The sequence below is a fragment of the Ctenopharyngodon idella genome, chromosome 5 (genome assembly GCF_019924925.1).
Source record: "Ctenopharyngodon idella isolate HZGC_01 chromosome 5, HZGC01, whole genome shotgun sequence".
NCBI classification, from domain to species: domain Eukaryota; kingdom Metazoa; phylum Chordata; class Actinopteri; order Cypriniformes; family Xenocyprididae; genus Ctenopharyngodon; species Ctenopharyngodon idella.
The window spans coordinates 16,906,617-17,050,795 of record NC_067224.1 but is presented as its reverse complement, the minus strand read 5'-3'; the positions used below and the strand labels follow the sequence as shown (position 1 = coordinate 17,050,795).

Below are 144,179 nucleotides of genomic sequence, written 5' to 3'. Positions count from 1 at the left end.
TTTTTGAAGGTCTTCATTTGTGTTCCGAAGACATGAGGGTGAGTAATTAATGACAGAATTTTTATTTTTGGGTGAATTAACCCTTTAAAGGGATAGTTCACCCAAAAATGAAAATTCTGTCATCATTTACTCACCCTCAAGTAGTTCCAAACCTGTAAAAATTTCTTTGTTCTGCTGAACACAAAGGAAGATATATTGAAGAAAGTTTGTAACCAGGCCACTTTGGGGCACCATTGACTTCCATAGTAGGAAAAAAAAAATACTATGGAAGTCAATGGTGCCCCAAAACTGTTCAGTTCCCCACATTCTTCAAAATATCTTCCTTTGTGTTTAACAGAACAAAGAAATTCATACAGGTTTGGATCAACCTGAGGGTGAGTAAATGATGACAGAATTTTCATTTTTGGGTGAACTATCCCTTTAACTTTTGCGTTTAAAAATATGGTGGATTGAAAAGACTGGATTTCGCCCACAAAAAATTGCTGAACAGCAGTAAATCTGAACGCACCTTGAGGTATCCTATCTTCTTATTTGGTAATTTCACTTACAGGAAATATACATTTTTCAAGAATTACAATTACAATTCTGGATTCTGAAAGTTTGTGTAATACAGCCCCAGATCTTAAAATGCAATACATGCATTGATGCTGTACCACAGAGAAAAGCACGCACAAAAAAATTTGTAATAAAATTACTGCATTGGACCTTGTTCATGAAACACAAGTTGAATGAATTTCTGTGTAAACGCACTTTAAAAACATTTTCACCTAAATCAGCATGCTTATTTGATGTCACAACGTTTCACAGGCAGTTTATGCAGAAATCGGAGGCCCGTTGTGTTCAGACTTCATACGTGATGCCAGGCTAAAAAAAAAAAAAAAAAAACATGAACTAAATCCTGCTACAGTTTTAGTGTGGCCCAAAACTTGTCGTTCTCAATTTGAAGTAAGAGAGAAAAACCTCACAGGCCACTGCAACCCATCTGTGAAAATCAGTGCGGCATGTGTTCTGTCACAGGGGCCTCTTGCACAGGTAGATCTGTGCTTTGGAGGACATCACCTAGCATGCTTGGGAATTCTGACTGGCAGACAGACACTCTGGGAATATGTCACAGTTCTCTCTTTAAAAGTTCTCTTTGTGCTATTCAGCCCGGCTCTGCGCGAGTACATATGCTGCTGCGCGAGGTGTATGCACGCCTGCGCGTGTGCGTTTGCGTATATGCTCGGCTTTTCAGATGTATCCCTCTATTTGTCTGTAGAGAAATCCAAAAGAAGCTCCTTTTACAATGCAACTGGCTCTCATCTCCTTTAGCATGAAAGTGTGGAAAGTTTGGAAAGGAAGTGTTTGGTATCTCACCATCCGTGGGGAGTGCGTGGTGTATCGCGCCTTGGAGGCTTTTCCCCTCCTTTTCGTTTCTCCCTTCTTTCCAATAAGAATAAGATAACACAAAGACCTGCTATCGGGAGATAAAGGTGAAATACTGCACAGTACTTTCCTCTTTCTTAAAGCAAGAAGAGAGAGAGAGAGAGAGAGAGTCCTGGAGTAGGTAATGGAGTTTTTAAAGTTAGATACCTCTCTCTGGCCTCACCAAGGTCACTTTCTTTGGCCTTAAAAGCACTCTCACTTTATTTTCTTTTCTCTAAATTTCAAATGTCAACAAAAAGTATATTGAGTTTCATTGTTTGCGTCTGATTTCGGATTATTCGTAAGTGATTCAAAAGCAAAGCTAACGGGAGCCTTTTGTGGTTCTATGTGCTTACAGACAATTCAATTGTGCTGGAGAGTTGAGGCGGCCGGTGCCATTGTTCTGGGAAGATCTACTCTAAAACTGTGTTTCATAACTGAAGATGGAACATCAGTCATCATAGATTTACAATGGACATCAGTCAGTCAATATGCCTAATCAGATTCTGCCTCTGCCCGTCATTTGTAATTCTTCATTATTTTCAATCTCTGTGTTATAGATTACGAGTCTGGGACCATCAATCTGAAGGTTTGGACTAAAACAACTGAGATGGTGAATTCATGTGTTTGTCAGATGAACTAAATGCTGGTCTATGGAAGTAGAACAACTGCAGGAGGGTTTGTGTATTGTTTCAGTCAGACGCTCAGTTAAAAATGTTCAGAAAAATGCTTTATCTGTGGTTTCATGTGGGCTTGACGTCAAAGACACACCACACACACACACACACACACACACACACACACACACACACACTTTGAACATACAGTGGGGTCTAAAATTCTGAGACCACTAGTGAAAATGCTTCAGTTTGCGTTTGTTTAATTGAATACATATGCTTTTTTGTAATATCAGCAAAACAAATTAAATGAAAGTTTGAATTGAATTTTTTTTTTTTTTTTTGCTTAAATGGCAGCAGTACTCAAGCTGCAAGAACTCTACAACAATGTGTAAAACCAGATGATCATGTTCTCCAGCCTGATTTGAGATAATCATCTTGAGCTTCAATGGTTCAAGAACATTTGAGAATATTATATGCTCATGTCACAAATTTGATTGGTTCTTTATTGGCATTGATGGTTCTATGAAGAACCTTTAACATTCATGGAACCTTTCTATTGCACAAAAGGTTCTTTCTAGTGGAAAGAGGTTCCTAAGAATTTTAAAATGGGGGAAATGGTTCTTTTAAGAACTGCTCACTTCTTTGGGGAACCAAAAATCACATCTCTGCAAAAAAAAAACTAAACAAAACATAGTAACCTTTAGTAACCATTATTTTTAAATGCCCCTATTATGCTCTTTTGAATATTACCTTTCATGCAATGTGTAATGTAGCTGTCTGTGAATGTAAATGATCTGCAAAGTTGTGAAGCCGAAAGTGCACAATAAATAAAGTTATTTGTCTCTCAAAAGAAAGAATAGACTCTGAACAGCCTAAACGAGTCGTCGTCAGTAATTCGAATCCCAATTCCGTGACAGTTACACGTCACTGGGTGACACATTTGCCTGATGCCCACCTATATTCTATGTTGTATGTCTGCGAATAACTTGACTCGACCTCAAGCACTGTAGCTTTTTCGTGCCGAGAAGACGCTGTGTCCTACGCTGTGAAAGTACATTTGTTTTATTTTAACTTCGAATGATGAGGCTGCGAAGAATCAGTGGTTAAAATTAATTTCTTCAACGATACCACAGCAGTACAATCCCAATCTTTCCCATCATTTTACTGACGACTGCTTCTCAAATCTTGAGTAGTTCAACATGGGATTCGCAAAACGCTTGCTCATGAAAGATGGGTCAGTACCCAGTTTATTTGGACCAGCTTGCTCCTCTGAATCAGAACCTGTAAGTATGATTAATAATTGGTGTTTTTGTCTTCTATCAATTGTTCAAAATACGTAGTTATGTACACCCAGTGCAGCTGTAGGTCTCTCGCTAACAGGCTAACTCACGTTGTAGTTCTGCTAATCAGCTGCAGGCCCACTATTGTCTAAAAATATGTATATTAATGCAGATTGTCTGTCTTTCTTATTACTTGGAGTAATGATAAAGGATGGGGCAAGACTTTGGTTTATAAACATTAACAGTCATTCACGTTTGTGCTCGGCTCTGTAAGTTATGGCAATGGGCGTTTTGTTTCAACGTGCTGTACGCACAGTAGACAAATCACAACAGACTGGGCCATCTGACCAATCAGAGCAGAGTAGGCTCACAGAAAGGAGGGGTTTAGAGAGACTGAATCTTTGAACTGCTTCAAACGAATCATGAATCTTTGAGAAATGAGGTGATATTAAATGTATATTATGAGAAAACGTTTTTTTTTTTTTTTTACCTTGCACACATGTAAACCTGTTGTAGAAGACTCCCAAAACAATATTAGGGACCTTAAAAATGGCATAATATAAGCACTTTAAGAGTGCAGTATTCCTGTAATTCACACTCTCAATGCATTTTATTTCATTGTAGATATGTTTTTCCAGAATATTTCCTACCCTCGCTGTTGCTTTAGTTTGTTTTTGGTTTGGTTTTAAGAGCAAAACACCTTTTCTGCTCCAGATACAGGCAACACCTGGCCATAACAGAGTCACATGACACTGAGGTCAGAGCGACACACAATGCCTGGCTTTGTGTTCAGGTGTTCTGGTAGACTCCCATGTGATCAACTCTTTGTGACACATGCAGAAAGAGCAGAATATATGAACTTTCATTTCCAGACCAAAGTAGCTTTATTTGTGCATCTTGACCACTTCCTGATGCAATTCAGAGAAAACAGCAAACCAGCTTTTCTGGGACATTAAACAAGAAATTCGTCTTGCTCATTTTAGCTCAGTCACATTATGTAGGACTTTTTCAAGAGCAAAAAGTAGAGTGTGAGAGCTACTTTGCATTATGCATGTGAAATACTTGTGTATAAATCAAATCTAAGCAATAGCATTGAGACTAGACATTATTGTTCTTTCATATTGTGTGCGTGAAATTTTCAAACAATGACAAGCCGGAGAAAACTTAGATCCGAGAACGGAAAGAAAGGATAATTGTACATTATAATCATAGAAATATTGTAGAGGTGACATGTTCAGACTGAAGCAATAATTCCTTGTGCGGCAGTCCTTTAGTGTGGTACTGATTCAACCATGTCAACCCTCTCAATGGATCCGAGACTGATCATTTTAATACCCAGGATATTAAATATTTCATCACCCACAGTTCAGCAAATAAATCACAAGACCTGTTCCTTTTTTTAGAAAAATGCACAATTTATTGAATGAATAAAATCTACAAGCATGTTGAAAAGTTGGAGCCTATAGCAATTTCATCATAAAAAATAATGCACTCCACACAAGGTTCAAAGGTTCTTCAAGCTACTTTGTATGTTTCTTATAATGTGCTGTCAGACTGTACTGCAACATTAGGTCACAGTGGTCATCCTTCCATGTCGGCAAAGCTGAATGAAATGGGCAGTTCATTCGGTTTGTGACCTCGTGACTTCAGGTGCTGGACACTAATGAGGATGGCATGTGCTGGAGAGCTCTCGCAACCTGCAGAGAGAAGAACACTTTAGATCGGATTTTCATTTATAGTAGACCTACATTACACACAGAAATATGACATTAAACATTATTAAACATGAGAAGTTAAAACTGCATTAAATTCCCTAAAAATGACACACTGAATCACAGTGTTCTTAATCAGCTGTGAGTTTTTCTCAGCATTCATGTTACCAGAACTAATGTTACTGTTGCTGCACTTGTCATATTTTTGTACTTTTATACATTTCTAAGTTTGTACAATGATATTTTATTAAAACCTTGAAAGACCAGGTGCTAATAGTGTTTTTAACTGAACTAATGTTCAATAAGGAGTTAAAGGGTTAGTTCACCCAAAAATCTAAATTCTGTCATTTATTACTCACCCTCATGCCGTTCCACAACCGTAAGACCTTCATTTATCTTCAGAACACAAATTAAGATATTTTTGTTGAAATCCGATGGCTCAGTGAGGCCTCCATAGCCAGCAATGACATTTCCTCTCTCAAGATCCATTAATGTATTAAAAACATATTTAAATCAGTTCATGTGAGTACAGTGGTTCAATATTAATATTATAAAGCGACGAGAATATTTTTGGTGCGCCAAAAAAACAAAATAACGACTTATATAGTGATGGCCGATTTCAAAACACTGCTTTCTGAAGCTTCGGAGCGTTATGAATCAGCGTGTCGAATCATGATTCGGATCGCACGCCAAACTGCTGAAATCACGTGACTTTGGCGCTCCGAACTGCTAATTCGACACGCTGATTCATAACGCTCCGAAGCTTCAGAAAGCAGTGTTTTGAAATCGGCCATCACTATATAAGTCGTTATTTTGTTTTTTTGGCGCACCAAAAATATTTTCGTCACTTTATAATATTAATATTGAACCACTGTACTCACATGAACTGATTTAAATATGTTTTTAATACATTAATGGATCTTGGGAGAGTAAGTATCATTGCTGGCTATGCAGGCCTCACTGAGCCATCGGATTTCAACAAAAATATCTTAATTTGTGTTCATTTAATTTATTACAAATTACAGTAATTTGTAATAAAGATTAACGAAGGTCTTACGGGTGTGGAACGACATGAGGGTGAGTAATAAATGACATAATTTTCATTTTTGGGTGAACTAACCCTTTAAATTCATTGTTAATAATGTTCAGAATAAACAAAAATCATTGACCCTCATGTTGTGTACAGGTCATTTTGACCCGGAGAGGATTTTCTTGTACCCGAAAATGCTAGTCAATGTGATCGCATTGGATTAAAATTTACTGATTTTACTTACCCAGAGTCTAACAACTTCCCAACAATTTTTTGATAATTTTTGTAAATTTTTGTGGGTTTTTTTCCACATTGTAACACTTGTGGTGTTCCCAGTCAAAAATTACCGGCCTACACAAAATTGCTTATAAATCTCTCATTATGCTACATTATCACTAAATATTGGATTCAATCTTTTTGTCAACTTGTTTTCTTTCAATTGGGACAGGTTTTATATTTCTTTTTGGAAATGATCGATCATAGGCCTTATTTATCTGAGCTTATGTACCTCAGTTTTTGAGTGAAAAAAGCATTCTTTGTGGCAGCATGTCAACTTGGCACACTTAGTCACTGGACAGTTGACGGTAGCCATTGACTTCCAGAGTAGGAAAATACATACTATGGAAGTCAATGGCTACTGTCAACTGTCTGGTTACCAACATTTAAAAAAAAAAAAAATCTTTTGTGTTCAACAGAAGAAAGAAATTCATACAGGTTTAGAACAACTTCAGGGTGAGTAAGTGATGACAATTTTAATTTTTGGGTGAACTATCCTTTTAAAGTAAAAAAAAAAAAAAAAAAAAAAAAAAAAAAAAGCAAAAGGTGAATCTCAAAAGTATTTCTTTCATAAAAGCTTTGCTATTCGTCAGTCTGGTTTGTAAGTGATTCGACACAAAGCACTAATTCTGACATTAAGCCCTTGCAAATCCCTTGCTGCTCATTTAGTCCAGCTCAAGCTATCATTTCATTTATCAAGAAATTGAAAAGAACCTCTCTCTCTCTCTCTCTCTTTCTCTCTCTCTACAGTACTAGAGAAGCATCCTCATAAGCATCACAAAGTTTTCCATACAGCTTGCCAGTTTTATTAAAAGTTGTCTAGAACTAAGAGGGATTCTGACATTCCCAATATTCCGGGCTGTCTGTCGGCAGGCTTACAATGTATTATTATACTTCTTTAATATAGATACACACTTAATCCAAGTGTACAGTTTAAGGAGAACAGATCAATGAGAAATAAAAAAAATAGAGGATTGTATCAAAATGAACTGTCTCTATTGCCCTGTCAGACTTTAAGTGCACATTCATAAGCTGAATTCTGAAATGGTTTGGCTCTAATAGACCCGGAATGGCCCTCTGACTGCTGCTCTCAAGATCTTTCTTCTGAAATAAAACCTCATCGTAGGCACTACTTCATGTACGCGCCATTTTGGAACCATTGTTTTCCTATTTTCTGTGTTTCAAGTTTGCAATGAAAACAAAACAACACAATGCACGCACATGATGAAATTTTGCTTTGAATTTCACTGGCTTTGAGATCTGACTCACATCCTGAAACATTATCTTCAATAAAAATTGAAGGTATCACTATGACATTCTCATTTCCACGACTACTTGCACTGACCTGGCGTTTAACTTCTCAACAGGCCTTCGATTCTTGAACAAAAGGAAACTAAACCCTGCCTCATTATGAAACATCAGATGAATCACTTCGAGTCTAAACCATTATCACAGTATGTGAATGACAAAAATCTTCACGTTCTGTTCGCTAACAAAGAGGAAAACAATAATAAAGTGTCTGACACGTTCTTGTCTTCACCTTTGTTCCTCCTTGTCTTCTCACATGGTTTTTGCTTACACTTCTCCTTATAACCTGATAAGAGTGTTTTTTTTTTTTATTGTTGTGAAGAACACAGGCCTGGGAGGGTCTGCGTTTCTGCCTCCCCTCATTATTTCTTGTTTGCTGTCGGGCAAGAGAATAACTTATCCGATTCCGCTTACCGCCTTATAGCTTTCTCTCTCTTTGGGTATTATAGTATTATATTTCTTGAAGACTTTAGAAAACGATAACAAGCATGAGATTTTACACAGGAGAGCACCCTTATGTTAGTACATATATATTGTTAGCCATATCTTAATGTTTTTTTCCAGCCTTCCTTTGAAGTTTTAAAGAGTTACTGCAGGTAGGATATTGTGGACGTCGCTAATGGTCATGTTTCCAGCATTTTCTTCAGTGGTTTGTTAGATTTGTCTCATCCAGCTATCTCCATTCTCTTGTCCCGGAAAGTAAATAATTAAATACCAAAATCAAGACAACAACAAAAAGTACTTCAGCCCAGAGGAATAAATTAAAAGTGCTTGCTACATACAGCATGCTGCCTCGGGAGAAGCATGTACCTTTGAAGTGTGGTCCAAGATCGGCACAGATGTGTTTTTCAGCATCACTTTGCTTTTACTGACTCTGCAGAATTCATCATCCTATCTGTGTCAGATTCCTCTCCAACCACACATTATTTCTCTGAGAAATGAAAGAGGTGCTTGAGCCACTCTTTCCCGAACTGAACCCTGCGACTCAATAAGGCCTAACCACTCCTGCTTGATCCAACCACACTGCTACCCTGAATGAAAAGGGCAACACCATCTCAAAAACTATGGCCTAGACATCAAATTAAGTGTCCATGTGCACTAAATACGGTTAATAACAGTGTAACTAAAAAGTATGTTTGCTGTTTGGGCCAATAAACCAGCTATTCAATCAAGGATGCTGTTGGATACTCAAAAAAGTCTAAAAAAAAACCAAACTTTTTTTTGTTAATAATTTACAAAATTTATATAATGAGAGAGTACATCATGAATCCATCTTCTAAACTGTGTTTTTTTCATCCTGAATCACTACGGCATGCCTATAATAAGTGTTTATATTCTGACTATTTTAGCCCTCTACTGCACACATGTTGATGGCACATGAAAAAACTTTTTTTTGGTTCATTTAGGAACATTTTATTGATACAATTTTTTTTGAGCCCCACCCTCCCCCCACCCCAAAATATTTTTTCATTGCCTCAGGGAAACGTTGTGCAACAATGGTACAGAATCATAGAGAAAATTATCATCAAAATCACAATTCTTTTTTAAAAATGTCAAGAAATCATTAAGTAAAAAGGGAAAAACACTTGAAAGACATTGATATATTGAATTTGATACATGCATAGGTTTGTATCATGTAGTGTGTCATGCCATATAATGTACTACATGTAATAAGATTCCACTTTGTACAAAACTTCAAAAAGCAGTTCTTCTCTGCTGTAAAATAGAGGTGTATGTTAAAACTTTTGCACATCACTTTGGGTGTTCCTGCACACCCAGGAACCCTGCATCTTCCCTTCATATAACACATTATGGCCAATGTGAGCTATTGTCCAAAACATCCTTGAAAAGTAGGCCTACCCCTTATCGCACAACGTTGCCCTGAGGCAACGAAAAGAAAAACTGAATTTCTGAACATGCAAAATAAAAAAAACTTCATAAAACCTGACAAAAGGCTTCTCTACACCTTCATACACACACATATTTTTATGTACAGTTCATGGCATTTTAAATAAGATTACTAAAGCAAATAATCTTGCCATCTTCTCACACCATGTGCTCCTGTGACCATGTGTCAGAACAGGACGTCCCACCTTTAAATGGTGCTTGATAGTGACTCCCACACCTTACTGGACTGTTCTTTGGTACTTTCTCAAACTTTCTAATTGGTTGTAATCATTTAAAGACAAATTTACTAAACATAGGGCTTAAGAAAACTTTCCGTTGCCTGAGGGCAACGCTGTGCTGTAGAGGGTTAGACCAAGCTGGACGACAACCACTGCGGAGTAGCCCAGTACCTGCGTGACTCGTCATGTATACACAGAGAGAAGTAGCTCTGGCTACATTGTTCTTCTGCAAGAAGTGGGCAGTTTTGTTTACTATCAAGCCAAAAGTTACATAAAAAAAAAAAAAAAAAATGTAACAACACATTTGCATATGGTTCTTCACGGATCACGGAGCTACTTCTCTCTGTGTATGTATATGACAAATCGCGCAGCTACTGGGCTACTCTGCAGTGGATGTCATCCAGCTCGGTCTTAAATAGTCCGAACATGACATGCAGGTAAACAAATAAAATATTTAATCTTTTTTGGTATGTTTTTTTTAATTGTTTTTATTTTAAAAATTTTACATTTTTATTATTTAATTCATTATTAGCTTTTCATCAACTCGTGAACCCCCTGCAGTTCCCTCATGAACGCCAGTTTGAGAAACACCAGCTTGGCCACGCTGAGAGACCAGCTTAAAGGGCACCTATTATACCCCTTTTTACAAGATGTAAAATAAGTCTCTGATGTCTCCAGATTGTGTGAAGTTTTAGCTCAAAATACGCCACAGATAATAGCATGTTAAAATAGCCAGTTTTGGGGGGTGAGCAGAAACAAGCCGTTTTTGTGTGTGTCCTTTTAATTGCAAATGAGCTGCTGCTCCCGGCTAGCTTTCAAGAAGAGGGCGGAGCTTCAAGAGCTCATGCAACAAACAAACAGCACAATCTCAAGTGCTGCAAATGTCAGAAAGAGATGTTGGGAGAAAATGAAGACTCCTATGTTCACTCTAACATCCAACAACAGAACACTGGGATTGCTTACGAGACATTGTTGTCGGTACAGCCAAAGAAGAACGTTCCATTGCAACAACAGCGTCCAGCAACAGCCCTACGCTTCCACCATTTTGGGGTGAAAGTGACTCGGCAGTCCACTAGTTTCTATAGCAATATCAGCTGCTTTGTTAAAAAAAAAAAAAAAGTACATTAAAGCTAAAATTCAACCTGAATGATGACAACACAGAATAAAATACTATCACTAGTGATCATCAAATCCTTGTAACAGTTTTACGGACTTTGTGTTTAAGTCTTCCACTTTTTTCACAAAACCTTTGCTCTCTAGAAACACAGTCAGTTTGGGTTATAATTCTTTGAAGTTCAAGTATTAGCATTATAAACACTGAATTAATACCAACATATGAAATTAAATTAAGGACATGCATCAGAAAAATTGGGAATGTTGGATAATAGATAAATATATAACAGAATATTTAACAGCTTGACAGTAAACTGTTTTTGCAGTGTTGTCTTATATTAATGTCCATTAAAGCAAGACTATGTAAACCAAAAAAAACAACAAAAAAAACAACAAAAAAAACACAGCCACTGTGTCCAAAAGTGGGAATTATGGGATAACAGACACAGCAATGCATCATGTTCTATAAGATCATTATGTTTGTAGTGTGATTGAGGGGATTAAAACGTATATATTTCAGACCTAGTGCAGTAATTTACTACTATTTACTACATTTTCACCCCAAAATGGCTGCCACGCTATTGAAACAACACCTAGTGGCTGTTACCCAAAAAGCATCAGAGTTTCACCTCTTGGGTTCTATACTCTTTTGTACAGCTGTTCGAGCGCAGAGAAAATGGTGGACAGTGTACAACTGACTGAGGGTGGAAATTATGGTAATGCAGGACTGTCAGTCAGCGGCTGTGGGCTGGGCCTGTGCAGTGTGACGTCAATCAAAACAGCATGTCTAATGAGACTGCGTTTAATGGGGATTTAAAAAATGTGTGGATTTTTCTCAGTATAGGGTGGTTGTGTTCACACACTACCAACACACATTTATGTCCAAACACCATGTAAAAGAGGATTTTGCATAATAGTAAACCTCAGAGAAGTAAACTTGGGGCATCTGCGTAATGCGATGGTCTGTGTGGTATAATTTTCATCATCAGGAGGTTCCGCGGACATCAACGCACACCACATGTGTGAATGACTTGAGCGTTTGAAAACAAAGTCCACTAGAACGTGTCTTTCCAAAGGAGTATACTTTGAAAGACTTGCTTACTCAACTGTGCGCAAGACGCAGAACCTGATTTCACCGAGTGCAACATGTTCCTGGATCAACATCTTTGTTAATCTTGGAACAACATCCCAATCAAACAATCAGATTTGATAGACACGTTTACAGTTTATGTCAAGTTTAGGCTTACAACCAGGGTTAGGTGCTTCTACATCAGTGTTATTCACTTATCATTTCCCTCTAATTTTAGGGAGAAGTTATGGGTAGGGATATGGATATGATTAAATTTTTAGACAGTAAATGTTGTTCCAGGATCAACAAAATATTTCTAAATCTATAGCGTCCGAGTAAAGCATAAGGAGTTTGCAATGGTTTGTCATGCCTTTGCCTCCTATGAGGCAACTTTGTTTCTTTATTACTTTATTTCTTTGATTCACCTCAACCAACTCTAACTGTTGAGTTGTTTTTGTCCCTCATTGATCGCCTCTTAACCCCAAATACGACCCCTCATTTTATGTGACACACATAACAGTACAGTCTACTAACCTTTCTTCCTCACAGCAAAGAGCAAAGCACGTCCTCAGACGCATCACTAGAAGGAAAGAAAAAAAAAAACACAATAATTAGTGTCATGTGCGAATGAACTGCTTCTATACGTCTAGTTAAACCCGTCAAAATCTCTCTGCTCCTTTCTGACCTGAAGTAAATGACGTGACCTACTTCTTCCTCCACCTACAGCTCTTTTGTTGGTGTAGATAAAAGCACCTCCTCACCACATATCTGACAATGTATAAGTAAAGCACATTCCAGTGCACAGTCTCACTCCCAACCCAACAGAGGAACACTAAAAGAGTTTCAGCTATTATAAATAATTTACAGAATTTTTCATTCGCCCTTTTAACCTCTCTGCAAAAAGCACATTTGGCTCAGGTTAAAAATATATGCTCCATATCCGCTCGGTGTATAAAGGCGAATCATAACCTGGAGAAGCCTGTGGTTTAGTCAAGTCCCACGTTGTTCGTGCTTTCTTGTGCCGATGTGAGAATGAATGAATGTGTGACTGTGGGTCGGAGGAATATAAAAACCCTAAACAAATATCGGTCCCTGACCAGGACATCTTAAGGACAAACTCAACTGATTCTCCATTCAACTGTGAAATGATTATCCTACTGTTTAATGTAACTAATGCACATAATTGCTTTCCTTCCTTGTCCCACTGGATCAAGTGCTTTGCCCTGGGTACCCCCGCTTTGGTACAGCCCTGGCATGCTGCAGTGTTGCCATGGAGACCAAGATAAACCCTTGACGGGTGAGGCTAAGCATCCATGTACATACAAACACACCCCCATCTTGGTATCTGAAACCAGACAGCACAAATATCTTGGTCTTCGCCAGAGGCTCCTCTCCTTTCATATGTGTGCAAATGAATTCATGGCCATCTAAGAGCGGGCGAGATCAACCACGTCTTCCAACGGCTAACCCAATGGAGCAGGGGCAGCCCCGTCACAGGGCCTTTCAGAAACTGCAAAATCAGAGATAAATGCATTTAGCACTGTGTAAAAACGCATTCACAAAAGGGGTGCAATATTTTCCAATTTTTATAATTTTCATAAATCTTTTCAGTTTTGACACTGTAATTAGATATTTGGTAGTTCATATTCATCCATTAAATATTGTGTGTGTGTGTGTGTGTGTGTGTGTGTGTATAGATCTCTGTGTGCTTTTGTGGGTATCCAGGGACATGTACAGTTTATCCCTCTGTTCATCCTGAAACGATTCTTTTCATTAGCTGTTATCAATAATGTAACAGTGTACTTGTTCAGTTCTCTTCTCTCTCCACTACAACATTACATATGCACTACCACATACACTTACCAAGTAGGTATATGTGAGTCCACAAACACACACTAACACACACACATGACCTACAAACGGTGTCTGATGTTTAGATATTAAATTTGTCAGTCTGCTCATCACATCATTGGAACTGGTTTTCAATCATTACACTACAGCACTTGAATTGGCAAGATTATTATCAGATGAAGTGGAATGTTATTGTATTAACAATATTTTTAAACAATTATTATTATGTATTTTATTTTTATTTTTATTGGTATTTTTTTATTTATTTTTATGTATTTATTTATGTATTATTTAAAAAAAAAATCAGCATTTAATAATAAACATTATATATGGGCCTATATAATATCAAAAATGTATTTATTATCTAACAATTCAGTATATAATAATAATAATAATAATAATAATAATAATAATAACGTTGCAGGTTTAATATCTTAGCTAACATAATTTCTCTCCCCAGGATGGAGGAGCCTCTACTTACTTACCCATACACTAGAAATAATCCTTTGTGATTGGAGGGCTAATTTGAAGTGTCAATTATTCTTATGCAAATGCATATGTTCTTTCTCACATTTCAAAAGAGGCTGAGCACAGATGGCTTCCCACAAATCATGCCACGCAAGGCAAAGGCCAGACAATAAGACCTTGTATAATGTGATGATGGTGTCTGCATGTCTGTCCTCCCTTACACTGGTGGGTGCTCTTGATGAAAGCAAGGGATATGCAAACTAGCTCTTGTTTACCACCAATGGAGTGATAAACAAATTGCCTGGTATGGATATATTAATGACCATTTATCAGTGTAATTAAAAAAAAAAAAAAAAAAAAAGTAATATAGTAATTAATATAGTTTAAAATAGCATTGTACTGCATGTACTGTATGTTGCATTTTATGGACGGCAATTTTAAACTGTATTGCCCATATGTATTATTTTAAAATAAGCTGGCAAACATGGGCAGCAAAAAGGAGAAGAAAGAAAGAGAAAGGATAGTCAAACAGAGAGAAAGAGACAGTAAGGAACAAGAAGCTGCTCTCTCAGCGTGACCTGAACAAGCCACTAAAACGTGATTTCTGACAGTTTGCTAGCACTCAGGCTGAGAGACAGCGGCTTCTCTGCTTTCACGCTAAAGACCATGATTTTGCCTCAGAGAAGTTGGCTGACAGACACACCTGCTGCGAAACCAAGCAACTCCCAGACAAATATGTGGATAGGCTTCAACAAACTAGCATGGTAATGGCACTTTAAGAGCTGCAGAGGAAAGACAACTTAGTCATGTGGAAAAATTAGCTAACATTTTAATGCAATTTATACCAAACCCAACCGCAATTTATACCAACTTTTTTTATATACAGGAAGAAGATCCAGGAAGAGACTGCACAACAAAAGACAATGTTCCTTGACCTTCTCAGCTGATCTATCGGTTAACAAAAAGGAAGTGAAAAGAAGACCCCAAAGAAAACTTTTCAGAAGAGTGGATCAAACAACCAGCTCTGGCGTCTTGTTACAACACAACAATGGAGCCATTGAAACCAAGACTGAACATGGCAACCGGGTCCACAGGTTTTGATTGTCTCACAAAGGGTCAAGAGGGAGAAGAGAAGCTGAGTGTTGAGATATTTTAGACGATAATGGTGCTCCAGAAATGAGACGGTTTCAGTTCGCCAAGTTTGTTTTGACTTATCTACCTCAGAGGCTAAAGTTGTTAAACCTGGATGGCTAAAGAAATAAGGGAATTGTCCAGACCTTAATGCCTCATGTCCATGTGGATAATGGATCAGCTAACAAGATACAGGAGTGTGTAGATGTGAATAAAGTGATACTTTACTGTTCCTGAATAATGTTAATTGGGGAATAAAAGCTGAACCCTTTCAACTCCACACCCTAATGTGCAAACCGAGATGTTTGCTTACATACAGTAGACACAGGGCTTTAGTTCTAATTGTACTGTAAAATGATTCACACATACTGTAAGTGAAGGGAGAATGAGATCTTATTATAGCCTCCTTAGCATTCACCCTTCACCTCTACCAGCAAAAACTCAACTGGAAGATGTTGTTCCCAAATCAACTAAGTCCACTGCACTCCCCTCAGGGGAGAACCTTGTCTACTGGTTACCCAAATCCCATTGATTAGCCTACATAAGAACAGCCTGACAATTATGATTAGAAGAAAGGCTCAGTCAGACTTTCTATCAAAAATAACTAGCAAATTTCGGCCTGCACAGTCCCTGTAATTAACAAAGTACTGAGTATCACTAAGTGTTTAATCATAATTGTATCTTAAAGTGGTCATGAATGGAGAAAGCATTTTTTTCTTTGATCTTTTGACTTATAAGAGGTCACTGTACTATATATATATATATATATATATATATATATATATATATATATATAAAAAAACAAAAATCCTGTATTTTGCCACATTGCTACATCATAGTGCGATGAAAGACCTCCTCTGCAGAAGATTAACGTCTACTTCTACATCATTGCCTCTTTAAAAAAAAAAAGCAGTTCATGACCCCTTTAATTTGAACCTGTTGCTGCAAAACTGGACACTACACATTAGTAGTCAACTCATCCACTTGTCTCCTCCATGTAGACCAGTTAATGTCTAGACCATGTAATGAACAGATGCAATGGAAAAATGGTTTCTTAATGTCTCTGAGAGATTGTTTGCTAGAATAATGGTTCCCCAAATGACTACCTACAATGAAAGAAACTCTAAAACTAATCTTATAGCAGCAGTAAAGGTTTACTTCCAGCAGAATTCTGAAATCCTCCAGTACAAAATGGTGGCTCACTTCACACCAAAAGCTAAGTCCAGACAAGCAACCATGATACTGTCACAAACACTGTCACTGTGAGGGCGGACATGCCTATTCACACAGCTCACACTAGTCTTTCCATGTGCCAGTGTTTTTCCTTTTCACCTATCTCCCCCCAAAAAGTGTGTGTGTGTGTCATACACATCAAAACGGTAAGGTGAATCCTTTTGAGCTGGCAGTGCAGTTGGCCACAGAATGAATAAACATCCATGTCAGGAGAAACTGATACACTCCCCTTTTCAAGCAGACGGGCCTCTCGTGGGAAATCCAGCACTAACACAATGGATAGAGACTGCCTTTTGTTGAGTCTCTCAGCTATGGGCTACTTCTTCTCGAGTCTGTAGCCTGAACAGACCACTCCCCTCGGTTCCTATTCCCCCTCTCGCACACAATTAACTTTTACCTTTTTCACACTTATCCATACTAGAATGCGTTTCTATATCACTTCATAGGGTTGGAAATCAGAAATGATGTATGCTGGCTCTCAAGCTGTTATGCTGGTGTGTAGCAGTTATGAAAACAACTATGTTAAACTACCAACCCGAAACAGCTCGTTAAAGTACCTGTACTGTAATTCATACTAGTCTAAGCTCCTTCCTCAACCCATAGTTAATGACCTCATGATAAGGATTTTTAATTCTGGCTCTAAATCCTCTAAATAGTAACACCATGATGTTCATCCAAAACAAACTCTCAAGGAAGAGCTCCTGATAGGTCAAACTGAGGGGATTTACATGAAGTTTATCTGTATAACTACCTAGACTCTGTTGGCTGGTTGAGTTGGGTGATTTTCCCTTTTGTCAGGGAGGTTCAACATCTACAATAATTTTGAAAGTAGACTTGAACTTGACATATTACCTATACTTTACATGTACCCATATCACATACAATAACTGTGGCCACCGACAGGTCACCACTATATGTCAAATGGGAAGCAATTTCCATAAAACAAAACCCAATTAAACAAAGCTGCAATATTCCATACAATTACATGTCAACCACACTGATGTGACAATGTGTTAGTCCACACTGAAATGTAGATTTGTAAATCCTGAGCTCTGATCTGCCCTTTTCCAGTTGCGCTTTCAGAGAAGATTTCTCTCACTCCCCCTCATCTTTCATTCCCTTGCCCTATTCTTTGCTTTCAGCTCCAGTTTGGGTCACAATAAAGTTGTTATGCATGACAGTTTGGGAAGCAGAATAGGTACTGCCCAAGCCTGCTGTGTGGCTACAAAGTGGACCCATTCTCTTTGGCCGGGCTCAGTTACAGGGCCCTGGGCAGTGGGACAAGGACAACATTGCTGGGACATTCCCAGACTGACGGAAACAATTAGACTCAAACCACAGTGAATCTTGGATTCCCTTGTCCTTAAAGCGGGGACATCTTGATGAACAGGCCAACTCTCAGTGAACCAAGTATCTCTTCTTACAGTTGAATGGGGATTGAAGTAAAGACACATGTGTGCACAAATTGAAGGTATATTTCACTTGCTGGGTTGGGTTCACCCAAAAATTAAATTTTGAAATCATTTACTCACCCTCATTCCAAACCAGTATACCTTTCTTTCTTGTGCAGAAGACAAAAGAAGAATGCTAACCAAACAGTTTTGGTGACCAGTGACTTCCAGTGTACAGACAAAACCAGTGGATTATTCTGATATTCTTGATATTGCATATATAGACTCTTCACATCAGCTTATCTGTTAGAAGAGGTTAGAAGCCATTTTAGGTTCTCTGAAGTGTGCACAGATGGATCTCTAAAGAACAATAGATGTTCTCCACTTTCATCAGGCTGCAAAATATTTTTGCAATCTTTGCTTTTAAAAGAGTGCCTTTTCTGATGGTTATGAATAACATAAAGCGGGGCATGTATCGTACTCTGTTTTACTCTGTAAGAGAGAGGAGAGTGTTGCTTTGCAGGGATGGAGGCTTATTGTCAAATTGAAAGAGGGCAGGGACAAGGCAACGCAAATCCAAAAGGCCTACAATGCACAAGGACTCGCACAGCAACCATGGGAATGAAGGCTACTGGGGTTCAAGGTCAATGCTAGAATAGAGGCCTGCAGATGCATTGTGTGTTTTGCCCTCACACGTATTACTCACACACATATGCAAACATACATTAGCACACCACTACCAACAGAAGTCATCGGCACCCCCACTAGCGCGGGTCTGTTTGTGTGTGACACAAAACCAACAAAAGCAGCAGTTCTGCCTGTGTATGTATGTGTGTGTGTGTGTGGGCGCATTCACATGTGAACACTCACTCATCCTATAGAAACAACAGCTGTACATATACACAGAGGATAAATATCCCACAGCTTTGTTTGTCCGTCCAGACAAGCTTGGAGCTAGCTGGCCAGCTAGCTGTGAGAAATGATCTAAGACCTAGTGAAAAGAAAGACTCTGGCCAAAGCTGAGGAGAGAGTCTGTGATTAGCTCCTTTGTTGGAGGTCTTTTGAGCTTCATTGGCTCCAAAGAAAGGCCGTCTAATGAATCCATCCAAGCTTGGCCCAAACTTTGTATGGACGACAAACTAAGTTATGGTGGTCTCCCTGTGCACCGCCGCACAGCATAATGATACAGAACATTTGCACATATGGTCCCCTGATTTCAGGACCCCATGTAAGCACTTTCTCATATGCCTGGTTATCCGTTCGCTCCAAGACACCAGGGGGGTTTACAGAGCCAGGGGGACGAGTTTCCTGGGCCTGGTGTGATTGAAATGTGTTTTAAAAAAAGTTGTTACCTCTGTACATCTGTATGAAAATGCTTTCATTTCACAATTGTTTGTATGTTCATCCATTCATTACAAAATATACTGTTAAACTTACAGTATTTTTCGAGTTTGAGAACATCTTAGGGCAGTGGTCTCAAACTCACAGCCCTGCAGAGTTTAGCTCCAACTCACCTGCTTGGAAGTTTCTAGTAATCCTGAAGACCTTGATTAGCTGGTTCAAGGGTGTTTAATTAGAGTTGGAGCTAAACTGTAGGGCAGTGGCCCCTCCATGAACTGAGTTTAAAACCACTGTCTTAGGGGCATTCACACAGGATGTAATGTTGCATTTAAAAAAGCGAGATGTATGGTAGTGAAATGAAAAGTAAACTATAGAGATGCACTGTTTTAAGAGTTGAACTGCTTTTAACTTGAGCGCTGTGTTTTTAGAAAGCAGCTGATGATCATGTTTTCCAGCATGATTTGAGAATGATCCAAAGAGCTTCATGAGCTTCAATGGAAGCAAGAACATTTGACAATTGTGAATAAGTTTGTAAAATTAATTGATTAGTGACCTAGAAATAGGGCAGAATATTAAAGCTGTTTCTGTTCATACAGTTTGTTTTACTTTCTGTTCATTTCCAGGTTTAAATTAGATTTTGACTCCCAGCTTTTTGACCCCCACTGAATGTTCAATGAAACTTTATTCTTTTAACATTTTGGTGGGTCAGTATTGAAATTCATTAAAAGGATAGTTCACCCAAAAACTGTATCCTTCATTTTGTGAAATGTCTCAATGTTTTGTTTCTTGATAATAAAAGTGCTCTTTGATGAACCTATAAGCTACTACAAAGAACATGAGAGTAAGACTAGACAGAAACAATACATTCCAGGGTTCAAGTGTAAGGTTATGCAAACTTCATTTTGCAGCATTTTTATTAAATGAATCTATTACATACCGTTGAAAGTTTGGGGTCAGTAAGCTTTTTTAATGTTTTTGTAAGAAGTCTTATGCTGAATTTATTTGATCAAAAAATACAGTAAAAACAAGAACGGTAAACAAAATATATTACAATTTAAACATTTTAAAATTTTTAAAATGTAATGTATTCCTGTGATGCAAAGCGGAATTTTCAGCAGTCTTCACATGCATGATCCTTTAGAAATCAATCGACCTAACTTATTATTATTATTATCATCATCATCATGTTGAAAACAGTTAATATATTAATATTTCACAGAAGATGCTTAATATTTTGGAAGAAACAGTGATACATTTCTTAAGATTCTCTGATAAAGAACAGCATTTATTTGATATAAAAAATCTTTTGTAACAATGTAGGCCTAAAATCTTTACCGGTCACTTTTGATCAATTTAAAGGGTTAGTTCACCCAAAAATGAAAATTCTGTGATTAATTTCTCACCCTCATGTCGTTCCACAATCGTAAGACCTTCGTTCATCTTCGGAACACAAATTAAGATATTTTTGATGAAATCCGAGAGGTATATGACTCGTCCATAGACAGCAAGAGGATATTGTTGAATAAAGTCGTTATTTTTGTTTTGTTACAATAAGTATTCTTGTTGCTTCATAATATTAAGTTTGAACCACTGCAGTCATGTCGACTGTTTTAACAATGTCTTCTTTAGTACCTTTCTTGACCTTGAAAGTGTTGATTATATTGCTGTCTATGGACGAGTCACATACCTCTTAGATTTCATCAAAAATATCTTAATTTGTGTTCCGAAGATGAACGAACATCTTACGGGTGTGGAACGACATGAGGTAATTAATGACAGAATTTTCATTTTTGGGTGCTAAAGTCAATTTTTACTTGTATTTGGCGAGTCTTAATATTGGACCCTGCAAATGATTGGATTTAGACTATTAGAAGTTTTCACTGCAACATATGGGAATGAGAAGGGATAGTTCACCCAAAAATTAAAATTTTGTAATTACTTGCTTACCCTCAAGTGGTTCCAAATCTGCATGAGTTTCTTTCTTCGGTTGAACACAAAAGTTGATATTTTAAAGAATGTGGGTAACCAGACAGTTGATGGCACCCAGTGCCATCAGTAGTAGGAAAAATATATTATGGAAGTCAATGGGTGCCATCAACTGTCAGGTTACCCACATTTTTTAACATATCTTCTTTTGTGTTCAACCGAAGAAAGAAACTCATACAGGTTTGGAACAACATGAGGTTGAGTAAATGATGACAATTTTTTTTATTTTTGGGTGAACTATCTATTTGACTAATTTTTACGTAAAAACACTTTTGATTGTTGCACTGAAGCAGTGCAAGAGATCTCATATTTTATTACATGTAGCACATGCCATTTTCTCAAATAACAGCCACCGTAAAATGAGGGAAAAGTGCACTGACACGGGGTATTCCTCAGTTGCATTGAGGGGCTGCACGCACCCCCGCCCTTTCACTTCTCAGCAGCACCCACAGAAAGCAGAAAGGCTTTCTGACATTGCCCTACATTCAGCTGACTGATCCCACACACACAGTCTTCTGTCACAAATAATCATTACAGCCGCACCCGTGCCCGCACACACGCGCACGCACACCCTCTTTCTTTCCCACTGTATTAAATATTGAAGATTTCAACTTTCAACTGGGAGCATGTTCAAGCACCCTCCCATCAAAACACAGAGAGACATGCGTGCACACACACACACACACACACACACACACACACACACACACACACACACACACACACACACAGCATGTGCATTGCCCTAGCTGCAATACAAACCACCTCTATTAGAGTGTCAATCGTATTCAGATCTTTCTTTTCTTGCCAGCGCTGACTTTCAGATTATACGGAAGCCCTACATCCTCAGACGTGACTGTGCCCACGCCCATCCATCCATCCCCACACATTTATCTGCTTTTTTCCTTTCCATTTCCCCCTTTGTTCCTCTCTACACATCAAGGTGCCTTGCATTTCTTCCTAATGTTGGCTAATGCTTTCTAAAGAATACCACCCGAGTGCTGCTGCCCGCCTCTGTTGCGAGTACCCATGTCACCGGGTCGTCATTAATTATTCCCTTGCTTACAACATGCTGTTGCCACGGTAATGTGCCATTAAGGGAGAACCAAGCGAATGACAGTCTCTATGCAAATGAGGCTGCCACAAAGACCCTGGGCGCGGATTTTCAGATCGGAGGACGCTATGATGGACACACTCTGTATTAGAATTGAATAAAGGGACGATAATGTACCTGGGCTTCCTTTTTAAACACAACGGTTCTACAAACGAGTGCAGAAAGGAGCAGGTTTGGAAGAATCACCTGGCATTAAAAAAAAAACAGGGGTGTGTGTGTGGTTTTTGACAGACATTTGAGGGACGAGTTGGCAGGGACCATCAGCTTAACAGTAGATGCCTCTGCGGCAAATCCGCAAGTCTTCGATTTGAAAATAACCTGTATGTGATGATGTGGAGAAAATAAAGAGGTTTGAAATGAAGGCCTTAAATTTACAATATGTCCTTGTCATCCTGACGAGTTTTACGCAAAGCTTTAGATAAAAATCAGTAAATAATATTTGCCTGTGATGTCTCAAAACGAGAAGAGGAGAAGTCTGTGAGAAGGGGAAAATGAGAAATGCAAAGATGAAGATTTGTGCCCTGCTGAACATTATGCTGTTTTGGCATGTAAACCCTGAGCCAATCAAAAATGATGTTCTTGAAGCATTTAGGGATGGCAGACCAAATCAGCAATAAATCACAAGGCTGCATTACTCACACACTACATTATAAATAAACCATATTCAAGTTTAAAAAAAAAATAGTAAAAAGCGCTGACAAATTTTTGTTATTCATTTGTTCAATGTGTGCAATATTTGATTGACATCCAAATAGTCTCTGCACTATTAATGAGAGCAATATTAAGAATCTTATAGTAACACTTTAAGCTCTCATTTCTTTACATTAGTTAATGTATTAAATTACATGAACTAACAATGAGCAATACATTTGTTACAGTATTTATTAATCTTTGTTAATGTTAGTTATTAAAAATCCAGCTGTTCATTGTTTGTTCATGTTAATTCAGTGCATTAATTAATGTTAACAAACACAACTTTTGATTTCCATAATGTATTAGTAAATGTTGAAATTAACATTAACTAAGATTAATAAATGCTGTACACTGTAAACATTTTTTTTTCACAACATTGTTTCATTAGCTAAATCAACTTAGATAATTAATGTGATTCAGATAACATAATATTTTGAGTTTCTGTTGATTAAACCAATAGCCTTCATTGTAATAACTCAAATTTTTAATTTCACTGAACTCAAAATTTTAAGGCAACCAGGTAGCTTACTTTTATAAGTTAAACCAACAAATCTTTTTTTACAGTCATATTAATAACACATTTTAGTATCAAAATTTCAAAAATTACAATGCAACCATAAAAACAGTACATTTCAATTTTTGTTTTCACTTACTGAAATGCATTTACTACACAATTCTTATCTTTAAGGGAAGCCAGTTCACTGTGGAACAAGTATTATTTAAGGTTTTTACAAATATTATATAAGCTTTACAATTTAAAGTAAAGTCATCATTTTTACAAATAAGTTCACATCAAATTGATGGATTGACTGATGCCGCTCAATTAGGGATTCCAGACGGAAGTCATCGCAGGTTGCCAGAGAGGGAACTGTCCCCTGCCTTTTGGATACAGATTGCAGCCATTATCAGGACAATTTCCCAGGTGGAGAAAAGCATCAGAGGAGTCTGGGATAACGTTGAATAAGAATCACAGATGGGGTTGTGTTTGTTGGGGTGGGGTGGTGGGATCTTCAATTTTATATGCAATTGTCATTGTCTGCTGCAGACTTTCCCTTTCTGCAACTTTTATTTTGTAAAAGCCATCACTGCCAGGAGCCGGAACAGGGCATTGGGTGCCTGCACAATTTCAAGGGCATTCTTGTGTGCTACGTCTAATATGTGACATATGATTTAACAAATCCACAGATGGAGAGGAAATTCCAGGTATCAGATATATTTGATATAAAGTAAATAGAGTACAGAGGAAAAAAGAGAAAATAACCACAAAACAAGCTCCGAGGGCGTTTGATGACACATACAAATCTGTCGTTGTGTTTCTATACACATCCTTTACACCAAGCTATATTTTCCTAAGGTATATTTTGTGACAATCATGTATGGACTTTCTAGCTCTCTCTATCACACGCTCACACACATAGACACAATGGGCAAACACTGTCACTTGCTGCTGAGAGTCCAATCAAGCATTTGAATGCACTGACACATTCAGGTTTTTTTTTTGGAAATGACAACATTTATTCATCAGGGAAAGAGAAATTTCATTCAAAGAGCCCACAATGCTCTGCCAGGGTCGGTCTGGCCCTGTTAATTGATTGCTTCTCACTAACAAGGCTGTAAAGTCCTCCATTGTGTACCTCTTCCTCTATGCTAATGAAGTCCAAACACAACACGCTCTTTCTTTCGTTTCCTTTCCGCATCCCCCTTCCTCTCTCCAATAGGAGGTTTTGATGTGAAGATGCTATGACAGGCTTGCTCTCTTTCTCTCTCTGCAGCTGGCACGAAAGATGTGATAGGAGCCAGGACCAGGAAGCAGTAATGGGATCATGGGAGAGTGATTGCAAACACACACATACACACCTCCAAGTTTCCCCTCACACTCCCCCTAATGAGGGGTAAAGGGACAATATCATCATTGTTCCCCCCATGTTTGGGAACCTTGGGCCAAGAACAATTGCTGTTTACCCAAGCAGTAGCGAAAGTCCTCGCTGTATCCGTTAATTAATCGGAGGGATCCTGATTAAGTCTGCTCTAAATACCCAACTCGAACTACCTTTTACATCCAGCCATTAGAGATGAGGGACTCTCGATTGCGCTTCCTGCCTCTTTCATTTGGTTTTTACAGCATCCACGGTTTTCTATTCCTATCTGTAGCATGATCACACACACACACACACACACACACACACACACACCCCTCACATATCTGTACTCTCATTGTCTATGTAAGAGCACTCATTCCCTTGATTTGCACATGTTCTATCAGCAAAATGCAAAGGCTGTAGAGGCAAAGATACAAAAAAGGCGCAAATAAATTATTAAATTAAAAAATTGTTGTTATTATCATTACTATTACTGCTACTTATACTACTACTAATAATAATATAATAACTATTATTAATGTCAATTTTATTATGAAATACAATTTTGTGTATTTGTAAGGTCATAAAAAACAATAATTCTCAAAAAGTAATTGTGTTTTTATTGAAATTGCATTCAGAGCAATTAAATGCCTTTACAAAAGATGTAGAGGTCCCACCTTAACATTGTCGCTGTGCACATTTGCATTGGTGAAATCACCCTCTCGTTTACCATCATATATCTCTCTCACGCCGCTACCCAATCCACTACAATCGATATGCAAAGCACCATCATGAATATGTGCAATTAGGCAGGACTGGTGAGATTTTTCCGACGTATGGGATGTGACATTTGTAGGGCAGAAGCACAGATCAGCATAAGCGAGAGTGACAAATGCCTAATCCCTTCCTCCACGTTTCAACATTTTTCAGGTCTATCAGAATACGTTCTTACATACACACTCCTACACCGCACATTCACACATTTGAATTCCCAGATCAACACGGCTCGGCTGTGGTCATACGTTATCATGGATATGAACAACACCACTAGAACAAGAACAAGAGGAGACTTCTTAATGGATCGTGAAGATATGTCAGAGTGCTTGTGCTCTGTACACCAAGGCCGTTCTGTATGGAAATCGCACAATTTTGAAACCATTTGTGTGACAGAGTGAGTCTCAAGGATAATCAATTTGTGAGTTATTTAGAGGGAAAAACATATACAATGCATATACAGTTATATTCACACACCACACAGGGAAAAAAAAAAAAATAAATCAAAATGATAGACAAATTCCACACTAATAACCATCCTTGGAGCCTTTTACCTAAAACCATGTGAATCCGTTGAAAATGGATTGTGTGTTCACTATACTTTTAGTTGTCAAATCACTGGCATTCCTCACCTATTCATCACACACCTACTTCAGTTCAAGTCTACAAGCAGGCATTTTACATGAAAACGTGTAAAAAAAATAAAAAAATCTATTTTATTTCTCAAAGTAAGCAATATAATATTGCCAGGAAATTACTGTTCGCTGCAGTGCACTTAAATAAATATATATTAGGAAATGGCCACATATGACTACACAAATATGCGCTATATACACATATATCTCAATCACACACACTCTCAGACAGACTGGTTTTATTCAGGTGTGGGAGTTTAATTTTGCTGAGAGACGTCTGTGAACCCTATAATACGGTTCAGGTCTGAATCCTCTTGGAAAATCATCAACCCATAATCCTTCACATTGTGTCGCATTCAAATGAGGTGCTGGAACTCCCACTAACGCAGTGTAGCAGCGACGGCTAATTTACACACGCACACACACTGAAACAGAAATTGTTACCCCCCACCCCCACACACATACTGTATATAGTAACAAAATTTGAGCAAAACACACACACACACACCTGCATGTAATGTGGCACATTGCACGAGCTCCTCCTTACAAACCTCTTCCCCCACAAGCTACCACACACACATCATGTCACACACACGACGCATGGCGAGGCGTCGCTCACACCACCCAGGAAATTAACTTGACATTTTATGGCGACCACAGAGGAAAAAAATATGGAAGGAAAGAAAAAAAAAAAACAAAGCGTACCAAAGGCACAGATAACATAAACCCTCTCCCGAGCCTCGCCATCATATTCGCCAGGATTTTCACCGATCTGCAATGCAGACGGCACGGGGTGGCCACAGAAAATGAGCTTTTCCGTCCTCGCCCGCCTTCCTCCGGAGACGACGGCTGTCTCTCTCTCTCACTCTTTCTCTCCCTCGACAAATGCTTCCTGTCTATTTTCATATCCAATTCAGTTGGTCCCATTGGCACGGTTCTGCCTGATGTGAGGTTAACAAAATGAAATAAATAGAAACGGGACAATCTCACCTCAGTCTAAGCTCCCAATTAAAATGATACAGCCGCCCATGTCAGAGAAAGAGAGCGTATTGAAATGGGGAAGGAGAGTTGCTTTGTGGCCGCTTGGATTTATTTTTTCGTATATGCGTGTGCATGCTGGACGGAGCCATACTGTCATTGCGACTCTTCCTGCACGCATACACACACACACACTTTCTTTTCCATTTTTTAGACACAATCTAGCACAATAAATCTCCGCTAAAGCATAGCTATAGTACAACATAGCAAAGCATTTTGAGTGTGTTAAAAAAAATCTGCATCTATTTGCATCCTCACACATGACGTACATGTGAAAGTGTGTTTTTAAGAGGTGCAACGGCTTGAAGCCGTTGGGCCGGCGTTCGCTGTCATAACCTCAAAGAAAAGATTCAAACACACCCGTGCATAAAGAGTCCAAATTAATGTATCTCAGGATGCTGAGTGCGTGGACACACACATCCGCGCTCACACACACACATGTGCTTGTCTGACTTGGTGCATCTCTCTGTGGCTGGGTCCTGCTCTATTAGACATGCAGGAATGTTAACATCATTATGCATTATTCTGAGTGTCTGTCTGTGCCTTCACACCCCCCCTCCTCTCTCTCTCTCTCTCTTTCTCTCTCTCCATTCGCCATATTGTGTCTGAGGAGAGGCCCAGACGTGTGTGTGCCACAGACTAACGCAGTATTGTGTCTCCTGTCTGGGGATGGGCATTATTTTAACGGCCTTTCATGTGCTGGTGCACACAAATCACTGATCTTTTCGGAAATGGAAGAAGTGGCAAACACATGCATACGGACAACCACACCCACTCACACACATTTAGAAATTGTATTAATGCTCCACAGATGCCTTGCAAATAATGCCCAGTTTAGGCTGCCGCACATCTGAACAAAAGCACACGCAAAAGTGTGCATGTACGCGATATCCTCCAAAAACAGTGTAGAAAGAAAGAAAATATATTGAATTATATCATTTTGAATGCTATATTTGCTATTGGCGATGAGCAGCTAAAGTGTTATTACCGTCACGTGAGTGTTTACTTATTATGCAGCTTCATACAAAATGTAATCAGCTGTGACTATCATCAAGTCCCATTTTCAGACTGTTAATGGGGAGGGGCTGTTATATTTGCAATATATCTCTTTGGGAATAATGAAAAGCCATTGAGACACTTATAAAATGTCATAAATTCTGATCAAGCTGAAGCACAGACCTCATTATTTTTCTTTTTAACCCAATATTTTATTATGCTGAAAAAAAAAAAAAAAAAAAGCATTTTGAAATTCCACTACCTAGATTTTAAGGGGGAGAAATAATTTATTTATTAATAATTTCTTCAATGAAATCTCTGTACCTCTATTTTCAATAATGAGGGTTACGTTATTTAACAACTCTATGGATTACACTAACTGGATATATTTTATATTTAAATTGTCTAAAAATGATACATTATATCATAATTTCCAAAGCATTGTGGTGAACAAAAGGACAATACAGTCAGAAATGCTGAAGGAGGTGAAAAAGAAGGTAGCAATGAGCAAAACTTATAGCTAAGAACAACTCTCAGGTGATAAAGCTGATCCTCTCGTGGGTGTGGGTGCAGTAGAATATATGTAGACTGAATAAAAAGAGGTTGGAGTGTTTATGCAAAGGATTTAAATTAATATGCATGATTTTTTAGTGTCTTTTAACCTCAAATCTGGCATTCCGGAGACATTCTTAAAACAACGTGCCCTGAGAATATATATATGTAAACATTCAGTGTATTTGCAGTGAAACTAGACTACAGCTTTTCTCTGCCTCCCTTCTCAACTCCTCCCCCTTGCTGCTTGAAATCTGCATACATTTGCATGGCATTACCATGCGCATATTCTTTGTTCTGAGAGGGAAAGGAGGATGCGGTTTACAACCACATTGCACGTCGCTGTTATGTGCTCCGCTTGTATATTTAATGAATGCAAAAATGCTTCATCATCTATTGTCACGAAAGGCTAACTAGCTTTTTTTAAAATGAGACAAAAAAAAAAAAAAAGTATCAAAAAAAATAATTATATAAGGAATTGAGTGCTGTAAATTGTGGAAGGTGGTGATTGTTGAATACAATATTAAATTACTTTTCAAATGTAAAATATTTCTGTTATTAATAAGACCTAAATCATTCAATGACATGCATGAATGTATATTTTCAGTTCACATACTATATCCGGTTATAGTGAAATGCACTTGAATAGCGTCCAAAGCAGATTTAATTTTACGACACCATATGCATTCAAACATGTCACATAAAACACAGCGATACAGGACGTTTGATACACAGCTGAAGCATGGGCTGGCATGCTGTAAACTGACATCTATTGTCCTTGTGGGCTCTTCGCTTTGTGCCGCAGCCAACTGTAATCATGCAAACGCAGGCGCCAGACTTCATTAGCTCCTCAGGGCCAATGCTAATCACACCACAGCAAGGCACAAGAGAGGAGGCGCCACAGAGTATGCATAAAACAGCCGGGCATTGCCTGTGTGCTGCTGATATACAGGTATAGAGTACTGATAGCATGCATGCTAGCACTGACTGCTTTTTTTTCCCTAGCGTCTTTCTTATATCTGCAAACTTTGCAAGTCAGCTTTCCATGTATGCAAATTCAGAGTTTATAAAGTTAAATGTTAAAATATATAGTGGCTGGCTGTGAACACTGCTAAAAAAATCCAGCATTGCTGGTCACCATAAGGTATGTTTTGAATGCTGGTACCAGCATGGGATGCTGGTTTCTGGTTTGCTAGTCATCACCAGCATGGGAAGCTATACCAGCTCAGTTTTGCTTGAGAACGGCATGACTACGCTGGTCCACCAGCTAGACCAGCACTATACCGGCTCTAACTAACATAAACCAGCTTGGACTAACATGGAATTTATGTTGGTTTATGCTGGATTTTTCAGCAGGGAGACATATTATAATGTAATGAAAAAGACTGGAAAGAAAAAAGTGTATCTTAATGTTTATGTGCTTATTAAGCACTGTTTGTTCTGACAGAAATGATGAGAATCATGACTTCTTGAGGCCAGCATGCTGTGTTGCAACTACATAAATCTGTCAGATAAAATAACACTAAGAATTGTACAAATATATTTATGGGCTATGATACAGCCAGATTTGTATTGGTTTTTACATTTAGATTAATCTGAGAACTCACCTCATGTTGGTTTAACATTTCATAACATTGATGCCAGTTCCCTCCTGCTCACTTCCAGTGGGTAAGTAATGGTCACATTTTTCTTCAACCCTGCAACACAAAGGAAAAAAGGAAATCTTGACTAAACATGTTCAATTAGATTTACACTCTGATTCTAGCAAATATCCACCTGTTTTGATGACATATATGAAGTAAGAATGATATATGCATAAATGACTTCATACTTTTTAATAAATCACCAAGTGGTTAATGCATGTTGGGCAGGTATATTTAATGGTTTTATTTGCAAACTGCCTGTCTTTAACTTTTATTTATCCCAAACGGTTCACTGATAAAAAAACAAACAAAAAAAACAAAACAAAAAAACAAACAATGAATGTCAAATTGGACGCACAAAAGAGCATTATACAACTTGGAAATGTGTTGTGGAGTCTGTGTGAGAGAATTGCTACAGCATAGTTAAGTAAGCCGAATGTGAGTGTGTGTGTATGGTCCTCGTAAGGAGACTAAATGTCCCTGCAAGGAGAGTAATAGGAGTAATTTTTTGACCTTGTGGGGACATTTTTATTTTGTCCCCATGAGGAAAAGCTTATAAATACTAAGTGATGTTTTTTTGAAAATGTAAAAATGCAGGAAGTTTTCTGTGAGGGTTGTGTTTAGGGTTAGGGGATAGAATATACAGTTTGTACAGTATAAAAACATTGTCTATGGAACGTCCCCATAAAACAATGTGACCAATGTGTGTGTGTGTGTGTGTGTATGTCAGTGCAGTACTGTGATGTTGCTGTCTATGGCATATGCGAATATGTGTTCATTTAAATATTTAAATGATGGAGGAGGACAGAGTTAAAGTCAGGATGAAATCAAGTTTACTGCCCTCCACAGCTGTATAGGATATGATCTCCGGATGTCCAGAAAGACACTCTGCTCATGAGTTACTGCAGCTGGTGTAACCAGCATTGCAGCTACCTAGAGGGGGTTCACCACTGGTGACTTTTCAGATGAAATGACTCTTTTTCTGTTTCAAACCATCCCTGTGTATGGGAGAATACTGGCAGAGGCTGCATGACTGTCACCTCAAAGTATGTCTCTGGCCAGCAGAGCCCGAGATCTCTGCAGCTATGCATTCCCTAGAGTCACACACACACACTGCTCTGCTCTACTGTCGCACTGATCCAGAGCATAAAATCATATTTATCTTTGCACATATTTAAGCATATATACATTTTTGTGTGTAAACAACTGTTGAAAGCTTAACGTTAAGCTTTTGAATGGTTTCTTGATATGTGCAGCAATAAATAAATATGCAAAATAACACCGGCTACAGATACTGCTGGAGGGCTGCATCTTTTCAAGCCAAATGTGTGTATTTTTACATCATTAGCTGTAGATTTAATGAAATTGTATTATGAAATGTGCATGTTTTTTCCACAGATTCCTTAACCTGAGAGATTATAGTTCAACTCAGTTAAAAGATTGTTTTTTGCTTATACTACAGCACATTAAGGAAGACTCCCCTGAACCATATAGGTTTCAAAATTTTTTTTTTTTTTTTTTGTAAACCTGTGCAGTGTGTTATCTCCAGAAACTCTCAAAGAGTGGTGTAGGGCCATGTCCATATAAAGGTAGTCCTCTCCTGACACATGTCAGAGGCAGAGTGACAGCTGTCAGCTTTTATTAAGCCTCTGTGTTCGTATGGCTTGAGCTTTTGACTTAGTCACTGCTGCTACACAATCCAGCAATGCATTTGTTTTCACATGGGCTAATAATATTTTATTACATTTTCTGAGGTTTTTGAGACTTTTTAATCCCATCTCATCATAAGCCATTACAAGACTTAAAATATTAAATATAATATATATGTTTTTAATTAAAAAGTCTTTATTACTTATGTGATAATAAACATATTAAATTTATTATCACATAAGTAATAAAGACTTTTTGCACCCTTCTCATGTCATAAACCCTTTGAGGACTTACAAGATTTTAATTATAGAATTACAAAAAATATAAATAAATAAAAATATGAGCAAATACAATATCTCATGGTTCAATCACATGATTAATAGCTGACTGTTTGGATATTATATTCTATGAGTCAGTCTTGACAGCTTCTGTGCTGAAAGCAAATGTAAAAAAGGCAGAAACAAAAAGCAAATTCCAATTAGAAAATAGAAATTTATTTAAAAAAAAAAAAAAGCACATCAATCTTTGCTTTCGCAAAAGACAATACAATAAAAGATATGACAGCATTTTGTTTCATGTTATCTGTTGGATCCCCAAATTAAAGTTATAATTTAAGGTTTCCATATACAATAACAAAATACAAGCTTCAAAATGATCACATAATAGCACATTCTATGCAAAGGTAAGTTACTGTAATATATATTATATATATATATATATATATTGAATAACACAAACTGATGCTATTCAAAGCATTTTGAAAACGAACACCTTCTGCTTCTAGAAAGCAGATAGCAATAATTAATCGGAGCAGCTATGCTAAAAAGCTAAGAGTCTCTATGTGCTTGTATTGCCTGCAGTACGGCGAAACCAAGGTCCATTTTAGCGCTTGATGTTGGCAGTGTTTGAGTCGTCCCCATCCCCCACCCCCTCTCTCCACACCCTCAGCGTCTGCACTCACTGGATCCCTCTGCCAACACCTCAGTCCTGACAATCAGTGGCTACTGGACTATATATGAAGGCCGACTGCTCTAGCATGGAGCCAGGTATGATTCCCCAGCTGACAGTCTGCATCACATCTGATGGCTGAGAAGCAAGAGCTCTCTCTCTCTCAAAAACACACGCGCACACTCATTGCCGTATACCTTACGGATCATGACCAGCTACAAACAAAAACACTTAGGAACGATCATGCACACGAGCGTTCACAAACACAGTCCTCGCCACAGTCCACAACCACTCTCGTGTTTGGTTAAAAATACGTCTATGGGGAATAACTCAGGATATTTTTGTGATTTTACAATGACAATCTAGATGTTTTAGGCACTGTTTACACCTGCCATTAAGATGTGTTTTAGTCAATCCAATCACAAGTGGAAGATGTTAAATATAGGTGTAAACAGGGTCTAAAACGTTCTAAGCTTGTACACTTTCAACCACGTCCGATGTTATTTCAATGAAATCACATTCAACCGGACTGCTTTCATAGTGTACATGTTAATGTGATCGAATGCGTTCGAACAGCTTTAAAAAAAAAAGAAAAGAGCATTGTGGGACTTGTTGTGAGAAATAACACCAAAACAAGTCATTCAAACTTTACTTCATTGTACCAAAACACGCAGGTTATGGTCGAAATCGTAGCTGCTTTCTTTATCCTTTTCAGTCATTTTCCCCCCATCACTCGTAATCTGTGTAACAAGAACAAGTCAATGCTATTCGTGCGGCGCACTCGGCACTCCTGCAAAAATGATGTAGAGTGTGACGAAATAAGAGGGGAGTGTCTCGAGGAAATCCGAACAGAAGTAGTCACAGGAGATGAATTTGAAACGCATCTTAATACCAGGTGGAAACAGGGCCTTAGAGTCTCAAATAACATTTCAATTGAACCAAAACCTAAAAAAAAAAAAACATCAGTCCAGCTGTGGATAATGCTTTGTTTAGCCATGTGGCACAAAACGGTTGAGACTTTGTGAATGATTGTAGCCTATTGTCTATATTGTTGTCCTTTCCGTCTACGCCGCCAACCTTTACGCTTTCTTATCTCATTTCTCAACACGTTTAGTGCAGGAGATACTTTCGTTTCCTCCCATTAACCACTGACAGGCTGAGTCTAAAACATGCAGGAATTTAATTACATTCGGCCGGCTCTCATAACGGCGGTCTGGTAGCGGGGGGGGTTGAGGTGGAGGTAGGTTGCACACATCAGGTATAAGTGTGTGTGGGTGGGTGGGTGTGAGAGGGAGGGAGTTTTGGTGACACCTCTGTTGCCCACTTTCACGCTAATTAACACTTCTCAGATATACCAGGTGACGGTAGTCTACATGACAGGCTCAAGAGGACATTTGCACAGACCTTTCGTCTCTGTGCAGATAAAAGTGCACGCGATACTTGCAACAAACGTGTGTGCGGGAGTATAATATATACACATGCACAAATATCTAACTGACAGCAACAAATGCACATGAAACGGATCTTCACCGATGCCATCTCATTATAACATCCCTGCTGGTCACCATCTGTAGAAGTCATGCAGTAACTCCATCCGAACCAGGATAACACAGGACCAAGGTGGTGTGATTCATGTAACTGTCCGTTCTCAATGAGAATGCCTCACTGCCACTCTGCACTATAATATCATGTCTTTTTGATGCTTTCCTCCACACTGAATTCAAAGGACTCTAAAGAAGCCCATCACTCTATGACAACCGATGTCAGTCCTGCTGATGGACGCACGTAGCACATTTCAACATGAGAATGAGCGCACAACTACTTCTTAGCTTGGCCTTCTATTATTAGTATTTATTTTACCTCGGTGGCTGGTTGATTCTCTGAGAAAACCTATATCTAATTTCAGTTTGAATATATTTGCAGGTGTAACACGCATGCGGCATCATGCGAGGCTCCTATGCCAGCGTTCTATATGTTTTTGTGCGTCTGTATGGGGGTGATATACAAAGAGGTAAGCATTAAGAGTCATTTCTAGCACTCCTGCCTCGGCAGTGCCAAGAGGACGCGCGGAGATGAAAGGTAATGCAAATGGAAGTGTCATATAGCGAGTTCCATTCCAGACAGCCACCTTTGAAATAATTAAGACAGTGGAATGGAGTAGAGCTCGAGTGAGGAATAGCTATTCCTCTGAGTGACTCCTTTTAAAGACAGCAAGCGACCAGGCACAACACTGCTGCGTAAATGTTACCACAGCATCTCTACTGAAATGTTTGTTAAAATTGCCAAAAGGGCATTTTAATGTTAATTTGATGATTAAAAACTGTAATCTCATGTAATGTCAAAGGGATGCAATTTTATATGATGACCTTTTTACAATAACCGAGATGGTTATTAAATGTAATCACATTCAACACAATCATATTGAAACATGTCAAAATGTGTTAAATGCACATGAAATGGCCTTCTTTTTTACCTTAGCCAAGGGCCACAATTCCACGTAGAGTAGCAAATAAATATTAATCCAGAATTTTCTAATCGCACACGGCTAAAGATGAATAAATGCAAAGGATTCCATGCTGTGTTGGAATATGGCGCATGTGTTGTGCCGGATAAGTACAAGGCTTGCCACAAGCAATTCGCATGTAGCTGACAATAATGGGGCGGGTTTATGCATGCAAATGGGTTTCTTGAGATGCGTGTTGCCAGCGACGCTAGCTAATTTCATAATTGGCGAGCGTGATTATGCGAACGCGGTGACACCTTATTGGAACATGCGAGGTGGGCTTGTAATCAAGCGCGTGCCAGCGGACATTTTAGGTCTATCCTTTTCGCATGCTCACCACTGCTAAATTCTTTAAGATGGTGGCACCTTGAAGGAAATGCTACTGCGCTGACGGAGCCCAGCCCACCTCCTCCCTACCCAGAGTCTGCAATGCGATTCTGGGAAGATTGTGGGGCACCCTTCGCCTAGCCCAACTGCATGATAAATTTTTAATTCCCACGTCACTAATAAGGATATTAAGCAGAGATTCTAGAGCTTCCGCATATATGCATGAGTCCGCATGCATAAAATTTGCATAGAATCAAGGGATTCAAATGTAAGTATGCTAACGTGCAGCACTTCACTGTGCAACATTACTGGCACGTATGACAAATGCTGTTTTTGGATTGTAACCTATGTTTTTAGCCACACACACAAAATATCTCTGCTCAGATTTTCTAAGAAATGAGACGGTACAACCCTAATTATACTGATTTAATCTAAACTGATTAATACGGTCAAAGTCCTAATGGTTTTTCTGCACATAAACCAGCTATAAGCTGTATTTTAATGGCATTATTTACTCCTGAAAGATTCCTAACATCACAATACATTCCTTTCAATATATTATTTTAAAATGAAAGCTTAAAAATGTACTGTATAGTAAAAATGATTATTATAGAGCAATGTAAGCTTTAAATTATATATTTTTTTTTTGTAAATAATATTGTCAAACTTGTCACATGCATCATTTAAGCTCTTTCATCTGATAGTTTTGACGGCTATTTGAGATGCAGTTATTGACTTATTTATAGCTCTAAGAATTTGCATAATCTAAATTCAGCAGACAACAGACATGCTCAGTCAAACCGCAAACGCATACAGTGTCACAGCGCTGTTATTGCACAGAATGCTTCTGGCTTAGAGTAAAAATAATATTACCCAATCTTGTACCATTTTATAACGGTCATTATCATGTAATGGAATATTTACAATTACAAACATTATGAGAAAATATACTCCATGAAATATAATACATAATGACAGATTTTGGACAAAAACATCAGATCCAATCAATAATTCAGCCATTTAAAAAAAAACTTATACTGAACTGGTTTTGAAGTTGATGTCAAGATTAAACTACTAAATGTGGCGCTGAATAGTGAAACTTTAACCTATACAATTACTCATGTTACTAAGGGTTATATAACATATTAAAAGAAAACATTTTGACTTTTTTTTTCCAATCACTGTACTGCTTCTAAATCTTGACATTGAGGTAAATTTGCTCCATGAATCATGCTGCGGGGTTGTTCTATTTTAATTAACATTTTGGCACTAGATCTGGCTTTGAGATGTCAATGAGCTGTGCATTAACTCTGATAAATCAAGATTTGTTCCTGAGATACCAGATTGCTGCTGCAACCTTGAAAGAGTGATAGACACAATTACACACAAATACCATAGCAAATCTGGTTGCAAACAAACATGCACACATGCATTCGAGTGGCTTCTTAATACCACCACAGTTCCACAAACACACACACACACACACACACACACACAAGTACATTAAAGTGGAAGAATCCTCCACTTACTAATACACACAAAACACACACATATATGGAACCTGTCCTGCTTTTGCACATTGCCATCATACGCATGTGAGATCACTGCTTGTTGCCACAGCGACTCCAACCAGCGGGAACAACATTGTACATGTGACCTGGTCGAGAAGGGGCGGGTCTACAGGATGCTCTGTGCCAACATGTATCTGCTTGTTTAACATCTCAGCACATTTTAAGGCACATTATTCATTTAGTTTGTAGGAAGTAAACTTACACTTGAACACGAAAGCTTAGTGAATCTAGAATCGCTAAATCAGTGGGATGTAGGTGAGAAAGCATAGCGAGGCTTCACTTGTCCCATTACAACACTAAAAAGTATCAATATGCTGCATTTGCATAACTAAATGTCACTTTATGTATCAAACAAGAATATTATTTGTGGGACTGAGGAGTAAACTTGAATGCTGTCTAAAAATTGTGTGACTTAATTGTCTCATCTGAACCCAGGAGCTTAAAAATAAACTTTCTCATCAAATGAGATCTATCTATCTATCTATCTATCTATCTATCTATCTATCTATCTATCTATCTATCTATCTATCTATCTATCTATCCATCCATCCATCCATCCATCCATCATCTCACACTATTACAAAATAAATCAAATTCAGTTTCTTCTTAAATGTTGTGCCCCACTGTGGTTGAATATGGCTAGTTAAAGATGCTGTTTACATTTGCATATACAATTACTTTCCCTCAAAATGCTTTTTCATCAAAGTGAAGAAAGAGCGTAGGCTATATGATGCTTGTAACAATCAACTAAGCATGGAACTGAAAACACAAGTCAAAGACTAAACAGGCTAAGCATCCAATGATTAAGTATATTTTAAATTAGAGGACAACAAAATGTCCTCAAGGAAATAAACAGAAATGACAAACCATGTCAATTCACCAAATGCTAACAGTTCAGTGAGCACAGTATTAAAGACAACTGTGCAGAAGCGCTGCAGTTTGTGACTGAGAACAGGCGGAGGATGTGGAGTAGCCAAAAATATGAAGATTGCTTGCCCAATGAATACTGATAAGCTGCCATGGTCGCCATGGTTATAGTATTCAGCCAATTACAAGACAGCAATATGCCTCCACTGTCTAAGACACACACACACAATAGCAAACGGCTCATTCATAGAGCTGCAGGCAGCCAGCCTACTACATAAAAATTAATATTCAAAAGGAACCTTGGAGTTCACCTCAGTCTAGGTCCTAAATCATGTAAACATGCTGAATATTTAGTTGAAGCTCTGAGCGAGTATACTTCTGTGTTTTTGCTCATTTCCATAAAAAAAAAAGATTATATTTTATATCTAGCAGGAGTAAATCCTCACAAAAAATTAAAAATAATAATAAATAAAATATCAAAAATGTATTTTATATGTTACAAGTTAAAGCGCTGGCTTATAGCATGTAGCGCTGTCTTCTCTTTAGTATCACTAATATTCTTGAAAAAAAAAAGCATGGCCCATTTCTATCACTCAAAGCATGTATAGCTGTAATGAAAGAAGTGATCTCAAAAATGATTTGCAAACATTCAGCACGACATTCAACCTTTCAACACCACACATTAAATTGCAATGCGGACATTTTGAATAGATTGACTGTCAAGTCCTGGCGCATACAAAGCAAGCGCTGGATATGTAAAACGAGAGGACACATACCATTATCATAAGAGGGATTATGATGAGTTTGACTGGTGTGCTAAAAACAAAGTCTATGGATTTGTGTGATGCTAAAATGACTTAAACTTCAAACAAACCCAAAATAAACAGGAGAATATGTCAAATTAATTTAGCATGACAAGTGGATAGAAAAAGCAGGCTTTTGTTTTTAACACACCATTGTTGCCTTTTGTGGAAATTTGAGAACTCAAAAGGCAAGGTGACGATGCATTTTCACAGTAGATTCTAGTAATTGCCTGTCAATATCATGTTCTCTCTCTTTTTTTTTTTTTTTTTTTTTGCTAACACATAAGGCCCTGTTATTATAGGTATTCACAGACAAGAGCCTATGATAAAAACTACTTTAGTTTGTCAGGCATTTAAACAAAGATATATTTCCCCCCTTCCAATAGGCCTATATATTTTTTGCACATTTATATCTTATCCAATATTTTTATCTGTAACATCATACTTTTGAAAAACTAAACTACAAATATAATAATTATAATAATAATAAAAGCAATATATTTTAATGCACGTATTTCTTTATTTTATAATTGTTGTTGGCTAAATATTAAAACAATGACTTTGATTAAAATGTGTTTAAAGCTATAGGCTATTTCTTAGATCAACCATTTTAATAACTACAATTCCACTGTGTAAAGTGTTTAACAATGTTACTGAAAAGATCATAAGAAAGAATATGTGTTAAGGTTCACTAATTTAGTCAGTGTTAGGCCTATAAAAATGTCTAATTTAATCTTCAACTAACTTGCATTAGGCCTCTAAAAATAGGCTTTGTTTTTATACCCTGGATAAATTCATAATAGAGTAGACCTATATTAAAAATCTGCTGCAAAGAATAAATACAGTATAATGAAAGGGCGTTAAGCCAGACGGGAAAAAAAATCTCACACTTGCCAAGTTCAAATACAAGCGCTTTGAGGACAATGGTGGTGATGTCATGTTTTAACGCGGTCTAAAAGACAGAGCTGCAGCAAAGCTATGCTTCAAAACTTCAAGCTCAATACGCCACTTCTTTTACATACACACGCCTTATTCCCACACTTATTCACCTCAGCAGAAGCAGCGTATTGCTATCATTGCCTGTGAGATATTCACAGCCGTTAGGCTACTGTTCCTGCTTTGGGGCCCGCGTCTGCTGAGGCTGGGAACGGTCGCCACTTTCTAAAGGGATGCAGATGAGTCGGGTGCACTTGACATCTTTTCATGACCCATGTCGCCCCCAGCCCCCCCAGCCCGCCGGCGCTGTCTGTCATATTCTGGATAGGGCCGTGGCATTGCCACTTGCCCTCGAGCGTGGGAATGGGAGCGTCCAGTCGTTCACATCTACTGCGCTCCGTTTAACGGAATCAATTAAGGAGGACCGACCCCCTCGCTCCCCATGTGCCCACCCCTTTTCATTTTTGTCAGCTCTCTCTATATGTCCTAATTATTTCTGTTTGGGATGCCAGCGCCGTTTCCTGGCCAAAGGCGACCGAGCTGAAATAAATAGTGAGCACGTGGGTTCCTCTCTCTTCACGTGTCAGTTTTCAGTAAATTGGTGAGATCATATAAACTCGAATATTATTAATTTAATCTCTGCACGTCTATTAATTTATTCAGTTTCGTAAAACAGTACTCCCTTAGGGGAAAAATGAAGCTGAATTTTTTGGTTTGCATCTTTGCGCGCGAGCGCTATGAGCAGAAAATAGCCTACTTTTCAAAGCAACATAATATTAAATGAAGCCTAAAAAATAAAATAAAACACCCAAATTCTTGTATGACATTGTGTGAAGCTATCAGCTCTCCAAAGGTACTGACACATATAATATAATACAATTTCTTTTTGTAAATGTATCTTCGTGTCATTAGGCATCCAGAGTTTTCGATGAGCCAGGAGGCAGTTTTTACTTTCGGTTATCTAGCTTTATGAAGTGCAACATACTCATACAGCTAGATAACCAAAGATAACAACTCGCTTCCAATTCCACAACAGTAATCCCCGGATACCTCCGTGTCTTGTGTAAGAATAAATCCAAGTGGAGAAGTTGCTAAAACACAACAAAAATAGGCACGGGACTTCACAATTGTCATTTGTAGTTCTTAAAAGTAGGTATGCTCGCAACAAAAATAAATGACAGTTTCTTCACAGGGTAATGAGGATGAAAACGGAAGCTATAATCCATTTGACATCGGAGCAGTTAACGTTAAAACAATATGAGAGTTGGAGTGAGGGAGCCTGTCGAATAAGAAGCAGTCATCCTCGCACAGGCCATCATTTGCATTGCAAATTACCTCCCAATCTCACAAAAGGCTCCTTTGGCTCTATTAAATCGTGGCAGCAGCGATAGATATCCCACGGAACCAGCAGCGAGATTATACAAAGGAAAAATCCGATTCCAGAGGAAAAAAAAGTGCACTCGGAAATAACATCGCGTTTGTTTCGGCACTGAATGGAGAGATCTCTCTCTTATTTTTGACCGAGTGGTGGCAGGTTGTCCGTGCACGGAGGAGATCGGTAATGCCACAGATCCCTGAGAGCTGCTATGAGAGAGACGAGAGGAGGATTGTGTTGCTGCTGCCAGCGGTCTGAGAGAGGGAACAGGGCCACATCTCGAGGAGTGGGGGGGCGGAGGGGGTAAGCGGGGGGACGGGCTTCCAGTACCAAAATATGGACCAGCCAGAGAAGGTCAAAGGTCTCGGACCACGGGAGTGCAAGGCGATGATGATGATAATGATGATGATGATGATGTCATTAGAAATCTCCAGAGTGCGTTTGCTTCCCTCGTGCAGGTTGAAGCTGCGATCCCGCACGCACTATTTCTGTACGCATAATGTATTTTCAACGACGAGCATAGGCTACTTGATGGAAATATTTCAGAGGCAATGCCAATCACCCTCGATCACGAGGATTTTAGATTGTACGACTGAATACATGGAAAATGCTCGCCAGCGACAGGAGGAATCTTGCGATCAAGGTATGTTTAGCAGTATAGCAGATCGCTCTCTAGACAGAGTAAGGTGATTTCCATCGCTATGTTGAAGCCCTCATTTTCTGACCACCGATATCAGTATCTTTATTTATAAATTGATTACATAAGATACTTTCTGTTCCACAAGAACTGTAATTGAGTGTAGTAAGTGGATAACAAACCTATCATTCAAAACGTGATGTTGCTGACTTTCCAGCATCCGTGTGGGTTTCAGAATGTGGGACTCACAGTACAACTCTCTCTCTCTCTCTCTCTCTCTCTCTCTCTCTCTCTCTTTCTCTCTCTCTGTGTATTTGTGTGTATGAACATTGCAAAGCTGCAAAACATACACAATAAAATTATCTGTATCACTTATCTTATAAAATGTGTCTTCAGTTCATTTTCACACTGTCACTAACTGAATAGGGCATTTGAGACACTTGTCACAACATATGGATGTCATCAGCATGAAGGTGTTCTATAGGCCTATACAGGATCTCTCGCCTTATAGGTCTCTAATTTTGGCCATGCTTATCCAAGGTCAAATCTTTTTTTTTGTTTTTTTTTTTTTTGTATTTAATCTGATACAATGTCTTTCTGACTGAATTGATTTAGGTGAACCATATTAACACAGCAGTTTTGAATCATTGGCCCAGGGGAACACACTCACAGCAACAGCTCATTCAAATTTAGAAAGACAAATAATATAGCTTGAAGTTGGAAAACTTAGACCTCATTCAAAAATACATAAGTAGTTTAACATCATAATGTTATTCGGGCCTTCTAGAGCTGTGTTACTGCCACAATGGAACACTATTAGAAGAATCTAAACATGGCCAAACACACATAAAAGACAAAAGGCACTGCTAAAATCAGTAGGAACAAAACATTTGATTCTTTGCAATGTATAGCTCACATAAAAGCTAATCTAAGCATCAACACATATTATGTATAAGAACATATGTAAAAGTTGCCTTCCTTTCCTGAAACAACAACACAAATCTATTTGTGATTCTTCTTCCAAGAATCGTAAGAGGACTGATCAACATTACAGTGATTAAATTAGAAGTAATGACAGCTCACATAACATCTCATAGAAATTTGTGTGAGAGAAGATAAAAGATGTGATTGATAAATCACTGTCAACATGAACACGATATATCCCAACATGCAACATTAATTCCCTTGAGCACAATGACAAGTTATGAGACTCTGTCACCTACTATACTTGTAGTATCACTGCATGAGACGTTGGCCTTGAGACCAGTGCTTTGTGTTAGATCAGTTCAAAGTATATGTTAACATATGACATTGTTCTACAACGTGGTTATTTTACCTCGAGAATAAACACAAAAGTACAAATTTTCATTATGTGAAATTTCTTTTGTCAAAGTCTGCAATGCGACTAATATCACCATATTATTCTTAATGGGCATTAAAAAGAAGCATGAGAAGTGTCTCCAGATGTACTCACTTGAGCAAAGGTTTTTTTTTAAAAAAATTATGCCGAAGTCGACGTGACCAGATGCAACTCCTGCTGTAGGTAAGAAGCCGGTGTGCACGAGGAGCTTTCGGTTTAAAATTGCCGCTAATACTCAGTTCATTACGCGTGCCTCAGCGGCTCTGATTCTCACAAGAGCACAGTCCAAGCGCACGAGAACGACAGCTACCGTATAAGCGAGAGCCAGTGAGAGGGGGAGAGAGGGAGGAGGGGTTGAGAAGTTTCCCATAACCTATTTGTCTGCAGCACCAAATAGAAAAGTGCACTGTTGAGCAGAGAAGGTCGGCATGTTTTTTCCCCCTTTTCTTTCCTTTTCTTTTTTTCATGAAGGGTGTTCGGGAGGGGGCAGTCCTCTCTGTGAAAGAAAGGACGTGCTCTGAAATTCAAACAAGTTCGCCAGGTCTTTTGTTGGACTTGAACTGAGGAGGCATTGTTCCTCTATTGGCGTGGACTAGCCCCAAGTTCCCAGACCAGGTTACGGATTGACTGCGTTAATGAATTTGCTCCGAGCGCTTCTGCCCAACACGTTTTGACTGACGGAACGCAATGGCGCAATCTGACACTGAGAGGACATCATTAGCTTGGAAAAAACTTGCACACCGATACGTAATGGCTTGTGAAGAAAAAAAAGAAAGAAAATAAAATAAAAAGTGAAATCTTTAAACTTACCATAACCTCAAGGGTGCGCGCAGGAAAAGGCCATGAATGTTTAAGGCCTATAGGCTACACACAATAACATTTACAGTGCGAGAAAGAATTTTTCAGTTAATTCTATTTTCGCGCCTCTAGTTACAATTAGTGCAACGTCAACTAAAATAACAATACTTTTTAAACAATACAGCCCATTATTCTTTTTGTCCTATATCTGTGATATGCAAATGTATAATGAAGAAATAAATGATGATATTGTTTATGTTTTGTCAATGTCTCATCCGATGTTGATCCTAACAAAAAGTGCAGTTGCTATAGTTACCTCCTCTAGCGAATGAGATTGCTGTTCGCGATTGTTATATTTAAATACGCGCTCTGATTTACTTCTAAACTAACTTTGAACATACACCTAGACCTATTTAGCCTATTTGTAGACCCTGATGCCAGACCTTTTGTTTTGACATTCTATGTTGGGGCTTCAAACCTTAATTAGGGGGTCAGACCCCCGCCCAAACACTCACCAATTCACACTATGAATATCTGTAAATTATTATTAATAATATTATTATTAATATTATCTATTAGCCTACCATTATTGCAAAGCGTTTTGTTTACTCCCATTCAGATTTTAAACACACTTCTTCATATGAGATTCTGGACGTTTCCAAATAATGTTGCCTAATTCTTATTCTTTCACAGTTCTCAATTATTGCTAGCACTTGTGTTTGACTAAAACGAATTCACGTTTCGATTTTACAACGAGGTCACGTCCAATGACGTAGCAAGCCTATCGGCTACGTGCAGCCATATTTAAATACATCAGGGAAATTAGCGCATCAAATATGCAAATCCCCCAACATAGCCTTTCTTTCAGCGGTCGGAGTAATTTCCCCTCATCGGCTTCGAGGTGGCTCGTTTCTTTTTTTCGGAAGAATATGTAAGTTGCTGTTTTTTACTGAAAGGAAGCACCTTTCTTGACCGTGAATACTGGACGATATGCAGCAAAGAAGCGGAGACTCTTTGCCAGGGAAGTCGCCCATCATGCATAATGAGACGCCTGCTCCGCCATTCTTACATCTTCACCGCAGTTGGTCCTTGCGTGTGTATAATTTTTAATATTGATGCATATTTAAAAGGTATATTTGAATTTCCTTTGCATTCACGGTGGCTGTGTGTTGTCTTTATTCCATTTTATTTCCTTCGCATTTGGCAGTGATTTGGCTCTTCGCGATGCGGATTTTATATAGTAGGCTAAAGCATTGTCTCCATTATTGTACAATTTCACCCATTTAGAGAAGGTTTAACAATACTTCATAATGTTTTTTTTTTTTTTCTTATTCATTCTTTAGAATCCGTCAATAGACACAAATATTATAAAATGCATATTCAAAAGCATTATGAGCGAACAAAGACATTTGAACGGCTCAAACAAAAAGGCACAAAGAGCATTGTGACATTAGCATATCATTAATTTAGAACATCTCTCATTCAGAAACAGTCGGTTAAAAGATACTACTATTTGACAAAACAAATATTCGCATAAAATCTGGAGTCGTCTATACGAACTAAAATTAGTAAAGTAAAAATTATGTTTCTGCGCAGATAACATTACATCACAGTAATTAAAATATAAGACACTTTGGTGTATATTTTGTAAATTAATACATAATTCAAAATCTTTAGTTTTCTATAGTTGCCTTAAACCACATGGATAATTGGTCTGCTAGCAGTCTAAAAAAGAAAACCTGAAATCATGAGGCAAATGCTTAGAAAATTAATTGACAAACAAACGCTATCTATTGCTTTGAACTTGCCATTCACACAAACATCATCGACCTCAAAACTTACCGCTAAAGTCATCATTAGGCCTAATATCCATTTCCTATTAATACAGTTCGAGACATGACTCTTTTCCGTAACTTTTTTTTTTTTTTTTTTGCGCAATCTTAGGCATCTCTCCTTCATAGTTCCTACTCGTCTGATCTTCATCTTGTAAACCTTTGCTCAACTGATCTGGCACCCAATAGAAGTGGTCAGACGGGCACACGTAAAGATTTACTCCCAATGGGTCAACACACGTGCTCGCATGTTTTCCGCCTTAAACTAACTTAAGACAGCCCTGTTATAGCCTACCTCTTTATACGAACAGACGTCAATGAGAGAAATAGGACTTACTTGGACTCTGTATGTCCTCATCTTGGCGACTTCGTACGGTCCGAAGTTGTGTAGCACATGTGTGATCTGCTGCGCCTGTTTGCAACACAGCAGGACCGCGATTACCATACTTATGCATATTTAAAACCTATAGAGAAAAGGATTTCAAAACTTTCCCACAGCTCCTATAAACTATAATGGGAAACAATGACTCACCGTCTTGAATAATAACACAAAATTAATTTGTGTTATTATTGGACAATGAAACCGATCTATTATCTAATCTTATTGTTATGTTATTTTTTTAGCATTAAATTCTAAGCATTTAAAATTTGTTTTAGCCATTGTCTTCTGTACAAAGTAGCCTAAGTTAGTAGCTTGTAAAATGAATAGGCTATAGCTATACTATTTAGTCATATTTCGACTTCGCGGAGAATTAAATTTCAGGGCATTCATGATTACATTCCTACCTAATCAAAAAAGTATTTTAATAACTTTGAGACTGTTTACGAGGCTCATAAAAATAGACGTTTCACAACGGAAAATTAGCATTTGTAGAGTTTTTGTATTCACTTGTCTTTTACACATTTTCGTAGCTACACCACATTAAAATTCTTGCTTTTGCTTATCGTTTTTTTCCCTCCAGTGTGTTCCTGTAAATCTACAATCCTGACTAGACTGTTATTAGATTAAAAAGATAGCCTAAAGTTAATATCATTCTTATTATCGAGGTAGATAATCATAGAATCAAAGAGGTAAATATCAGATTATCTTAATGGTCATTTTTAGCACCTGTAATTCAGCCTCAGTTACGCGTGTAAACGATAGGAACATGAAAATATAAAATGTCTACATCGTCTAAACGAACCTTGTGGCTTATTTCTCATCCTCCCATCGTTTCGCTCTCTTATGTTGTTCTTTTTACAATCATTGATATCACCGCTACTGATATAGCTATAGAACATATAAACTATATGAATAGAGAGTTGTTTAAGTCAATTAAACGTGTGAAAGAGGGGCGGAGAGGGAGAGGCTGATTTCCAGGTAATTCAATACAAAGACATTCATGTTTTCTTTCCATTGTTTAGCTCTGCCGAATAATGCAGCGCACACCTCACAATTAACAGAATTATGATTGACGGTGGGTATTTACAAATATTTTATAAACTGAAAAAAAAAAAAAAAAACTTTAGGTTTCACAAACTTCCCCTTTTTTTACTGTTTTATTTTCCGCGTATAGGACAAAGTAACCTCGTGGTTATAGATTAGGCTATATTTCTCTAAGACAGTAATTCCCATATTAATCTATATTCTAAATGATATTTCAAGCCGTTTCCAAATATTGCCTCAGCCATTGATTCTCTAGAAATTCATTCGAAGAAAGAAATTATATTTGAGTCGTCGTGATGCATTTCCGTAACACGTGGCGACATCTAGTGGTGTAATGCTCCAACGGGAACTGGTGCAGAAACAAATGTAACGATTTAAGAGAGACACGAGAGATAATTCCATGTGATAATAGGCTACCATCCACAAATTATTATCATTATAATTATATTTGATTATGTATTAGTTTTTTTTTTTTTCTATCTAAAAGCTTCCATCTATAAATAGACGAATTCTCTCTCTCTAAAGCAAGCTGATTTTGAAACAACGATTTCAAATTGTAAGCAAATATTGAAGTAAATAAATAAATAATCTCTCTCTCTCTCTCTTTAATTATATAGGAGTTTTGCGTTCATTTTTTTTTCGTAGACACGTTTCACAGTTTTCTATTTTGGGGAAATAAAATCTGGTGTGCACAGTTTTCACACCATTTAACCAAATAACCTCGGTTTATGATCGATTTCTTTGTAAGAGCCGGTTATATATTTGTCGGCCTCAATCATCAGTGATGACTAATAGCTTTTGTTCTAAATGATACCCATTTAGCCTACTGCGCAGTTGTCGGACATCTGGCAACTGTGGAAAATATGTGGGAAAGTCCTCCTCGTTCATTTCCCCCCTTCTTTATTTAAGCCAGAGCCGTTAATAAAGCCACGAAATGTGTTGGTAAACAAAGAGACTTTTCAAAATCTAATTTTCTCCAAATAAAAAAGAAAAAGAAAAGAAAGAAAGATAAAAAAAACAACTGTCGCAGCAACTGATGGCCAAATACGCGGGTTACAGTCTCGACAGATTATAAATGCGTTCTCAAGATGATGCATTTATGAGCCTTTTTTTTTTTTTTTACATTGTGATAACAGTCAAACATATAACACTATAATGTGGCCTATTAATGGGCATTGTTTAACAATTTCGTCTTCATAAAACAACTAAAGTTACTTCACTTGATGATACTATACTAGTCAAAAACGCATTTATGCCCCACTTTCTATTAAGTATATTCACGAATAAAATATCTTCGAGATGTTCCGAATTTTGTATTGTATTTATGTACATTCAATAGGCTATATATAGGCTTATATTATATCTAAAAATATTCATCTGGTAATTTTCGATGAGCTATTACCCCCCAAATTATCCGCAACGATGCAACAGAAGAATCTCAAAGATTAAATTGCATATGGCTGATTAAAAATAAACAAAGGCCGTATAACTCTGCTATTGCATGTTTTCGTTTATTTTCAGCAGAGAGCCACCAGCACCTTTGCGTCTTGAAGCAAAATTTCTCTTCATTTAAGTCAGAATTAGCTTACTGCAATGATGGGATCTGTTATGCCCAAGCTTTTGATTATTTATTTATTTTTTACTTCGTGGAAAGTTTAACAGCGTTCAAATAGACTTGTTTAATCGAATCTGATTTGTGATGGGATTATCAAAATACATTTTACGAAAGAAAGAAAAAACTAAGCTTTTTCCCCCCTTTTTTCCTCAACTACCCACACCTGTTCATTTGTTATTAATCGTTTATTAATTATTAATCGAAAGCTTCAAACGAAGATTTAATTGGAAGGAAATGTAAACTGCAAATTCTTTCAGTGTAAAAGTGCGCCTTTGATTGATTCTCTTTCTTTCGTTTGTGTTCACATACAATGTATTTTTGAAAGATTTCTGAAAGTGTAATTCAAATGAGAATATGTTCTGTCATAAATGCTATAGAATGTCTGATGAAAACCTGTTGATTAAACTTTGAAATAATCTCTTTGCTGTGACTTTCTTCTTGATCATTACAGACTTTCAAAAACACATTTTAGATTTAACATTTTATGTTTTATATAGGCTGCGACTATAATATATTTAAACTAAGTATCAAAGTTGTAAAATACATACAAAACTGTCCTCATATCTGATAAGAATCTATGTAAAATTGGCCTATTTTATGCACTGAAAATGTTATATTTTGAGTACAGGCCAACAGCAATTTATGATCAAGCAGCTAGAAATACCTTAAAATGCAATCAAAACAAATACAATTGAAATTCAATAAAAAAAAGATATCCTAATCGAAGAGTATGATGTCTATGCATTTGTGCAGTAGCATATGAACGTATCGTTTAAAGCAGCTGACGACTAGTTCGGTAATATAAAAGCGTGTGAATGCAATCAAATAAAAGCGGTCAAGAAATCTTTTAAAAATTGAACAATGGTGACATCTTGTGGCCAAAAGGATTCATTGTCTCTTCAACAGCCTTTGCTGTTCCCACAATGCAATTCAGTTGCATTGGCTCACTTCAGATCTGACATGTTTTTTAAAAAAATCCTTTTTCATTATTTTTATATAATACTTAAAGCTTAATAAAACATCACAAACATTCAAAAGTCGACGCTAATACAGCCTATATCTATTGCCTATGTCTAGCTACTACAAATATTACTATTATTATTCTATTTCTACTAATAAATAGGCTATATGTTAGGTTTTTGGTTGGAATTTAAAGAACAAACAGATGTTATCTGCTTGGGGGAGCTAAACATATATTTTTCAGGAAAAATAGATAGGCTAATAGATAAGAACCTCCCTGTTCTGTTCAGGAGGAATGAATGACACTCTGCAGGTGATGTGGGCGACGTTAGCCATAATGTTCATCAGAAAAACCATCAACGTCCATCGTTGCGCAACCTCTTTTCTTTTCTTTTTTTTTCTTTTTTGAGTAACCATGCTGACCAGAAAATATTTACATTTTAAAGCAGAAGCAAAGCGGAAAAACTTCGTTTATATTAACCCTGTTAAAAGTTTGCTTAACCGTTTTTAAGCTCTCGCCTCCCTCAAACATGAAAAGATTTAGCCTACCAACGTTTACTGTCTTCCGTTTTTTTTTTCCGTTACTTTTTGGTCTCTTTATGTTACTTTGTCTTCCAGTATTCCTTTAAGGATGTTTGGCTGTGTAGGCCGTTGTTGAAATGTGAGAAATCTGGTACATTTTGCACACTTCAAACTCATGAAAATGCCCCAAATTTATCAAATACCACGCTCTTAGCTTCCGGTTTCCATATATGGACTGGCCACTGTGCACGCGACAGAAAGCTCCCGAAAGCTCCTGAAAGCCTTCTGATTGGCTAAACAAACAGTCTGACCGCTACCACTTTTTATTTTACGTTTACAGACTCGTGCTATCGGAGAAATGGAGAGTTATATGGAGAGTTAATTCAGTGATATTTTATTTTAGGAATCAGGTTTAGTATCATTTTCTGTATAGAAAAAAAAAAAAAAAAAAAAAAAAAAAAGTTAACAGAAATGGAGTAGCCTACATTCCACATAGGCTACACGTGACATATATGTCAATGAGATTTGGCAACATTACTTGTAAATGAAAAATAAATAAATAAATAAAATAAAAGTTCTGAGTGGTTTAATGTGTGAATGATGAATATGATCTAATATTTTATTTAGAAAAAAAGTGTTTGTTGAAATCCAAAGTGGTAAAGCCTTGTGTGTACACCTCTATTTGAAGATATAGAAAATAGGACCACAAATGATGACTACACTGTAAAAAAAATATTTTCATGATTTGTTATCACAACAACTTAGCTAATTCATGTGGTTCAGATAACATATTTTGAATTTCTGTTGATTAAACCAATCACCTTCATTGTATTAACTCAAATTTTTAATTTCAATGATCTCAAAATTTTAAGGCAACCAGGTAACTTACTTTAAGCTCAAACAATTCTTTTTTTTTTTTTTTTTTTTTTTTTTTACAGTGTGTTATGTAGCTTTTGCTGCATAAAAACATAAAATAATTATTCTGCATTGATGCTTCTGTGATTAATCAAATTTGATTTAGAGACACTGACTACATACAATTTCACAAAGCTATCTTGCAATCAAGGTGAGGGACAGAAGACAATAAAAATCACACCAGGACGTCTGTGTAACTAAGAAAGCCAGTAACTTTACTGAATTCTCTGCAAAATACAAATACCTTTTTTTTTTTAAGTCCCAGCAGGAGAAACAATTTTTATTCCATACATTAATTTTTACTACATACAGCTGAATCAAGTCCCTTGAGATACAGAGATGCGGTTTTAATTTAATGACATCTTGTCTTCAAGTGGCGACAAAGTCCAGCTTGTGCCGCTGAAAGCCTCGTTCTCCTGGTTAGAAAACAAAAAGACACTTTCTTTCACCCTTACCCATTGTAGGTTTATACAAGCTACATTTGTTACTACAGAATTTTTCAGCATTTTTTTTTTTTTTCATTTTTTTATTTTGTTATTTATATACTTAATGGAAACAACACTCAAGAGAGAGAAAGAGAGAGAGAGAAACAGAAAAGGTCAACCAAAAAAATCAATAAAAAAAAAAAAAGAAAGAAAAAGAAAAATAACCGGAGAGTCATATATGGACAGTTGAAATCTATATAACAAACAATGGCATTGTTTCACAATACTGTACACTCGTTAGGTAGAGGAGAATGTTCCCAATTCTTAACAAGACCAACTCATTGAAAGGTAATCTGAGGCACTGGGAGGGTGAGTCAGAGGTACCAACCACTAGCATGAACAACTTGTGAAGAAACACAATGGTCTCAAACCCAGAAAGGGTAATGGATCGGCAAACATAACATCACTTTTTGTCTTTGGTAGAAAAAACAGACTAACATATGTCCTGTTAAAATCACAGAATGCACAATGATAGATATGTATAACAACTGAACAAAACTAGTCACAATCCACTAAATGATGATACAAGCTTACACAAGCAGTCATGAGGTATCTATGACTGTGCTGTCTTATATTATAAAATCTTCAGTGCAATGTCGATTAATGTGACACTGGAAACTTTAAAAGGTTTTGAATATTCCAGACCAAAGTGGAGATCTGGGCAAGTATCTTGTGCTTTAAAAAAAGGGGGCATATATTTATGAGTGTGAGTTAAATTTCAAAATGTCATTCTGAATGTATTTGCCCCTGAAAGACTCAGTCCGGTGAAGGAAAAAAAGAAGGGGAAAGAAAAATTAACGTGTGCAACTGCACATATCCCCTGCAATGGGGAAAAAGTTATGACCATATTTTTTTTTTATCATATATATTCATATATTAGAAAGCTATACACAAGCATGTTAATTTCACAGATTCTTTAAAAAGATTCTTAATATTATTATTCAATATACTTAGAAATACACGTTTAAAAACAAAACTTCTACAAAGAGAGAGATAGAGAGAGAGGGAAAAAAAAAAAAAACATTGAGCAAAGCAAGAATTCACTGTCTCAGATTTCATGGCTTATGGTTGAAAAGCCCAAAGTTTCTCGTTCTTTTACTATCATTTCTCATATAAGCAAAGCTATCAAAACACATTCTGGCTCTTATAAACTACAAAAAGCCACAAAAATGCTTTGCATTGTATTCCTTTTTGATATGAAAATAGAAGCAAGTGTATCATACTTTTTTTTTCTCTTTTTTTTTCTTTTAATACTGAACAACAACTGCAAGTCCTAGGTTTAAATGTCATCAGACTGAAGTAACATGGCTCTTAATTTAAAGTCCTTCATCTCTGCGACTCCGTCCTGCTATTTTTTTTCCTTCAGCAGGAGAGTTTTTTCCTGAAATACCCACTCCCCCATAACTTAACCAAGGAACCTGCACATAAATCTGTACAATCCTTCGAAATTCTTGCATAACAGTTTTGTTTGTGTGAAATCAGCAATATTTTACCAACCTTGACCCTTCCCCCGTTTCCCAGCCTTGTCTCTATGTACAATACGTTGAACCTGCAACATGACATTGTCACCCATAACATACATTTAGCGAAGGGGCCCTCTGAAGAGAGTGGCACTAAAAAAGGAATCTGTACATATTGTACTGGTACAACAACTCAAGTGCTAAGCTGTCACCTCTCTGCTGTGCTCCTCTTGTGGCTGAACATCACCGAGGCAAGTACTTTACAAAAAAAAAAAAAAGATCCAAGAGTACCTGACACTTTTTGTTGGTTTGTTACTCTGCATACATGTACACCTACACAACGTGTAAATATATATGCATATATGGTAATTCTTTACATTGTATTCCACACACTGCACAAGTTATGCATAGTAGCCCGCCCACTAAACCCTCCCCGACCCGGTTGTACTAGTCCTCCTTCCTGTTTCCCTCCCTTAACCCGTCAATCACAACAATATGTATATCAGACACACTCTGATAAAATAATAATATAAAAAAAAAAGAGAGAGCACTTCCTCCCCTCTCCACAGCAAATCAGAGAATAAAGGAGAGAAATGATTGTGACTAGTCATAAACGGCAGAGAGAAAGCGAGAACGTGTGAGGCGCCGTGGAACCACGTCGCTTCGCGTGGGGAGGTCAAGATCGAGGATGGGGCTGTCCAAGGGGGCATCGCTTATCATGTGGCCCACCCCTCCGAAAGGCGGACGCGCTTGATGGATGGGCTGTCTTGCTCGTCCAGGCCGGGCCGACCCAATCCTAAGGGCGAATGGAAGTCGGGACGGTGATCGTCGCGGTCGCTGCCCTCGTGCGAGCTGCCGCAGCTGCTGAGGCTGTCGGCCGGGGAGCGGCCCGAGTCCTGTCGCCCCTGTGGGGGCGGGCCCTGGTGCTGCTGGTGGGACGGTAGCGGGCCGTAGCCGCCAGGCGTGGTGCTGCTGGATCGATCTCTAGGAGGAGAAACAGGTTCGGACTTGATGTGCAGGCTTTGAGTAGAGGGCAGGGAGAGATTTGAACCCTGACATAAGTGAGTGCTAGAGCAATTTCTGTAGAAAGGAAAGGAAATGAAGGGGGTTACGGATCGGAACGAGTGCTCGTGCACTCTTGTACACAGGTGGCAAAGATACAATCAAATCAGTGACATCTGTCTAACTATACTTAAACGTGGTTATTGCAGAATGAAAATGTTGAGCTTGGAAAAAATAAGAGAAGTTTATTTTCTGTATAGTGACAAAGAGTAAGAGAAAGTTGCACATATTAAAGGTACACCATGTAACTTTTTTTGTTCACAATGAACAAAATTTAAATAATAATTCACTCAACTCACGATGCAATACGATTCATGATACTGGTTTCACAATACGATTTTCTCACATTTTTTTTTTTTTTTAACAAAATGAGATTTAAGACAATTCTTTATAACAAAACTAAATTGAAATTTTAAAACAAATCCTAAATAAATCAAATGAATAAATAAATGAATAATACAAATAAAAGAAATGAGTACATGAACAAGATGTTTATTTGCTCTATTGCAGCTTGAACTATTTGTAGCCATTTAAAATTAGAGGCAACCACTGCATTTTAATCACGATCCCATCAAAGATGCTGCATACATGCAGCGTGAGCAGTTTTTGATTTAAATTAGATTGTATAATTTTTAACATTTGAAGCAACAGAATGTTCTGACTTTAGCTTTGTGAAATTATGCTACATAAAACTTCATAACAGCAATCGGGCTGCATGAGAATGCAAATTCACTGTCTGACAGCCTCGTTTACTGAAATCACGTGACTTTGGCACTCCGAACCACTGATTCGAAACAAAAGATTCGTAAAGCTTCAAAGCAGTGTTTTGAAATCGCCCATCACTAGATATTTTTGAAAAGTCGTTATTTAGGTTTTTTTGGCACACAAAAAGTATTCTCGTCACTCTCATCATCCTTTCTGGATGGCCTCACTAAGCCATCAGATTTCATCAAAAATATCTTAATTTGTGTTCCGAAAATGAACGAAGGTCTTACGGGTGTAGAACGACATGAGGGTGAGTAATTAATTACATTATTTTTATTCTTGGGTGAACTAACCCTTTAAAATAAATAGTACGTAAGTAAGATGAAAATAAAATACTATCTAAACTTTTCTCAACACAGTTAGTTCCACTCAGCTATACATTCATATAAATCCGCCCCCAAATGTATCAAGATTCATTTAGCATCTCAACCTACTTGAAACGTCACGTTTTAATCGATTTTCAACTGGTTCTGGGTGCATCATTACATCCCTAATAATGAGTCAATACATCATCAATCCTTCTTCCAAAACATGTTTTGTCTAATATAAGTGTTCATATTTTAAACCTGTCGGGACGGGACCTCGTGCGTACATAGATCACTCGCCTGTGCGTCTCTTGTCATATCCGTAAATAGAGAAAAGTTGCTCTGGCTACTTAGATGCGTGTTTGGTGTGGGAGTGTTACGGGTTAGTTGTCACAATGAGTGAGAAATGTTGACATGGAGCATGCTGAGTCTCGAAGCCCTGGAGAATAACCCATTTTAAAAAAACGACGAACAGAGGAGAGTCTCCTGGCAAAAAGAGAACACGACAGAGCTCGTAATAAAACCAGAATCAACATTAGCTTGGCTTTTCGGATTGGCGAGAACTGAGGAATATGAAATGTTGTAAAAGCGACGCAGAGATGGGGTTTTTATTACTCAACAGGTGAGTACAGCATTTTATTGAACAGATAAATTGCCATATGTAGCTCTCTAACAGATTTCATTGTAAAGCATTATCTATTGTGAAGGGCCATTTCATTATAGTTTTTGTAGCGCTGAATTTATTTTCAAGGAAGTACCATGTCTATTAATGGGTATAACTACAGCAACGTCTTCAGCTAGTCAGCTTGAGATCCTTTCCATCTAAACTAGCGATATCTCTTAAGCCTAGTAATGAATGTTTTAGCATAACCATATTCATCCGCAGTCAAGCAGAGCTGAAGCACAACCAAAACAATGTTCTTCCGCAAAATTAATGATTTTTTTTTTAACCACTAGAGGGCCAAAAGTTAAATAGTGTACCTTTAAATGCATAAGGATTAAAATAGGCTATTTGATGTGTGTATTGGTAATTAAGTGTGTGTGTTTGGACTCACCCCAGCTGACTGAGAGCAGAGTGCTGCATGTTCTGGATCTGATGTTGCTGCCATCCGCTCATTGAGCCCAGATGCAGAGTGTTGGCACTGTTGAAGCCAGATATAGAGGACAGATCTGCACTGCTCAGGGAATATTCTAGAAGAAAACACAGGAAGAGGGTTAATATTTGCATCCAAAAAAAAAAAAAAGTGGTGTTGCTCATTTGGAAAACAATGTCTCCACCTGCTGGTGAGACAGAGCTATTGCATACAGAATAGACAATAAATCAAAGAGATTCTGCATTCATTTAGTCTGGGTTTAATAAAGTAATATAAAAAGAGCTTAAATTAAAAAAAAAAAAAAAAAAAGCAATATGAAATTCTAATTAAAAATAATTGTTAATTCTTACATCTGATTATGTGAATTTACAGCAATTACAGTAGTAATAGATCACCGAACAGTATTTTAGATTGATGCACTAATTATATTATATTATATTATATTATATTATAATAAACTACATTTCTTAATGTATTTATTATTAAACATTAAAGTTACTAAATAATGGTATAACCATAAAAAATACAATCTATTCCTCTATAGTAAAACATTTTAAACATTATGATTAAAGAGTTAGTTCACCTAAAAATTTAATTTTGTCATAAATTACTCGGCTTTATGTCTTTCCAAAACTGTAAGACCTTCGTTCATCTTTGGAACACAAATGAAGATCTTTTTAGTGAAATCTGACAGCATAGGCTGTCAATGGAGGGACAGAAAGCTCTCAGATTTTACTAAAATGATCTTCATTTGTGTTCCGAAGATGAACAAAAGTCTTACGAGTTTGGAACGGCATGAGGGTGAGTAATTAATAACAGAATTTTCATTTTTAGGTGAAATAATGCTTTAAGACGTGAAATGTGTGTATAATGCAAAGTTTACTCAGTATTAGTGTAACTGAGGTACCTACCAGTACCATATGAGGTGGAAATGGCTGATGGGTAACCACCCATTCCCTGCCCTGGTAGAGTGGGCGTCGCTACAGAAACCACGGGGGTAGCCAGTGACTGTGCAGACTGAGAGTTGTTTATTCTCTGGTTCTATAAGAAAAGGAAGAGAGCAGAAGAACACATATAGATGACTTGTCTCTAGTCACGAGGCTTGAATATATCTGTATCTTCATCAAACAAATGAGGGAGCACCGCCCACCAAAACAATGAGGAGAAAAATAGTCATTTAACATGAAGCACCACTGAACCTTCTCAACCTATGATTTACAATCCCTCATAGGGCACTTGGTCGCTATAGAAACTCAAGGTCTCCAAGGCAACAGAACTAGCAAAAGAAGGGTTGGAGGTGTTTTTTCCTCTTTTGTCGTGCTGGCGTGATGACTGAATGATGCGACAGAGATTAAGAAAAGCAGAGATGGACATAGAGAGGTGAATAAGACCTGAGAACGAGACGACTCTTATAACCACTAGATGTCACTCTGGAGCTTGGTTGTGTAGATGTTCCTAATACGAAATTGCATTTAAGCACTTTTACAGGTCAACATGTGCATCTCCCTATTGGCATTTGAACAATAAGCTAAACAATATCTGACCAAACACTACTAGTCTGATCATTTTGTGTATGAGGATGACAAATGGCCTTCAGATCTATTAGCCTATGTCACCAGTTTGAGTGACAGTGCCACTTACCAATAGAAGGTCAACATCCTCAGACTGATGGCAGTAAAGGGAGGGTGACAAATCCAGAATTAGTGTCATTGGCTGACAGTGGCAGTGAGTGAAGCTGATGGCCGCCTATGACACTAGGTGAACCTACAGAAGCGTACTTCACCAAACAAGACAAAAGCTGCTGAAGTGACTACTTATGTTGTTTCTAATAGAGCTCTAACCTGTGCTAATTAGATTATAAAACTACTGGAGAGGAAGTGAGAAGAAAGAAGAGGAGAACCATGGAGGATTACGAAGGAACTGAGGCGTGTGGTTTTATGGATGTGGTACCATCGTGGCTGTTCAAAAATTTAACACACTTTGGTAAACTTACAATGGAGGGCATGTTGTTCTTGGCCCCGGGTGGGATGAGCACTCGGAGGTCAGGCTTACGGCTGTTCATCCCCAGGTTCACTGGTGGAGGGGACTTGGCCTGCATGCTCTTGTTCATTCCTCCGGAGGACACCAGAAGTCCTGGAGAGTTACGGTGGTTTCCATAGCCATTTCCTAATGAGAGACAGAAAGGGAGGGAAAAAGGGTGTTAGACACAACAGAGCCAAATTGAGTACATCAAACTTTCACCATGCCACACAATTTAAGCAAGCTTCATTTCACTCTCTCGCCTGCACCAGAATGCACCATTTCCACCGTCATCTACTGTGAAGCTTCTATTCAACCCTGTCTGCAGCTCTCCACACGGTTCCAGTGAGCCTTCACCACATGCAGCCATTAAACACTATTTTATCCGTTCTGGAGTATTGCAACCATCTTTCACCAAGAATGTGCTCTTTCAATTCAATGTTTCCACACCATTTCACACAACTTGCACCTCCACCACCACTCATTCATTTGCACCAAGCACTTGGTAAACACACCCTCTCATTCACCCTCCATCAAATCAAGCCAGACTAATTCAGCTACCCCAAATCACCCCGTCACGCTCAGATGATTTTCACTCATGAATCATTATATGTCATTATGATTCAAAATATGTTTTTTTGTCAGCCTCTGCAAAAAAAAGATTCAAGCTCTCAGTTGAACTGATTATCATGGATAAGCTATATAATTTTGTCGCTGATTCTTAAGACATAAGACAAAACAGTAATATTTTCACTTTGAAATTAAGCAGAGATGAAATACAATTTTATTTATTTTCTTAATCAAAATGATGACATTACATTTTCATTCATTACCACTCAAACCCCTAAAAACTTCAATACTTCATATACAGATATAAAATATAAAAATAAATTATAAAAATAAAATATAATATATATTAAGCTTTAGAGTTAGAAACATAAAAATGTATTTATATAAAGTAAAATAAATAAAATAAAATAAAATAAAATAAAATAATATAAAATAAAATAAAATAAAAATACTGCCAGAGTTAAGGTAACCTTTTTCATAAGGCTTCACAGTTGTCACCTACTTTTTTAGTCAACACCATCTGATATTTGGAAAAACATTCTCTTTTAAAAGATGAGGAGAGGTCGAGGAAAGATTGTATGCGCAGCTAAATGTTGGTGGTGAGGCGTTCGGACTTTAGCTATGGCCGATTCATGACAGACTGCTTGAATGTTTCTGTTTCAGAGCAAACTGTTGCAGCATCATGAAGTTGAGAAATGAAAATGTGAAGTGTGGGTAGATAAAGAGAAAGAGAGAGGAGAGAGATGAGGCTCATTTGTTCCTCTTGTGGTTTTTGCGGTAAGGAGGCAGGTGTTTGATGAATAGAGACAGGTGGCAATGGTAACTCTTGGTGCTTTAAGAGCTGATGTCAAATGAGAGCAAAACAGTAAGAACTTCATTAGGTAAAACATTTTGAAATATGTTCTGTATTATTGTTACTTTTGAGCAGAACACCACTGTTTTTGTTACAACACTTTATATTAATTAAATTCATTTCCTTATTTGGGTTGAATAAAAAACCCTGGAAATCCAATACATTTATGCCCGCTTTCACAGACAAGGCTTAAGCCTAGTCCCAGGCATGTTTGAGCTGTTTTAATTGAAAGCAACTTGCACTGACATATCTTAAAATATATCAGTGCCATTGTTTTGTCTCAAGATGTACACTAGTAATATTTTTTTCTAAGGCACATTCATAAAAGCTACTTCAATGTCCTAATTTAACTACGGCCTACTCCTGGCTTAATCTAGGCCCTGTCTGTGAAACCAGACCTTAATGTACAAATTACACATGAAACATTAGAATGTACAATATGAGGGAGAAAATGGATTTTGAATGATATTCCAGTCATTTCAAGACCCTTTATTTTAACTGTAAAGGATCACTCCAAGTCCCATCTGGAGCACAATGGGAAGGTTGCCACGATCACATCTCATTTCACAAGGCAGCAGTCTCTATGAATGACATAAAATGCATGGCCCTTAACTACTGACAGTGAAGGTCGTCATTTGGCAATCAATGATAAATACATGTGTGCACATGTGGCTTTTTTTTATGACTACCAGAAGTGGATCAGACAAGCAATCTTTATTCCTCATCCACAATTGCTAACCCAACTTCATCATCTCCTAAGAACCAGAGGGGTACATTATACTGGAAAAAAATAGGAGGGATCGGAGGAAAGAAGTACAGAGTCTTTGTTTCAATCCAAATCCCTCTTTTTTTTTTTTGCTTTCGAGGGGGAAAATGTGGAGTGCTGCATGGCTTTTGCCACTTAAAATAGGGTTAGGAATTATACGGTAGACATAAATGAATTTCCCAATCATACACTCGAGAGGAAAACTAGACGCAGATGTCGTCCTCGGCAATTTCGCCCTGGTGATCTTTCTTTAATTTGAAGGCGATGGTTTTTGTTGTTTTCAAATGAGAAGTCTTGAAAGCGCAATTTGCACGATTCAAGGAAAATAAGGAGGACATGAGCCGGGAACCAGGAAGAGTAACTGTGATTGTGAGAGATTGTGTTTGTACAAGTGTGAGCGGGTGGATGTATGTGCCATGTGCACTGATGCATTTCCTGTCTCCTCATACATAGTGAAGTACAGGGCTCGAAAAACAGCTGGCTGGAGCTCTTCTCTAAACACTTAAACAGCCACACTTCATTGTTTGCAGTGGAGATGAGGAAATAAAACTGCATTTGATCCTCTAAAAATACATTTCCACACTTAAAGGAATATAACAGGCTCAGTACAAGTAGAGCTCAATCGACAACACTCATGCTGATTACCACGAAAACTCATCCCCGCTTTTCTCTCTCTCTCTCTCTCAAAACAACAAAAATACATTAACTGGGTTACACTGAAAAACTTACAATGGAAGTGAATGGGGGCAATTCATAAACATTAAAATACTCACTAGTTGCGTTTCCATTACAGATTTCCGCAAAACTTTTCTAAATATCGATAAAAAACTATTGCAAAATGATGCTGTTTCATTAACCGATGTTATGCGATTAAAACGTCTTTTTTTCTTCTCGCGATAAGTCATTCCAAAAATCATGGCAATGGATGTGGGTAGGTTTACATATATACTAGTCATTATTTTTCATCAAAAGAGAACGTAGACATGTTATCCAAGCATTTATGGCAAAAAAAAAGCCCCTTATATTTGGGAGTGGCCATGTTTCTCCCTTTTATCTGCTTCGAGGTCTTGATAAATTCAAATTGTGGCATTTATTTGTTGTTTAGAATCAAGTAGTCCCGTAATACTTTTGTCTTTTATGAGTTTAATGAAGAACTCTCATCTTCTGTCCAAATATATAGTGCCCTCTATGAATTAAAGAATGATACGGTGACCTATAAATGCGAAAAAAAAACTGTTTCCATTGCAGTTTTGCGAAATATTCCTTTTTTGAATTGTCTGAAAACCACGTCATGCGAGCGTGAAAACTTTTTTGAAACATTATTTTATTGAGATTTAAAAAAAAAACCCAAAAAAAACAAAACAAAATTTGTATCTAAAGTTTCCATGTAAAGTTAGAACTTTGATGCAATGGCATAAACTACTGTAAAAAAAATAATGATTTAAGCAGCTTTATGGATCAAATAATACACAAGATTTAACATCTGAATGAATGTACTGGTTTTTATTAAGTTATAAGCTGCACATTTCTGTTTATAAATCTTTAAATCTGCTTTTTTGTCCCAATTCACTTCCAGCATGTATGCTGATAATGTTGATTGACCTTAGCTTGTATCTTGTTTTGAGCCAAAATATTCAATTAAAGTCTTTTAACAAATAAACTGAGGCCATATATGATGTTTACTGAATATCTGTTCATTTTAAACCTTTTAGGTTCAAGCGATTTGACAGACACACAATGAGAAAACCCAAACACTTTCTGTAATTATTACCGTACAAAAAGGACTGAGAGACAGAACCATTCATAGAGACTGGCCTCTGTTCTGCTCTGGTAACCATAGAAACCTGTGATTTCATGATGGGTGCAGGTTAATTAAAGAGGCCAGTACAGTACAGTACACCCTGAGCCAATCATAAAACACATGGTGTGCTCAAATCACACAGGCCGGGATGTATTTAACAACCAGGGCTCTGCCGTCTGTGATTAGCAATACCACGCAAGAGTTAAAGTGACCCGTCGAGAGCAGGCAGACTGAGACGATGAGTTCAACTAAGGACGTGTGCTAGACACTGGTGATGAATGAGCCATGGCGACTTGATTTATGGATCAGAAGCAGCACAGCTGGGATTCAGGTGGCCAATAAGTAGCACAAAACTCATTTATCTCATGCTTTTCAACTTATTTTTTACAGTTGCTTGTTCTGCAAGTCACTGAAAACAACATCTCAGATTCAAAACCAGTGCACTATAGGCCACAACAGTGTCCATTTTCTGACTCATGCTGTTTCCCTTGCAAAAGCCACACAAGTCTCTTCCCTGTGCGTTTGTGGCCCAGCTATCGCCCTCACAATGGGGAAGTGCTAAAATTACAGCTGCCCAGAAACAAGTGGTCCCCTCCTCACACACAAATCGCCTGATGTGTACACATGATAAAGGAGCCGATTCTATTTCTGGGGCTCCGCAGAGGAGGCTTAACTGTAAATGGGCTTGGCCTAAGTTTCCACTCAGCGTCAAAGCAAGCTGACCGGCCAGTGTGGTTAAGCACATGCTCGCTTTCCCTGCAAGTTGGACCGTCTCTGATTTCTTATTGTGGTGTAACGGTCGCATTTAATCCTGTTGTCCATGTTTGTTGATTCGGTGTTGAGGTTTCAGGCCAGCCTCGGTTCTAGCAACTGAAAGAATTGCACACGCACTGCTACTTCAATGACCCATAAACTGCAGAGGTGTGGTAGGAGCAAATGCGTGTAAGCAGTAAATTAACAAACAGAGAAAAAAACAGAGAAAGGATAAAGTCAATGGACTTGCTATGGGACTCCACCTAAGAGACAAAAAATAGACTGGCCACTTCACTTTCTCGTATGTGTTGGCTGACCTTTCCCTATCTCATAGCACAACCCATATGTCACAGATGCATAAATACACGTAGCAGAGGACTTGCGGTTGTCTGAGAATGCCAGGGTGCCAGCCAAACAAATAACTGTCTGCGACGAACATCATGCCATGACACACTTTGCTGGCAAATCATCAAATTTATTTATTACTGTGACGCAAAGCTGAATTTTCAGCATCGTTACTCCAGTCTTCAGTGTCACATGATCCTTCAGAAATCATTCTGATTTGGTGCTCAAGAAACATAATCAATGTTCAATCAACACCTTTACTGTCACTTTTGATCACTTTAATGCATCCTAGATGAATACAATTATATATATATATATATATATATATATATATATATATATATATATATATATATATATATATATATATATATATACAGTGCTTAAAAAATTTATTTATTCAAAAATGTAAGGTTTGTGCCACAGCTGCCCTAAACTAACAGTATTGGTGATTACTAAAATATTTTTTTATGTTTCTGTAATGGTTAATCCACCAGTATGTGTAAGCTATTTAGTCACAGTAGTGTTTCTAATGCTAAAATATAATTATTGTTGGCATTTAATGGATTCAAAGACAGTTGCTAGTACATAAAAACAAAGCCAGCAAGAATGAAAGCTGTTATCGAGGCCATACAAATTAAAAAATAAAAAATATATATATATATATATATATATTTTTTTTTTTTTTTGGTTATTATGAGTGAATAAAGATTATTTAGTTGTTTCAGTTTGTTACTTGCCTAATGAATGACAATAACATTTTTAGTTTTAAAGTAAGTTTTTGACAGATTCCTAAAATATTTGTGTTTTCTTGTTACTATGACAGGTGGTCTAATAAATTTGTTAAGCACTGTAATGTATATATAATTAAGAAACAAAATCTGTCATTTTTTTAATTTTTTTAAAGAAGGATACTAAACATATTGAAATCAAGAGGTAACTAAGGCTACCAGAAGACCATGAATATTCATATCATATTCACTATTAGACCATTAAAAGGCCTCTTGTTTCATTTGACTCTCTTCAACTCTTGTTTCCAGAGTTGTGGCCTACATCAACTCCACACTGTGCCCTGTGTTAGCCTGTCGTCGGCACAATGGCTATATTTGATGGCTGTAGACCTTGAATGTGGACAGCAGGGCCACACCAACAAGTGGTACTTTTGTGCATTCGAGACAGTGAGGAGAGGGGGTCAGTTGACAGACCTCACCCTCACCCTCATACAATGGACCCCGGGCCAAACAAGGTTACCCAGCTGTGTCTCAGCAACCCGGAAGCCAAGTTCAAAACATCTACTGTCCCGCTTTAAATATCCAAGCCATGCTTCTGCAGTGACCACTGGTTAGTGGGTAAGACTGCCAGACCCACATACACACACACGCAGACACAAACAGACGTGCAGACAAACACACACACAGACAGACGTCCACATATACCCAGAGACTCTGAGGCAACCGCAAGTCAAAGCACCAATCCGACTGTATAACTATTGCTTTCAAGTGGATTGTTCTGGTATACAGAAACTCATATACAAATTCTCTGAAAGGACTGGGCTACTAGATGGAAAAATATTCCAAGCATGTTTTACTCCAAACATACGATAGGCCTTATCCTACAAAAGACATAAAGCAGAAGTATAGGGTGAGAAGGGAGCTGTGTGCGCTATCATTTTCAGACAAGAGCTGAAGCAAACAAACAAAGGACATGGCTCAAACAGTGCAGCATATTGCTAATGCCAATATGCTTGTTTACCTCTTTACTAAAACAAAGCTGATATTTACAGAGATTATAGGGACGAACAATCTTTATATGCTTGAAGAGCACGAAAGAAGAGTGTGCGTATGTGATTTCACCAAACCTGACCACTTCAGTAAGGAAATGGTTTAATGCTAATATACACTAAAAGGTTTGGGGTCAATAAGATTTTATTTGTTTATTTATTTATTTATTTTTTGGGGGGTAAGAAATTAAAGGTGCAATTTGTAAATTTTAGGAGGATCTATTGACAGAAATGCAATATAAATAACTATGTTTTCCGTGGTGTATAAAGACCTTACATAATGAATTGTTATGTTTTTATTACCTTAGAATGAGCTATTTCTATCTACGTACACCGCGGGTCCCCTTACAAGTTAAGTCATCATTTTGCGCCGACATGTTTCTACAGTAGCCCTAAATGGACAAACTGCTCTGAAGAACGCGTTTGCTTGACTGGCTACTATCTGCTGTTTCAGACGACGACATGTTTGTCCTGTGTTGGCCACCGTAGCTTCTCTATATTGCAATTCGCAACCTCACCACTAGATACCGCTAAAATTTACACACTGCAACTTTATTACTTGTATTCAGGAAAGATGTATTAAATTGATTAAAAATGCCAGTAAAGACATTTATGACGTTAAGAAGATTCCTATTTCAAATAAATGCTGTTGTTTTTTTTGTTTTTTTTTCTATTCCACAAACATATTAAGTAGCTGTCTTCAACATTGATAATAATAAGAAATGTTTCTTGAGAACCAAATCAGCATATTATAATGATTTCTAAAGGATCATGTGACACTGAAGACTGGCGTAACGGCTGCTGAAAATTCAGCTCAATATTATTGTTTTTACTGTATTTTTGATCAAATAAATGCAGCGTTAGTGAGCATAAGAGACGTCTTTCAAAAACATTAAAAAATCATACAGACATACTAAACTTTTGTATATGTTATTACTGATATAAACATTAACACAAAACAACCATTGTATAGTAATTATTTCACAAGAATTGAAGTGAAAAATAACAGAACCAAATGTTTTCATTTACTGTGGCTGTTGGGTTTGAACCAATCAAGTTCAGTCCAGTTCACTTAATGACTAAAGTCTGCGAAGAAATGACTGTGAATACAAGCCCAGCTTATACAAACAGAACATTCTGCTGAAAATTTGCGAGGCTGGTTAGTGCTGGAAGAGAATTCGTGCAGTTATTGGCTGAGTAAAAGTCATGATGGAGAGGGAACATACTGTAGTATGTGGGGATGCCGTCCTTACCAGCACTGGTGCCCGCGCCAGTGGAGAGATCAGTGCCCATCAGACCACCTAGCATGGGAAGAGAAAGACAGAAAGAGAGAGAGAGAGAGATTTCAGTCACTTCATTGCAGCTGACATCCACATCCTACCACAAAATCTTCCTTCTTAAAACTGTCAGCTCATTTATTCAAGTCCCTCACGCCACAGAGATCTTCCTCCCTCCCAGCACGTTTAAGAGCGAGGGAGACCGAAAGACAAATATAAGGTGACAGAGACGTGTGTGTGTTTGTCTGAGAAGAACAAAACACTGTCCTTTTCCACCTCAGCACACTTTTCTGAGGAGGAAGCGATGTGGCCGACGGGGCTCGTCCGCGGTGTCCAAGAAAAATTACACATTTTTATTTTTAAGCATGCAGGGGAGCAAGTGTGGTCAGAGGCGTGCAGGCTGGGCCAAAACTCATATTTAGCTAAGCGCTCCTGGAATACAGACCTGATTGCATCAGGAGAAAGCAGTTTTAATGACAGAGCTGTGGGTGAGAGACTCTGTCTAATGAAGCAAGACAACACAACAATATAAAAGAGCCAACAGGATCGTTCTGTACACTCTTAAGAAGAAAAAGTTCGATATAGTACCTTAAAGGTTTCTGTCAGGCACTTCATATATAGGGGTTCCCATCATGAGATCATTATAAATTTGTCTTTAATTAATTTCAATTCATTTTTTATTTTGATTAAATTTTATGATTTATACAGCTTGTAAACATACTTTATCACTAGAAAAAACTGAAAAGCTTCTTTAAAATTGAAAAGCTTTAAAATTAAAAAAGAAAATCTTCTTTAAAATTGAGCCAAGAATGCTAGGGTTCTGTATATAACCCCACTGAACCTCATTGTCATAGGGAAGTACAGACAAAAGGACAGGTCAAGAGAAATATAGGGGAATGCTGAGTATTAAATTAATTATAGGTAATATTATTCTGTATGCATGCAATTTGTAACATGTCTAACTTTAATACTATTTTAATTATTATTATATTTAATAGTATTTTTTAACATGACTTGGGCATGTCGGCAGAATAGAAAAGTCACACTATGTACTATGTGATATATATAGACGCTATGCATGTGACATCATTGTCGGCCAAAGTGACTGCGGTTACGTCCACTGGCAAAAAGACTCAGCGGAAGCATTGGTTTCAGCGTAAATGCCGCAAAAAAAAAAAACACAAAACACTTCTAAAATGGGAAATAGCTTTGCGAATGCTTGTACAAATACATTTGACAATAAATCATGAGGTATATTTTTACAGACTGAATATAATCTCTTATATTCTGCATAATTGGATGTTTTTAAATAAACACTGACAAAAACTATACAAGTTTTAGGGCTGGACGATATATATAACATTGATAATTTGATATAAGTGATCACCTGGATTTAGACCTACCTATATTGTATTTACATAAAGGGTTCACAGGAAAATTAGTTTTATGTATTTCCCCGACGTCGAAATCAAGCACATATGTAAGGAAAGACGATTCCTTGCTGCATGTCAATATCCATGGATCACTGGATCTTCAACGCTATCTCACAACTAATTCGTACGTATTTTACGAGGTGGCTAATTCGTACGACCTCATACGATGATGATTCGTACGAATTGATACGATTTGTCTAAACCCCAGTGATGGGTAGGTTTAAGGACAGGGTTAAGGGTAGGTCATTCGTATGAATTCATACAAATTTGGCAACTCGTAAAATACCTACGATTTAGCAAAAAACGTACAAATTAGTCACCTCATAAAATACGTATGAAATCAGAACTGTGGTTATATGTACAAAACCAACGTAATAAAAACGTACAATTTTCAATAAACTGAACATGCTTTTTTCACATTGAAACTGTCATGAAACGTACATGGCGCTACATATTTTCGTTTTGCAAAAATGTTCCCACAGGTACGTTTTTCTAATAGACAGATATCAATATGAAAATATCTTCAAGAATCTCAAGCTTTAAAAAAGAAAATTGCCGTGAGATCGGGTTGGGATCTTTGGTAAGTTGTACGGAACACTATGTCAAGCCAACCTTTAGATTAAACTGATAATCATTTGTTTTACATTTGTTTTACTCGCGTTTTCACAGTTTCCCCTCATATATATTTATATATATTTACTATATGTGTTTTTACCTGCACTAGGTGGTCTGTGTGTGACCCCGGGTGACATGCTGTTTCTCTGCAGGCCATGGTGGGCCAGTGGAAGCAGGTTATGATTGCCTGGGTAGATCTGGTTATTCACGGGGATGGGCATCTCGTAGGTGGAAGAGGGCACCGCCTGGTTGGAGACAGAAGCAATATATACCTTTAAAATAATTTGTAACAAACTACAATAATAATAGTGAAAACAATAAGTTAAATACACTGAATACAATGGTGAAGCGGGAGGAAAAGGACACAGAAAATAGATCAATTTTCAACTCGAATACTCAACCTTTTGCAAAGGTGAAAATGTATTTTTGTGACAAATATATTGCATGCAACGTCATCAATTCTTAGAACTCCTGAGAAATATTTCTGTCCATTTTCTCTGTTATCTTCCCTAAATGCACAGGCTGAGATGACTCTAAACTCTCTAAATCTCTGTAAATCCTCTTGTTCGTGTCACTCCAAAAGACACAGGCTTAACCTTGAAGAGAGTCCTTTCTCCTTCATATTATGTTTTTTAAGGACAAAATAGCCCCTAATTGTAGCCATGTGTCCTGAGGGTCTGTAAGTGCTCATCTGGGAGAGCATCAACTGACAGGAACTGAAGAAGAGCCTCTCGCTCTTTCTCACTCTTTCATTCTTCATTAACTCACAAGGCCACAGCAATCATGGCTTGAGGCAGCCAAATATTTTCTCTCCGCAGTGAAGGTCTTGGTGGGCACAGCTTCACTTTTGTTAGGTGTTCATTTTTCCGTCTTTCCCTTCATGTTCTGTTTGCAGTCTCAGAGACCCTAAGGCCTTTTAATAGCTTGAAAAATATTAGTTTGATTCTTCATGATGTTTTTGAAACTGTATGACAACTAATTTATAAACCAAATTCTATCACCAATTGTACATTGTGTTTTTCACGTCTCCTTGCGCAATATTATGTTATGACCTCAAAACACTTTTACGAAAGTGCATGATTTGTAAACACATTCATTTTGGCCTTTGCATCGCTTAATCAGCTCCATATGTTTTGCTTTTCTGCCATAATAAGCTTGCTCGGTGGCTCAGCTGGTACGGAGTTGGACTTCGGATATGGAAGCCTTGGGTATGAATCCCGTGAAACATGACTCACAATAAAAGAGCTCAAAGATGAGAGATCAAAAACAAGGTAAAATGGCATGATTGCGAATGCTTTTTATGTCACATTTGCTTTTGTTAACACTATCGGGTAGGTTTAGATGTGGGCCGTTATTTTAAAACGTAAAGGAGCATTAAGCTTATCTTATCTAATTTCCACTCACCGGAAATTTCAAATCAGAACTGTGGTTATATGTACAAAACCAACGTAATAAAAACGTACAATTTTCAAAAAACTGAACATGCTTTTTTCACATTGAAACTGTCATGAAACGTACATGGCGCTACATATTTTCGTTTTGCAAAAATGTTCCCACAGGTACGTTTTTCTAATAGACAGATATCAATATGAAAATATCTTCAAGAATCTCAAGCTTTAAAAAAAAAAAAAAAAACATGCAGCAGATTGTCTTTAGTAGAGCATGCTGTTTTATTTCTCTTAATTCTTTGACACACATAAGCAGTACATGCAAGATTTGCAAATTTATTTGTTTAAATCACTCAGGCTGTAGGTTTAGACGTGTAATGAAGAGTATCCATTTCTGAATACCAATCAGTGGAAAGCCTTCCAACGCACAAAATCTACTCTGGAGGTTAAAATGACTGTATATCTTACAGTAATTGTCTTTGTGCTTCTACTTGTTTTAGTCATATTTCAGAAGTGCAATAATCTCCCATGCATCCAAGGGCAGCACCAGTGTATATACTAGATCTACATGATATATACTTTATATGAGTTCTATATAAGGTAATCAAGATTAGAATAAACTATTTTGTTTATCCAAATATGTTTGTTAGCTTTACTAGCTTTTCCACAAAGCTGTTAGTTTTTAGCCTCTCCTCTCTTCGCTGTACTTACAGGTATCTTCTGAGTCTTGATCATTAGATCAAACTCTTCGTTAATCTGTTTGTATTTCTCCTCCGTGCGCGGAGTGAGAGCGAGAGCAGACTCGAGCTCCAGGCTCTCGCCGCCTTTGTTCTCCTTCTTGCTCAATGCCTGAAGGCCCGCACAGAGCGAACAGTGAGCCAGAGGAGGAGAAATAGAAAAAAAGAGAGAAAGAGAAGGAAGTGTGAGAGGGCCAGTCTGAAATGCAGGTACTTACACATATCCTCTGTCTGCTGATCATGTGCAGATCAATGTCGTTGTTGATCTTATGGAACTTGTCGTCTGACTCTGGGCTGTGGCCCACCGAGTCGTCTGCGTCGGGGTCAGGGCTGTCACAGCCATTTAGACCCTTCTTTCTCAGAGTCTGTAAATACAAGTTTGCACACAGTTCAAATACCAACCACCACGTAGACTCTAAGGTGGGTCATAAACTGAATACTTTGCAAAAAGTATCCATGTACTGTATAGCCCACTTCAGTATCTGAGGGAAACTACCTCAAAACTATTATGTATAGTTAAGTAAAGTATCGTTCTAAAGTTTAGGGTACGTTTTTTTTTTTTGAAAGAAAGAAATTGATACATTTTATTAATACATCTAAGCAAAGACACACTGTAAAAATAAATCTATATAATAACAGAAAAAGTACTGGCAGCTTATGACATTATCCAGTAATTTTAAGGACATTTCCATTAACACTAAAACACAACGCAATGAAGTTCAAAATACAGGTAAAACACCTGTAAAAAAATAAATACGGAAAACTCTGTCAAATTAATACAGTACATTGTGGCCTATTTTTATAGATTTTTTTAGTGCACATTAAATTGGCAAAGGTGCAAAAGCGGCAGTAGACATTTACAATGTTACAAAATAATTATTTTACAAATAAATGCTGTTTTTTGAACTTTCTATTCATCAAAGAACCTTGAAAAAGAAGTATCATGGTTTCACAAACTGCTTTTACAACTGCTTTCAATGAGAAAGAAATGTTTCTTGAGCAGCAAATCAAAATATTAGAATGATTTCTGAAGGATCATGTGACACTGACTAGAATAATGATGCTGAAAATTCAGCTTTGCATTCACAGGAATTAATTACATTTTAAAATATTTTAAAACAGAAAACAGTTACTTCAAATTGTAATAATACTTCACAATATTACTGTTTTTCCTATATATATCAAATAAATGGTAAGCATAAGAGACTTCTTTCAAAAGCTTATTTAAAAAAAAAAATCTCACCAACCCCAAACTTTTAAACAGTAACGTATATACTGAATTTAATAACCTAATTTAATATTTTTAGGCACATTTTTAATAAGTCATTTGTCACTTGTGGACCACAGTTTGAGAACCACTAGTATAGAAGCTTTAAAAGGTTTATTAACCAAGAAATTCAAGCTGGCATTTTATTTTCTATTATCTTGTTTGCTTTAGACTATTTGCATAAGGTCATGTTATTTATATTTATGTAATATAAAATAATCATACATATTCCTAGTAAGTCGGTGTAAAGGAAGCTGTCGAGAGACAAGAGGATACACACAGGAAGGGCCAACCTAAAATATAAATGTTAATATTTAACCAGGTCTAGGTACCAAAGAGAAAAATTTCTAAATGTGATTTCAGCAGCAAGGAACAGCCCTACTACTGACCACACCAGAAAGACGCCTGGTCCAAACAGATTAACAGAGAGACACCCAAGGAACATAAAACGATACAAGGATTCTTTTGATATAACCATTAAGAACATAAACCAAAAATGTGTGATGAAGCTGAAAAGATGTGCTATATATGCTTAAGCAAACAAGCTAGTGTAAAAGAAAGAATCGTGGGCTTTCCTGATATATTAAAGCAGCAGTTTCTCTCTCTGCCACCTGATGGCCACCTTCTAGTAGGAATGAGATCTTCCTCTCACAGTGAAATCAACCTATGAGAGAGTATCTCCCAAATGGGAAACTTTTGTATTAACACTACAAAATCTAAAGTTACTATTAATTTACTATTAGAAATTGTGCTCATAGAGATTCTGCCATCCTGAGTGCTACAAAATCAGCTAATATCAGAAGTTCTGAGAGAGAGATGATGCTTTTTTTTTTTTTTTTTGAAAATAAGAAAAGAAGAAATAAAAACTTGAGGCATGCTGCCACACACTTCACCAGACCCATCCCCCTTCAACTGTCTCGTGACATTATCTGCACAAGGTTCTCGAGCAGTCCCAGACGTCTCATCAAAGTGAGACGCGTTCCACTGGATCAACTGGCTTTAAGTGTGGCGTGGCGGGATATTAGCCACCAGCTAACATATGTGCAGCTTGCGCTCTCACACATAGTCCTTCTCTGCCTTCATCTGCCTGTCTGCATCAATCACACAAGAATTAATTTACTCTGCTGACGTGAGGGCTTGATGAAGACGGGTTTCTCATCCTCTTTTCTTTGCTATGACATGCTTCTATTAGGTGTTGAGGGATTGTGTAGAGAGCGGCACTGCGAGATGAGAGCTTTTTTTTCCCTTTATACATATTGAGCTTATCAAATGCTTTGATGATGAGTACCAGGCTGGTTGTTTTGTGCGACTGAAATAGAAAACGATGGATTTTGAGTCTCAGTCATTAAAAAGACAAACTAAACAACTTTATATGCTATATGTAAAATGCTGCTCCAGATGTTTTGTGTCCTAAGAGTGGTAGTCCAATCAAATTGGTTACTTCAAAAGTCTTTTTTTTTTTTTCTTTTGCCTTAAATGATAGGTTGCCCCCTAACTAGCAGAACTCAGGTATTGCCTTGGCAACTGGGTGGAGGAAGATTGCCGGTAGCGGAGTGCGAAGAGGCAGAGTAGACTATAGTGTGCTGATGGGAGGGCATGCTGGCTGAGTGAGCGCTCAAGCAGGGATCGGCAGTTTAAGACCCAGCATGCAGCCGCTCTGAACCCCCTGAAGGTCCGCCGTTATGCCACTCATTCCAGATATGTGCACCTGTCAGAGTGTCCACACCTGTCACCAGCCCTCACACACACACACACACACACACACACACACACACACACACACACACACACACACACACACACACACACACACACACACATACAGTATGTTCTGCTGTAGGTTGGTAGAGTTAGCCAATCACAGCATGTATGCTGAAGATGGCCATAAATGGCTAAACAAACATCCAATCCCCTGAGAAAAATAAATGCTCAGATGTTGCTCTTTCATTGCTTAGGAGGCTTAGTGGAGGTTTTATACTTCTTTAAAGCATCATATTTTTCTTAGTTTCACATAAATTTGAAAACTGACACAAATGAGACAGTTCTTGACATACAGTAAGATTACAGAGCTATACAATTATCACAGCTCAGATAATTTGATCTAGGAAGAATTTAATGGAAAAAAATTTGACTTTTGAGAAACAACTGAGATAAAAAATATAAACAATACTTAAATTATATTACAAACAGGCTATGCTAAATAAATGCATAAATAAATAAATGTTGTAATAATAAAACGTATTACATTTTTAAAATACATTTTATAAATTAATAATAATAAAATAATAATATTAATAATAATAATAATTCATAATTAAATTTTGGTAACACTTTGGGATGGGGAACATACTATTAACTACAACTTTTGCCTAAATAAACTCTTAATTTACTGCTTATTAATAGTTAGTAATGTAGTTGTTAAGATTAGGTATTGGGTAGGATTTAGGCATGTAGAATATGGTCATGCAAAATAAGGCATTAATATGTGCTTAATAAGTACTAATAAACAGCCAATATGCTAATAAGCTTATAAGCAACTAGTTAAAAGTTAGCATTGTTCCCCATATTAAAGTGTTACCGGTAACACTTTAGTTTAGGGTCCAAATCTTACTATTAAGTTAAGTTACTTATTAGCTTGCATATTACTAGGATATTGGCTGTTTATTAGTACTAAGAAAAGCACATATTAATGCCTTATTCTGCATGACCATATTCTACAACCCTAAATCCTACCCAATACCTTAATAACTACCTTACTAACTATTAATAAGCAGTAATTAGGTGTTTATAAAGGCTAAATTCGTGGTTAATAGTTAGTTAATAGTGATAATTGGACCCTAAACTAAAGTGTGACTGTGTTACCTAAATTTTACATGAAATTACATTTTTAGGTCCATTTTTTTTTTTTTTAATAATTCATTTGAATAAACTTGGAATCATTTTAGGGACAACCAGTGACAACAGATCCGTTTGGTTTCTTGGCAAATATGAGCACAGATTGAGACATGTTTAGACACATTACATTACTGGGGTCTCTTTCTCACTTGAGCAAAAGTCTCTATTTGAACTCCATTTAATGTTATTGCTGTCTAGGAGAAACAATTGAGACTTTAAAAAGATTCCATTAGTAATTTTTCTTTCCCATGGGTTTATAATGACTCACTCATAATCACTGCCATGCTCTTCATTTCTGAAAGAAGGCAAAACACACAGCCAATGCAATTGATTTCCCAAGAAGCAACAGCAACATTAATGCTTCTAGTTTGCCGGTCTAAAAATAAGATACAGTAGACAACAAACACCCTGTACGTGGACCAAGCAGTGAGAACATTCTGACGTCTTAATAGCTCTGCAAGATGAAAGCTGCATGATTGTCCTTCCAAAACATCGATGAGAAGTAATCAATCTAACAAAGTGGAAAATGGCCAGGCGGGGGTGAGGGGGGGCTGATAAAAAGCTAAAATGCACAGAGATAGTCAATATAGAGCTGCGTAGGAATGAGCGGCTGGAGGTTTCTGAGAATCAAGAATCAGTGAAGACAAGGAAGGGAAAAGAGTGGGAAGGAATGTCTCCTTTAATGGTATGCTCCTAATTAAACTCCTTCATACTTCTCATCCCTCCTGGCTCCTTCTGTCAGACCTCCTCTCCAGGCTGAAGCCTAAATAATGGACTGATATCAACTATAGTCTTGCAATTCCAGCTGTAATCAAGCCAGAGAAACTCTAGCTCGAGTAGCCAAAGATGATTCCCTAATGTCTTCACAACTGATCATTTTACTCTGGCCTCTTTTTAAAATCTGAACAGTGTCCAGTGCTCTTTTAGACATCTAGTTAAAACCAGGCCAGATTGATGAGGGATTCTGACCCAGACAGACCTCATGGTTTATTTTCAAGAGGGTTTCTGTTGTGGAATTAAGCTAGCAGGTTTGCAGGGAAGTCTGGAGAATTCAGTATTCTGCTGGAGACCAGGAGATAGGACAGACACGCTTTATTTATATGATCTGACAACAAAATACAAAATCCAACAGTTTTTTTTTTCTTGCATGATTAATCGTAGTTTAATCATGATCACGATTTCTGCTTCTCTCGATTAATTAAGCATAATGGTCTGCGATATTAGCCCACTGGTGACATTTCCGTTATGTTGAATTGGCTTTCATGCTTGGGATTGCAAATTGTCAAGCATTTAAATCCCACAATCAGATCTTTTCTCCTAAATGGATAGCTTCTGCCTAGTGTTTTACTAATGTTTCCAAAATGGTAACCATGCGCAAAAAAAAAAAAAAAAAAAAGCTAATTATCTGAAAACACAGTCAAACATGTCTGCTGGAATTTAGCTAACTCAATTGTGATATTCTGCTCAAATGAAATTGTAATACAGCCGGTCTGTGCTCCTTCACAAGGCCACTTGTTTGCTGCGAATAAATCTGAGCAAATCTTCTCAGTGAAAAACTTTATTAAATCCAAACATGAATCTCGACTAAATTGTTTGCGATTGTGGTTGCTGAATAAATGCACTTATGCAACCCATGTGCTACAATACAAGGTCTTTTCTTGTTGTTTTAACAGAAAAACAAAACAAAAAACAAACATTAACTTAATTTGGAATTATTGAAAATGATAATAGGAATTTCACTGTTTTAGCTTTTGATAGAAGTTTCTTAAAGTCTCCCGGTAGTCAATAATTTCATCCCTTAAAACTCATCTTTGATCACCAAAATTACATATTTAAACGTTTTTTTCCTGTGAAAAAAATTCTTTATGCCTTAAAATACCTTGAATGTAACTCTACACCCTTGCTTCATTTATTATACGCAGATATATGAATATGCTAATTAGCACCGCCTCCACTCACTCGCACAATCTCAGAGATCCACTCGGTCAACTTACTGAGGTAAAAGCTGCACAATGGTATCGCTTTTTACAACGTCGGACACATAACGGTAATTGATATGATTAGCATTTGGCTTGACTAAGTTATCAAACAGCTAATAATGTGTTACACAATCTATGCTCACATTCGACAGCTGCCTTCTTCAGAGAGGTAATAGTTAATGATATGCTAAAGCCCGCCGTCACGTTGACGTAACTGGTTACAAGGTAGTTTGTGACATCACAAACACCAGCGATTTCAAACCGCATTTTTTAAACTATCTTTAGATCAGTTTTAAAGAGAAAATACTCAGTAATGGTGTTGACTTATGAATTTGCACATGGTTTGTCTTAAAGCATATTAAAAACACTACATAGACATATAAACAACAATAAAAACTTGATTTTCACCACAGGGGGACACAGGTTTTACCAGTTTTCATAATTGATAAATCAGGAAACTAGATGAGTTTGAGTTGATATTCTGATGAAATGTAAACAGAAATGTCTCAACAATCTTGATTAATAATCATGATTATAACTGTGGAGCAAAATAATTAGTTTTACCATTATCATGGATGCTTTCTCTCCACTTTTAAATCACATTTCTGTGTCCCTGTCAGACAGATTCAAAGACCTTGCACTGATAATCAAACTTTGCTAGCCTGTTACTTGGAGGTCCTAGCAGAACAGTTACATTCATTTTCATTAGCTCACATTAGCGGTTTACAAAAAAGACATAATTTCACACAGAGCTCTATTTTGGCAGCTCACCGACTCTCCTTGCTCAGCACATGTACTAGTGTTTTTTTCCACTTCTTTCTCTCTTATACAAATCCACTATAAAGCCACTAACTCCAAGGTGGTCCTATTAGGCCAACAGAGATGACATCATGCACCTCAACAGTCACGCCTCCACCATGTGTGTGCTGCGAGTAAGTTGGAGTTAATCATTGCGTACAATCGTACACGCTTCTTGCTTCAACAGAGTGGATGGAGGTCAGAGAAAGCTCGATGACAGACACACACTTGATCCAAAAGCCCTCTGCAGATGGCCTCACTAAAAACTCTGTGCTTTGATATGGTGCTTTTGGGGGGACCGCAGAGTCTCCTGCTCCCGTTGAACACGAGAGTGCAGAACTTTAGGAAGAAAGCCAGTCTGTCTTGACCTTATTGGAAGCATATGGCTGGAGAGAAAGCAGGGAAGCCACCATTTAATTAAGTGTGGTTTGAACATGCTACAACAGTGTAGCGAGACACGAATACAGATGACAAAGGATGTGGCAGCCATATGTGCCTGTGTCCGTGTACAGTATAATGGTAGTGTTAGATGGTGCATCACAGAAGACTATCCTTCTTTGAACTAACCCATTAGGCTCTTCAGCCTTTGGAAGTAGGCACCTCTTAACTCCTTAAAACAAGCTACTTTACTGTAATTTTCTTGGTTTGAGCCCTTCCCCCTCTACACTGTAATCATGAATCAAAGAGACAAACTATAGGCCTGACATTCCATGGTTACTATGAATAATGTCATATCAGACATTATTTTTGTCCTCATGAGGCTACCAAAAAATTTTGCACCAAAATACTATCAAATACTACCATTCAAAAGTTTCAACATAGTGATAATGAGAAATGTTCCTTGAGCAGCAAATCAGCATATTAGAATGATTTCTGAAGGATCATGTGACACTGAAGACTGGAGTAATGATGCTTACAAATTCAGCTTTGACATCACAGGAATAAATTACATAGTACAAATATATTAATATGGAGAGCAGTTATTTTAAATGGGAATAATATTTCACAATATTTCTGTTGTTACTATATTATACGGTAGCGTATAAAGATGAGTTCAGATATATTCATTGGATTGACGTCAGATATTTGCCGAACGAACAAGCCGTTTCTGCAGCTTAGCTTCAATAAATGTTTTTTTCATTGTGAAGTTTTTAGTTCTAAAAGTTACAGTATGTTTTCTTGACACAATGAACTCTTTTATCTCAAACCAATCAAAGAAAATTTGATTTCTCATGATTACAGAAGGTAATGGATAAGTAATATCATACCTTGAGCATCTAATTACATCCTGGAATGGATGAACATAGGGAAAATCCAAATCCACTTAAAATTTTCTATATTTAGACATTTCTAAAATTAAAGCTATTCCCAATACGCAGGCATAAAGTGAAGTAGTACACAGAGAGAAATAAAATAGCTATTTAGCTTACTGTTACTCAAAGAAACATTATTCTTAACAATGATAAACTACTGTAGGAACATTTTTTTTACCTTTTTTAATAATGTGATATTTGTGCCATGTTTTTCAGATTCTGGTACATGACCGTAAAGCGTGTCATCTCATATTCTCTCTCCATGGCTGTTACAGACAAACAAGTCATTCATATGACCTAATGGAGCATCCCATACATGCACACAATGACACTCAGTCAAGCTAAATAAAGGGGTGCTTATACCATGGCCATCTTTCCATTTGAAACATGCTGGTTATGTCTTTATGTCTTATTTTATTTCTAGAGAGACAGAAGGACACCTATCACACGCACACACACACACATATTGAAAGGGCTGTGATTCTTTTTTTGGATGCAATGAGCTACGATCACACTTGAATACACACACACAAACATAGACATCAGTTATCAGCCTTTGTCTGTAGGGGTTCTTATCATGCAGCTGCATTACAGGAAGGGGCAGAGGGTTTTTGAGGAACAATGCACAGGCACCTGACCTCTCTGGCATGACCTTGTGTTTCCACACCCTTCGAGCCCTGTGTGAGGGGACACCGCCATCTACACCCACATACAGAAATAGATTGCTCATTTTCCACTGGCAGTATGACGGACAGCCAGACAGGACAGCTTTGTTTCTTGTTTCTTAAATGCTGATGTAATGTGCTCTGCTGATTTAAGATCAGTCTATGCGTTCGTGCTGATGAAATAGAGCCAATCTTTCATTTTATGTTGACATTCTGATGACTATAAGTAACGTTGTACCTACATGCCAACTAACTCACATTAGAGTATTAGTAGACTGCCTGCTTGATATCTGCTTTTTTGATGCTCCCCCAAAATAAATTCTACTGACTATAAGTAACGTTGCAAGTGCATGTCAACTTATTCTGCTAACCCTAACCCCTTACTCTACTAACCCTAACAATCTACTAATACTTAACTAATACTCTAATGAGAATTAGTTGACATGTAGCTGCAACGTTACTTATAGTCAACATAATTTCTAAAGGGGACCATAAAAAAATATTGTGTAACCGATAATAAACCACTTATAATCTGTTTATTATAAGCACACAAGGTAATTCTATCATCTGCCACTTTAAATGCTCAAGATCTTTATAGCAGGGTGGATTCTGATTAGCAGTCATTGTTTTTATTGCTTATTAGCCGGAAAAAAAAAATGTTCTGAATGTGATTCCAATAATATCAATCCTCTGTGTCGTTATTGTTATAGTTGTAGTATGGACTTAACTATTCTTATAGAATTAGAATGATTGTTAAAACTTTATAGATATTGCTATTGTTATCGTTACCGTCCTTGGTGTGAACGGGCTGTTATACTACATTATATATTCTTATTCTCTTTTAGTTATAATCTTATACATTCATATTAATTCAAACCTAAAATTGTTCATATAAATTCATAAAAATTTTAATCTACAATCACAGCCTTTTCTGTAAATATGAATATATTGTGTGCATGAACTAACATGTAATCACTGGAAAAGCCATTCAGATAAGTTAAACTAGCCATAAAAACCCTTTAGAATCTTTATAAATAAATAAATAAATAATAACAGCTTTTATCCCCTGGATCAAATGTTTAGTGGCACCCCCAGGTCTGGCGGTGAAGGGGGGAACGCAGTCCAAGGGTAGCGGTTCACTAGAGGCCTCCACACAAGCTGTTGAATGAATAGAGTCTTGCTTACTCACCCTGCCTCTCCACGCCTATTCTTCTCCATTTGCTTCGCCAGCGCAATAAGCCAAGTGCTAAATTTAGCAACACAGTACACTATTTTTAGACCACTACCATTTTTTGAGGCATTTATTAGGGGAAGGATACTAAAAAAAACTTGTGCACACACACACACACAGACCCACATCACACACACACAAATAGAGGGAGGAAGGGGGAGAGGGAGGGGGCTCCTAATTTGGACACATCTGAAATACACTCATTTTAAAAGTGTTGCCGTAGATGCTTTGCAGCTGTTTCCAATCAGAGGCAAGTGTAGAGAAAACATGAGAGATTTAGACTGAGTAAAAGAGAGAAAAAGAGGCAGAAAAAATGCTCTCCTCGGTTCTCCTCGTCGACATTCAGCTGCCATGTGGCAGAAGTTCAACAAGTTGTTCTAAGGCTGTGGGGTCAACATGCTCTGGACTGGTGCTGCTCCTCACTGAATGAGTGATGAGATCTGCTTTGAAGGCTGGGCAGATGTCTCACACGCATGTCACATTTTACAGTTATTTTTCATCTTGTCAAGGATCTGTAGAAAATGTATTCTGGTTTGGTTATTATACAAAGACTTCTGAATCTCACAGATTTCACAGTCTGCAGGAAGACAAATCATTCAGAACATATATATATATATATATATATAAAACCAACATTTATTCAGAGACCTTGAACATTTCATTTATTAATACAGTTTATTCACTATAGTTTAAAAAAAAGTGTCTGAATAATTGTTGATTCCAAATTTTTATCAGTTTTACTGATAGTCCACTGTATGAAGAATTTTTGGGTATAATATGTCACAGTTTACTTTATTTTGCTATCCTCACTTACATAAATGAACTATAGTGTCCTGCACCCACTAGTAAAAATATCAAAAATGTCTGAATAAATTTTGGTTTGACTGTAAATGCCACCGTTTAAGGGTTTGATTCAGTAAAAAGTTGTCTCTTATGCTCACCAAGGCTGCAGTAAAACATTCTGAAATAGTATTATAATTTTAAATAACTGGTTTCTATTTTAATTTATTTAAAGATGTATTTTATCACTTTGATAAAGCAGAATTTTCAGCATCATTACTCCAGTCTTCAGTGTCACATGATCCTTCAGAAATCATTCTAATATGCTGATTTGCTGCTTAAGAAATATTTCTTATTAGTATCAATGTTGAAAACAGTTGTGCTGCTTAATATTATTGTGGAAACGATGATATTTTTTCAAGTTTATTTGATTCAAGTTCAAAAGAACAGCATTTATTTGAAAGAAATCTTTTGTAACATTATAAATGCATTACAATATTTACCCTTTTTATATACAGCATCAAGTAGTATAATATTTAACTGATATAGAAAAAATCACTAAAAAGTTGCACCACTTTTGCAATATCTCAGTCCTGTGTCTTATTTTTTAACCAACCACAATCTAATTTAATGCACTAAAGGCACACAACTGGTGTTTCACTTAATATTTAAATGACATCATTGTAAAACCACTGCTTTTTATGCAAATTAGGTTTATCATAGATTGTGCCTTACGTACAACCAATTGTAAGGTGTATTATAAATGTTTAAGCAATCAAGTGTATCACATATTGTAAGAATAATAAAGCCTCCCTATATACTATACACTGTTTGTGACGCTTATTGTTCATCTACACTCCTCCTCTGTTGACTTGTCTATGTCACAAGGTATATTTGCTTAACTAGACAAAGCCTCTTCTGAGTGTAATCAAAAATTCTGGCAAAAACATTGAGTTTGAACATGAGTCGGTTAAATTACCATAAACTTATTGACTCTTTGCGTGAGCCATTAATAGTATGTGTGTGCGTGGTGGTAGATTATGGTGGTACACAAATATTTCCCTCTATCAGATGTATGTTTGTCTGTAAGAGGACACAGTTATGTGAGTATGTTATGTCATAGCGGGCCTTTGTAAGTTAAATAGATGGTCATTGAGACTCGGCGCTGAGAGAAAACCGCTGTAGGCTAATGTTCTCTCTGATCTCTGATTACTCAAACTAGTAAGAAAGAAAGTCTTTTCAAAAGACAACTGAGGGAATGTTCTACCGGAGGAGCCTGCTAATGTGCAAAGTCCTTACGAGGAAAATATCTTTTAATTAACTCTTTACTGCCACTTTGAAAAGAAATGAAAATGAAATTCAGTTAATTAGTGTACCTTGTCCACATTAAGCATTCTCCAAGACGTTTAATGAACCTGTGTTTATCTTCATTTTTTTCCCCCCTTCTCCTTCTAATTTAAACAGATGTAAGTTGAGAGAAGCCTGACGCCTGCAACCCTTCTTACACATCTCAGCACACGGCAACACATATGAGGGTGAAACATCGTGAGGGAGCTTTGTGGAATCTCATTAACCAAGCAGGTAGTCATTAACAGTGTGACCTTTGGAAATAATCACCAGCCTCCCTCCTTGTCGTTCTCTCTCTCAGTTTGTCTCCCGCCGCTTACGGCTAAACGCGCTCCTTTCTATTGCTGATTCATTTAGAAGTTGTGGAGGTGAGAGAAGAGAGAAGATTAAAAGATTGATGTTCAGATAAAGCTAATCTATGATGGGACAGGCTTGGCAAATTCTGTCTCAAGTGTTTGTGTCCTGTTCACACGACCGCTCCATGTGATGACATGAGTGTTGACATGAGTAAGGCATGCAGCCACAACGTGCTTCCTTTCTTTCATAGTCATGTTAATTTCTCTTGCTTTTGCCTCGTTGATAATAACTGTTATGCATTAACAAAAAAAGAATAGAATAGTGCTTACTAATTAGTCATTTAGCTGGTGCTTTTACCATAAAGCGACATACATTAATCATTAATTTGCCTATATCTATATATTTAAGTAATAAAAATGTTATATAAAATTATACATGTAAGGGATAATGTACATCCAGCTTGTTGTTATCACAGAATAAACCCCGACAGGGTGATCTTGCATCAGCCTGAAGGGGTTTATTCTGCAATAACAACCGGCTGGATGTACATTATCTCGCTTATTACACGGCTACTTGCCACATAAGTAAATAATTAGACATGAAATATTGATCTGAGTCAAAATATTTTATTAGCTCTTTAAACGCAAAGTTTGCTAGCAAGCGGCAAGTTCAAACTAGACGGACATTTAAGAGAGACGGTACAGTCATACCACATATTACACGGCATTTCGCCACATAGATAATTATGGGCATAAGAGATATTGATCTGAGATGAAACAGATTTAAAATCGTACCTGTTTGTTATCTTATAATCCATTACAGTGAACAAAACAATAGTCGCAAAATGGCAGCAGCTGCGTTTGTACGAAACAAGAGAGTGAGTCTGCGATACTGGATGACAATTAAATAACTGTATACAAAATATTGATTTGAATGCTTTTAAATATTTTATAAGCTCACCAAATGCAAAACGTTCCTAGCAAGCATATAGCGCTGCAGACTTCAGTTACCCGGATGAGCTTGTGTTATCTGTTTTTAGCGGTTGTTATCGGGGAATAACATACCGCTGGATGCCGCAATTGACCAATCAGAATCAAGTGTTCCACAAAGCCGTGTAATAATGTATAATACTTTATATAACATTTTGTATCTTTCACACACACACACACACACACACACACATATATATATATATATATATTCATTAATTGACTAATTTTATATATTTCTTATGATAAAATGTTGTTTAAAATCATATATTATTTATATAATATATTATAAAAATGTTTATTAAATAATAATTTGTCATATAAATGTAATAGAAATGTTATTTAAATTTATTCATTATTACATTATTCATAAAATGTTTTATTTTTATCATATTGATATATTTTACGTTATTCATTAATTTACTGATCTCATGTAATAAAGTTTGGTGAGAATCAATATTGATCTGTCATCTGTTGCACAAAAATCAAAACCAGCTCTAGTGCCGCCTTCACGTGCTATTAGAATTATCTTAAATATGAGTTTCCTAGTTAAAAATTGGAAATGAACGCCCTCTCAAGTCATACCACTGAGAAGCTTGGAAATAATTTTGATAGGTGCTTGGGTATCAACTTCAAACACAATTGCACACACACTTGCTGCTGTGACTGGTATTCTTTATTCTTCCACAAGAGCAACATCGCCTTGTCTTGTCATTAAAGTAATGCATATTTACATATATGAATAATCATTTGAAGCATATTGTATGTTTTATACGCACTGAAAATAGCCTGTATTTGACCGGAATTCCAGAATCGTCAGCAAGCTGACTATCTAAATAGCGCAGAGGATGTTTATATGGTTGTCAATGAATATAATTTTGGCTTTAATAAGATTATCCCATTAAAAAGGCAAGAATAAACCTGGCGTCCTCTATGAATCCTGTTTTTTCCCATAACATCACTTGAATGCGACAAGCTCATATCAGCTTCAGTAGTGGGAAGTAGGAAATTTCCGATAGGATAGCACGTGAAGGAGGCATAATGCTCCACGTATGCTGGAAAAACTTGTCTGGCGCAATGCATTATGGGAAGTCTACACCTGTTTAAGTTTTTAATCACTGCCAAATAAACACTGCATTGACTCTGTGCCAACAGAAGAGAGCAATTTGACAACCAAACATGTTGTTGTGTTTTTGTTGTTTTTCCCCCCTGCTAATCTAAAACTAGATAATTTTACCTTACACAAGCACTCGTAATTTGTTCTTTCTTCACGACTTAAAGTGTAATTATCTGGACCTTCCCACCTTTCGTCTAGCCTCAGATGTTAAGACGTAGGAGACTTTTAATGAGTTTTGTGTGAAAGCTAAACACAAAAGGTGCTTCGACTGAGGTATGAATTGAAAGATATCTTCTATCTACATTACTTAGCTTGCATAACAATAAACAGTTGTTAATCTGTTTCATTTAACAAGTTTAATGTGTAAGATAAATGTCTCACCATTCTGTCTTCTGATATAATAAATAAAATCAGATTCTGACAAACATTTTTAAAATCAATCTGAGAACATTTTCCTCTCTTGCAAATTATATATATATTTTTTTCATGTCTCTATTGTCACGTTTGTCTTTAATTACGCCAATGTCAGATTGAGAAAGGCACGTCCGCATACATTTCGGCTGAATGAAATAATGGCCTGACCAACGAAATTGAGATAAAAATGGGGCGAAAACGGAAGACATAAGCGGAAAGAAAGAGCCAGAGAGAGTAGAGTAGAAGAGCCTCTAGCCTCTCATAAATAGAGCTAAAGAGGCTGGGCAAGCCTCTCACTGCCTCTCTCCCAACAACGCTAATTATCAACCAAAGACATGCTAATTACATGGAGCTTTATTGCTAATGTAGCGGGCTGCTCTTCAAGACGCCCACACGCTGCGCCCGGCTCCCCTGCCTCTCCTTATCCTCCCACTGCACCCCACAGGCACTCCAGGCAAAGACAGGAAAGATTGCTCGGATTTGTGTGTTTTCTATGAGTGTGTGTTTTTTGCCCGTTTAAACAATGCTAAATCTATGTATGTACAGCACACGTTTGAGACCGTCCAAAGCCGATACGTGTCTCACATACACAAACCCTCAGACGCTCTATAGCTCAAAGCTGAACTATGGCACTGATACCCCTATGCCGAGTTCCCCCTCCGGCCCACCCCAAGGCCTCGTCCCCATCCTGCCATCACAACAGGAAGTCTGCTTTGTTCCTCTTTACCTCCTACCGCCCACATCCCCTGGCCGTGATGTAACCTAGCAGCAGAAAAACCGGGCCCTGCAGGAGCTCAACACTTCAGCGTCGACAAATCCAGTTAGGGCGGCATTTTAGCCACCTTCAAATCGATTTCTCTAACACGAAATCTGGCAAATTGGAAAGAAACTCCACTAAAGCTGTTGCTTGGTGATGGGAGCAGTTTGACTTGCTATGCTCTTTTTTTATTTTCTTTCCACTTCGATGTTTGCGTGTGCTGATTCTTCTAGTGTGCTTAGAATTTCTTTTTTTTTTTTTTGCTTAGAATTTCTGTCTTCACACGGCAAAGCAAAGCTTGATGTTTAGGACCTGATTTTTAAAGGGATAGTTCACGTCAAAATTAAAATTTTGGCATCACTTACTCACGTTGTTCCAAACCTGTATGAGTTTCTTTCTTCTGTTAAACAAGGAAAGATATTTTACAGAATGTTGGTAACAGTTGATAGTAGCCATTGACTTCCATAGTAGGAAAAAGAAATACTATGGAAGTCAATGGCTACTGTCAACTGTCTGGTTACCAACATTCTGTAAAATATCTTCTTTTGTGTTTAACAGAAGAAAGAAACTTACATAGGTTTGGAACAACATGAGGGTGAGTAAATGATGACAAAATTTTCATTTTTGGGTGAACTATCCCTTTAAGGTTTTGTTAAAATTGTGAGAACAACTCGTAATAGTCTTAAAAGCATGGATTAATGTTTGAATTGTAATGTACTGTAATATTTACCTGCCTTTAGAATTTTATAACTGTCATAGAGTTAAACAGCGGTGTATTTTCCATATTTATTTTTAATGAATAAATAAATAAAATAAAAAAGAAATTATTAAAACCAAATACATTTTATTATTATTACTGTTTATACTGTAAAGTACATTTAAGAACATATAATATAAAATTTAAGTTTGAAAATTAAAAAAAAAAAAGCCCACTTAAAATACTGTCAGATAAAGTATACATCTTTATTCCTTATTGCTAGGCCATGCATCTGACTTTACATTCCATTTTACTCTCCCCTGATAATAATAAAAAACATTGCAATGAAAAAATTGAACTTGAATGGCACATTATTATACCCCCACTTCATTATTATTATACCACCGTAAATTGTATCTTCTTTATTAATTTCTTCCTTATATTTCTAAACTACTGGCCGCAGAGTGTGGACTATAATGCAAATTAAAAAGCATATGACTGCTCAGTCGCTAATAAGAGTTTCCGAGAATTCCAATATCATTTGGAATGACAAATATTCTAAGAATAAAGCACAATAAATCTAGTATTATACATTGACTTAAGTCTTTTCTCAAGTGCAATGTACAGCTGCTCATGCTTGGAGTGCATTTTAATAATTGTGCCTTGATGCACTGTAGGAATAACAAGCACTTTATATCTGTCCTTTAAATCTGCCTCAAGGTCTGAGTTTGTATAAGAGACAAAAACACAGGGCATGTTTTACACTTTAAGACAGATCACCAAACTTCCAAAAACCCATCTTTGCATTTGAGATGATAATTTTCTACACTTGTTTTATAAGATATATGCATATGGAAATATACTTGCTGAATATGTAAATAAACAAACAAACAAAAAAAAAAAAATGATCAAGCTGCAGAATTATTGAGCGAGTGTACACATATCTTAAATGAAGATGGGGCACAGAGTGAGCGGATAAAAAAGGAAGTAGACAGAAAAACATGTTTTTTTTCTGTCTGACTCTAAGAGCAAAGCAATTGGATTGCACTTAGATTGAGAACAACCCACTTCACAAACTCACCCATAGATCTAGGGATATTAAGAACTGTTTGTAGATGTGAACCTGTTTGTGTGTTGTTGTGCTGTTGGCATGGCAAGAGGACTTCTTAAAACCCTTTAGTCCTTCAGAGGACCACCGTGTCAACCCACATATGTCACCTTTACATGTTAAAATGTGTTGTGACATCTAAGAAAAGAAGATTACATAACCATCTCACGCTACAACATGCTTTTGGATGTTTGCCACCAATCGCTTAGCATGGCCTGACCTCAGGTTAGGTTGAAGGCAACGTGTCTCTAAGACCTGAGAGCCTTTAGGAGCATTAAGCTGATTGAGAAAATGCAGACATCAAAGCAGCATGCATTCAAAAAGAACGTTACACTGGATGTATATAATGCACTTTATTATGTAGTCTATTTTAGTCCATTAGACTGCAAAAACTTATTGTTGGGGTTGTGTCTATAGTGTCTCTCCATGTATAAGGGTTGAGCTGAAAATAAGGGAGCAATGGCACTATCCACAAGGAATCCTAATCATAGTCACGTGTTAACAATACTGAAATATCACACATAAAACACTCATTTATGTACATCTTTCTGTATACACACTCACTGATGTATCTACGGCAGAGGTTTTTACCTTTACAGACCCACACCCAGACTTTCATCCAACCTAAGGGACCCCCAATATAAAACTCTACGTTTCACATTTTGTCATAAGTTTAATTTTAAACAGCCACTAATGTACATAACGTTTATCAGATCATTAGTTAATGTTCATTAACTTTGTCACAAATGTCACAAAAAAGTGAAAAAGTTACACTACCATTCAAACGTTTGGTGTCAGTAAGATTTTTTTTAAAAAGTAAATTAATACTTTTATTCAGCAAGGATGCATTAAATTGATCAAAAGTGACAGTAAAGGCATTTATAATGCCACGAACGATTTCTATTTATAATATAAATGCTTTCTAAGAAATTTCGATGAACTTTCTATTCATCAAAAAAAAAAAAAAAAAAAAAAAGCCATCAAGATCATAATCAAGATTTTTTTTTATTATTATTAAAAAAGTTTCCACAAAAATACTAAGCGGCACTACTGTTTTCCACATTGATACTAATAATAATTGTTTCTTGATCAGCAAATCAGTTATTCGAATGATTTCTGAAGGATCATGTGACACTGAAAACTAAGTAATGGATGCTTAAAATTCAGATTTGCCATCACAGGAATAAATTACATTTTAAAATATATTAAAAACAATTATTGTAATAACATTTCACAATAGTTTTACTGTATCTTTGATCAAATAACTGTAGCTTTAGTGAGCATAAGAGACTTCTTTCAAAAACAAACAAACAAAAAAAGTTGCTGACCCCAAACTTTGAACAGTAGTGTTTTTATTATTATTATTATTAAAAAACATTATAATAACCATAATAATAACCTGCTGACAGCGTGGGAATGTCAGGTAAGTGCGTTTAGAGAAACTCACCTCCACAATGTCAGAGTTGGTCCTGCTCTCATGTGGCTCATTGTACTCAGTGTATTTGAGCAACACTTTGTCCATATCTGTGCTGGCATACTGGAACAGCTTGTTGGTGCTGTTGAAGATGATGAGGGCAATCTCACAGTCACACAACACGCTCAGCTCGTAGGCTTTCTTCATCAGTCCAAACTTTCTCTTTGTAAATGTCACCTAGAGAGAGACAGAAGAGGGGAAACAAGGTTAGACAAGTCACAGGCTGCACTGACGGCGTATAAAAACTGAGATGGATGACTCTATGTATGTTTGCTCAGCGTGTTGATGCTCTTAAATATTCCTGACTCCTGAGTTGTCCTAAATACAGCGTTTCTTCAGAAAATCAATGTTACTTTTCTTTCCTTCTGTCTACTTTTCTTTATTTTCCTTTGTGCTCTTCCAAATTATCTGGAAAAATAGACAATAGCGTAATAGCTCCTTCCTCTCATAAATCAACTGAAGATCTTTGAAAAATTCCATGCTTTAACTTAAAGTAAAATACTTATTTCACCTCTGCTTTTATTCTTACATGCATAAAAAGAAAAGAGCTTACTAATTGAAATATTACCTGTGTGCTCTAAAACCTTGCAATAACCTTTCATTTAAGATTAATATAGTAACACTAACTATGTCTGGCCCCTCTAATACAATAGTTCAACTGCATAATTAGGATTTTATTTCACAACTAAGGTTAACCATATTCACCTCAAGCAAATTGGGGGGAAAAAAGTATAAGATTGCCTGTATTGCATGGAAGGCAGTTTCTCCTCGTGTGCATCTGTGTGCAAATGCACTTTTCAGCAGATGAGCAGACATACAAACACACGCACACACTCATGCACCAAGATCATCGCTGCAACGGAGTGTTTGAGAGGCTGTTAATGACTTCTCAGTGCATGTTCTCATCTAAATTAGCAGCATTAAAAATAAGAAGCATCTCTTTCTGACCTCATAGGTTTCATGTCTCTTGAGCACTTAAATGCAGCGCTGGAGAAACCGCACGCGCACATACCAGCTCACGAGAAGAACAACACAGAGGAGGAACCTTGAGGCCTAACCACTAAACTTTTCACCTCTTAAGTGTAACCAAAATGTCCTCATGCACCTGTTAATGTGATACATGTTCACGGCAAATCTATGCATTGTTTATTGCAGAAGGAAAGTCCATAATATTAATCACCAAAGGATTTTGATAAGGAAGAAGATTAGCATTATTAACATAAAGTATTACATTTCTTTGATGATGCTAATTTGTTTCTGATGTTGTCATGGTGAAACTATTTAGCTTATCTTGTGTGTTAAATGAAAAAAGTACATAAATAAAGATTGAGCCCTAGTTATATGAGAGAGTAGATGATTTTTTTTTTTTTTTTTTTTTTTTTCAGAAAGTTTTTTTTAATTTAAGTTGGTACGTTTTCATTTAAAAATATGGGTATGGTCTAAACAAACAGAGTAGCTTTATGAAAATGGGAAAGGAAACAGTCACTGTAAACCCTAACGCTCAAAATATTTAATTGGTTTGTGTAGGACAAACTTAAATTAAATACATTAGTTCAGTCAAATTAACTTTTATGAGTATTTAGCACTTTCTTTTTCACAGAACTGATATATTTTAAGTAAAATGAACTGTTTCATTGTTTTGAGTTTTATGAACTTATTTCTTTTAATTTAGAAGAACTTAAGATTAACTGAAACTGGGCCGGGATTTCTATTTCCCAGCATGCTTTGCCCATGACACTTGAAAGCAAGAGTAAATGCTAAAATTAAGTGTTATATAATGTTTTTGTGCTATATTAATGTTAAGTGGGACATTTAGTAGTGATTCATTTTTTGTTATGCTAATTTATAAGAGTTTCTGTTAATGTTGGTTTTTGGAAAGTTACCATCATGGTGACAAATGCATGAAAACACAGGAAAACTTTAAGTTAAATGTATTAATTAGCGTACTCAAACATTTCAAGTTAAGAACAATTAAAATTTATGAGTACAAAATAAAAATCTGCCAGTTATGCTTCCTTAAACTTTGAATTTCTAAGTTTTGCCAACTTATTTGAGCTTACAGTAAAAAAAAAATAAATAAATAAAATAAAAAAGTGTTGTCAGGTAACCTACACACATTTGTGTGGTAACATCTAAATTAACTGGTTTTATTCAAGCCAAATTTCTGTATCTGATCTGTATGACTTTCTTTCTTCTGCAGAGCACTAAAAAAGGTATTTTTAAAGTTTAGTCCATATAATGTAAGTTTGGGGACCAAAATAACACTAGACCCTATTGACCTTCATTGTATGAAAAAATAAAAAACAGACATTTTAGACATTTTAGAAAATTTGTTTGTACCCCACAAAATAAAGAATGTCATGCAGGTTTGGTGCAAATATGATGGTGAATAAATGATGAAAGAAGTGTCTGTGTACTTGAACTGGAGTTCAACAATTTCATTTGACAGTGATCTCTCATCCTTCGGAGATTACAGCTACAAAAGTTAAAATCATCCTGCTGCTGGTCATCTTCTATCATCATATTTCTAATAATTTATGAGCAAAGTAATGATGTATTGATTATGTATCATTTTGACAAGTTCATTTTGACAAGTCGAACAGCCACTTAAACAACACAACTGATGTTTTGACAGCTCCTTTTTCTGCAAGATAAAGCCAAAGTGAGAGTTTTAAGCTTCCATACTGTGGCTTAGCAGTTCTGAGAGGTTTCTTCTTCTTCTGGAGATTTGGCAAGTGTGACAAGATGCAAAAAGAATAAGCCAAAAATCCTCCAGTATGACAGCAGGTTGAGAAAAGAAAAAGCTGAACAATGTGTTTGATGAACAGACTTTGAATTTTGAATTATTTGAATAACAAATAATAGTCATTAATTCACACATCCAAAATAAATGTAGCAATTTTCACTGGGCAGTTCTCTGAAAGAGGAAGCAGTATCACACATTCTCAGATATGGAGATATAAGAACTTTAAATAATCACTGTGGTCAAGCTCATAACTGTGGCTAGTGACATCAACACCCACAGTCACAAAACAACATACTAAAGATACTTCACTAATCCTTCATCGTAGTTTTTTGTTTTCTAAAACTACATGGTCACATACATTCCTGTTTAAGTGAACGGTGCACTCAATATTTTATTCTTAAAGGGATGGTTCACCTAAAGATGAAAATTCAGTCATCATGTGCTCACCCTCATGTCATTCCAAGACTTTGTTTCTTCTGTGGAACATAAAAGAAGTCAACGGACATCAAAACTGGTTGGTTACCAACATTGTTCAAAATATCTTCTTTTATGTTCTGCAGAAGAAAGAAAGCCATACGGGTTTTGAACAACATGAGGGTGAGTAAATGATGACAAAGTTTTTTTTACTCCTGAAAAAAATTGAGTGGAAAATCATGTCCACTCAACATGAGATTAGTAGCCTAATAAAAGCTGTTTAATTTTTTAACATTAACTGAGTCACCTCACTGTGACCACCATTTTGGGATCACATGACTGAATACTAGCCAAATACTACTTATTTTATCTCATCTGATGAAGAAGAACATTATAATAGCCTATAAAAGAATCCTCAAAGACCGTTTTTAGGTTCACCAAATACAATATGTAACACGCTGGTGTAATGTGATCACAAGGGCCTTGAGTGTGATGTTCTTCTTCTTCTCCTGCTCACTACCTGCCTCCACAATCTGTGAAGCTCATGAGCCTTCAGCGATCCAGCGTGTTAATTGCAGAAAATGCCAGTTGCAACACCTCCTCGATGTGGTGAGAGCTGCAAAGAATGAAGGACCACGGTTTATAACGATCGTGATTTTGTTTCTTCGAACCCCGAACCTGTAGACCGCAGGAGTGTGAAGCCCTTATCATGTGAGCACATTCTTATCAAGCGTGACAAACAAACTGCCAAACATGTAGATGTAAATGCGTCATTGTGCACATAAGGTGAGTTTGAACTGCTGTTCAAAGGACTGAGAATCACTTTCTACTGCCAAACAGAAAGAATGAAAAGGAGAAAGAAGAAAAAAGGTCTGATTCCCAGCCTGAGTTTGGTGTGTGTGTATGCACGTGTGTGAGGGGGAGTCGGAGGGGGGAGGTCAGGAAGCACATTTGTATGCATTTCCTCTCATAACAGGAAGTGCCTGACAGCTTCCCCTTCACAATGGCTTCGCTTCTGCTTCCCGCCTCCAGTGCATTTTTTTCCCCTGGGGAGTTCCTCTAGAGGACAGAGACAGGGAGGATGAATGTCCATTTGTCACCATCTGCCCCTGAACCGTGGTCAGTGCGACCCACGCACCCCAAAATCTCCCCGCTCACGCTCCATGTTAAACTATATGAATCATTATCATGATAAAGTCTCACAGTAGGGGTTGTATTGACATTAGACATCATGCTCACATGCAGGACACAACAAATTCTGCTCTGTTCCCTTTCTAAACATTGTATATTTAAATGTTAAAGCATGTTAGAGGTTGCTTTTGTGTTAACAAACTCACCATTTCTGCTAAACTACACTGACAGTAACAAAATATGGTTAAAAGTCATGTGATATTTCAGCACATCACTTAACAAAGAGCATGATTTGAAGGTCATCAGCAGAAACAAAACCTGCGTGAAAAACGAATCAGAGAAAAGCACTGAATAATGAGAAGAAAAGTGGAATAACAATTAGCGTAAGAGGAACAAAAGAATTTTAAGAAGATAAATTCTAAGAGGAGAAATTTGGAGAAGTTACACTTCGCGGAAGCAAAAGAATTTTTGAGATGATGTTGGTGAAGAAGCAGAAAAAGAAGAGGAGAGGCAAAGGGAGAGACAGATGAAAAAGTGGAAAAAAAACACGCACAGCGTGTTTCGTGAGGAGACAGGCGCAGAGGTAACGATCACAAGAGAAAGGTGGGAATCGTGGAGAGGAGAGCAAGGGGTGATGGGATACCCAGAGGGCCTCATTATTTTCTTGCTGTTAATTTTACTCAAACTGTTTTACACCTTTCCGTTGTTGATTGGAGAGACGCCTCTGTTGTCATGGGTGGCTGAATCAAGCACCGTCTCCATGCCATCACACCATCATGAGGCAGAGATGAAAAGAAAGGTAACAGAAGCCTACGGAACGTGTGGCGCCTGCATTTGCCAAGTCAGTTAGAGGGGTGAAAACCACATGCATGTTGAGTGCCAATTAAAGGGCGTACTTCTGAATGAACTTCCATCACACGAAAGCTTCCAGGAACTGAATTTCTAACACAGAAGTAACTACTGACCCTTTTCATTGAGCCGTTCTACTGAAGAAAATCCCAAAACGTCATATTTGTCATTGTTCTTTTTGCTCTTTCTATGTTAAAACCCCAGCTCATAGCAAAGTGACTGTGATAATTCCCTTCTTGTGCAATTCAAGGAAATAAAAATGAAATGGAATACAAAATTACAATGGAATATACACTAATGTATCAGTAAGATATGCTCATTAAGGTTGTATGTATTTGATCAAAAATATAGTAAAAAGTTTTTATTTTAATATGAAGTGTAATTTATTCCTCTGATGGCAAAGCGGAATTTACTCCAGTCTTCAGTGTCACATGATCCTTCAGAAATCATTATAATATGATGATTTGCTGATCAAGAGACCTTCGTTCATCTTCAGAACACAAATTAAGATATTTTTGATGAAATCCTAGTTTTTTTTTTCATTTTTAATCTCCCATAGAAAGCAACATAATTACAGTCATTCAAGGTCCAAAAAAGTGGTAAAGACATCGTTAAAATAGTCAACGTGACTACAGTGGTTCAATCTTAATGTTATGAAATGACAAGAATACTTTTTGTGCACAAAAACAAAACAAAAATAACGGCTTTATTCAATAATTTCTTCTCTACCCTGTCAGTCTCATACGCAGTTGACACAGCGCGGCACTTCCTATTCTACGTCAGAACGGCGACTCTGTATTGGCCGGCTGCTGCTTAGCATCACACGCATGCGTCATGGTTCTCATGTGAACAGCGTCAGCCATTAATGAATTGGCGTTCGGACGTAAACACAGAAGCGCTGAACTGCGTTCACTACGTTAACTGCGTACGAGACTGACAGGGTAGAGAAGAAATTGTTGAATTAAGTCATTATTTTTGTTTTTGTGCACAAAAAGTATTTTTGTCACTTCATAACAATAAGGTTGAACCACTGTAGTCACATGCACTATTTTACCGATGTCTTTAATACCTTTCTGGACCTTGAATTAAGGTAATTACGTTGCTTTTTATGGGGAATAAAAAAAACCTCTCGGATTTAATCAAAATATCTTAATTTGTGTTCCGAAGATGAAAGAAGGTCTTACAGGTGAGGGTCTTCATAACAGAAATTTTATTTTTGGGTGAACTAACACTTTAATAGTTATATTATATAAAATATTTTTTGAATGCTGCACAATAACAAGATCGGCACAATAACCGTTTCCTGAACTCAATGAGTCTAGAATCATCTGTATGGCAGATGAATCAGCACTGACATTGGTTCCCAAGTGTAATTGACTAAATATAATTTCATTTAAAATAATTATCACACAGATTCATCTCTCTCAAACGTGCCTGTAAGTATATGCTGTGTATTCAGCAGTGTGAAAATTAGTCAGTAAGCATGCTCTTGTTAGCGATGTGGCTAACACTTTAATGACACAGGGGGTCCTTTCATGTGACGTGCCCAGGAAAGTGTTTGAGTGGCCGAGGGGAAGAAAGCCAGGCTCCTCACACTGATGCCCTCTGTCTAAGCTTCTGGGCAGCCAGTCAACGCCAGGGAGGCCTGCTGGAGGTGCCTTGCTCTTCGCAAGTGTTTTCAGGAGGTGGGCTAGGGAGCCAAAGTGGCCGCCCAAGGCGACTGAGGCCTTGTGCCCATAAGCATGGCGCCAGAGACAGGGTGGGCCGTAGGGAAGCTGCCAATCTGGAAGAGGTGATATCAGCAAGGAAATGATGAGAGACGACAGCTGGGCCAAATATTTTTTAGCATTCAGACATTAAATGCTTGAAAAAGATGATTAGGATGAGTAGGTTTAGGTTTTTATTGTATATCCAATTCAATTTGTGTACATTGTATATACAATACAATATCCAAAACTCGCAATTGCGAATTTATTTCTCACAATTCTGACTTCTTTTCTCAGAATTGTGAGAAATAAATTCGCAATTGCGAGTCATAAAGTCCAATTCTGAAAAAAAAAAGGACTTTTTGTCAAGAGTCAGAATTGCGAGATATAAACTTTACAAATATATATATTTCTCACAATTGCGAGAAAAAAGTGTCATAAAGTCCAATTCTGAGAAAAAAAGATTTTTTCTGACTTTTTTCTCGCAATTGCAAATTTATATCTCGCAATTCTGACTTCTTTTCTCAGAATTGTGAGAAATAAACTCACAATTGAGAGTTATAAAGTCCATTTCTGAGACTTTTTGTAAACTCACAATTCTCACTTTATAACTCACATTTGCGACTTTATATCTGGCGGAAACAATCTTCCATACAAATCACAAATTGTAGGGACCAACAACATAAAATATCACTGGTTCTCAGATGGAAGGATTCTTTTATGGTACTTTTCTAATGCTTTTTGTCTTTTTTGGAGCTTGACAGATATAAATTGTCATTATATGCAAAAGAGCTGCATAAAGACTGTGTTCAGTTCTACTAGTATAGTAGGAAAAATTTCATTTCTGGGTGAACTATTCCTTTAAGCAGCACAACTGTTTTCACAAAATAAGCATATTAAAATGATTTCTGAAGGAAATCATGTGACACTAAAGACTGGAGTAATGACCACTGAAAATCCAGCTTTGTCACCACAGGAATAAATGTGTGTGTGTGTGTGTGTATATATATATATATATATATATATATATATATATATATATACAAAGATCAAACTCTGCTTCAGAATTTAGATGCATTTGCATGAAAAAAAACAAGCATCTCAAGAATGCCGTGCTTAAGGTAACACCATTGAAGCAGTCTGTTGTTTATTTGGCTTTGGTATGGAAAGATTTCCTTAAAGAGGAAGTGAAAATATGCACAGCCCCAGCCACGTCTTCAACACATTAGGAGCTAGAGGGGAGAGAAAAAGCAAAATAGAAACCAAAAAACCCTTTTTAAGTCAAAGGTCCCCCATTCTTTTCGTCTTGTGATGTCTGTCTTCATGGTTCTCTTGTAATACAATGAAGCTGGTTGTTTGCCACAACCCCAGATGAATGGCAGCAAGAGGACAAGAGTCAATGATAACCCTTGTGCCAGCTGTCGAACATGGCGTATACTCTATAAATACACAACAATTTATGATGCGTGTTTTCAGCAAAGCATCTTCTGACCAAAACCTCTCTAGAGAATTTATGAGCTTATTTTTATCACTTTGGAAGGCCACAGTATATTTTTTGGCGTTGCTTTTTATTAAAGTTGTTGACATATGGCTAACGATGTGGTCATACTAGACATTAAGCATACAAATGTATGACAAATTTTGGCAAAAGGATAAATGTCATGTTTTAGTGCTTCTGTGTTTAAGTAAGTAATACATTACAAATAATTATACAAATTTAAAATGTTATCTGCTCCATTATCTATCAACACTGCAATCATGCAGCTTAGAAGTTTATTTTTGTAATGTGCAAGAGGTCAATCCCACACAGTGTGACGCATCTGAACATTCACAGAACAAAAGTACTTAATTAGTATAAAAAGCTTAATTTCAACCATATTGAAGGAAACTGGTCAAAAGGAAATAAATGTCATTGTTTTTTTCTTTGTCATCCCTTTCTTCTTTTCTATCCCAAGGCCTGGAAATCTGTGGCATTGACTCTCATCAGGTGTCCTTCCTGTATCAATCTCTGATCTTGAAGTCTGGTTAAGGGGGAGTGAGAGAACCAGAGAGAGAGAAGAAGAGGAGAACAGCGATAACACCAAGACAGGATGCTCTCTGTGCAATCCGATAGCCTCGCCAAAAACATCCTGACCTCAGCCCCCCCTCCTTCTTCTCTCCGTTTCTTTCCTCCTTTCCTTTTCATCTTAGCTTATGATTAGAAACTCTGTGTCATTGAAAGTAAAATAGAGCAGAAAGGTTGTGTAAAGGTTTTTTCTTAATTAATACAATAGATTTGTGTGGGAAAGAGGCTGAAATGTGTGTTAAGTTCTACTAAAATTAGTAGAAGTGAATAAATAATTTAATTTCTGGGTGAACTACTTCTTTAAGCCCGCATTCACTCACCAATAAGACTTATTTTTCATAAACACAAACCTTTAAAATTCAAACTATACATATTTATGTTATTTTAAACTCAGAAGCAAATTCAATATGATGCCTTGCTAACATCTCAACTTGTTGGTTTTTCAAAATAAACAGAAACAGAGAACAGAGAAGTTTCTGGTTTGAGAAGTACCTTGACTCATTCTTTCAGCATTTGGCATGAAAGCCCACATGAATGTGAGCCTCTGGTTTCCTCAAGGGGGAGAACTTACTCAACCCACAAGTACTGAATGACTAATGTCACTGTGCCCCCTCCGTCTGCTCCGGCTGACACGCCCATTACTTTCCTCACCCGCTTTTTTCTCTCTTTCTCCTCCACTTCTCCTCAGGCCCTCACACTATCTTCAATAATTGATCAACCCACCCAAGGTCCAGACAGCAGCCATTAACTGCAGCAGTATGGTCTCACTCAGTCATATCAACTGTTAGCCAAGTCCTTTTTCCAAAATCACATTTTTTTTTTTCTCCAGACCAGACTGAGGAACTACAAATGTCTGTTTCTGTGACAAAGTGTCATCCTGTGAAAGGATGTGAGGACTCTGGTTGACTGTTCAGAGAGTCAAGTTACAACACAAAAGACAAAGACAACAACCTCAAACTAGTCAAGGTTACTTTCTGTCAAACTGTAAACTGCTTTCCAGGTTTTTCTGCTTTTTTTTTTTTTCTATAAGGGGACAAATGTAAATGTCAAGCCTAAAGAACATTTATTGATCTTGCAGTAAAACAAGCATCTATGTAACTGGCACCAATACGATCAATACAACTACAGTAACTGCTATGCATAATATCTGCCTGTTTTTGTGTGTTCCTGACTTGATTCTGTTTCATGGCCAGAGAAACGGAGATACAAAACAGAACGTTTTTCTATTTGTTCAAATTCGAATGCATTAACAGAATATGTTCAGTTAGAAATTGTCTGAAGAACACAAAAAAACCAAATTTATACAGTTATTTCATGATTTTAGTGCCATCCATGCAGAAGAAAACAGCTTAAACTAGTCAAAGATGGTTTGGTCAGGTTTGCTGGTTTTAGAGGGGTTTTGGGCACTTGTCTGCTGCTTACCAATCAGCTAAACTAGCTTGGCTAAAATGGGAGACCTACTAGTCCAGCTTAAAAGAGCTAAGACCTAATTTAAGCTTTTTTTTCTTTTCTAGCAGGGATTACAATTACAATTTATATTATTATGAACGCAACTAAAGCTACACATGATGAGCAGGATCTCTGATCTGAGAGCCGAGTTGAAGAGGAAAACTACTAGCAAAGGCAGGAAGGCCCCTCGAGGGCCTTCTTCTACCTCTGTGTTGACTCCACCTAAAGCCCTGAAGCATGTGGCATCATTCCACCATTGCCATCTCTGCATGTTTGTGTTCTCCACCCACCCTGCCCCTGCTAAAGTAATATTCCACTGCCATAAGCAAGAGGTGGCAGCGTGCGAGGATGCCGACAATTAGCGTGCGCACACCACCTACTTGGTCTATTTTAGTTTGAAATAACCCATCAAACTTCTGTGAAGGAAGCTGTCTAGAGGCAGTTTTTGGCTCCTTCTGGTCAGCGTGACTCACCTGTCTGTTGCGTTCATCCATAATCCGTGTGATCTGAATCTTTTTCCTCCCCATTGTCCCCGTCTTTTCGTGTCTCTCTTTCACCAATGAACTTTATTCTTTTGTCCCTCTGTTTTTGCTTGCGTTTTCTTCAAACCAGGCTTTCTTCTCTTGACTTCCTCCGCTCAATTCAAAGATTCCAGTAGCTGTACCTGCGAAAGGCAGAGAGAGAAAGGCATTAAGTCAGATGAAAAATGGCAAAACCGCAACGTTAAAAAACAGGGAAAGGCAGAGTCTGAGCCACATGGGACAGCAAATAAAGACAAAAGAATCCGTCGACGTTTCGAGGCAGCGCTGTTTTCTGCCATCAATATCATGCAAATCAGATTCTCGCGCTTCGGCTGCGACTATGAGGGTAGACAGCACTGTCATGCTCTCTCTACAGTCACAGAGAATTTGACAGTGTTTTGGAAGTGCCACTAACTTAACAGCTCTAATCATTTGCAGTGTAACGTTTACTGTCGCCTGAACGACAAACAGCGGCACTTTCCTAAACAACGCCATTGTAACATCGCAGAGAATTGTCACTACATTCAGAACGAACACACTGGTATTTCCCTTTTAGCTGAAATTTCTTGTGAACGCAACAAAACTGTAGCTGAGCTACGTTGCCCCAAACTGTGAGGCTTTACTATCCACATATCATAAGATCTGAAGAAGAACCTGAATGGAAACCTGGGCCATCCTGATTTAGCCCTCGTCAAACCCGCTCTGGAATATGATCCTGTTGTCATGTCATGGCTTTGCTCCACTCTCCATCTCTCAGGGAAAGAGGTGTGCGGGGCCTTTATCAGGCCCTCCTGCTGAGCCTTTTGAAAGGCTGCCCTTACCCGAGAAGCTAACCCAGGCTTTCTATAAAGCTCTCACAGCTCAGATTCACACAGTGCGAGAGCTCGCGATCACAGAACACACATGTGCGTGCACCGGTGTTTGTGTGCATGTGCGCACCTCTTTGGTGCCGTAAAGTAGGCCAACCCGATTCATCTCTGGGAGGAGCGGCAGAAGTGTTGTTGTGTTTTATTCTGACAGTAGAGGTGATAACGTCCCTCGTTATGCAAATGAGCGTCCCATTATTTAAGCTCGCTGTAATGCAGTAAAGCTGTCAGTGGTGTCACGTTAAAAGCCCTCCATTGCTTTCTCTTTATTCTCCGGCTCTTTTTCTTCTTTCTGAACCAGATTTCACCTGCCAGAGCGAGCAAGGAACATTGATGTAGATGCACCTAAAGGATATGCTGCGCTTCTCACGTCTATCCGCGTTGCCATGCTTCTCTCATTTATTAATAATCAAATGTTTATGGGTGGAGTAGGGGTTTGAAAGTGTTCGAGAGACTTTTCCATGCCATATAAGTTAAACCGCAAGCAAACTCTAATTTCATTGGCTGAGATCCATCTTCATTTCATAGGATGCTGCTAATCTACCAGATTCCACGTTGAATTGTTGGATTCCTTCGGTGTTGTTGAAATAGAGTTGTTAAATACATAGTTTCATTGCTACTAATACAACCTTGTGCTCATATTGATATAATGTATTTTCCATTGTCTCTAATAATAACTGTGAATAAGATTACACTCTATTAGCATATAAACAACAGCACTCTGTACATCACCAAGAGCTGTTAGCTGGACTGTTAGCGAGCACGTCTTAACGTGTAAGTGGCGAAATTCGAAGTGGCTTGATGATTGTTTAGAGGACCACCGTAAAAGACATAAAACAAGGAGCAAAACAACTTGACTACAAGCTGGTGATAATGACTGGACGCCTGTGTAAATATTTACCCACCGTGCAGCCAGCAGAACCTGGCGTCACCGAGTGCAGTTTCGCCGCTCGCATTTGAAAGCTGATTAAGTAGTTAACTCAATCAAAACAGGGTCTTTGGCTGCGACTCCGAGAGGAGCTTCCTCATTGACAACGACAGGTCCGTAATCCCTGATTCAACCACGCCACAGCCTCAACTGCTATGCCTTACGTAATTTTAAACATCTTTTAATGAGCTTCATCTGGGCACTGACTCCTGTTTACAGTGGCACCAAAAATTATTAAAGTATGAACTTTATTGCATTAGATTTGACAAAATATCAAACATCTGTAAACAAATGATGATAGACCTTGATAGAACTTCACTTTTTTAAACATTCATTCATTCATTTATTCATTTATTTATATTTTTAAAGGTTTTGGTGGATTTTTTTATTATTCATTTATTTTATTTTTTGCAATGACCTCACATATAGCTTTGGACCAATGTTGCCAACTCCGCGGTTTTCACTTTAACACTGTTGCCGCGGCTTGTTTTTCATGTCCGCGGGTTAAAGCGACCCCAAATAACATGATATTTAGCCCCTGGAATGCAAATTTTACCGAAGGAACCCCGCCAAAAATAAATTTTACCCCCCCGGAACACGATTTTTACTGGGGGACCCTCATACTTTATATTTTGTTTGATGCTTTATCATATAAAGATTCTCATTCAATTTGTAAGTGTGAATTAAGTGTCCAAATACTTTTTAGTGCCACTATACGTGGGGTGATTTGAAGCACTAGGTAACTTTTTTAAGCACAGGGGCAACCTGAGTCGACCTACGCACAATCTCTCATTCTCCCTTCACCCTGCACACCTTGGCCACCCCACCTCCCCCATCTTTCTCTCTCTCCGTCATTCCCTCCTTCACATGTACACATGCTCACACTCGTCTGCTTTCAGATTACCACAGATGAGCACAATCCAATTTACACCAGTAAAGCCGAACTACAGTGCAGACAAGCTGTGGTTGATCAGTAGCCAGAGGCGCTTTAGATGTAAATAAGGTCCCTTCGCCGCCACACAAGCACTCGCATGTAATATCTTATCAAATATGTCTGTTCTTCATGCACAAGTGTGGCTGACCCCTACCGAAAGCACAGAAACACATACTATTTGTGTTTAGGATCAATTATGTGTGTGAGAGGGTTTTAAAGTTTAGTATGTGCAATTATGCCATGAAAGAGTGAGGCGGAGAGGGACTACTAACAGGCTTTCTCTGCCATGCTAAGCCAATTCACTAATCCACAGCCAAAGCATATGGGGAGGGTGAGAGAGAGAGAGAGGGCCAGAAAGATCCCTCCCCCCAAAGAGAACCTCAGGACAGGTTTGGCATAGTGTGACAGGCAGAAGAAAGCCTGGAAGAGGGGTCATCACCAAGGGCTGAAGGGTCAGAGAGGGATGCTACAGGACAGAGAGGGAAAGATAAGACAAGTTAACCCACAACCTTTCTCATTTGATATATTGGGCTCAAAGCAAGAGCACAAAGAGCAAATATGAGCGAACGGAGAAAACCAAAGAAAAACCAGAGAGATGTGAGCAGGTCTCTCTTGAGGAAAGGGAGGAGAGGCTGCCGTCCACCCTCCCATCTGTTAACCATGCCTCTCTTTCTCTGCCACAGAGCACAAGGGTGGTGGGGGAACGAGGAGAAATCATGGGGGAAAAGGCGAGAGAGGTGGGGGTGCCGACACTGGGATGTAATGAGGTGCTGTGTGTTTTTCTCTCTTTCTCTCAGTCTCTCTCTCTCTCCTTTTAAGAAATGGAACTGTGAGGGCAATGAGTACGTTCATAAACAGGCACAATTCTGGGTCGGCTCGGTCCCTAGTGTTCCACTGGAAAAGAAAAAAAAATATATATTTTGCACGCGATTGTATTGTCAAAATCCTAATAAAGTGAATATGACTACTTCTCCGTGCTCAGCGATATAATTTTGTTAGGGGGAAAAAGAAACAAAGCAATTTTTTATTTCTCTAAGGGGTCTCGTGTTGAGAATGAAAAATGATTAAGATGCAAATACCATGAATTATATTTGTATAAAAAGTACAGAGATTGTATGTGATAATGAAACACTTGTTTTGATGAGATATACAACTCTGGCAGGTTTCGCTTTTATTGAGATCTGGCGCAATCTGCGAGGTACAGGGGGGGTTATAGAGCAACGCTGCTTGACTCCCACCACATTAAAGTCATCTGTATGTTATTATTACAATCAGACAGGAGCTGATCTTTTGAGAAATCGACCTCAGCACTATGTTGCCACCCTTCGTAAACTCTCTCGCTTCCACTTTCCCTCTTTTCTTTTCTTTTCTTTTCTTCGCAGCACATCTGCAAGACATTTGGTACTAGTGTGTGTTTGAAAAAAGGGCAGTATCCTCTATCCTCGTGGGGAAATGTGGTCGCGAAGATTTGAAATAACATATTATGGGCAGAAAGTAAACCTTTTAGGAGGTGCATGATACGTTAAATAAACCCTCACTCTTTTAAAATAAACTGCCATTTCCTTGAAGAGGTCAACAATTTTTAATATGTCTTATGAACAATTTGAATACAAAGGCACGCTTTTGAACCTTCTTGGATTTGACGCTTTTTACCACATCTTAATCTTAAGAACTTTTCATGCTGTAATCATTGAAGCTAAATAAATACTGTTATATACACCCAAGGTTTTTTCTTTTACACACATATTTATGTGCACATATTTAGGTGCGGCTGTTTGGTTTGCACTTAAAACGGAGCAGGGAGCCCATAGCGAGAGAGTTAACGGCCTATTGTCTGTATAAAGTCATTATGGCCAGTGCTTCTTAAGTGTGGCAGAGTCTGCCTGAGGGACAAAGCTGACGAGTGCCCATAAATCTTGGCAGTAGAAAAGACACAGGATGGGTGACCTGAACCTGAGATCAGGATCAGTGTGGGAGGGACCCTGGCAGTACAGATCTTAATGAGTGCTGGTAAAAAATGGTTGGCATACAGTTTTAAAATCCACATACACGGTAAAAAATTGTGTACTACATTTTAACTGTGTATGTGGATTTTAAAATTCGAATTAAAGTGGACAGGGATAATAGGGACAGACTTTTCTAGGCTACAACGATACATAATATGAAGGTATATTTTTATATTTACAGGGCAGAGTCTGGGCAAGTTGACAGAAATGTGTTGCCACTAAAAATCTTACACTTATTGCACCACACATTGTTTTCTGACCAAATGAGTTCAAATGCAGCTACATAATTTCTAGGTTGTTGCAGGTTTTTGTTTAGAAACAAATAAATCTTTATGTAATAAAAAAAACAAACAAAAAAAAAACATTATACATATATATATATATATATATATATTGTGATGAAAAAAGTAAAGCAAACATTTAAAGTAATTGTAAAACTGTATGACAGTTATTCCAATATACATGTTTGAATATGTAAAAATACAAAATAAAAATTCAACAATAATTTATGCTGTGGATCAGGAAAAAAATCAAATGTTGCACTTTCATTTACTATGATGCAGTTCAAATGACATATTGATACTGATATTTGGACATTTAGAGCAGAAAATAGTTATAGTTATGCAACACATCTGATTTGGATTCCCCCTAATTTCCACCGACTGTATGTTGAATGCAATCAAAATACATTAAAAGAGCTGTAACACAGTTTCATTACTGTAAGGGAGCATCAGTGTCTATCTAGGTTCCTCCATGGTCATACACCCCCAAGTCTCCCCACTGTATGATTGGATAGAGACAGGAAACATACATGCACACACACAGAATGGTGGAAGGATGTGACATCAGCAGCCACAGACAATCAAAGGTGTAAAGGTGCTTCCTTTCCTAAACTGTTCCAGCATACACAAAATGGGAACCAAAACTCCTGCGCTTCCTTCTCCAGGCCAGAAAAGAAGAAAAAAGAAGAGAAGAATAGAGAGAAAAAGAGCTGAGGGCTTGAGCCACAGCTGACTGTAAACAAACGGCCTCCACTGATGCAACCCCAGACAGAAAAGGCTTGTGGTTTGTACTTTTTAAGCGCTTAGTGATGGCCAAAACTTTAATGACAAGGCTTAACAAACATACTCATAGCGGATATGGTCAAAAAAATCACTGCATCCACATTATTAGATATTAGATTTCATCACACAAACCAACCTCATTCTGTGATGGTAAAACTGATTTCACAGCCATTCTTAATTTCCAAACCAAGGAAATTAAGCAAGTCTTCTTCTTCAAAAAAATTTTGCAAGTCATCTTCATAAACTCATTTCAACCCAAAGAAAAAGAGCAGAGATGAAGAGAGAGATTTTTTTAAATGTGAGATTTTATTAGCAAAAGTGTAAAATTATAGATGAACTGCTTTTTTGTTTTTGCAGTGATTAGTGAATAGGTCTTTTCAGGTACCTTGCTAGATTAGGGCATTGGGTGGAGGGATTTATTTATGTGATACAGGGCGCTCTTTCAGGACTCTGCTGCAATACCTTCCTTCTGTCTCTACAGGAATCAACAGCTAATTACTTAAATAGTTCTACATGTACCTTAAAATAACACGCTGGCCCCTCTGACTTCCCCAAAGTTCACCTCTCTTTGTCAAAACAGCTAAAAATCTTGGCATAGAATCATGTAAGACATAAATACGACATACTCTTGTCAGGTTTGTGGGTTTACACTGCATGCAGCATTATTTGGTTTGAAACCAGATTTAAATCGCATCACCATTTTATACTACTGAAAGTCATTTGTTGAGCTCTCTACAGTTTATCAATTTCCAGTAACATGTAAATATCTTCAATCTCAAAAACAAACGCTGTATCCGAAATTGCATACTTCCCTACTATCCAACTTTTTCCTGAACGCGCAAGTATCATCCGATTCATAGTGGAATTATGCTTTACATTTCCGGTCTCTGAAATTTCTAGTCAAATTAGTGTATTTTCCAAACTGATAATGTAACATTAAACCTGTGAAAATGATTTAAAAAAGCACATGGCTCCATAGTGCCATCACTTGACCGTCTTTTGTCCGTGCCTGACCCGTTAATAAGTTTAATAAGTGCGTAGATGACATGAAGCTGCCCGAAATTAGCTACATTGAAAACAGATGAACGCTCATATCCTACATACAGCTCCCGATCGGGTAAAGTTCGGGGGTTTTGTCCTCAAAATGATAAGAGCACACATATACCATTTTTTGGAGAGTATTTTAAGTGCTGCAAGCCATGCTTTTCTCTCACATTAAATGCAAGGCATATGGAGCCGTATACGGACATCCTTTTCACATCTGTTGGGGCTTCCAGGAATTTCTTCAGTTTATTTCTGTTGTTGTGGCAGCCAACAACAGCACAGCTTAACCCTGCGCTAATTTTAATTTTTTAGTAATGTTCAAAAAGTTTCTGTTTAATTAAATTCATTCACTCTTTTTACCATTATTTTATTTTAACAATGGGTGCCTATGGGGACTGGAACAGGACAGAATACTAACGGAAGTTAGAATCCTTCATGGCGGCGCTCATGACAGTAACAACATGGTGGATGCAGTACGTCTGAATTTTATTCATACTACCCACATCCATACTATACAGAAAATACTTTTTTAACGTTTGCGAAGTTCAAATTCAAATGTAGTACCTACTTAGTATGTAATTTCGGACACAGCGAAAGACTCTATCTATACAGTACATCCACATTCATATATTAATATGTAATATATTAGTACATAATGTATTTATTGGAGCACTTTTACAGTTGAAATACATTCTGTATGTATGGATGCATGTCATGCATCTACCATGTTGACATTGACCTTTGACCCGTATGTCCTTTGACCTATTATATGATATAATATATATGCTGATACTAACAAAAATTGCAGTAATAATTTACTCAGCTGTATTTTTTTTTTTTTTTTTTAAACGTACAAAATAACCAAGTGAAAGAACTTTATTGGTATATTACTAGTGTTTGTCTCATACTAACTTGACGTATTGATTTAAATACTTTGAAACAGGGAAGTATGGATATTTGGTGCAAGGTCTGATGAAAAACCGCGGTAGTGTTGTAGTCTTTCATATGGCGGCACGTGACCAAGCACAACAGTGGAAAATGGAATGAAAGGGTGTTGACAGCAGTTGCATCCTTCATGAAGTCAGTAAACAGGGAAGTGTGGCCCACTAAAGCCAGAACAGGGGAAGGTGAGAGCTGTCTTTCAATTAGCGATTGGTTTCTGGCCCAAGGAAAGCATGGCACAAAATACTGTGTCAACTCTAACTGAAAGAGGTACGCTGAAACCAGCTGCTCAGCTGACAGACACATACTGAGTGAATGGTGTCTGATCACTGTCTTGTTCTGGGCAGCCAGCTGTTAGTAAAGAAACAGGAAAAAAATAACAGCTTGATCTTCTCGTGAACAGGGCGATGGCCCTGCGCTGGGCACAAAACGAAGATTGCGTGGGTTGCTTTGGGTGGTTTCATCGGTCAATATGCTGAAGACATTAGCTCAAAGGATCTCTCAGACTTCTGGGTGAGTTCTTAGTACAGTGGAACAGAGTTAAAGAAAGAAAGGAGAACTGAAATAATGTCCAACTATGCTAGCATGTCAAAGGGGGAAAAAAAATGAATCTGTGTCAGTAAAACTCTAAGACGACATTTACACAATGTTTGAGATGAACAACCGTATTTACTAACAACTGTGACTCAAATTGTTCTGTTCACATCTTACAGAAGTGGAATGATTAATGTCTGTAGGAATGAATAACTGAAGTTAAGCCCCTTTTAATCATGAATATGTCTGTAACCAAACTAACAGTGACTAAAGTAAATTCCAAACATGATGACTTGTCAACACCATTTGATATGACATTATTTAAAAAACGCAAACGCACAGTGGGTCTCACATTGAATTAACTAGCTGTAGTCTGTCATGTAAGAGTCAGAACATTTACAGAAAGCAGTGTCACTCTCGTTCAAAACTGAATTGTGTGTGAACAGGCATATTGATGCTTAAAACGGAATGACAAGTGTATTCAACAGCCGTGAAAAGTTACATAGTTTATCGCGTTATGAAACTACACAATCCACAGAAAACTAAATAAAAGGAAAAGAAAACTTGAAAAGTTAAATTTGTCACTACAAACAGACAGGGCCTGACATCTTCACCGAAACATATTATGAGCAGAGAACGGCAATGTCTTAGTAATGTTAGCCATGTTGTTGGGGGCGATAGTTAGAAGGGAAGGCAAAGTCATGTGACCTCCCCGCAACACCAGACAGCATGCTCGGATGATCCTCTGATTATTTCATCGCACTTTTTTTCATCCCCTCCTCTCCCTCTGTACCACGGCATTCTAATCAGACTAATTAAAAGCTTTGTTCATTTGGAAATCTCCGATGACAATTTGTTTCACTCTACCCTACAGCGGTCCTGTGAAAAGAGAATTAAATTTGATCTTCTGACAGCAATTATTAAACGCTCCCTCCTGGCTTCAATTAAGCCCAGAGGCTAACGTGGCTCACCAGGCAAGAGCGAGGGCCAAGATACTTCCTTTGCCACTTTATCATCACTCTCTCTCTTTCTTTTCTTTGGATTTTTTTTTTTTAATTCATGTACAAAATCTTACTGCACTGATTTAAAGATTGTTTATGGGATTTTTTTGGTTCCTTCTTGCAGTGGCCTTACAAGATGCTGGTTGAAGGGGGAGTAAGGGGTAAGGTGGAAAAGGGAAGTTGAGCAACCTCTCTTCTCTGATCAATCGGCAGTGATTGCACGAAAGTTCTTTTTATGAGTGATGTTTCAGTAATGATGGTGAAACAGTAGGCGACCAGATGCTACTTTCATTTTCACTGTACTCAAAAACAAGCAAAAAAAGTTCAGACTTGATATGGCAAAATCATTAAATGTGTCATCTCAAGTGTCATTTTTTAGCATAAATTTAAGTTAAGGCCAATTCAGACTGCACCGACAGATGCTGTCCAACGGCAACAGTTTTTGTCAGGGTTGGTTGGCGTCTGTTTTAGCCGATTGAACATGTTTGTCAGGTCTTGGAATGTCCTAGAAGAGACATACTGTAATCTAGTGATTTTCGCCATTGGTTGGTGTCTGTCGCTGCGGTGTGAATTGGCTTTTATGGTTGGAAACTCAGCAATTCAAATACATACTTCTGACTGATCTGTGACCTGCTCTTGTAAGCAAATGAACTCCGCAGGGTCACAGTTTCAAACTGACAAAGCAATATGTCCAAATGACTGCTCGCCGTACCTACACTGACCAGAGAAATGAATCAATTCCTACCGTAACATCACACGTGGCATTTCTGACCCCCCTTGAGGTGACCTGAAGACATCTAAACTGATCACAAAACACATTTAGATCTATCAGGGAGAACATAATTTGAAGTTGAAACCCATTCAGCAAGGATGTCCTTCAAAATGTTGACCTGACTCTTTTTTTTTCACCCCCCATTTTTCTCTCTCACCAGTCCCAAAGCTCTGCGAGGAAACCGAGTAACCCAGATCGGGAGGAAAAGAGCACGGAAGAGGAGATGAAGATTACGTGAGCCCAGACAGACACTATCTCAAATCTCCTGCTGCAAAATGTTATGCCATTATTCTGCCCTCCCCCTCCTTGGTTTTCCAAAGTGATGTCACAGTTTGGTTTAAGCGCAAGCCGATCCGCTTGATTGTTGGAAGCATTGCTGCGCTGTTGACATTGCGGATCATTAAACTGTGATTGTTGCAGTTAGCGTTTGTCTAAACATGAGTGCCAATATTACTGGGTAACACCCATCTCTCTTTCCTCCTCTCTAACGGTTCCTTCTTGACTCATTCCATTTCTTGGCCTCACTTCTTTTTATGCCGGACTAGGGATGTGGACTAAATTGACTAGTTGGACGATTGCATGAACGACTAGTCGGCTTAAGGAGCTTGTTTAATTAGGTTGTTTTCAGGTGCACCAAACCAGACATATTTCATAGGGGGCTTTACATAAGATGTGTTCAAAAACAGCTTGATGCACACTGGGGTTTTGAGACATGTTTTTAAAAGTAGAGTTATTTTTAACTTGACATGTCATCTAAAAAAAACACAATACTCATGGCGGGAAGCTCAAAAACACTCGAGATGTGATTCAACGTCATAGGTTGCCCATCTGAATGTATATGGCTGTAGCAATGATGTTTTAAAGGAAATTAATTTTAGAAAACTTTTCCAAGAAGGTTTTACTGTGCAAATTGTGTAACCATGAAAGTATAGCACACTGTAAGCATGCCAATAAAAGCATAAAAATGTAAAAAATAAATAAATAAAACATATTTAAATTTAAATATCTATACTGATAAAAAAAAAAAATATATATAAAATAATTACATAACTTAAAAATTATGGTGTCATTTTAATGAAAAAATGCATTTAAATTTTATTATATATAAATAAATATGAAATAGGCCTATATTATATATCATATATTATTATATAAAATAAATATGAAATAGGCCTATAATTTATATATATATATATATGTATATAAACACTTCCGTCTGAAATTTCTCATATCTTCGGCTAAGATACCTGCAAACCCCCCCCCCCTTGGTGCCTTCACAGCTTGTAGTGGGCGACCAGGCAGCCCCGGGCCCAGTCTCTCATTACGGTTTCAGCATGCCGACGCATACCCCCCCACCCCCCCTTTGTAGTGGTGAGGGGAACCACCAGGGGCTGGCACAAGTTACTCCAGTACCGGCTCGGCCTGACCTCATCAAAGCACGCGCTCGTAATTTGTCACAGAAAGCAACCAATTAAGATGCGTTAAGGGATGAGGGAGGGGAGGGGAGGGAGAGAGGGAAGGGTAGACGGGGCAAAGCAGTGAAAAAGATAGCATTTGATTAAAGAGTCAGCGCAGCTGCGGTGAATCAAAACGGTCCGGACTTTCAAAGAAAAACCTCAAACATGGACGGGAGGTTTAGAGCGTGGAACTAGTGTGATCAGATAAAGCGCTGCTGGTTAACCCTTGAGGAGGAAGAAAGAACGGAGGAAAAGAGAGTAAATATTAGATTTTCATGACTTGTACTGGTGGTACGCGCACACATGCTGAATGGACTGACTTAGTAACAAGCTTCTGGATTACTCAGAGGTGACCCTTGATGCCAAGCTCCTCCCACTTTGTTTTGTAAGCTATTTTTAGTTGCCACTAAGATATGTCTGTATGTATATATGTATGTATATATACATATACATATATATATATATATATATATATATATATATATATATATATACACACACACACACACACACACACACATATATATATATAGATAGTGCAAAGTTTCCTGTTACGGGTAATTATTTCATTATTTTCATTATTTCCATGTTTCCACCTCATGGTGACATTCAAGATGTCCTGCCATGCATCACTGCAATTAATCTCAGTCTCTCCCCTGTGTGCACGAAAAAAATGTTCCACAACTTGTACCTTTTTTTTTTATTCTTCTTTCAAATCTTCCGTACAGGACTATCCATGTGTAGCGTGTGATGTGTGCACGTGTATTTCACTATTTATTTATTTATTTTCTCAGGCTTTACCTTGTTGTTCAGTAGCGTGTCAGTGTTGCACGCATTTGCATAGCTTCCTTTACCGTGTGTTTCTTGTGTCGTGCAGCTGTGACGGGCCTGTTTTTTATATGTGATCAGAAAACAGTGACAGCGAAAGTTTTCCGATGCTGCACGCTGGATTAAACAGCTTCACTTTTCTGCTTCACACTTTTCAGTCACCTCGATGAAGGAGCAAAAAAATGCTAGTCAAATCAAAAAAAAAAAGAAGAAGAAGAAGAAAAATCTCCGTTCAGAGGAAGAATAAAAAATTGTGAGATGCATATCGTGTGTTGTTTTTTCAGGCATTTATATAAAAAATAATCACTCTTCTAATTGCTGTTATTCTGATGGTAATCGCTCACTCTAGCTAAATAATGACCGCTTCTTGATTCGGCTCGATAAGAGCGGAAAAGAAAACAAGTGAAAGCAAGTGCTTACAGCCGGTGTTGTATAAATCAGGTCTGTGTGTGTGTGTGTGTGTGTGTGTGTGTGTGTGTGTGTGAGTGTGTGTTTTCCAGAGGCTTATCTACACCATCTTGTTTTTAGGGGGGGTTTGGGAAAGTGCAGTCTGCAGAAGGTTGCGAAGGGAGGGAAGCTTTTTCTCAAGGCTCCAGCCACTCGGCAGCACAGGGATCGGCCAAGCGATCTCCCTCGGCTCCCGATCCAGCTGCAGCGTTCACATAACCCCAGCTGTCCCCCTCGGCTTATGATAGCACAACTTGTCTCTCCCTCCCTCTTTTGTGTTTGCACCCATGGACTTTTCCACTCCCTTCTGCACTGCTGGGCACACATCACCCCCCCCTCCACGTACGTTGTTTTTCTTTTTCAGCATTGTATGTTTTTTCGCAGGTTTCTTTTCCCCCCACCCCTGAGAAAAAATCCTATGGCCGTTTGACCCTGAGATGGGATGTGAATGCCCACCCCTCCTCCACCGAGCCTCCTTTTCCTCGTTCTGGCGCCGACAGTGGGGACTGTCTTTCTCCTGTCTCCTCTTTCCTCCATCCTCCTATCCTATCCTTGACTCTCCCTGGGTCTGCTCCCAGCTCCGGCGTTAGGCAGACGTTCCTGCTGCGCATTATCCCAAATAAACAACTCATTACACATGTAATTAACCGAGGGGGCTAGCCAAGCATCGGAAGCTAATCCACACCAGCATTCCCAGTCCCTCTCTTTTCCGATTCTGCTGGAGGGGAGCTTCTAGAAAAAAAGTGGGCTGCATTCAGGATAAGGAAGAGAGGGAAGGAAAGTGCAAAAGGATTTCAAATCGACTTCCCAACAAAATTAACCTTTTTTTTTTTTTTTGCCCTCTCTCCGTCATTCTCCACAAATTGTGCTCGGCTCTTCCTTGTTTTCTCGACCATCTTAGAAGTGGGTCATCGACGGGCTGCCTAGCAGCATGTTGAAGAACGTGGAAAAAAAGGGTCTGCGCTTTCCTTGGCGAAAACTGTTGTAGACTTTTTACGAGCAGCCTGCTTATCCAATTAAATTGTCATAAACACATTAATATAACGGCACATGCCCGTTCGGGGAGAGAGGGAAAGAGGCTAACTGCCACTTTATTAACATGAGGTTTCTTCACCTGCGCACTGAAGCTTGACAAGAGCAGTTCCTCTTTCTTGCGAAAAATGATGATGAATCTAATAAGATTACACCTCCTACGTTAACAGGCCTGCAGAGCACAGCGCTTTTAATCTGACCTGGGAAACAATAACCTGAGGATAAAAGCAACCATGTCAATATAATGAAATTATGTCCATTGTGTGTCCTCTACTCTGGTGGGACCAATCCAATGTTGTTGAAAGAGAAAATTGCAGTAACTGTAACGAGTGTAATTGGTTGAGTATATATTTTGGAGATCAGTTTTGTCATTTATAATTCAGATGCAAGTAATACGCCTCTCTTGTCAAACTCTAAGTTGTTCTAATCTATCCAAGGTGTCAGGCCTATGTTCAGGCCTCTCTGCGGTCTACAGGTGCTAACGTAGAGTCCAGAGGTCCAATACACAACCCCTCTAGAGAGACACCAGCGGGAAACTGGGGCGAGCTAGCAGTAATGTTTGCCGAGTCAAATTCAATCATGCCACATCATTAATTCACAATCTTAACAGTTAGCAACAGGGCCGGGGACGTCGTAATGTGCTAAGTGCAGAGCTGTTCACACTGAGGTTTGTTTTAATCAAATATACACTAGCGTTCAAAGGTTTGGGCTCTGTAAGATTTTTAAATGTTTTTAAAAGGATTCTCTTACACTCATCAGTGCTGCATTTATTTGGTCAAAAATACAGTAAAAACAGTAATATTGTGACAATTACAATTTTAATTACAATTTAAGTTTTCTATTCGAAAATATTTTAAAATGTAATGTATTCCTGTGATGGCAAAGCTGAATTTTCAGCAGCCATTACTCCAGAAATCTTACGCAACATTATAAATGTCACTTTTGATTCATTTAATGCATCCTTGCTGAATAAAAGTAAGAATCTCTTACCCCAAACTTTTGAACTTTCTAGATATTTCAAAGGAAAACAAAGGAAATATTATGTAAACTAAACTTAGATCTACTTTCCTAGCAAAGTACCTTGAAATTTTTATTCACTGAATTTTTTCACACAGACTGAAAGTAAAACATTACACTGGTAAAAAGCAATTTATCTTAAGCATAATTTACTTTAATGAATGTTATCTTGAGGAACTATTTATACTTAATCTAACTATTAGGTACATTTGTTTGTGTAATCTAATGTACTCAGATTGAGTCATATTAAATAATATTTTTAAGAATTAACAATTTATAAAAACAGTCAGTTTAGATGCACATTCATATGAAAGATTTTTAGGTTCCTGACAAACCTTTTTTTTCCCCAACTATTTGTTTAGTGAAACTATTTCCACTTAGTGGCATTACATTGTATGTGGTACTTCTACTGGAGGTGGGAAAATACTTTAATGTTCATAAACAGCTCAAGTTTGTAATGAAAGAATAAAATTAGCACTTCACTTCTAAAAATATTCCATGATGTGGACATCGCCCTATTGGATTACACTCCGTGCCTACGCACGTTTTTTTTTCCTCTATTCTCTTTGCACACTACCTTCTCTTTGCCAACCATGAAGACCATAAACCAGTCTAAAAGCTCTGTCACAACGTATAGTCATATGACTATTTTCCATCTAATAAGTTCCTGTTAAAACCACACATATCAGGGTCTGTTTAAGGACAGCGTGATATAGAGAGGATACAACGTGAACATTGGGCGGTGGGGGGACAACAGAGCTCGCCAGAGTCTCGGCAGGTATCTCCCTTCCTTTCCTTGTCTATTTATAACCCGTGAGCCGCTCTGATCCAAAAATAAGACAGTGACCAATTTTAACCTGAACAATACTGCAGGCTCACAATCGTAGTCCCTGGCGCACATATGCACACACAGGCAGACAAACACAGGCAAAAAAAAAAAGTCAATCTCATGGCTGAGCTATTTCTGGCGGGACAGCAGCATTTAGGAAGTGTGGGCTACGGGCCAGCAAGCAGTTTAATGACACGCCTGCATCACATGGTCTCATGTCACAGGAGCTCCCGCCATTGTCAGGGTTGAGCGCGGGCACACACACACACACAAGCGCGCGCACACACACACACACACACACATGCACAAGGTTATTTGTTTTTCCAGAGGGGCTGTAACAGAGCAGCTGCAGGTGAAAGGAGCTACCTCCACACTTCACTATACAAAACTGAGCTCTCCACGTCCCGTCCTGCACTGGCCAGCAAACCCTGAAGTTTCAAATGAAGCGCTGGTCTTATTAATTATGCATACAAGTCGGTGCCGCACATTTCCTTTCCTTCTTTCTCTCTCTCTCACTCTTTTTTTCTCCATCTCTCTATTTCATTCTCTTCTTTTCCAGATGGAGCATCTGTAATAAAATTAATGACATCATTGGCTGTACTTCGGAGTAACTACTGGAAGAAAAGTCATACATCAAAGTAAACAGTGTACTGTGGAGAAAGGGGGAAAAAATAAGTATGAAGAAAAAAAACTGATAGTTCCTGGACTGTTAGATATAAAACAAAGAAAGAAGATGAAAATATATAAAATTTGTCTGCATAGTATTATATATATATATATATATATATATATATATATTTACAGTCAAACCAAAATTTATTCAGACACCTTGAAAATTTCATTCACTATAGTTTTAAAAAAAATGGTAATAAAATATAAAATATGACAAAATCTCAGAGTTTAGCTGTGTCAGAAAAAAACTCAATTATGTCAGATAACACTTAAGTAAAACATGGTCAGGTCAAAGTGTCTGAATAATTGTTGGTTATTTTGCTATCCTCACTTACATAAATGAACTATAGTGTCCTGCACCCACTAGTAAAAATATATCAAAAATATCAAAAATGTCTGAATAATTTTTGGTTTGACTGTATGTATATATATATATATATATATATATATATATATATATATATATATATATATATATATATATATATATATGAAGAGTTCCATTGCAAAAACCTTAAGTGACATCTAAAATTTTCTTGTAAAATAATCATTTTTAATCAAGCTTGTATGTTTATGTTGTTATTTCACTTTAATGGCGATGAAAATGAACTTACTGATTGGCATCAAAGTGAAATTACTGAACCTAAACATAGGAGCCCCATAAAAACTTTTAAATTTTAGAAGAAATTTTCAGATGGCACTATATATACATTATATATATATATATATATATATATATATAATTCAAATATATTATTCTTCGCAGTCTAAAATGAATTGCACCCAGCATTTATTGTGGAATAAAACTGACTTAAGACAGAGCAGACAGCCCATGGCTGAAACTGGCTCGTCTGATTGGTTATTTTGGAGGTAGATGACAGCCTGCTGAAGGACCCTGTGTAAACGGCACCACAAACATAAAGGCATTAAGTGTCACAATGCCAGGCTCACAGACACCTCTCCCCTTCTGTTTTCACGACTTTTCATTTTCTTTCTCTTCCTTGAATCTCGAGTGTCCAGCACGGCACGCTTTTTCCGAAGTTTCAGCCTCCGATGCTGACAGGCCGCTGTTGAGAACGGCGCAGATGACTGCAGAAAGACACACGTGTGCAGCTTGGCAGGACACCGCTCGTGAGAGCTGCTCTTGCGAGCGCCTGAGAGGCTGTCTTTGCAAGCTCGGCTGAATGAAACACCTTAACCTCACACTAATGAAAAGAAACTCTTATTTCCTCCCAACGTTTTATGTTCAAATGTATCTGAATCACGTCTGTCAGTTGTCAGATGCGTGTTTACTACCGAACGAGCTAAAAAAATAACACACCAAACAGTATACGATGATGAAAATCACAGGATTGTGACACTTTGAAAGTGTCAAGAAGAAGACCTTCGAGTAAATTGCTAAAAATATACACCTTGCCACACGGCGCTGTGCTACGGGCAGCTTCGGCGACAGAGACGTCGGGGTTATGAATGTTATGTGAAGCTGGGGCATAGAGGCCCCTCTGTCCCCCCTCTCACCGGAGAGCCTTACAGAATGACTGGGCTATGCTGCCCCACTGACAAAGATAAATTACATTTGCTGGAAAATATTTCAGCATTTTTTCCCCTCCCCTAACCTCTCGACTCGTCTCCCATTTTTTATATATATATTTTTTTTGAAGACTTTCGTCGTTTTTTTGGCCCTCGTCCACCAGTGTGCCATGGGTCCCTCTGCCGTGAAGCGAGGCGCACACACCGTGCCACTGTGCTTTATCATGTAACGCACCCTCCGTCTCCAGTGTTTAACCAAGGAGTCGGCAAACAAAGATCGGGATGTTTAAAGAAAAGTTTACTGGATTGCAAGTAAATTGAATTGCAAGTAAAACTTGACCGGGTGTGTTTTTTTGTTTTGTTTTTTGGAATGTGTGAAATCTCTGATAAACTACATATTTTAAATCGCCAACTCTAATAGAAGTGGAACAGCCAAAAACACTCGGTATATAAAATGCCGGATTGCATCAAATATGCACTACTAGATAAAATGAGGGATGAACCCTTTCCTAAACTGTTTCTACTGTTCTGCGAACTCTTATCTGGCATAAAATGTGCTCTATTTTCCTAAGATACTGACCAAAGTGGAAGTGTTTTAATGCTTAAGGGAGGAAGGCCAGAAGAGGTTCCTTGCTAGACCACCCAAATCTGAAAAGGAGTTTATATGAAACAGGAGTCACCTTTACCCATCTGATTTTTTTTTTTGAAACAGCACCTCTTTCATGTTCACAGCGAGATATGTTGCGCACATTCATTCGGCGAACGCACGCATACTGACTTGTCTGTCATTGCAGCCTCTACCATCCTTCACAGCTTTCTATCATCTGCTCGTGTACAAATACACAGTAAAATATAGTTTGTCTCATATCATGCAAATGCACATACACATACACAACGCTCAGAACTATTTCCAGCCACATACACGCAGACTTCTTCAGCATACATAATAATTACCGTGTGTTCGGTACATACCACGTAAGCCCACAGCAGATCTTTAGAACAGAGAACGTTCAGCTGAAAAATTCAATTTTATGCAGAAATATTCTTTTCACAATATAATTAAACATCAAAGGCAGGACTATTCCTCTGTGATTGAGCAGCACTCTGGTGAATCAACTCCATACACCACCTTCCACTTTACTGCAAGAAAGAAAGTTGCCAAGCGTCACTGCTAATTACAAAATAGAGACAGAAGCAAAGTTAAATTCATTATGCAAAAACCAGGACAGACTCATATGTGCTCGGTACTTTCTAATGCCAAATATCATAACCTCTTTGAGGGTTAAAATGACTTATCTGAAGCTGGTTTATTTGCTTTATTAAACTAATTTTTAGCCTAGTAAATGAAGCTGAGAGAGTATGGAAAAAACGAAATGAGAAAATGTTTGACTTCATTGACTCAAAATTAACACACTGCTGTGTAATAAAATGGGCTGATATTACTTTTTTATTATTATTGCTGAAGAGTTACAACGAAAATAAAGACTCTGTCTTTCTTTTTGAGCTCATGAAACTTATTGGGAGATGGTTTAGTTTAAACATGTATAATGACTTATTTTTGGGGGGAAAACTGAAACACATTTAGATGAATTACTATTACTTAGAATAATTAGTACATCATTGCTTGAAGATCAATAATCATTCATAACTGAGAGCAAAAGTGTCATTTACCGAACAACTGCAAATAAAAACATTTTCCTTGTGTTTATCTGGACAAACCTAAAGACAATACATTTGTGCTTCGGAGGGGCACAGAAACTGTGCCTGTAAATGCCCCTGACAATCGGCTCAAGTACCTCAGCCAATCAGAGTGACACGTGGAGAGCTGATCCCTCTTTGAGAGTGTAAGGCCATGTTGTCACTGTTGGTTTTGTGAATCGACAGAAGCCTAATCCCCGGTGATTTCCTAGAGACGACAGGTCTGAGGAGGACCGCTCGTGTTTGCATGTGCGTGTCTGTGCGTATATGTGCACCGCTATGAGAGGACCCTCTGAGTGTAATCATATGAGTCCACATGCGAGTGTGTTCATTTTCCTCTTGGGCAGATTAAGCAAACACTAAATCCCAGGAGAGCAACAGGTGAGACACTCACACACACGTACATACACACACATACAGGAGCTTCATTGATTGTGTTTGCCTGTCCGAGAGTATAGTCTGAAAAAAAAAGAGTGCACTTGTGGTAGAAGTGACAGAAATACAATACGCCATGCCCTTTTGCACGGAGAAATTGTACCTCCAGTTAAAATTTTGCTTAAACTGTTTTTTTTTTGTTTTGTTTTTTTTTAACTATGACATAACCTAGTATATTACTTCACAGTTAAGCACAGCAAGGCTACAAAAAAACTGTTAGAATAAAAAGTGACAAAAAGTAATTCTCCTGTTAATTAAACAATCACATTCATTCATTTACATCTGTATCTGTCTTCACCTTTTCTTGTAAAAGTATGCAGATTGTCATATTTTAGCAGCTACCAGTTTAATTTGTTACTTCAAAATGTAATTAGATTATAACAGCTTCTTACAATAACTCTTGAAAAACTGATATAAAAAGTGTTGCTCACACACATATAAATATATAAATCTCAACAGTCAAATTCACACTTTGCATTGACACACACTAATTTATTATGGTAGCTTGAAATGACACTTGACCCTCAACTTAACTTAACTATATATATATATATATATATATATATATATATATATACACACACACACACATTTTTATGTATATAAATTTGTTTTAAGCTAATACATTCTTAAGTTTAAGCTTAGGCTACTGAAGACAAGAACAAATAATTTACCCTCATTAAACTGAAAACTTATTATGGACTTTTGGATATATATAATACACGGATGGTCTCTCAGTTTGAGTTAGGTGTGCTATTTAGTGACTTAAAAATGTTGCTATTCAGAATCAGGACGCTGTGATTTTTTTTTTTTTTTTCTGGTGAGTTTTTAGTTTTATTTATGTGTGGATTTGCTGGTACAAGTTGGTCTAATTCAACTTTTAGGCTGTAGCGCTTGATCTACCTTCATATATAATAATAGACAGCTGAATGAACAGAGTCACACGAATGAAAGTTGATCATATTTGAACGCCTGTTAATTCAACACTGCATTTATCGTCTGATGACCCTCGGACCTTCACACAACACCGCACAGCTCTTTGACTATATTCACAACGGCAGTAACAAGTAAATACATACATGACCTCTGTAAAGTGTGCTGGTTTATTCTGCGAGCTGATAAAGCACTTAGAAGACCCAAACAAATGCACGCGCCTGTTTAAAATAATAATAAAAAAGTCTACATAAAGAAACGCTAGTAATGATTCTCCTGTCAGTAGGCTAGTCACAGAAATAACGTGTATTGTCATGTCAACTTTCTTAACGGAGCTATTTTAACTCTCCCCCTTATGTTCAAGCGAAATAACGGAGATATTAACTCATCGCATTATTGTTTACTAAACAACAATGTCACACAATGTATCAACGAACAAACACACACCGGTGTCCGGTATCAGTGTCACTTACTTCATGGCGCGTCTGAAGTGTGTCCGGTGAAGTTTGTCCTGCGGTGTGTTACTGAAGGTGTTGAACCGCCGGGTGGACTTTACCGCTTCACACTTAAAATCCAGCAAAAATCACCAGCACCACCAGGAAAAAGTGTCGTTTTCTAAATGCGTGTTTCTTTTCTCCTGTCTAATAAAGCGTTTCAGATGCTGAGGTTGGTGTCGGTCGTCCACGGTGAGGAATGCTTAAGCCGTTATTGCGACTGATGATGTTGAGCTCCGCGCCTCAGCCTCTCTCTCTCTTTCTCTCTCGCTCTCTCTCTCTCTCTCTCTCTCTCTACGCAGGGCAAATAATCGGGTTTACTCTTGAAGGGGGACGGGCTTAGATCACTCCAGTGTTTTAATGAAAGAAGCGCAACACTAATGCGTTTTTATCTCCTACCTGATCAAGTCAAATCACACCGTGTATAATCAAAGTGTGCACAGACACAATGGTACTTTTAACTTTGTGACTTTTAATGTTACTTGTACCCATACAGTGAGATTTTAGCAGAGAGTAGAAGATTTTTAATTAATTTTATTGAACTGAATATTATTAGCCTATTTAGCCTACATACTAGGCCTATAGCCTGTTATTGTGTGTGTGTGTGTGTGTGTGTGTGTGTGTGTGTGTGTGTTTGTGTTTGAGTATATATATATATATATATATATATATATATATATATATATATATATATATATATATTATATTATATATTATAGGATAGAATATACAATTTGTACAGCATAAAAATCATTATATCTATAGAATGTCCTCATCAAACATGAAATCCCAACATGTGTGTGTTTTAATTAGATCCAAAACTAGTTCTATAGTCCACTAAAATGGAAAAATTATATATATATATATATATATATATATTAAAGAATACTCAAAGTGGCAACCTGTGTAGGAGAACTCAGTCAGAAAATTTTATTCTCAAGTTCTTTAGAAAACCATCTACGAAGCAGTGCTCTAATGAACCCAGATCTGAAGAATCTATAAAACAACATAAAGGACTTATAGAGTGAAAATTTTTCATATAAGCCTGCATAGATTAGTGCCCTCTCACAGCCCAGCAAGACAATCTTCTCACCATATATTTAAATGAAGTTCCTTATCGCTGGAGATAAGTACTTTAACACATGCTAAACATGAACAAATCACAGACAGATCTGTCCCACCATGAAAGGATTTAAACACATCTACAGAGGAATCAAAAGATGAGAATTAAAGGGCTAGTTCACCCAAAAATAAAATTTCTGTCATTACTGTAAGTACTCATCCTCATGTCGTTCCAAAGACTTTCGTTCATCTTCGGAACCCAAATTAAGACATTTTGATGAAATCCAAGAGTTTTTTTTTTTTATCCCCCACAGAAAGCAATGTAATTAATGTCATTTAAGGTACAAAAAAGAAGTAAAGACATCATTAAAATAGCCCATGTGACTACAGTCGTTCAACCTTAATGTTAAAAAGCGGCGAGAATACTTTTTGTGTGCAAAAACAAAACAAAAGTAACAACTTTATTCAAGAAATTTGCCTCTCCCCTGTCATTCTCCTATGCTGTTTACGTCTAGCGCTTCCAGGTTCTACGCCGGAATGTTTAATTTGTGTTCCGAAGATAAACAAAGCTCTTACGGGTTTGAAACAACATGAGGGTGAGTACTTAATGACAGAAATTTAATTTTTGGGTGAACTAACCCTTTAAGACGAGAGGCAAAACCTTGGTTACCATCACCAAAACTCTCCATGGATGCCATTGAATTTTGAATATTCAGAAATAATGGTTGAATTCACGTTTAAGCGGTTGACAAAAGAAAAGAAACTATCATATTGCTGTTTTTTTCAGTTCCCCATCTTAAAGCGGTCATCTGAATTGCTTCATGCTGATATTTCATTGTTCCATGAAATGATTGCCTTAGAATTAACCTTAAGCACTACTTGAGTCACTGACAGACAAACCAGAGGTAGAGGTAAAACATGAAATCAGTTAATGAATTAATAAAACCTGCTAATCTGCCTGACAGACTGTAACTGGACCCAGTGGGATCAGCTTCCGTGGGATCCCACTTCTGGGTCACAAGACACTGTAATCTTGAATTGCATTTTTATTGGTAATTTCAATATCTAGATCAATACGGCTTCGTTTCCACCAGCTATATGATGCCACATGCTAAGTTTCATTAGATTCTCTGATTCACCATATATTTACATGGATAGCTCCTCATACTACATATATCAGTCAATGAAAATATCTTTAGCCTCAAGATCAGGCCACAATATCATTTTTATTAACTGTTATGTCCATTTGAAAAGCATGTATATTATATTATACCCACCGTGTTCACAATTTCTTCAGTTCTTCCAGCTCCAGCGCACAGTTTTAGCAGGAAGACCCTCTTAGGTTTCAGTGTGCGGTTTTGTTTGTTTAGTTGGCACCTGGTGAAGAGACACAAAGGGAGAGAGAAATTCTTTCTGTGTTAATAGCTATATCTAGGCACAGTGTTCAAGATACACTGCATGGCTGGGGGAACTACAAAAGGAATAAATAAATATATAAACATCGTTATTGAGTTGCCTCTTGCATATTCATGTGGTAGGTAAACTAGATAAAGAACAGGAAGAGGAACAGAAACAACAGTAACTACAGCAACTATAACGTTTGTCATTGATGTTGACCTGGCTGACTTAGATCTGCACAGGAATCGCACCACAAATATTAATTTGCCTTAGAGATCACTTTTCTGATATGCAGAGAATAGCTATTATTACACATTTGCAAGTAAATATTTACATTTTGTTCCTGTCATTTCCTGCCATTCTCTTTTTCGCTCTCTCTTTTTTTCTCTCTCTCTGACCAGTTCGGGCTATTATTCGCACAGTTTAACTTCTACAAAGAGGAGTTTTATACAGAAAGTTGTTTTACTTTTAAAAAGGTCTCACTAGAAAATGATGTCAAATATAAAATTATTAATAATAAAACATGTATTATTATTATTATAAATTAATTAATAATAACCATTTATATTTAAATATTTAATAATTATTTAAAATTATATATATATATATAATTTTAAATAATTATTAAATTCTGTCATTATTACTCACCCTTATGTTGTTCCACACCCATAAGACCTTCGTTCATCTTCGGAACACAAATCACAAATTAAGATATTTTTGATAAAATCTGATGGCTCAGTGAGGCCTCCATTGTCAGCAAGATAATTAACACTTTCAAATGCCCAGAAAGCTACTAAAAACATATTTAAAACAGTTCATGTGACCATAGTGGTTCAACCTTAATGTTATGAAGCAACGAGAATACTTTTTTGCGCCAAAAATAAAAAATAAATAAAAAAATAACTTTATTCAACAATATCTAGTGATGGGCGATTTCAAAACACTGCTTCATGAAGCTTCGAATCAGTGATTCGGAGCGTGTATCAAACTGCCAAAGTCACGTGATTTCAGTAAACGAGGCTTCGTTACATCATAAGTGTTTCGAAATTTCAATGGTTTACCACTGGGGGGCGTGACTTTGGCAGTTTGATACGCCCTCCGAACCACTGATTCGAAACAAAAGATTCGTAAAGCTTCAAAGCTTCATGAAGCAGTGTTTTGAAATCGCCCATCACTACATTTTGTTGTTTTGGTGCACAAAAAGTATTTTCGTCGCTTCATAACATTAAGGTTGAACGACTATAGTCACATGAACTGTTTTAAATATGTCTTTAGTAACTTTCTGGGCATTGAAAGTATTAATTATCTTGCTGGCAATGCAGGCCTCACTGAGCCATCGGATTTTATGAAAAATATCTTAATTTGTGTTTCTAAGATGAACGAAGGTCTTACAGGTTTGGAACGACATGAGGGCGAGTAATTAATGACAGAATTTTCAATTTTGGGTGAACTAACCCTTTAAGAAAAAAAAAAAATAAATATAATCTGTGAAATAACATATTTAATCATTACATATTTTTAATATTTGGTTTTATTTGGATTGGTAATTTTCACTATATTAGTTCAGTCTACTAAACATTGTGCAGTAGAGCTGGCTAATGAATGTCTAAATTTGTCTGTTAGACATTCCCCAAAGGCACTTTACTGTAATATCTCAAGTGGGGGGGTTTATGTCAATGGAAATGTAAAACATTGCAAAGTTACATTTCCTGACCTAATTTACAAACAGGCAGACACATACTGTATACATGTGTATACACACATGAATTATTCTCCCTCTTGTTTTCCTTGGCCGTCGATCCCAGACTGTCGGTCCAAACTGAACCTGCTTGCCATCACTCAGGATCAACAATCCGATTTCCAGTAAGTTCAAAGCCACAAGGAAAGTGTCCAGTAGCAGTTATGTCATTTCGTATACACATACAAGAGGCTTTTCAGAGAAAGGTAATTTTGAGGTTTCGGCCTCATCTGTTCATGTTTGTAACGAGCAGATGTAAGGAGATGGAAGATAAATACACAATGTTAGTGGCTGACAACAATCCCGCCTACATTGTTTTCTTTTCGGGAGCCCGGTAGTTACCCACGTGTGTCTTATTATCTTCAGTCAGACATAAGTAGCGTTCGGGGAGGATAGAAGGACAAGGCCTCTATTTCGTTTTATTTTAAGAGCACGATAAACATCAACACATTTTCTTTGGCAAACAGGAACAAGCAAGGCTGTTAGTGTACGAGTGTGTGCGTGAGTATACGTGTGTAATCTGTTGCTGATCACACTCATGTGAAAACACAATCTGGCTGTCAGTGCTGATAACACTGTCAAGTGCTCAAACACCAGAGCTGAGCTTTCACAGTACAGGAGAGTGCCGGGGATGAGCCTGTCTCCTAGGTCTGGCCATATCATGGATTCTTCTTTTCTCCTTCCTCACTTTCTCAGTTTAACTTACTCCTCCCCTCTGCCTCTCTCTCTCACTCTCTCTCTCTCTCTCTCTGCCACCTTTAATTTCACCCATTTCCTGTCTCTTGCCCTGTTTTCTCTCCTAAACTTTGAAGTTTTAGATAGACAGATAGACACACTGACAGATAGGGAGAGGAAAACACACACTCACTAACTGGGGTATTTATGCAGCACAAAATTATGTAAGAGTCTCGAAAAGAGTTTAGAAATGGTTTTTAGAGGGCTACAAAATAGCACTTATGTTTCTGCCTCAGTTTAGTATGCATTTATGTCTAAATGTATTCTGTTTTTAACCCTCATGATATGATTTTACGTTTGGGATCCCAGAGAGCCTAAACGGTTAGTTCACCCAAAAATGAAAATTTCTGTCATTAATTACTCACCCTCATGTCATTCCAAACCCGTAAGACCTTCATTCATCTTCGGAACACAAATTAAGATATTTTTGATGAAATCCAAGGGTATCTGATCCACACATAGGCAGCAACGTCATTGCACCTTTTGAGGTTCAGAAAGGTACTAAAGACATTGTTAAAATAGTTCATGTGACTACAGTGGTTCAACCTTAATATCACATAGCAACGAGAATACTTTTTGTGTGCAAAAACAAAACAAAAATGTTTGTCCCCTGTTATTCTGCTACGCTATTTACGTTGCAGCTCCTCCAGGTTCTACGTCAGTAACGCCGGCCAATACTGAGCCTGCGCTTGGACATAAACACAGAAGCTCTGCAATGTAAATGACGTAGCAGAATGACAGGGGAGAGACGAATTGGTTGAATAAAGTTATTTTCGTTTTCTTTTTGAATACTTTTTTCACAAAAAGTATTCTCGTCGCTTCATAACATTAAGGTTGAACCACTGTAGTCACATGGACTATTTTAACGATGTTTTTAATACCTTTCTGGACCTCAAAAGGTGCAATGACATTGCTGCCTATGTGATCAGATACCCTCAGATTTCATCAAAAATATGTTAATTTGTGTTCCGAAGACAAACAACGGTCTTACGGTTTGGGACGACAAGAGGGTGAGTAATTAATGATAGAAATTTAATTTTTTGGATATTAAGCAAACGAATGCCTGATTGATCACAGAAAAGCAGTTCAGCAATAGTTCTCAAGGGGAGATGAGATCTCATCTTACAGTAGTTCTTCTGACCCTTCAAAGCCTTTATCTACAGAAAGCCATTTTACATATCGCTGCAACTTTCTATTAATCTCAAAGTAATATAAAAAAGTGTAACTTCAACTTTCCAAGCATATATTTAACTTCTGAAAGCGCATATCTGATGAAATCATCACAGGTTGAGCCCTCTCTTCATTGCATTTAAATAGCACCTGAGAGCACGCTAACACATATTGTGGTTGGAAGAAAACCGGTAGTGAAGTGTTGACTCGTGTGGGGACAAATTTGGTAATTTGCATGTTCTGTTGGGCAAACAGCGCGTGAATGCTACACCTTTGATTCATTATAAATGAACCACAAGCAGCACAACACGGTTAAGCCTTTGTGCAGGATGCTGCTGCTCTGGTTTCAGTATTAAAGCTGTGTGCTGGAAAAAGCCACCCCAGTTCCAGTTACCCTGCACTCTACTGAAGTCTTTATCTCCCCTGTCAATACACCTGTACTCTGTCCCACTTGCTAATGGAGGCCTAAATAGGAGTTAGTGTCAAATGACAGAAAAAGTTAAAAACTATATTTACTTTAGCTCCAAACACGTAAAAGCACAGCTTAAAGGGCAGTTTCTTGAAACAGCTCTCTGCCTTGTGAGTGAAATGTGTAACTGCAATACATACCTCGGCCAGCAGGGGTGCACTAAGGCTTTCTCACAGAAGAGTAAACCCTCTCAATCACAACTAATGCAATTGTTTAACTGTAAGTTAAATGGATGCAGAAACAAGCATATGTTGAGCAGCATGACTCACAGTAACATGCATTTAGTAAATAAATAAATAAGTAAATAAATAAATACGAGGATGCAAATCTCTCAGTAAAAGCACTGGCACCTACTCTCTGTCCCATACTTAGACCACCTTAAATTGTCAGTCTCTTTATTTTAGAAATTAAATTTTTTAAGACTGCTGCTTCCTAAATTACGCAGTTGATTGTATCACTTACATCTTTGTATACACTTTTATATGCGTTTAATATTCATCTTTGTATATTTCATCCTTTAGCTCAAAGTTCCCTTTGTCTGTCTAAAGTTAAAAATGAAAAATAAATAAATAAATAATTTATATATATGTATATATATATATATTATTTATTTATTTTCCATTTTTCATATATATATATATATATATATAACAATCATACTCTAATGATTTTTCCTCCTTTGAACGGTGGAAACTAATTCACTCATAACCTCTGCAAAACTTGCACAGTTATTTCATTGTTTCAGCATGCTTTTTCCCCCACAACGGCGACACTAAAAAAGATGCCAACATCACATTTTTCTGTCTCCAGACTTAGAGTGCCAACCGGTGTTTCCTGAGCTTGTGCAGAAGTCGGGTCCTAACAGATGGTGGGCATTATGGACAGGCAATGGAAATTCTACCTGTATTTTCTTATGTATATTCCAAACTGGTCATATAATAGTTGCTATACCAGACAGTGTGATTATCTGTGCAGGGGGTGGTTACGTACATGTATAAGTATGTCTAATGTGTCTGATGTGTGTGATTTTTTGTCCCAAACTCTTATTAGACATCAAAATGCAGTTCTTTTACTCTTTCATCCCTTCAATTTTTGCCTGTGTTGTTCTCTCATTTATTCTCTTTCTTTCCAGCAGTTTTGAAACTGCAGGCCAGTTACACTCGTGCACACTTCAGGTGGTAAAGAAATCAAACCCTCTCTCTTTTTTTACTCTCTTGCTTTCTTTTCTCAGACTGTAGTAGAAAAAGCAAAAACAGGACCACTGTCCTCTTGACCTAAGAAATGAACTCAGAAGCCCTTCTCTATGCCACATAAACTACAGAATAGGCAGGATCTCAGGTCTACGTCACAATGGAATAGTTGTGCTGTTATATTAGCCTTACATGTAAATTACCAAAACCAAGATTTTACAAGGCATAAGTTTACAAGGATAAGTTCACCCAAAAATAAAATCTCTGTCATTATTTCATCACCTTCATGTCAGAACACAAAAATGTACTCTACCATTCTAAAATGTTGGGGTTGGTATAAGAATGTTTAATGTTTTTGAAAGAAGTCTTTTGGGCTCACCAAGGGTGCATTTATTTGATGAAAAAAAAAAATACAGTAAAAACAGCAATATTGTGAAATATTATTACAATTTAAATGTACTGTTTTCTTTACTTTCTTTAAAAAAAAAAAAAAAAAAGGTTACACTTTATTATAAAGTATCTTTGTTACAGTGTAATTATACATGTAAGTACTGAGTAATATGAATTAACTACATGTACTTACTATAGGGTTAGTTGCGTGTAATTATTCATAATTTACTGTTATTACTATAGTAACTACATGTAACATATATAACAAGGAAACTGTAAAATAAAGTGTCACAAAAAAAAATGTACTTCCCCAAACTTTTGAACGTGAGTCATTATTCACAGAATGTCTTGCTTTGAAAATTTTGCAGTCGTGGAGGTCAGTTTGTGGAGGTGGAATGTCATATTCACCATTAACTTTCATAGTATCAAAAAGAACAGCTTGGGCATTCTGTTAAATTTCTCCTTCCACAGAAGAAAGAAAGTCACACTGGTTTTAAAGAACATCAGTGTGAATCAATAATGACAGAAATTTCATTTTTGGTGAGCTATGCCTTTAGAGTTGTAGACATTGGGTGACTTTTTAGAGGTTTCATCAATGTGAGATACTTTAGATAAGTCATATCATGATTGGATCTCAAATTCCCATTGTATTTGCAGGGAAATTCACTAATTTACTACTCAGACAAAATGAAACGTCAGAGGTTTTTAACAAGTCACGCTCGCAGAAGCTTCACACTAGAGAATATAGAAGCATACGAGCGCTGAGTCTTGAGGAGTGATTCTGGGTGTACGCATACCCGCGCAGCGTTGCTCTGCTGAACGGATGCCGCCTAAACCTCTTTGTGCCTGCAATAGCACCCCAGACTCATTCTTATTCAAACAAGATGAGACTGGAGGCAGGCAACAGAGATTAGCCTGAGATCAAAAGGCGGTGAAGCACTCGTGTTTTGTAGATTCAGACGGGCCCCATCCAACATGTAAGACCCACGGAGGAGCTGAGCGGAGCGCTGCGTCGATGCCACCCTCTCCAAGGGGCAGAGGAGTGAGATGAGCAAAAAGAGAGAAAGAGAATAAAGAAAGGAGCAACGTCAGACGACCAAGACTATAGCTCCAGTGTGAAATATTGGAATTAGATTATAAAAAAGAGAGAGAAGAAAGAAAAAGTAAGCCGTCACTGCGAGCAATTATAGTAGGACAAAGATAATTCTCCATGAAACTGTTTCCATGTGTTTAATATGTCACCGTTTGTTTTAAATATGAAATACTCCTCCAACAGACAGTAATATGGAAGCATGTAACCTAAGAACATGGCATCTGGATCTGCAATATGCAACATAAGGATGGTAATACTGCGACGCCTGCGTGCCAACTGTGATTAATATAAATAAATGTGGGGGGTTCATTTCTCAACACCGTATATGTTTCGCAGTTAATGTAGACTGCGTTGGTGCACAAACAGGTCTGTCTTTGTCGCACCCTTAACGCCGAGTGGCTCCAGTTCTTAGCTAAAGTCAGATCACTTATGCTTTTAGATGTTCTGATAAATACGAGCAAAAGCAAACAAGGCTGACTGTCATATTTGCGTAATTTCCGGTTAATTTGAGGCTATTATAGATTTTGCAAATAACACGGGAGCCTGCGGGAGCTGGGAGAAGAGGACTAGTGTGCGAAAACACACACACAAACAGGCAGACAAACCAAATCCTCACATAGCCACTGGCGAATAGACAGAGAAGGGTTCAAAAAGAAAAGGGTGCCTCCTCTACAAAGTGCACCACCTTTGCTGCGAGAAAACAACGCTCTTTTCCAACCACAATTCAGATCAAAGATTTTTATTTATTTATTTATTTTGGTAGCGAGAAAGTTTTTCAAATGACAAACATGGGAGCTTTGGTAAACTGGGTCAGAGCTGCCTTGCCTGTGTCTCCATGGGGTGGGTTGGTGGGGGGTGCGGAATGTCACACCCTGAACACCCAGGAAGAGAGGGATTAGATGGCAGAAAGCTTGTAAGGGATGCTTTCTTAAAAATATGCTGCCTCAGAAATATTGTTCTCAGAATGCAAATAAACTGCGCTAGAGGAGAAAGCAGATTGAATCCTGATTTTATTCTCAAAGGACTAAGCTGATGTCAAAACTAAGCGTATATTGTTGAGTCTTAAAAAATATTGTAAATATTTAAAGTAAATATAGATATAGAATTAATATAAATATAGAAAAAAATATATAAGAAATTAAACATAAATATTAAATTTCATATGGATATTTTTTTCCTCAAAGGACAAAGTTGATGTCAAAACAAACTATATATTGTTGAAAAAAAAAAAATTTTAATTAAACAATACACTAGTTTTTTCAACAATATATATTTAGTTGTATATTTACACACACACACTCACTCAACTAAATACATATAAATATTGAATTCCACATATATATATATATATATATATATATATATTAAGATTAAGTTGATTTTAAAACTAAGCTTATATTGTTGTCTTTAACTGTAAATTTATTTCTTATATAATATAAAGTAAATATAAGTTTAAAATATTATTTTTGAGAGAAAAATTCTTCCATCACATCTTTTCGTCTTTGTAACATATTGTTTTCAGAATAATACAGGCATTCATCTTTATTATACAGTACAGTATGTGATAACATTTCTCTTCACATTTTCTGTATGTCTCAGAATTATGAAATATTTATCTGTTTTCTTTAATTTTAAACACTACCCACAGATTCCCTGAGTTCTCAGGTGCAAACTTGTCAAACTGTTCAAACTGCTTCTGCTAGTGTAAGCTCACCAATTCCCTTGTCATTTCAAACTTAAACTAGCAATGTCAAACTTGTACTAAGGCCAGAGTGATACAAATTGATATTGATTCTGTTGTGGCAGCTAACTCACAAGTGAGAAGAATCAACACTGTGCTGAGACTTCGAGGTTTCCCCCATGCTTCATTTTAAACCAAGCAAATAGTTGTTGGATTCAATTACTCTGAACAGGAGTAATAATTTAGTCTGACGTTGAGGAATTAGAACAACATAAAAGCACAAATAATCTCAGGATTAGACAGTCCTTATATGTGATCATTTCAGTTGCAGATTAATTACAGAAATGAGTACAAATTATTAAGTGGATTATTAGTAACATGTTTCACCTAAGATGTTTCAGACCCCCCAAACTTCACAGCTCACACTGTTTGAACTGAAATCCCCTCACAGAAGGACAAATGGAAAAACCTCTCCCTACAACATACTATGCCTGGCCACTGTGCAGTTCTTGATTTTTCCACAGACACAATTTTTTCGGTTCATCACAAGAGGGGAAGGAGGAAGGGAAAAGCTTGGAGAGGAAAAACTCACCGGTGCCGATCTTGTGCTTCCCCAGGAAGTCACACCCTGCAGCTCCAGCTGTGGGCCAGGTTAATCAAACGGTTACAAAAAAAAAAAAAAAAAAATTAATAAAAAAAAAGAGGAAGAAGAAAAAAAAAGAATGAACACAAAAGAAATGCCCTGCATTAATAAAGCCAGACCAGCTGGCTTTGAACAGAAACCCCGATGTGGGTTGTGTTGCCCCGCAAACTCTCTTGGATCTGAAAAGGGTGTTATGCATACACACAGAAATGAGACACTTGCTCCCTAAACACACACCCCCATGAAAAAGTGGCCCATAAGATTTGTGGCACAAGTATTTGGCAGTGCCTGATCTCCACCTGTTCCCGTCTCTCCAGGCTAAGAGGTAAATTTAGGCTTGAGATATATCAGTGACACTCAGACCTTTGTCATTGCTGGAATTGCTGTCACAACTGTCATCAAGAACATCAAACAACATGGGACATGCCTTGCATAAGAACATCATCTATCTATTTACCTATCCTATCCTATCCTATCCTACCCCTACCCTACCCTACCCTACCCTACCCTACCCTACCCCGTAAACCCGAATAAGTTGGGCTAACTCAAAAGAAAAAAAGAAAAAAAATTGAAGTAATCAGTTACATCATTTTTTTTTAGTTATGATGTTCCCAATTTTAAGTAAGCAGAACTATCATGTTTTGAGTTTGTTGTACTCATGCATGTTAATTGCTCCTAACTTGAAGTACTGAGTTAGCTAACTCATACATTTTGATAGCAATTAACATAAAACATTTAATTAACTTTTTTTATTTTGAGTTCTTGCAAATCAACAAGTTATTTACTTCACTGTAAACCCTAATAAGTTGTCAGAACTCAAAAAAGTTTAATGAGATTTTTTTAAGTTAAGAAATTCAAAGTTTAAGTAAAAGTTTACGTTTTTTTGTACTAATTTTTATTGTTCTTAACTTGAAATATTTGAGTACACTATTTTATACTATTAAGCTAAATACTGTAAGTATTTAACTTAAAACAATCAGGTTATCTCAACGTAAATATTTTGCTAGCTATAACAAACTAATTAAAAAAATGCCAACTTCCTAATTTGCTAACATGTTAACAATAGCATGGTATAACACTTACTGCATGAGTACAGCAACATGTAACTTACCTGCTCTCAAACCAAGCAGCATGCGCCACTTGTCACCATGATGGTAACTCTCCAAAAACCCACATTAACAGAAACTCTTCTGAATTAGCATAACAAAACATTAATCACTGCTAAATCTCTCTTACCATTAATCTTGGGAAAAAACAAACAAAAAAAACATTATATAACACTTAATTTTAGCATTTACTTGGGTAAAGCATGCTAGATTAAATAATAAAAAATAAAAAACCCAGCCCAGTTTCAGTTAAGCTTAAGTTAGTCTAAATGAAAAGAAATGAGTTCATACAACTCAAAACAATGAAACAGTTCAGTTTACTGTACTTGAAATATGTCAGTGCTGCAAACTCAAAAGAAAAAGAAAGTTCTAAATACTCATAACATTTAATTTAACTGAACTGAATTTGCTTAATTTAAGTTATTCCTACTCAAACCAATTAAGTATTTTGAGTGTTAGGGTTTACTAACCCTATCCTATCCTATCCTATCAATATAAAAGCACTGAGAGTGTGGAATAAAAGCAGTGATTCCTGTCATGGATTGCCATTATTTCTGTACGGTTTAAATTCACATGATAACACATTATACTGACAGTGACACAATGTGGATTTTCAAGACGTATTTATATCAATCCAATTATGAATGATATTTTAACCTGGAATAGCACAAGTACAGGGAAGACAAGCATTTACCGCTTCAAAAGTGTATTCCCTCAGGCTCACGGAATTCCATTCTCTCAGTGACATCGCATTTGTATTGACCCTGTTTACAATATCCTGGGGATATCTGACCTTTAATGGGAATGGTTTTTGGTAAGAAGGAATGAGTTCATCATACATATCTTATGTTACAATAGCATAATGGGGATTTCATTGGAATGAGGCACAAAAATATGACAAAAAGCAGTAAAAGAGTTTGCTTACTGTAAAAACACGGCAACAGGATGTAGCCGAGGTCAGTCACAAGGGAGAATGAAACTGCTAAGGGGGGGAAAAATAATTATCCCTTACTGTACAGAGCACTCAGTAACAAAAGCATAATTTGCTTGTAATTGCATTTATTATTGGCCCTCCCCACTTATCTTAACTTAGTTACAATACCAAGCCTCATTCAGCATCCAGAGTGACAACCTGGAAAACTGGATCTTAGAGTCAGCACACCTTTCTCGCTTTCTCCTTCTTTGCTGTTTCTCTTCTCTCCACTAAATTACTCACAGACAGTTATTTCCTTTATTTAATAAACTAATTGGAATGTATAACAAGCTGGAATGTCTCTGTCTTTTCTGGCCATGCACGAACGTGCTGTTAGAGCGCTCAATGCTGGACACAAGCTGTGTGTTCCAGCGGCAGCAACAGCAGCAGCAGCATGCAGGAGTCTGGCTGTCTGTGCGGCTCTAGAGGAAAGAGGACCAGTGTGGCAATGCACAGCAGCAGAGACGCCCCAACCATCAACCACAGGAGCCAGCCCGGCTCCCCCCATGAGGCACGCTGACTGGACCCAAGTGTGTGTGTGAGGGAGAAACAGACAGAGAATAAGAGTAGGATTTGTTCAACTTTTTTTATGTGTATATTTTAGTGTGGGAAGTATGTCTGTACTTTATACTGTGTGTTCTGTTATCTTAAAGGTGACAGAGGACTAACAGGAAGCCCAAAACAGCATCTTTCCTGAGGCAATGTGCCGTGTTTTCTTTAAGCCTTCAGAGCAATTATAATTTTAGTTTAGTCATTGACAGCACATTAACAGTAATTATCTTGATGAATCTACTGACAGATTTATCTTTCTGTGATTTGTTTTTATAGCAGCACAGCTAATGAAAGTACTTCAGAACAACAAAACAGCACCAGCATATTAAAAAAAAAACTATAATAAAAACGACAAAAAATAATATTTCAATAATAAAAAAGAATAAAATTTAAATATCAATTTAGAAAATTATTTAAATGATAAAAATACAAAAGTATATATTTAAAAATTATAATACAATAATAATTATATAAAAATATAAAATACTTACTTTACATAAATGGATAGTTTACCCCAAAATGAAAATTCTGTCATCATTTACTCATCCTCATGATGGTCCAAAACTGTACGACTCTTCTTCTTCCCTGGAAGATAAAAGAAGAAATTTTGAACAATGTTTAAACGTTTTTTTTTTTTCCTTTCCTTTCCTTCTTTTCTTTCTGTAAAGAGCTGTTTTGTTACCAACAATATTCAAAAAAAGTCTTCTTTTTTCGTGTTCTGCAGAAAAAAGAAATTCCTACAGGTTTAGAAGAACATTAGGTTGTGTAAACGATGACACAATTTTCCATTTTTATATTTTTTAAGCTTTAAATTAGTTTTATATTTAATTTAATTTGTATATTTTTCTTTGATGCAATAGATAAGTATGATGTTAATTTATAATTGATTTAATTCTTTAAAAAGTTTCAACTGTTTCCAGCTGGATTTGCTCTGTGCTCTCCGGACTAATTATTTAAAATCTTTAGGCCATTTCATTATTTTGAATATCCCAATCAAAATATGCCATAACATATGTTGCGTACTTCTCAGCTAACTCTCAGCAACTGTGTTTTTGTGTTGGAAATTCCACCGGTGGTCTCTATATCAACGGTACTGAGTGGCGTGGGCAGGTTCGAGTCAGCCCTCTCCTTAATACAAGGTCGCTCTGTGTGTGTCCTGCCCAGGAGACTGAGGGGAGCCCACGTTTAACACGCATATCCATCCATTCATTTACACACACACACACACACACACATGTGCAAGGTAAGCACGCTAAGAACATCACATGATTTCATGTTCCATTCTAGAACGTTCTGATGAACTCTGAGCCTCAATAGATCTGATGAAGTACAGAGAAAGAAAGGAGGAGGGATTGGGGGGTTGGAGAAGGCGAGAGCTCTAGACAGAGAGAGGGAGAGAGAGAGGTAGGAGTCTGCACACCTCTTTCCAAAAACAATATTTTGACTGAAAGGTTAGCCATCTGGATCTTCTGAACGCAGGATTACGGCTGGTGCCTCAACTTATTTTTTCCCCTATTACCACTCTGGTTGCCACAGACACAGCCACTAGCTTGCATGGAGACCCTCTATGATGACAACCACCCTGCTGCTGCATGAACAGCTCTCCAATCTACTAAGGGGAAACAATGGGTTATCTGAGTATGTTTTAAAATAGAATACTTTGGATACATGGAAAAGTATTCAAGAACTATTTTACCTCACGGGCTTACATTTATATAAAGAACCTTGCTGGGTTCGACACTGGCTCACTTGAAGAATATGCCATTCTACTACATACCAAACTAGATCAACTGCATCCTTCTGAATGTTCATGAATTAAAATGGTGCTCAAATGTGCTGCTCTTTAATAATTAGAATTAATTGGATAATTATAGTTTTTTATTTTGATTTATTTCTTATAATGAAAAAATTAAAATCTACACACTTTCAGTATCTAATTTTAAAAAAGCACATGAAAATTTAGTTTGTTTTCATTTAACTTCATTTGAAAATGCCATAGATTTTCAAACCTCAATCTCCTCAGTGCTTACAGACCTCGAACCTGAACGCTCTGGAAGGTGTCCATGGCAACCTGAGAGCGCACTCAACCCCACTCTTCTCTGTCTCCTTCACTCACTCTCCGAGGTTCTCTGAGCATGCCCTGAGCGCTGTGAAAGTGGCAGCTTTTATCTTCTAATTAGATAGAAGGAACTCACCTCAAGGTAAGAGCAAGTGGGGCAAGACCCTGCACGGCCCTTTCATCCAAGTGATCTCTGTACTGTATATCTGTTTCATAATCCGGGATTTGTTCTAACGACTAAATTCAATAAGCCATCTCCCATAATGACTTTATTTGACATAGACTGTTCATATCAAATGGAGAACATATCAGTTTTCATAACAACAAATGAAATGTGATGAAATAGAACAAAGAGTAAACAACTTTTTAGAAGGGTGATGGAAAGACCCCAATTGTGTTTGGTGGAAGCAAACACATCTCACCCAAGGCGAGAAGCTCAATGAGACCCTTTCATGCGCCCCACGTTGGGCGCCATATATACAGATTGAGCGCTTACATATGTACATCCCTCTGTTTCTCTCCAGCCCTCTCTTTCTTAGCAGCTCTGTCTCCACTTGCCGAAAAGCGTGTGACAAGCAGCACAGATGGAGTGTGAGGAGCGAGGTCTTCTCGGGTCCGTTTCACGGTGCATTTGGCTGCGCCTTGCAGCTGATGATTTAGGTGTCATAATAGATGTTCCCATAATAGCTCTTAATCCAACGGACACTTCCAGATCAGCATCCCTCACAAAGCTCTCTCATTCCATCTACAGTGAGTCAATCACCAGCCTCAGGCATCCTTTTTAAAGTGACAACTAGTCCAATCAAACAGCCGTTCTCAGTATCACTGATTTAAAGGACTTGTCAAACATATTAGCAGCTAAGTAAAGAGTAAAATTGGCAAACTGTTTGATAACGTGAATGCCGTTTGCTAAAGCTCCTGTGGGTAAATTGGGCTGGATTTTTTAAGAGTTCTTCAGTTAATGTCCATGCTTTGAATTTTAACGATTGCCACTTAAAACATCCGTAAAAAAATGGGTTTTAACCTGAGGGATGTTTCTATTACCATGTCTTTGTCTCTGACTAAGTCTTGGTGGCAGATTGTTTGGGGTGAAAGCCAAGGAAAACCTATACAAAGATGAAGTCCAGATCTCTTCTTTGGCACAAATTTAGTTCTTGTAATCATGTAGACGAAACAATAGCCCCAATGGATATGATGTTGGGTGCAATTTGTGATGGTAAGTGTACTTAGAATATTTTAAAGTTTGGATGAGTAATTTGCCAATTTGGTCCCTCTTGTTGGCTCCAAGTGTATGAATACTCTCAGACAACCTAAATGGTGTTAACATTCTTTATATTAAAGATGTACTTGGATCAAAAATGTTTCAGAAGAAAAGTGAGTGAATGAGCCTATTTAGCATGTAACACATGATACAACAACAAAAAAACAGAGGATTGTCATGCTATAATGTTATCCCAGACATCAAAAAGGCAAAATAAAGAACATCCACAAACACAAAAATCGCAAGGAAATGACATATAGTGTATCATTACCATCAAATAGAATTAGATTATTGATTTTTGCCTTCTCTGGTGATATTTCTAAATGAAAGACATTCCAATAACCCCAACTTTCTTGGACAGCATTTCAGGAAAATAAAAATGGAAAGCCCAACATTTAGTGGTATTCAGCAACTTGAGTCCATTTGTGTGGCCATGAATAAAACTTACACAATTTTGAGCAACAACTTGTGCTTTAAAATGGAAAAGTCAGATTAAACTTGGCAATAGATTTGCTGAATGTGTTTCATTGCTTAAATTTTGAGACTGATATTCCAAGGACTAAATGGGTGCAAAGAAACAAAAAACAAAGACATGGTTTTAAATGGTGTTGAAAAATTACGAGCACTATTTCTAAAGTCACATATCATAGAAATTCTGCTTTACGCTGGTAAAATAAGCAAAAGTTGAGTTGTTTGGTGTGATATTACAGCCTTTGACAGGTACAGCATAATTACAAGGGCAAACCATGACATATTTTCAGGGAAAGCAGGTCGGTGATGTCCCAATTAGGGTGAAATGACCAGCAAAGTGACAGCTCGAAAATGTGTCTCATCCTTGGCATACGTCCTCAGAGTGGGCTTCGTTATGTCGCCTATACAAGACAGAATTGAATGGCAATGTCACAAGGCACTCCAAAAAGTCTCTGGCTTGTTAGAATGCAGATAATAATGTTGTTACATGCCTTGGTTGCTAAGGGTCATTTTCTGATGCAACTCCAAGACTTCTGCGAATCTAAATATAATGGGACCAGCAGTGGTCCAAATTATGGTACCATTTAAGGTCACATTCTTGGCATCCAACTTGGCACCCTGGTTAAATTGAATGCATGTCAGACGATAATGTTAAAGAGGAGGCCAACATGAGGACACTATCCTCAGGACGGCTTAGTAATCATGGGATTTAAGCATCGAACGCTGGTCATTTTTTTTTGCAAAAAACCATGTGCTTCTCTGTCAGGTCATTATATATATGTGTATATATATATATATATATATATATACAGTATATTTAAGATTATAATCTCTCTAATTGGTTATGCATATAATGTTTAAATATACTGTATTTAGCAATTGCCTTCTTTTGTATCAAGCACAATTAAGATGTTTTGCCCTTACAAATTACGCTCACCAACAAGTAAATTATACTGTATGTTATTTCATTATGGAATAGTGATATTAGATGTTTTTTTTTTTTTTTTAGAAAGCTAAAAACACAATTGGGCTAAACTTCACTTTTTGGATCGCTAATGCTATTATAATGCTACTATGCTCATTATAATAATGTGTGCACTTAAATGGGAGGTGCTGCTGCTGGCTGACAGTCATCACTCTTTCTCAAACCTCCAAATGTATTTAAGTACCGCACAACAATGCTTTCGGGAAACAAGCCACAAAGACAATGCAGCTTAAGTACCACTTACGCTCTGGAAGGCACCATGCCATGTCTTATTTTCCCTAGTACATTCCTCAAGATGCTTCTTGGAACATTGTGTGGCTTTAATTAGATGTTCATTAGAAGGTGTCTTGTATTTCCTCAATTAGTCCCTGTCATGGCAGCAGCGGCACTGCAGTAATCTCCGTGATTAAACTCTACTCTTGTTTGTCTGGGCACGACGTGCCAGCTTTCTCCGACGGGCGCTGTCCTGGAGCCCTGTCACAAAGTGTAATGATTCTTTAGCATGCCCCTCCAAGGCTTCCCAACATCCTGCCAGCCTAACAGCACAGAGCACTCATTTTAAATGTCTTCCCCATTCAACCATTTGCCATTTTCAATTATACCTTTCCACCCTTCCATTTGTGTAATTTTCTAATCTCACCATAGCTGGCGTGACGCTGTTTTAGTGGTAGTGCAGAGTGACAAATGAAGCCATCAGGATGAAAGCTCAGAGGTGTAAGACATGTCAAAGGTCATGGCTATGCGGCATGTCCCTTTAACTTGACTAAACTGATGAATGATAACAATGATTATGTGTCTGTTTATTATAACTTTGCGTATGTTAAAATTACAGAGTTGTTTTTTCCAAATAGTATGTTGTGCACTCATGTTGCCATGGCTATAGAAGAACAGACCAGTGTGTTTTCTTTAGATTAAAAAAATGACAAATCGAAAATGACATTGGACTCAAGAAAATAAATTAAAAAGCTAAACTGTCACAAATTGTTAAACTCAAGTTTGAAAAGAAATTTGTTAAAGACATGTTTAATCACCTTTTTAACTTTAAAAATCCTCTCCAAGACATCATTCACAAAAAATAGAATTTTTTTTTTTTTTTTTTTTTTTTAAAGAAAGGAAAATATTAAAACACTGCAAAAGACATCATTACATCTCCATTCTGGTGCCAATAAGTCCACTTGCTTAGCTGAAAGAGCTGCTCTTGTCAAAGCACAGCAGTGGTGAAAGAGGTCAGGGCAGACAGATATGGGGTGCAATTACTCCCTCTGAGAGCCATAAGCATTAAGGTCTATTAGGTTAAAGTGTCCACCACTTCGGTACTAAAAAGAGCACAAATAGCTACAAACTCATGTTTCGAGGGTTGGCTACTGTTCTGAGAATATGATGGGACAATGACCTGAAAGGCTTGGCAAACAGGTTCGAGTGAAGTTCATGACACACTTTGAACAACAAAGAGTGATAGATATATTCTCTCTAAAAGGCTTCAGCAAAAATGTTATTTAGTGACAATTCAACAAAGAGAATTATGAAATGGGGAAAGTTATTTTTCAATGTAGACACAAGCCCAAAACATACCCAATAATATTGCCATACAGCCGTTTAAGACCTTTTGCATAGTGACCACTGCAAATGAATAAAGAAGACCTTTTGACCTGAATGAAATGTAGAAAAAAGATGTTCACTCAGTTTCAAGTGTGTGTATATATACAGTATACACACACACACACACACACACACACATATATATATATATATATATACACACACACAAACACACACACACTTGAAATTGAGTGAATGTCTAATATTATACTTGAAACTGTGCAACATTGACAAGTGTAGAAATTTCCAGAAGGTGAGGGGGCCAAGTTGAAATAGGGTGTGCCTTTTCTTAAATTTATGAATATTAGGAACAGCGTTGGGGTAACACATTACAAGTAACTTAAGCATTGTAATCAGATTACTTTATTCAAGTAATAAGTAAAGTAATGCATTGCTTTTAAATTTACAACAAAATATTTGAGTAAAATTTTAAATAAGTAGCGCAAATTACTTTGTTTTCCCATTTATTGACTTATTGACTCTTGTCCCCATGTCGAGAGAAATCAGGAGTAAGGTGCAGAGGCATTGTGTGCGCTGTGTAAACATGATGGTTATTGTAGTTCTAGACTAAATGTGAGCATGCATTCACTTCTTACTTGCACAAAAAACAGATTCAGTATTTCTCAAAATGAATAAAAACTTTAAAATGCAATCTTAGAATATTACGCAAACCAGCAATAATTAAATGTTAAATAATACATATGAACTTCATGCATTTAATCTCACTTTTTTAACCAATGTCTGTGTTGCTGACCTTTGATAATCCAATTCAACCATACTTACGGTGACCGAGAGAGCTCAACGCGCTGCAACTGAAGAAAACACATGCAAATAGAAAAAACACCAGCAAATAAAGAAAACATCTTCATCAGTTTGACAACACATGCGCTGCAAAAGTTCACAACACATGCAAATATAGAAACGCGCTGCAAAAGT

The 144,179-nt window shown here is 37.4% G+C and overlaps 1 protein-coding gene and 1 long non-coding RNA gene across 8 annotated transcripts; both read right to left on the bottom strand.

Annotated features, from left to right (window-relative positions):
- Positions 1-4,694: 4,694 nt before the first annotated feature.
- LOC127512441 (uncharacterized) lies at positions 4,695-44,000 on the bottom strand. Its single transcript, XR_007930199.1, has 4 exons — positions 43,735-44,000; positions 30,608-30,697; positions 12,473-12,518; positions 4,695-5,001 (listed from the first exon to the last, which is right to left on the bottom strand). It is a non-coding gene; the product is annotated as an uncharacterized LOC127512441 (long non-coding RNA).
- A 7,882-nt stretch (positions 44,001-51,882) lies between these two features.
- Positions 51,883-125,098, bottom strand: mef2cb (myocyte enhancer factor 2cb). 7 transcript variants are annotated; one of them, XM_051893330.1, is made up of 11 exons: positions 122,648-122,951; positions 120,905-121,265; positions 101,158-101,348; positions 90,298-90,501; positions 71,415-71,561; positions 69,172-69,316; positions 66,973-67,047; positions 58,853-59,025; positions 57,771-57,900; positions 56,821-56,956; positions 51,883-54,713 (listed from the first exon to the last, which is right to left on the bottom strand). In XM_051893330.1, exons 3-11 carry the CDS (start codon positions 101,209-101,211, stop codon positions 54,350-54,352), a joined length of 1,428 nt encoding a protein of 475 aa, XP_051749290.1. In that variant the 5' UTR covers positions 101,212-101,348; positions 120,905-121,265; positions 122,648-122,951; the 3' UTR covers positions 51,883-54,349. The 7 variants fall into 7 exon arrangements, with proteins under 7 accessions (XP_051749290.1, XP_051749291.1, XP_051749294.1 ...); XM_051893331.1 differs by lacking the exons at positions 120,905-121,265; positions 122,648-122,951 and adding an exon at positions 125,008-125,098; XM_051893334.1 differs by lacking the exon at positions 120,905-121,265 and having other exon boundaries at positions 51,883-54,617; positions 67,000-67,047.
- Positions 125,099-144,179: the final 19,081 nt, after the last annotated feature.

What these genes read in the sequence shown, in the direction of transcription:
- mef2cb (XM_051893331.1), bottom strand. Translation starts at nt 101,211, where the DNA reads ATGGGGAGGAAAAAGATTCAGATCACACGGATTATGGATGAACGCAAC. An exon ending in TCAGCAGACAGAGGATATGT is followed by an intron (nt 69,317 to 71,414) that starts GTAAGTACCTGC and finishes GTCTCCAACCAG; the next exon opens with GCGGTGCCCTCTTCCACCTA. An exon ending in AGAACAACATGCCCTCCATT is followed by an intron (nt 57,901 to 58,852) that starts GTAAGTTTACCA and finishes CTTTTCTTATAG; the next exon opens with AACCAGAGAATAAACAACTC.